The 144179-nt window shown below is 41.1% G+C and overlaps 6 protein-coding genes and 1 long non-coding RNA gene across 15 annotated transcripts in view; 5 read left to right on the top strand and 2 right to left on the bottom strand.

Annotated features, from left to right (window-relative positions):
• The first annotated feature begins 869 nt into the window (after positions 1 to 869).
• LOC119029619 (protein unc-13 homolog B-like) lies at positions 870 to 70258 on the top strand. 6 transcript variants are annotated; one of them, XM_037116572.1, is made up of 41 exons: positions 870 to 1150; positions 11695 to 11724; positions 20167 to 20266; positions 22914 to 23031; positions 23136 to 23259; positions 26053 to 26126; positions 26389 to 26446; positions 28497 to 28710; positions 41543 to 41836; positions 41958 to 42048; positions 49878 to 49927; positions 50127 to 50205; positions 50460 to 50465; positions 51063 to 51137; positions 51324 to 51543; positions 51663 to 51890; positions 52020 to 52161; positions 52355 to 52524; positions 54163 to 54278; positions 54999 to 55162; positions 55634 to 55784; positions 56046 to 56114; positions 56415 to 56504; positions 56728 to 56865; positions 56995 to 57125; positions 57277 to 57362; positions 58600 to 58726; positions 58822 to 58918; positions 59129 to 59272; positions 59864 to 59941; positions 60176 to 60253; positions 65100 to 65188; positions 65312 to 65458; positions 65698 to 65821; positions 66032 to 66085; positions 66201 to 66278; positions 66560 to 66707; positions 66935 to 66991; positions 67157 to 67249; positions 67346 to 67505; positions 67764 to 68049. In XM_037116572.1, exons 1-41 carry the CDS (start codon positions 1129 to 1131, stop codon positions 68047 to 68049), a joined length of 4800 nt encoding a protein of 1599 aa, XP_036972467.1. In that variant the 5' UTR covers positions 870 to 1128. The 6 variants fall into 6 exon arrangements, with proteins under 6 accessions (XP_036972467.1, XP_036972464.1, XP_036972463.1 ...); XM_037116568.1 differs by lacking the exons at positions 870 to 1150; positions 11695 to 11724; positions 20167 to 20266; ... (5 more) ...; positions 41543 to 41836; positions 41958 to 42048 and adding exons at positions 43826 to 44518; positions 46634 to 48853; positions 49033 to 49055 and having other exon boundaries at positions 67764 to 70258; XM_037116569.1 differs by lacking the exons at positions 870 to 1150; positions 11695 to 11724; positions 20167 to 20266; ... (6 more) ...; positions 41958 to 42048; positions 50460 to 50465 and adding exons at positions 43825 to 44518; positions 46634 to 48853; positions 49033 to 49055.
• Positions 70259 to 71332: 1074 nt separating this feature from the next.
• Positions 71333 to 85609, top strand: atp8b5b (ATPase phospholipid transporting 8B5b). The gene is made up of 28 exons (XM_037117808.1): positions 71333 to 71684; positions 72842 to 72925; positions 73364 to 73422; positions 73590 to 73703; positions 74935 to 75033; positions 75177 to 75238; positions 75372 to 75444; positions 75659 to 75729; positions 75814 to 75896; positions 76511 to 76669; positions 77357 to 77445; positions 77634 to 77827; positions 77932 to 78140; positions 78221 to 78264; positions 78372 to 78537; positions 78775 to 78963; positions 79080 to 79195; positions 79299 to 79463; positions 79655 to 79766; positions 79941 to 80046; positions 80886 to 81036; positions 81282 to 81465; positions 81553 to 81776; positions 81910 to 81993; positions 82155 to 82400; positions 82640 to 82778; positions 83108 to 83238; positions 84006 to 85609. Exons 2-28 carry the CDS (start codon positions 72871 to 72873, stop codon positions 84264 to 84266), a joined length of 3585 nt encoding a protein of 1194 aa, XP_036973703.1. The 5' UTR covers positions 71333 to 71684; positions 72842 to 72870; the 3' UTR covers positions 84267 to 85609.
• A 5238-nt stretch (positions 85610 to 90847) lies between these two features.
• Positions 90848 to 99109, bottom strand: stbd1 (starch binding domain 1). Its single transcript, XM_037118376.1, has 3 exons — positions 98663 to 99109; positions 96150 to 96565; positions 90848 to 94979 (listed from the first exon to the last, which is right to left on the bottom strand). The coding sequence occupies exons 1-3, from the start codon at positions 98898 to 98900 to the stop codon at positions 92154 to 92156; spliced, it is 3480 nt and encodes a 1159-aa protein (XP_036974271.1). The 5' UTR covers positions 98901 to 99109; the 3' UTR covers positions 90848 to 92153.
• A 1949-nt stretch (positions 99110 to 101058) lies between these two features.
• On the top strand, positions 101059 to 104407 carry LOC119030019 (heat shock protein 30-like). 2 transcript variants are annotated; one of them, XR_005078150.1, is made up of 2 exons: positions 101059 to 101912; positions 104383 to 104407. XR_005078150.1 is itself a non-coding variant. In XM_037117318.1 (2 exons), the coding sequence occupies exon 1, from the start codon at positions 101193 to 101195 to the stop codon at positions 101856 to 101858; it is 666 nt and encodes a 221-aa protein (XP_036973213.1). In that variant the 5' UTR covers positions 101059 to 101192; the 3' UTR covers positions 101859 to 101898; positions 104369 to 104385. The 2 variants fall into 2 exon arrangements, 1 of the variants encoding a protein (XP_036973213.1); XM_037117318.1 differs by having other exon boundaries at positions 101059 to 101898; positions 104369 to 104385.
• Positions 103525 to 104424, top strand: LOC119030018 (heat shock protein 30-like). The gene has a single exon (XM_037117317.1). It carries the CDS (start codon positions 103660 to 103662, stop codon positions 104326 to 104328), a length of 669 nt encoding a protein of 222 aa, XP_036973212.1. The 5' UTR covers positions 103525 to 103659; the 3' UTR covers positions 104329 to 104424.
• Positions 104425 to 135730: 31306 nt separating this feature from the next.
• Positions 135731 to 138897, bottom strand: LOC119030343. Its single transcript, XR_005078242.1, has 2 exons — positions 136528 to 138897; positions 135731 to 136338 (listed from the first exon to the last, which is right to left on the bottom strand). It is a non-coding gene; the product is annotated as an uncharacterized LOC119030343 (long non-coding RNA).
• The window catches only part of lpar1 (lysophosphatidic acid receptor 1), a 44079-nt gene continuing 36123 nt past the window's right edge, over positions 136224 to 144179 (top strand). The window contains exons 1-2 of one of the 3 annotated variants that reach the window (XM_037117834.1): positions 136247 to 136357; positions 138936 to 139035. The gene's annotated coding sequence lies outside the window, so the exon portion shown is untranslated. Of the gene's footprint in view, positions 136358 to 138912; positions 139036 to 144179 lie in introns of those variants that run through there. The other 2 variants (XM_037117833.1, XM_037117835.1) reach the window with 2 other exon arrangements.

Genomic DNA, 144179 nt, shown 5'->3' on the forward strand with positions numbered 1-144179 from the left:
ATGTAATGACTAATTACATCCAGATGGTGGTGCTGTTGGCGGTGTTTCAGCCTTGTAGGCCAGTGTACAGTGTAGTTCCTCAGAAGGAAAGATCATGCACAAATTTATTCAATTCTAACTTCTTGTAGTTTGGGGTCCATGTGTTTATGGTGTGGCTCTTCAAGAACCATCGTTGTGGGGGGCAAAAGCCAAGGTTTGCTTAGTTGGTGCACAGAAAAACCAACTGAGGCAAAAGTCATGTTACAATGAAGACCAAAATAGATAGTGAACATCTGGGGATTAGACTTTACACAGATCTAAAAGTGTCTCTTTTTTTCTTCGATTGTTGATCATAATAAAGTGGGCTGTTTTTTTCTGTAAAGCTCTTTGTGATGATGGCGATGATAAACCCTGACTTAACACCTCTCACAAAAACATAGTGGAAAAATAAATAAATGCGAACAATATTAAAGAACTATACACTTGTAGATGAAAAAGGATTGAGAAATCTGTCCCCTTGCATGTGGCTGATGGAAGTCATTCACATTGGCTTAAAAATACATTATGTATGATAAAGCATATGTAATGATAACATCTTATTATACAGCAAGAGGTGAAGGAAACAACAGAAATAACAGCTATTTTAAAAAAATAAGAATAAAAACTCCTAGCACCAAATATAAATTTTCACTCAATTTTCACTTTTCAGGAAAGTTTTCAGTTTGTAGAATCTGTGTCCGTCACCTGTTTGTTCCTCCAACCTGTCCCTCTCAGTGATTGGTTCACTTCATTTAAGGCGGCCCCGCCCACCTCCGCTCTCCCATATTTTCATTGGTCACGTCAGACGGCAGTGACAGGTGTCTCGACCCCGCCCCCTCATCCCCCCTCTCTCGGTGCCCTCAGGTTGTTCTTCAGTCTGAAAAGCTGTGATGAGAGTTTTAATAATGGCGTGGCAACGGCGGGGGGCTGCCGCTCTCTGCCCATGTCCGGCATCAGAGAACTACCTGTAGACGTCGACTGGGAGCTTTTCAGCGGGGTGAAAAGTATTTTAACGGATAATACAATGACACGAGACGGAGTAAATCTCCGCTGAGAACCTGCTTTACAAACTGTGTGAAACTGCTGGACCGTCGCTGGAAGCGCTTTGCCATGTCGTTACTGTGTGTCAGAGGTAGGTTTTTACATTTATTTTTATTACTTTACACGGTTAGAAAATGCTATGACGTGTTTAATTTCTGCTTTTGTTGAATTTTCATCTGATAAAAGTCACTGAAATCTGACAGAACCGGTTCTCTGGCAGGAGGCATCCCCCCTCAGGGACTAACATTATCTGGGAAAAGTAGCTAACAGATTTGTTCTGACGTGATTTTACGTTCGTAACACAACCCAGGACACAGTAATCGTTTAAAACAATATCTGTTTTGTTTCTGGTTGTTGTCCTAACAAGGATATGATATGTTTACTCTTTGTTATTAGAGCCCCCCCATACCAGCTGTTTGAGCCGGACAGAACCACTGAGTTGTGGCTGTGTGTTGACTCTTGCGATATCCCATAAAAACAGTAGCCATGTTTATACTGTGCTTCCTCTACCTTTTGTGGAAGTCTTAGGTGCATGTATTATATTTATGGTTGGGGTTTTTTTTTTTATGACAATATCCAATTTAACATAATGTGACAAGATTATTATTACCATATGTGTGCAACAATTTGGAAAAGCTAGATCAGATAATAAAACCTTAAAGCTTGATAATAGATATTGCTGGATAAGTCCACTGGGGACCACAACTACAACCATTAGATCTGTCATTTAGTCAGCTTTGATGCGCTCCACACTGATTTTTACATTCACTTGGCTTTGTCGTGCCCAAAATGGCTGGGCCAAAGCCATATAATAAAGGGAAAACCCTGGTGTTTCAGTAAGGTCAGGATCAATCTGACTTATAGATTGTGAAACTCACAATTGATTTGAATTTGTAACTAAATCACTTTCACCTCTTTTTAATGAAGTGAGCTAAGGGTATTTTAATTTGACTTTATAATTAAAATAGTTCAAAGTTTTTCATGAAAACTGATACCAGTGCCAGTGCAGGGGCACAACTGAGACCTTGTTGAGGTTCCTCTGGGTCTACATCATTGAATTCAGTGGATGCCTAAATGGCTGAGTTTTTACCATTTCCTCAATGTCAACCTTCCAACAGAAGTAGTGTAAAGGCTGACGTTTTTATCATTCACGTTTGAAAAAAATGATGATTGACACGGTAACAGTTACGTGCCCATTTACAAAACAAAAGTAACTAAAATAAAATAACACAAAAAAGCCTCTTATGGGTCCAAATGATAATAACAATGTAATAATTTGCAATTTTCAAAGCACAATTTGTCTTTTTTTTTTTTTTTTTTTTTAAGTCAAAACTAGACTAAAGCAAATCAGGCTGGAGTAGGTTGCCACGAAAAAAAAGTTGGAGGACAGTCCTCGCCTGCCACTCAAGTGTCCTTTACAGCTGCAAATCACATTATGCAATATGCTGTTCTGTGACAGCAACACTGATGCGCAGCAATTTGGTCCAGTAATGCCAGGAGGGAGAAAAAAAAGCTCAAAACAGCCTCATTCCTTTTAACCACACATGTAAACACGTCTTAAACGACTGAAGAGACACCCCTGCTCAACTTTTAATAAACTATGCCGTTAATAATTAGTATACAACAAGTATACATAATATCCCATGAACATTTCTAAAAATCCCTGCGTCTAGCGCCCCTATCTGATGTATCCTGTTCTGTTTGATTATTTCTTTCTGGTGGCTATAAGTAGTCACTTTTATGCTTCTTTGCATCATAGCTTTATCTCTCCATCTTAACTGCATTAAGCCCAAATGACTGCCTGACTGCATTTTTTGGAAAGAGAAAAAAATGCAGTCAGGACTTCAAGCGTCTCCACACAGATGGAGCTAATTCTGTTTAAATATCCTTCAGACATCTCGGCTTGTACACTTTTACACAGTCGAGCAAACATCTTCTGTCATAATCTGAAGTTTCTTTAATGCCTTGATGCCTTGAGTAATGACTCTCACAACAACCCTCATCTTAAGATATAGAGATACTGAGCGGGAGCATCAGCTTTTCCTAAAATCAGCCTGCTGTTTAGTCCTGTCATGTCTCTGCCAGTGTTTCTGTTTCACTTAAACTGCGTAGTTTGCTGGTTAATTTAATTAAATTAATTTAATTTTAGTTAGCTAGTAGCTATGTAGCTAATATATTTGTTGTGATGAGGTTTGCAAGTTGTGTTCACTGCTTCTCGGGAGTCATGCAGATCACAGTATTCAGTGTTTTCCTCAGGAAAAGTCAGTGGGTGTGGTACGCAGTGCAGGGATACATTTTCTCTCACACATGAGCAACTGATTGCCACTGATTGGCCAGTTTTTTCCCCTCTTTTTATAACTTACATTCAGAAGGTTTTCTTTATTCCCCAACATTCCCCAACCTTCTGCTGTGGTTAATTACTGTGAAAAAAGTGTAAAATGTGAACCATTAATTATAGACTGAGCTGAATCAGACACACCCAGCTGTTACTAGATGACTTGATCTGACTCCCCAGAGGTCCTCTGTCCAGGCCTCAAAGCCTCAGCGCCAATTCCAATCCATGGTGGGGCTTCAATGGGTGGACGTCAATGCACGTCCCTTGGAAGCTCATCTGGATTGTTCTGTGAGGGGGATCACTGCTGTTGACAAGAGGGGGTATGCTTGGTCTGTCATAGTGTTTGGGATGGTGATGCCTGTGAGGTGGGATTTACACGAGTGCCAAGACCCAAGGTTTCCCAGCAGAGATTGTGTGGCAATGAGATTATCAATGTTGCTGATCTTTTCACTTCCCCTTTAAATGGTATTGCTGATTGGTATATTACCTGTTTGAAAGTTATATGGAGATCTTTGCAATCTTGAAAATATGTATCACATTTTGGGCAAATTTAGACCGTAGTGTCATTGTGTCATAGCAACTTTTGGATGTTTTGGTAACAAAATCATTTTAAACATTTGAAACTAAAATTGAATTCATGGTATTTATCTGACAGCTGAAAACAATGAGCCTCAGAAGCAAGTATGCAATCGATACAGCAAGCTCAGAAAGAGAATGGCTCCTTGCAGGGAAAAGGTCACAAAGAGACAAGTCAGTTCGCTCCTGCTTACTTCAGAGAGTAAGTGCTCTGGCAATAAAGTGTTATTGTTCTAAATGAGATCTTTCACTTTAGAGCTTGGCCATAATTGATTATTGTTGTAATGAATGTAAACGGGTATGAGTTAAGCAGCCCATACATAACAGAGAAAGGGTGCTGGGCTGGGGGCAGCTTGATTAGCTGATTTTGTGAGCCATCCTTTGATAGCTCAGCTTGACAGTGTTGCTTATTTATTGCTAGTTGAGATGCTTCATCGCCATGGCAATGTCTTTACACAATGGATAAGTGGTTGCCCTGACAAGTGGACATGTGGGGGAGACTCCTGCTGCGCATCAGGACAGGGCTGAGTGGACACATGGCTCACATGGACCCCATGAAGCTGCAGTGTTGGAGTTGTGCAGATGCTGTGTCAGACACGTGATCACTTTAGTGACAGAATACATGGTATTTATGCAATGAGAGTTGGGGAGGTTAGAAACATTATTTGTCTTGGTTTGAAAGAGGTTGAGTGAGGCAGGAAGTTAAGAGCCCACAGCAGTAAGAAGGAAGCTTTTGTGGTAACGGTTGGTCTTCGGTTTAATAGACTCATGGTGTGCCACAAGTTTCTGAGGGAAAAGGTTGTGAACGGAGTTGATGGCAATAGTTCCTTTTGTAATCCATCACCAAGTGTGTAATTGTGTGCATTAATGGAAGGCAGCTTACCATCAATGTTCTGCTAAGAATGGACAATTTCTCATAGGTTTTTGTTGGAATATGACAAGATCGTGCTTGATGTGACTGAAGGAGAAGCCCCTGGACCAAACTCAGGGAATTTCAAGATAAAGGCCTTTCTTAAAGATGTGTACAAGCATTAACAACATTGTTTGAATACACAGAGTTTGATAAAAGGAGAGTCTTTGGACAACTCACGTTAGTAGATTTTTCCTCCGCCCGCTGTCGTCCTGCCAATGAGAAGTGTTGATTTCAAAATGCGACGTAACCTGGAGGACAGTTAAGGTGAACTGGTCCTAAAGCTTAGTTCCATATAAATGCATGGATAATTAATTGTTTTGTCATTAGCAAAAAACTATGTTGACCTTGAAGTTGAAAAAGTTGTTGCCGGAAGACAGTAGGGGTCCGCCTTAACTGTCCTCCATGTTACATCACATTCGGAGATCGATACTTCTCGGCTTCCATGACAGCGGCTGGTGGAACAAGCTACTGCTAGGGTGAGTTGTTCAAAAACGTTATTTTTAGCAAACTCTGTGTACACACACAATGTTCGTGTTCATATGTAGAGACCCTGGTGATACTACCAGCAAAGTTTCATGTTGTGTCGAGCCTTCCTAGCGTTCCTAGCACTCCCATTAAAAATAAGATGATAAAAAAAAATGAAAATAAATCCGGTAAAAATACGGTAAATCTTAAAAGTGCCTCTTTCCTTGTAATTATGCTTTTACATGAAGGTTTGACTCATATACATTCGCAAAAAAAGCCTAAGTTGCATTTTGGTGAGAGTTTCACTTTAAATGCCACACCACTTCATGACATGAGTCCAGGTCTTCTGTTCTCATTGCTTTGACTGAGGGACCCCATTGTTACAAAAATAACACACTATGTGGAAAGCAATGAGATTTTCAAGGGTTCTTAAGTTCTGAAGCTCTGCATGTTGCCTTGAGGCAGGGAATCATCATCTAATCATCAGATCTGCCAAATTTAATTGGAATTGGGTGTGGTGGGGCAGGGAACCATTGAAAACTTGCAGGGCAGGGGGCCCTGGGGACCAGCATCAAAGAGCCATGAAGGTTAATCTTTAGTTTACATTATGTAATGCATTAGACAGATTCAATATTAGGTAATGATAATGGATAAAAGCAGCCAATCCAAATATTTGTGAAGCTGTTCATCACAGATTAACCAAATCACATTGAGATAGTTTCACACTGGTGAAATGGCTCTATGCATCTTATGTTACTGCTGACTGACCAGGTGTTGATTTTGTTTCATGTACCCTAGTGTCTTTAGTTCGCTGAGTCATCCGTCAACATATTGAAAGTTCAAATTTATTTTACTCCTCCATTGAAAACAGTATTATAGTAGTTATTTGTCACGGCACACACTGGTCATTTGAGTGTTAAGACCGCAGTTATAAAAACATCAGAATTACCGTTTGCTTGAAGCCTGCCTGCTTGACCCTGTAGCTGCCTTAGTAGTTGAGGAGACTGTACAAGAAAATGATAAAGAAGGAGAAACAGAGGCCCTGCAGGACTGAAAACGACAGAACTGCAGGCTGAGCGGCTGAACGTAGCGAGCAGCAGAGTAGTGGAATTATGAGGGAAAGAGAGACGGAGAGAGAGCGCTTAGAGATTGAGGGAGTAATCCCCTGGCCATCTGTTGCTCTCCCTCTCTCTCTCCCTCTTACTCTGGCCCCACCTGACCAGATCCAACAGCCAGCACGAAGCGGAAGTGCACCACTGCCTTCAGCAGCAGTGGATTCTGGTGTCACTTCCTGTTGCCACTTTTCCTGCTTCTCTGTCTGACCCTCCTGATGATTTCCTTTTTATTTTGGAAAATCCACTGTCTGTTTTTGTTAGGGCTTTAAGAGCTCTGAATACCTCCTTTATTTTGTATAAAGGATTGGAAGAGAGGATTTTCTGCCACAGTTGAACATCTCAAATTTGATAATTTTTTTAACAAAATCAGAAGGCATTTGTGGGCTAGCTTATGTTGTCAATTCAAATTTGATCAAACCATACAAAATGCTGACAGAGAACCTCAGCAGTCTTTTTTGACCATTATACTCTTACTGAATAAGAAGAGAGGGTGAGGTTTTTTTCTGACAGATGCATATTTAATGCAAAACAACAACAAAAAAAATGTATGTTGACTCTTGCAAATGCCACACTTGTAATGAATGGTCCAGCCTTCCTAAAAGGTATATCTATATGCATATCGTAACAAATACATACCATGTGATTCTTAAGTTGCTCAAATGTGAGAAAATCCATGGAGCCTAATTAAGCATTAGCTAACGCGTACAAAAGCCAGCCAAGAGTCCAGTTGATCAAAGTAGTCAGAGTAGGGCAGCAGTTTACTGTGGCATGAAAATTGACAGTTATCATACTGTGTATGTTTGATTATTAACTATATTGAATTCTACCTGTCTTAGAAAAATAAGTCAGCAAGTTAATATTAAGTCAATACAAGTTTAATAATATTCTCTGAAAGTGCAAGAAGGCATTTGTTCAACCTCTCTCGAGTCTTCTGTTTTCATTATGTTAATGATCACTGTAACTGATAATAATTTTGAAAAAAATAAGATAAGATTGAACTGTAATAATCTCCAAGGAAAATGTTCTGCCTGAGATTGTTGCAAAGATTTACAGTACAGTAGAAAAATCCAGGTTGAAATATACAAAATAGAAAAAGTTCAATGCAAAAAAAGCGTAAACTAGGAAACTAAAGACTAATAGAGAGTAAACAAAAAATGAAAAAAAAAAATGAACTAAAATAGAAAACAGTAGTGGTAATTGAAAATACAATTGGCATGGATATTTGAGGTAATAAAAAAGAAGTAACAAATAATATTGCACCTGACATTCAACATATTAATGTAGATCATGTTAAATGTAAGTAAAGCTATGTACTGTGACACCCTAATATTTTCTGAGATGTTTATCTTACAATGAAATACATTTGCAAACCCCAGCCAGGTGGCTAACTAACAAATATGAAAATGGCTAAATCCTTCATTATACAAACTGAAAAGATGCACTGTCGGCTTCAAAGTAAAGAAATCAAAGTACAGCTTTATGTGATCTTATATGAATGTGTATTTGTCCCACTGGTGGAGTAAAGTCATTATCCGTGTGACTCCATAGTATGTTCGATCCAGTGGGAGATGTCCAGGTGTTACTAATGACATTCAAGTTTCCCAGTAAGTGAGCCACAATGCCGAACAGGCCCTTTTTACGGCAGACAGTTTGACTTGACAAAGCAGGAAAATCAAAGGGGAAATGTCTTAACATTAATGATGGCTGCATTGTAATTAGGTGAGCCAGTTCCAGGGCTCACTGACATAGCTTACTGGGACACTTAATAGAATGGAGCCAGCGTTAATGTTATTAGTCACACCTGTGCTTCTCCTGCTTTGACAAGTCAAATGTCTGTCTGCTGTTTTAATCTTAAAGCTTATTAATGAACTGATTTGTTTGATACGCATCTAAAGTTGAGCCATCAAAGGGTGCACCAGAATCAACTGCGACCAAAACGTGCTCCTTGAAGAAACTAAGCATACTGGTAAAAGAAAAAAGCAAGCAAACACAGGTAGATAAAGGGTATCTTTGCAACTCTCCCTTCCATATAGTTAGCTAAATGGCCTCTAAAGCCATGGCGTGCCCTGAAGAGAAAATGATAAGCATCAGTTTCCATCATCAAGGGCCATTGGTTTATGGCTGTCAGTTCTGTGTACCACAGCCCTAAATAACATCATGCAAATTAGTACAGAAGGCCACTGTGCCAGCACATTTGCCTGTGTGACAAAGCCTCAGTGGAAAGCCAAAAAAAGTCACACTGCTGGTTTCTCTGCACTTTTCCACTGCTCCCTTTCCGCTTCACAGAGAGGTATGTGCAAGACAGGAAACACTTTGGAAGTAGTGACTAGTTTTTTTTCTTTTTTTTTCTCCTTTTATGATAACAACGTTTTTTTTCCCCTCCATTGTTATCCTGAATGACAACATCAGTTTTTTTCTGAATTGTACTCCTTGATTTTTGTGGTTAAAATTACAACATCAGGGAATCACTGTTGTGGTTTAATTCACATGATCAAGAGTGAGGTTTCAGACAGAATGGAAAACAAATTAATTCTCCAGCGTAGAGGGAAGATAGGGATGTTCCATGAAAATATGAAAGCGTCATTTGTGCCACCATCATCCCGTCCTGCCCATCTGCCATCTCAGGCTCCAGAGGTTTAGTAGGTTACATGCCTGAACAAATAACCCTACCACAGCAATCACAAATAATCCCCTCCAAAGCGCTTCACAATCCTATAAACGTTATTGTATGGATGCATCAAGGGGCTAGAGATGATAGATCTAAAAATAAACCAAAACACTCCAGCATTCCCCCCCCCCCCAAATAAGTTTTGTTGAGGTTTAGGAAATGGCTGCTGGTGGCAGACTTGTTTATTTATTTATTTATTTATTTATTTATTTATTCATCTTAATACCCATCTGCCCCAGTCCACTTTTGCCATTGTTTTCTCTGTTTATTTACCAGCTGTTGTGTTTTGTGATACAGCTGTCTGGGCTTATGCTTCTTGATTATATTAAAGTTTGTATTCTGCTGTCAAATAAAAGTTATTTTTTATCGTCTTGTATCAGATCATGTCATGTATTTATATGATATATATATATATATATATATATATATATATATATATATATATATATATATATATATATATATATATATATATATATATATATATATATATTACTATATTACCAAAAGTATTCGCTCACCCATTCAAATGATCAGAATCAGGTGTTCTAATCACTTGGCCTGGCCCCAGGTGTATAAATTCAAGCACTCAGGCATGCAGACTGTGAAACAAGACATTTGTGAAAGAATGGGCCGCTCTCAGGAGCTCAGTGAATTCCAGCGTGGAACTGTCATAGGATGCCACTTGTGCAACAAATCCAGTCGTGAAATTTCCTCGCTCCTAAATATTCCACAGTCAACTGTCAGCTCTATTATAACAAAATGGAAGCGTTTGGGAACAACAGCAACTCAGCCACGAAGTGGTAGGCCACGTAAAGTGACGGAGAGGGGTCAGCGGATGCTGAAGCGCATAGTGCAAAGAGGTCGCCGACTTTCTGCACAGTCAATTGCTAGAGAGCTACAAACTTCATGTGACCTTCAGATTAGCCCAAGTACAGTACGCAGAGAGCTTCATGGAATGGGTTTCCATGGCCGAGCAGCTGCAGCCAAGCCACACATCACCAAGTGCAATGCAAGGCGTCGGATGCAATGGTGTAAAGCACGCCGTCACTGGCCTCTAGAGCAGTGGAGACGCGTTCTCTGGAGTGATGAATCACGCTTTTCCATCTGGCAATCTGATGGACGAGTCTGGGTTTGGAGGTTGCCAGGAGAACGGTACATTTCAGATTGCATTGTGCCAACTGTGAAATTTGGTGGAGGAGGAATTATGGTATGGGGTTGTTTTTCAGGAGCTGGGCTTGGCCCCTTAGTTCCAGTGAAAGGAACATTGAATGCTTCAGGATACCAAAACATTTTGGACAATTCCATGCTCCCAACCTTGTGGGAACAGTTTGGAGCGGGCCCCTTCCTCTTCCAACATGACTGTGCACCAGTGCACAAAGCAAGGTCCATAAAGACGTGGATGACAGAGTCTGGTGTGGATGAACTTGACTGGCCTGCACAGAGTCCTGACCTGAACCCGATAGAACACCTTTGGGATGAATTAGAGCGGAGACTGAGAGCCAGGCCTTCTCGACCAACATCAGTGTGTGACCTCACCAATGCGCTTTTGGAAGAATGGTCAAAAATTCCTATAAACACTCTCCTCAACCTTGTGGACAGTCTTCCCAGAAGAGTTGAAGCTGTAATAGCTGCAAAAGGTGGACCGACATCATATTGAATTCTATGAGTTAGGAATGGGATGGCACTTCAGTTCATAGAATGAGTAAAGGCAGGTGAGCGAATACTTTTGGTAATATAGTGTATATATATATAATCACAAATATGCCATCGCTCAGGCTATAATTTTAAGTATTACTTTGGTGTACCTGAGCTGTCACGTGTCTTGTTCTCTGAGTATGAACTTCCCAATGCCATTTTGAGGGAAGATATTAATAATATTTATACTTGAAAACAACAAAAGTAAACTTGATGTAGAATAAAGGTGGTGAGTAAAATTTGATTATTATATTTCTAAGATCTAAGGGAGGTCGGGATTATTGTTCCAGGGGTTTTCTCTTTGCATAAGAATGGATTGTGTATCAGGAGATTAAAAAAAGATTAGTTTTTCAGCGTCAACGTAAGAAAGAAAGTAATATGGAAATAGGATTAGGCAATTTGAGTTTTTGTACTCAACTTTTCGTACTCGGGCAAGGTGACACAGTTTTGTTTTTTTAATAACATTTTGACCCACCAAAATAAACAGCTCATCTATTTTGATTGCGCTGCACATGCTGTGTTCCTGCTCATGTGTTCAACAACATGAGGCCATCGATGTGTTTGTGTGATTCACCCATCACGAGTCTTCAACCCGTGGCTCTCTGTCTGCATATAAATGAATTTGTCAGGCTTCAATAACATGAGATCCTGTCCATTCTTTGTTACTCATGCCTTGATATGTTTCCATGTCAGACTTGTTTTTCCGTACTGGTCCAACTGTGTACTCAACATCTTACTTTATTATTTTATTTTTATTGTTTAGTCCAGCTGATAAAATATTTCATATTTTACTAGATTCCAAACACAGTGACTTCAATATAGGTTACAGTCAGCTAATTTGTTTTTTGTTTGTTTTGTGTTACAGTGAAAAAAGCCAAACTTCAAGGACCTCCAGGTGAGTACTGTTATATTCACAGATACATTAACAGCGACATCTTAAAACCAAATGTTAAATGTTAACATGTAAAGAGCGCACGTGACCTGAAAACAATTTTTTGGGACACATGTTTTACATGTTCGTAACTGCAATCATTTAAGAAAATGACAAATTTGACATTTTATTTTGACATGTAAACATTTTATTTCATATTTGAAAATAGGAAATTGCTTGGAAGTCTCTAGGAGTGTAATGGGTGGCGACATAAAAATAACAAAATAAAGTCATCAGCACTTGCTAAATTAGTATATAATATCTTTTTGATAGTACACAGCAGCAGAAAGAAAGACTTGTATCAGCCCAAAGCCTTCCTCAGTGTTGCTATGTAACTCCTAGGTCTTTGTCAGCGAAGGCCAGGGGCTGAAAAGCGTCACTTTCTTTCAGCAGCTGCACATCATTGAAAACATATTTAATACTTATTTGTAAAAGCTGACAATTTCATTTGTTATGTTGTCTCCACACGTGCAAATTCTAATCGGCATGTGTAGAATCTAATCATGTGAATCAGTTGTGAAAATGTCCAGTTCACATGAGACATCATTGTCTTTTCAGATGTTGAAATATCATGCCACATGTGAAATATTCAATTCACATGTGACACTTTGATTTTCACATGTGAAAAGTCGAATTTCATGTGTGACATTGTAAAAATAGTGTGTATTTATTCAGTCTGATCACTCTGCTATCGTCCAAATGTTTCACAGGTTTAACACAAGCACTGCCACAGTCCTCATCGAATTTTGAAGAACGGGAGGCCATTAAGCCACAGATCATGTTCTCATTTTCTTCATGATTTGGAGCATATTCTATGGCTCCTATGGAACTTTTCGTCAGTGTTTTAAGATATATGTTTAATGACATCATTTGCGATGACAATCTACTACTTCTCTCTTCCGGTGTTTTGAAAAGTCAGCGCATGTAGGCTAATCAGCCCAATTCTGGCAAGTCACTGAAAGCTAGGGTTGATTTTGCATTACGTAATCCCGTGTCCTTCCATGCCAGGCCATGCTCAGGTGAGCTTAGATCGGTGGCTACTAAGTCCAAATCCCCACCTCCTCCACCTAAACAAATCCCTCTAGCGTTCAGGCTCACACCTCCCTTTAAGCCTTGTGACGTTTCTGGTATGAGCAGGCAGCAGTCATGGGCAGAAAGTCACTGTGGCTTTGGATCTGCAGGTGACACTTTACTCTCAATCTCAGTACCTCAACTAACCCTGTGTTCGTTGAGGATAATTGAGAAAGTTAATTATCCAGCAGGTCTCTACATTTGTTCAGCATGTATTATTCTTAGTCCATCCCCTTACCTTTGGTATTTTTTTTAAGTGTCTGCATAGTGCAACAGAGCTGCTTGTGACACAAAGATATTGGTTTTAGATTGTCGGCCTGTGCTGTCTGTCTGTGTCCTACTCCCTCCCCTGGCCCACAACACATGTGACACCTGTCCCAGAGCAAACACCAGGGATAATACAGTTAAGCCAGTCATCTACCTCAGTTGAAATGTAAACATTAGTCATTCTTGGGCTACCTTGTGTCAGTGCTCTTATTTTAACATTTATCAGAGCATGTTTTAATGGCTGAAGAATAACCTGCTAACCTGCATCAGATCAAATCAATTTCATTTATGTTGCCCAAAATCACAAAAACATTGACTCAGGGGGCTTTACAAATCTGTACAGTGAACAACACTCTCCATCCTTAGACCCTCAATTTGAGTTAGGAAAAACTTGTCATATTGGCATCGTCAATACAGTCATCTGCTGTTTTGTTTAACACCTTTTACCATATCATCAAATTCATCCATATTCTGAATATTCTTATTAATATTGTGACATTGATATCTCAGACTCATTAGCAGTGACCTGCACAGTCAGGTCTTTCTCTGAAGCTACAATTTCCTCTTCCTAACATAACAGGTGTGTCAAACACCTGAGGTAACATCAGTTTAGCTTACAGACCTCTGCAGAATAAAGAAAAGGGAAGAAGATATTTGGCATGATGAAAACTTTCAATGACAATATTGAATTTGATCCTTAATTTGGTGGTATTGAATTAAAATAGTCAATACATTTTTTGTTTTAAAATTGCATTATTCTCACATTTTTATGTATACAGCATACAGGTAGCTCATACCAAGATGTAATACAATGTTGTATTTTGAGTTTGCAGAGATGTAAAACATATCTAAGATGAGATCAAGAGCTGACAAACAAAATATTGTTCAAGAACTGGTATTGAAGTCAAAGTATTGGTGCTAGTGGTGTTACCAAAACATTTTGAATGATACCCAGTCCTATCCTCAGGCCATGTTATGCCTGGAGATGACAGCTTTGCTACAACGGGCCTGCAGGTACTGAAATTGCTTACTGTCCTGTTGTGCTGCCAGTTCAATCAATCGGTCATCTGCCTGTTCTGCCATGCACATCTGCACTTAATCTCCATTTTAGGCATGTTAGGTCAGAGTCAAGCAATGTTTGGCCCTTATGTCACCATACTTGTGGGAATTCTGGGAAGGCACAGCCTCTGTTAGGAACTGTGTTAGGTGACAGAAGCCCTTTTTAGATAGACAAGGTGGCACATTTGCTCCTGTCTTTCTGAAACGGAGGCGTAATATTCCTCATTCTAAAAGCCGCCACTGAGGTAGGCGGAAACATGTGACGTGCGTGTAGCACGAAGTTGGGCAGTGTACCGTAGCCGTTTTTATACTGGGCAGCAAGCCGCCAATTTGGCCGTCCTTTTTGCGGCTAGGTCTGTGGATTTTGACAGAACCTCGGAGGGTACGCTTGTTTCCGCCTCGACTGCCATCTAAATCCAAGACGTCAATATGCCGGCCACTGCGTGAGATGGTTGGAGGTGTCGATGACGTGCATTGTTGTGCGACCCACAGCTGGGGAGTTATAAAATCTCGAAACAGCTGATCACAGCAGCCAGTCCATCACTTCAGCTGCGGACGTCAAGATGAGCAACTGGAAAGCCGCTGAGATCTGGGGGATGCTAGCGTAACGGCCAAATTGGTGGCTTGCTGCTTAGTATAAAAACAGCTGGAGTTTAAAGCCTTTTTTGAGGGGAGATGCAGGCTTTTAAATTCTGACACAGTCCAGTTGCCTGTGATACAGCACATAGAATTACCATGACCTGGATAACTGAAAACCTTCATCAACTTGTCATAAAGTTGTTACTCTGTTCATGATGACCCCAACTTGCTCTGCAGAGGGAGACATGTGATTTATTGGAAGAGCCATCAAAGTTTACAGAAGGCTGGTCTAGGATGTGTGTTTGCATTGTACTTTCACCACACCTTCAGCCAGATATCTCTTGGGCATTACTTTGGAACTCTTGTGGAGAACACTGTACACATAGAACTGAAGGTGACCTGGGATTGGCAAGTGGCTAGCTGTCAGACTTTCCACTTCTTGCCATGGGGAACTAGGGTTTGATAAGGGCTGTGTGTTGCTTGGTTTGTGTGTGTGTGTGTGTGTGTGTGTGTGTGTGTGTGTGTGTATTCAGTCTCTCACATTTTCTATCTAGATGTAAGAATTCCTTCCCAAAAAAGATATTTTTTCGAAAAAAATATTTTGCTGTGTGAGGAATATGCTACCAAGATACACTGTTGACATTATGTTCATTTCAGAACTCTTTGTAATGTACGTTGAAAAGCTTCTCATGAGGTGGTCGCAGCACCAATAGATTTATTTCTTCTGTTGCATGCAATATTGATGAGTGGTCTGAATTTGAAATGTCAGCCTTCCAACTGCCTGAGTTTCCCTGACTAATTTATTGAAAAAACTCATCATCGATCAATAATGGATGAAGACACTTGACTGAGGGGCTCGGGGATGAGTGGGTGGTTCACAACCAGGAGCAGTGAGGACTTTTTCAAAACATGGACAGGACACATAGCGGACATCCTCCTACAATTCTCCTCAACCAGTCCCTACTATAAACACCGCAAAGTGGTGTGTTTGGTGTGCATTCACTATGTCACTCTGTGTGCACTGGTGCATTTGTGCAGATTGTGTGTCTTATGTTCCCTGGCCAGGATATTGACAAGGCTGATAATATTAGTCAGTGTTGCATAATTATAACTGTATTAGTATGTATGTCACACGCACACACACAAAAAATAGGATTTTCCTGGACAGAATTAGCAGTTGTATAAGCTGCATTTGAGGCTGACAACTTTGAGAGATGAATATGGTCCTTTTTATACCTTTTTGTTAATAAAGAATTCTGACCAAGATATCAGCTGATAGAGTACATTAGCCTGACTGATTTTCAATCTTGTTGTGATGTACTGTATTTTTCCTTGAATGTTTTACGCTAGGCTTGCAGTATTTGGTGTCACCAGTGTTACACACACACACACAGAAATCTTCTCAGTGCAGCAGCCGCAGAGTTGCAGCACTGAGTAGCAGGAGTCAGAAACACTTACAATCTGTGGAGTGTACATAGAATTGACCAACAATATGATTGTGGAGGATTTGCTGTTAAAGCAAAAATAACCTATTGGGCAATATTTTGGATTTAAACCCAATGTGAATAAGGAACGTGCTAACGTTAATGAGGGGAACAGAGTTGGTGTCCTCACTGAGAAGCTGTAGGTGTGCAGCCTGTCGCCTCTAGTTCTTAATCCAACTGCAAACTATGGCTTCTCCTTTTTCCATTACTCCCACGGACTGTATACAACCACTCCTTGACATATTTCTAACTGATCCGCTGTCAATAAATTGCCATAGATGGTTGTTTTGCTGCATTTTGATGAATGATGAACTCACACTGAACACATTCCATTTCCTGTCTCTCGCCTTCTACGTAATAAAAGTCAACTTGTTTTTCACCAGTTAAATGCATTTTGCTTATGCTTAATGTAAAGCTGCAGCAGAAGGAAATGTTTGGTGTTCATTAGCAGTAAACTAATATAGTGTTCTACAGACAGCATAATCGTTAACATTGGTGTTGTCACAACTAATTAGCCCATGGAAAAAAGGTCATCGCAGCCACCCTCATTATACATAATTATAGCATTTCCAGGGAAGTTTGTTGTTTTAGAAAGTTCATAGTATTATTTGATTTAAATGCTTATGTTCACCATTGATAAAACAACCCCTATTGCAACTCTATATAAAATAAAATTTGCCATTGCATTGCCAAATTTGTAAGGTGAAAAAAGGACAATATTGGTATTGTCTAGATAAATCCAGCGTAGGTCAGACTTCAGCGTGCAGGTATATAGTTTCTGTTTTTCCTGGCAGTTATTGCTGCTTCATCCTCAACAGCCCAGATTCTATCAGCCATAGTGAACAGCACCTGCTGTAAAAGGCCCACAACGACTAAGTGGCTCTTATCTAATCCATACATCCTCTTCCCTTATCTCATCTTCTTCTATTCATGGGAGCTGGCCCAAATGTGGCACAAGGCAGCATGGACTATCTAATTAGGGAAAGGCTTGAGCACCCCCCAGGCTCCTTTTGTAATAAAGCCTGTGTTTTGTTGTTACTGTCCTCTCGAGACACTAATGAGGTCTGTGTCGTGTCACTCTTGCTACTTGTGGGATGGACGCTGCTTTCAAGCAGCATAAGGTCATGTGGGATCTTTTAGCCCAGCTTTATGTCGTGGGGGCTGATTTAATCTTTATTTACATTGTGTCAGTAGAATGTAAGATTCCAACTGTGTCAACTGTATATTGTCTCATTGTGTCAAGAGTTGCTTTTACTTATCTGGCTGCTGCATTAACGGCTATGTGCAGTGTAAATGTTTTGGTATGTAGTCGGGGTAACCAGGAAAATCTTTGTTTAGCGTGGTCAGGTGATCAGTCTATAAAGGAGCAGCTGATGCCTTGCTTGTATTTCCCATACACTAAACAGTGTATGTGTGTGTGCTTTATGTGGGTCATGGAGGCCAATATGGTTTCATTTTCACAGTGTTGGTTTCAAAAAGGGTTAAGTCATTTTTTGTCTGTCTTCTGTTATATATACTTTATTGCTGTGTTTTGTACTTGGAGCTGAAATTGATGTATCATTAGTTGATCATTTTAGTTCCAGCTTTTCATTTGTGTGGATTGGCTGCTTTTCTTGGTGTTAGGCCATGAAGCGGCCTACGTGGATTGGACTTGTTCCATGGATGCTCGATCTGATTGGGATCTGGTGAGCATGGGGCCAGGTTGATGCCTTGAGCTCTGTCTTATTTTCACACCATTCCTGAGTGATTTTTGTGGTGTGTCACACAGTGCTGCACAATTAATGTTAAAATGATTCAAATTGCAATACGACGAAGTGCAATATCCAAATTGCGAAAAAAAAAAAAAAAGCAGAGATGCTCTGGCCTACAAAGCTTGTTCTGTAGATGTAATAAGACATGTTTGTTTGGCAGAGAGCTTGGAAGAGACCTTGAAAAAGCCACATCATAATGATTTTTCTAGTTTTTAAAGGGCAATTAAAACTGTGATGTAAACTGTAGTCATCCATAATAATAAGAAATTGCAATATCTATCAAAATACTGACAGTATCACTTATACTAAGGTGGGTGGTGCATAGTATTAAGTGCCATCTACTTGACTATAAGGACCCAAGGTTTTCCAGCAGAACATTTGACTGTAATGAGATGATCAGTCTTATCCACTTGCAAGTGGCCTTAATGTTTTTGGCTTATCAGTGTAAAAGCCTTACAGTAAATCCTGCTTTCATGAAGGCTAATAACTTAAAATTCATCTTGGGGTTCTCTTTGCAGTTGTTGAATTCTATTGTGTGATACAAAGAGGGTTTTATAATATTTAGGCTAACCTCGTTAATGTAAATTGTACAGAAGCTTTACTAATACCACGGTTCCTTTTAATATCTCTGAATGAATTAGATCTGTGTTCTCCAATCCTTTTCCTGCTCCAACACACCTATTTCAAATGAAAGAACATTATCAGGATTCTGCAGAGCTCGATGATGAGCTGATCATTTGAATCAGCTGTGCTTGTGCAGAAAAACTTCCAGAAAGTGCAGGGCAGTCCCCAGGAACAGATTTTTTAAAAAAAACCCCACTGGATTAGACCATTGCAAAATTTTACGACATCAATGTAATACATTTTTTTGATAAGTCATGTAAACAGACAGCCCCATGTGCTTATTTCATCTATTCACAGATTCAGGTTGAATGTCTGAAAAATGTACAAATCAAATGATTGATATCACATTATAAAGGGATCCATATTGCCCAGTTCTTTCTATCATGCAGCCCCTACTCAAGATCAGCGTTTCAATTTGTTCTTCCAGCTGCTCAAGTGGGGGGCTGTATTTATGCCAAGTCACAGGGAAGACCACCATCGGTGTAGGCTTAGTAACTACCACAGTGACACTGAGCACATCAGCAGGCACATGTTGACGCTCCCTTGTCCCACTGAGGGAAATGAAAAGTGGTTGTTGTGTCACGGGCTGTCTAATCCCCCTCTGAGCCCCCACCTCACCCATCGCCCTGCCCTGTACTGACAGCTGGTGCAGACGGTCTCTGTGGTTCAACTGTCCAACACTACTGGCTGAAAGGAATCTGACTGAGATCACTGGGTGTATAAGTTGTCTGCATAGACAGATTGGTGGACTGACATACTTGAACCCATCTACTGCTAGATTCAAATGAGTTCTAGCAGTGATTATTTACTACGAAAATATTCCAGCTGTCATTGGCTTTGATGTAAATCACTGTTTGCAAAGGCTGCCCTCTCTTTTTACGTTACTGAATATCTAGATAAAAACTAGCTAGTCTTGATGGTATTGGTGCTGACAGAGACCTTTTCTGCAGTCGTAACAGGTCAGGAGTGACTTCCACATCATTTGATCATCAGTGGATGTTCTTCCTTTTTTACATTCTGTACGTTTAAATGGTAATTATTACTATTAGTTTTAAGCTGTGACTCAGTGCAGGAGAGCAATGACAGGCAGTTGGATCCGGTATATCCTGTGTTGGGTTGGCTGTCTTTGGAGATTATCAGGGTCAGTTTGCTGCTCTGCTTTGGCCTGACCTTGCTTGGCTTGGCTGGCATAGTGGTTGGGCGGAGTTTTGTCTACTTTCACTCTCACTTGAGCTCCTGATGACATTTTTACACCCATGCAAAGCCAGCTCTGTCTAACTGGCTTGGTTGGTATTACTTGTATCAGTTTGAACATCTGAGCTACTGTCTGTCTGTTTAATGAGCGTTTCTCTCCATAATGCTGGCTAATGTGTGTATTTGGACCCTGCAGGTTGTTGCAGATATGTCTGTGCAGCATTAATCTTCTTAACCATTCATTTACTATTTTGTATGTAGTCATACATAATTCTCTCTGTAATACAGGCTCCTCCAAATGCCCTGTGTTTTCCTACCATCTCGCTATAATTGAAACTATAAATGAAACTATCATTTTTCCTTTTTCTTTGTTTCAGACAAGTTCAACACCTACGTCACGCTGAAGGTGCAGAATGTCAAAAGCACAACTATTACTGTGCGGGGGGACCAGCCATGCTGGGAACAGGATTTCATGTTGTAAGTTATTAAACACAAACACTGCAGACATGCTTCACAATTTAATTAACTATTTATATTTGATTTTCTTTATCATATACCATCGTCTGTGATTAAAGTCTGTAGTGGACCTCATAGAGTACACCAAGTGTGAGCTCTGTACACTAGGTATGTTCCTTATGATTAATTTCCATTTCAGGGGCACTAACCAATCTAGGTGGCTAATTGTGCACTTCACTACTTCATACTATACAAGATGGTAAATGAAAACATTTGATATGCTTGATTTGTTTTCTTCATGCTTTGTGTCCTGTATTATCATGAAAACCATTCCTAAAGGATACCTTGCCGCACTGATAGCGCAAGGTTGTAGGTGTTTGGTGAAATTGAACAGCCTTAATATAATGCCCTTCACAAGCCATTCATGGATGTTTGTCTTGAAAAGCAAAGAAATCAATGAGAAACTGTCTTTGTGGTTTCAGAGCTCTTTCAGAAAGGTACACAACAGAACACATCAAAAAAGAAAAGGTCCAGGAGCTCTGAAACCCGAAACGAGCTGTATTTTGTGTCATTTTATACCCTTGCTCCTACCTAAGAGCCTAGAGCTTTAAAAACGGCGTCTGTTTTTTTAGGACTTGCATCTCTTTCTAGGAAAATATCCTGATAACCAGCTGCTGTTCATTTCCTCCTTGTAATTCATTCGTTTAATTTCCTCATTTTACTTTGCCTGTGAAAGGTATCTATGGTGACAAGAGAGGCTGCACGTTGTTGCATGTGTGTCATTGTTTGTCTTTTGTGAACTCCCTCATTGCAACTGTGTTTGTTTTTCCAGACCTTCATCCTTCTACTGTCCATTAATGATGTGTTGGCTAGGTCTTATTCAACATAAAACATCAGTGTTTCCAGCAAATGCTGAGCACCAGCTGTTAAAACAAGATATGTTCTGTTAATGCTTGGAGATGATGATGATTCAGCTGAAGTCAAATCTAATAAAAGGGATTCAGATTTTCCGAACAGCAGCTGACTTGCAGCTTATGTTGCTGGGTTTTTAGATCGCTTGAAAGATTTTCAAGTTAATTAGGTCCTGTTTGGCATTTTTGGAAATATGTATACACTTTCTTTCATAGAGATAAATGAGATTATTGAGCCACCCTCGTGTCTTTACAGCAAATAGGAAGCTGCCTCCAGCAGCTGTTTAGCTTATCTTAGCACAAAGACTGAAATCAACTGGAAACGGCTTGTTCAAATGTTCAATAATCTACCTACCAGCAACACTTAAAAGATATGCTGTTTTAAATCATATGCTTATTTGTAATCTGTATCTAAAAGTGTAAAAAGTGTAAATTGTGCTTTTTTTTGGTGGGCCAAATCGACAGGAGCAGAGACGTTTGTCAGTCATAAAAACAGTTTACAAACCAGTGTGTGATAATGTGTTAATGTTAAGTGTTGCACCCAGGCAAAAAATGTTACCTTTGGACAGAGCTAGACCATACAGATACAATAGCAGTATTAATCGATCCATTCATATAATTCTATGAAAGAAAGCAAAAGAAAAAAAAAAACCTTTCCCAAATATTTCCCAAAATATTTATTCCTCTGAAGTTAATAAATTTAAAAATCCAGCTCCACAATCATTAAGTGATTTAAAAGAACAACAAACGTTAAGCTGTTGTTAAAATATAATATTTCTGTATCCACTGTGTATCCACCTGGTTGCTTTAGCACTGAAATTAGTCATATTTGTTTGCAGTACCATAAGAGTCTCTGATGAAGCATAATGCCTTTTCTGAATAGCTATTGATGTTTGTTCTTGTTTTTTTTAATGTGACGTGGAAGTATAAATTGATCAGGGAGAGACTTGCCACTTCTTGCTGGGAGTGCATACGTGGCCCTTTGCAAGTCAATTCCAGTCAAAGAGCTAAAGTAGCCTTACAGTCTTAGTTTATTTGTGCTTTAATAAAAGACAAGGATTGAAACAATGATGAAATCAAACTCAAATCTACTTGATTTGATAACTCTGAACAACAGATGTGTCACGGTTAAAATTAGCACCAGTTTGATTTAAATGCCTTGCTAGATTTTATTCTGTGCCATTTTGAATGAGCACACAATTTAGAAAGCTCCTGTCTCTGCACCTGGACACCCTTGGCACTCGCCGCTCCCCTCTCGCACTTCTCTCAATTAGCAGCTCTCTTTGATGATCTTTTCTCTAATCTTCCTTTTGTTTGGCCTGTCGATAGTTGTAAACTGCCACAAATGAGAATATGCAAATGCTCTTGTCACGGCCTCCTTTCAAATTTGGTATGCTGTTTTATTGCTGTCATCAAGCTGTTTTTGAGCCCTTTGAATAGCACATTGAATGACAAAACAAGGGCTGAATGGATTATGACAGCTAATACACAACGAAAAAGAGGAAGTGGCCTTTGTTATCAGCCAGTTGTAGAGTCTGCCAGTAATTATGTAGAAATTTCTGGTTCATTGAGTGTGAATTGGATGACATACTGGAAAGTTTCCTTTTTTTCTATTCTGATAGCAAAGGTTCAAACTATACGGCCCCATGTTTTATCCACTGACATCTCCCATGAATTTTATCAGGAAATGTTTTTGTTTTTTTTTTTTAATTAAAGCATGACATTACTTTATAACTAAATATCATTTTTGTTCTCAGCGAGATCAACCGGCTGGACCTTGGCCTCATTGTCGAGGTGTGGAACAAAGGCCTCATCTGGGACACCATGGTGGGGACAACTTGGATTCCTTTAAAGAGTGTCCAACAATCGGAGGAGGTGAGAACATGCACCAACACACGTCATATAGCCTAGAAAAATAGATAGTCTAAAGGGTCCAATTGTTTACCAAGGTAAATATTAATATAAGTATCTTTCTGCAGGAGGGCTCCGGTGACTGGATCTTTCTGGATGCAGAAGTCCTAATGAAGGCAGATGAGATATATGGCACTAAGAATCCAACACCACATCGAGTCCTTCTAGATACCCGCTTCGAGCTGCCTTTTGGTGAGATATCAGAGTTGCCCACCCCACTTTTTCCCTTGTTAAACTTCCATAATAAAGCGATGAAACAAAAGTTCAGGTGCTTATGTAAGACATTTCTCAGCGCTGTTCTCTCAAATACCTGCTCTGACTACAGTGTGTGCATTAGTGATATAGAGAGAACTTTAGTAAATCTGGTTTCCTGGGGGCAAATGAAACCTTGATCCACTGAGTTACACAAAGGCCACACATGTTTCCTCCTGAAATGTCAGCAGTCTGTTTCTGAGGCTACACCATCCAGCCCGGGGCACCGTGTAACAGACTGATGACGTCTTCATGTCCTGTGGTCTTATATAAGCATAACTTCCATTGATCTGTGTTGTCAACTTGAATAGAACAACATACTCTACCTGGGTAGAATATAAGGACACCTTTCTTTGAATACGTAACATTATCTCAATGTATGAAGGACACTTAATATTAACAACTAAGGGCTAGAAACGGGACACTCTTAGATTATCATCTCAGATATTTGTCTTACTCTTGAATGTCCTTTATCTGGTTCCGCTGGGGATGAGGCATTTCTGTCCTGCATTAATTGGGGGCACTGACTCATCAATAGCATGCTCTCCATTATTAACTTAGGTTCAAAAATATAATTTTATTTTAAAAGATTGTTCCATTGTGGCCAACAGGATTAAGCGATCATTAAGATAACTTTTATAAACTGCATATTCCTAACATGAGGTATAAGAATTTTGTTCCGTTAACTGTTTATTCACTGTTTTCTGGAATCATCTACAGCAGCCTTTGCATATATTTAAATTAAGTTGCATAGATTATTTTTTCTCCTCACCACTTCGGGAAAGAGGAAGTCCACAACACGCTGACAGATACCTATCCCAAACATGCTATATATGTTATCTTCTAAAGTCTGAACATATTTAAGAAAACTCTTCCAAGATTTACCGTATTTTCATTTTCGGGTCAAACTCATTTTCAATGGGAGTGCTACAGGCACTACTATGATCAAAATCGCTATTTTTAAAACACTAAGAAGGCTTGACACAACATTAAACAATATTCTCAATGCTCTTGTTCATGTGTAGAGACCCTGGTGATCCTACAAGCAAAGTTTCATGTTGTGTCGAGCCTTCTTAGTGTTTTAAAGATAGCGATGTTGATCTTAGTAACCCCCGTAGCACTCACATTGAAAATGAGTGTGACCCGAAAATGAAAATATGGTAAATCTTAAAAGTGCCTCTTTTGTCGTAATCATGCATTTACATGAAGGTTTGACTTGGGTGCATTCACAAAAAAAGCCTAGGTTGCATTTTGGCGAGAGTCTTCCTCCTCGCAATGTATTTAATGTAATTAATTTATCCCAAGGGACAATACAATGATCTTCAATTTTGGTGGGTGTAAAGTCCTCTTGTAGTTCTAGCTCCATTGCAAGTGCTGCATATACAGGCTCAAGCTATGCGATCAAAAGGCATCAAAGTTAAAGCAGGGTGTCTGTCCACTGAGTGGGAGACAGCATCTGTTTTAAGAGGAGACCTTTCAAGGTTGCAGGGGGCCATCGAGATTCTCTGTGCCACCAGAGCCATTCATTAAAGCTGTGGTTCGGTGTGTCTTTGAAGCCCTGGTCTTTGTGTGTGTGGCCTTTTAATGTGCATCTGTCAACAGTGCAGCACACACCCCCCTGGAAATTGGGGATGGTGAGAGCACCTGATCTGATACTTACTTTACTTAATACATGAATTCAAAGAAATCATTTATTTCTTTTTATGGCACATAGCACAACTAAATAGTGACAAATATTTTATCTACATGAGAAGAAACGTGAAGAAATATAACATAACATGTCAGTAACATGTTAAAGGTGCAATATCTAAGAATTGGCAATGTGTTGAATTCATACTCGAAACCAACATGTGGTGGCATATCACAGAGTAACCTATGTCTTGCTGAATGTAAATTATGAAGTTAATTTGGTTAACATTAATTGGCTAGGGCTAGCTGATTACCAGACTGTCTTAAGTAGATATTTCACAACAACACATAAACATCATGACATCTAAACAGTTTCCTCACATGCTGTTGATAATTTTTGCTTACTTGTTGTCAATTTTGCTGTCATAAAAAATGACTGATTTAACAGTTGTCAGTTTAAAGCCCTCCATGATGTATCATGATATTGCGAATGATAAGGCAATGTTGATAATTTTTGTGATAATGCTATAGAATGCTCTAGTATTTGTTTGTAGAGTGGCTTTAGTATGGAGAGTCCAGGGCTGGGACAAAGAATACAGTCTCAGGTAATAGATATGGTTTAATGGTTTAGTTGAGTGCCAGATTTAGAACTGATTTCATACCATCTGTACCGTTCTCTCACATACTGTATACTGCATGTAGCTCTATTGTATGTGGCTTTGGCCTATTTTTCTTTTAGCATAGGTTTTCTGTCTGCTAACATGTATAACTTAATATTTTAAATTTTGTGTTAGACTGTAAACTGTAACCATTACCACCTCTTAAAATTAATTTGGTTTATCACTGTCATGACTCATCTGTAGCATATTTGAATGCTGGATCTCTTACGCTGTGACATAGAATGTTCCTGACAGTTTGGATCCCTTCACAGTTTGTGGCCATTGCTAACTAAATATTTTCATTTCCTCATTCCTAAGGGGCTCATGAGAAATTAAACAGTCATAAATGTGTTATGATGGCATCCTGGAATGTTGCTTGAAATGAGAGGAAGCATGATGTTGGAATATAAAAAAAGGTTCACGTGAATGTTTGTTTTGGCACCAGACATCCCAGATGATGAGGCACAGTACTGGACAGGCAAGCTGGAACGCATCAATACCATGAGAATCGATGATGAGGTAAAGTGGAATTTTACTAATTAGTTTGTGTTAAGGAATATGAGTGTATATTTGTTAATAACATACATTTGGTATATAGTTTTTTCTAGTCCTAGTATGTTCCTGTTTACTACCTCTTGTGCTCATGACGCAGATCATCTATAGGTTGTTTGTTTCTATGAATGCTGATGGTGTCGTGCTAAGTTACTGTGGTATTAATAACAACATGACGACATGAAAACACACTTGACCGCTGTTGTGTTTGGCTCTCTCTCCTCTGTAGTACCCTCTTCAGGATGATGTTCAGAGTCGCCCACTGCCATTTGCAGCTTCACAGTGCTGTGAGTGTGCCTGCCCATACTGCTCTCAGCCTCTAGATGGAGCCAGTTCTCCACCCTTCTAACTCTTAAGCTTTGCTATAATTTCCTCTCTCTCTCTCTCCCTTGAGCTTGTTTACTGCCTAATATAGTAACAGTTGAATCCTGTTAATCAGAGTTGAAAATGAAGACCATACAACATCAGTCTGTCTTTATTTCCACAAATTTTACTGAGCTGAGTTGACTATTCTTACTGTTTTGGCAGTCTTTCAGTTTGTTTTCCACTCTGAGAACCACTGATCCTCACATTTTCCAGCACAGGGGACACTTTTTTTGGTTCTCATGACCCCTACCTCCTCTAACTCTACCTCTCACTTGTAACGTCTGCACTTTCACCAGGCAACTATTTCGGATGGGCCGAGCCACTGAGTATGTAAAACACAACTTTGATCAAAATTCTACCCCTGGCCAACCCTCAGCGCTCTCTGCATGTCCTAATGTCCCATATTCCCTAATAACATGTAATCTAGAAGGTTCCCTTGCATTTTACCTTTCATTTTCATTTTAACACTTGATTTTCCTAAGTATTTTTCCTCAATCCCCTTTGGCTTTTTGATTTCCTTTTGTGCTCTCGCTGTTCTCCTATTTTTTATGCTATGCCATATAACATCCATAAGCCACGTTTACTTTATCTGTGAATTATTGATACGGCACACAAGTAAAGGTCCAGGAAAACTCATCAACAACACGGATATGTGTTTTTCTTTCTCACTGAAATTTTAAGGACTTTTATAAATCAATGAATAGTTTCAGTCATTTTTAAGGAAAAAAAATAAAACATCTGCTGGTGTCAACGTCTTAAATACAAGGATTTGCTGCTTTTTTTCAGTAAATGAAGAGTATGTTGGTTTTGGGGTGTTGTTTGGACAGAAAAAGGAATCTGAAGGTTCACTTTGGTCTGTGTGAAATTGTGAAAAGAGTGTTGAAATGCATTAATAAAGTCATCCTTAGTTGCAGCTCAAACATGTTTGAATATGATAAGAAGTAACATTTGTACAAATACTTACAGGCCACTTCATTAGGTGCCCTTATTATAATGTTTTTGACTGACAATGTCAGAGAGGTATTAATTTAAGTAATAGTAGTTTGCAGTTGTAGCATTATTTTGAGTTGTGTGAAGTAGAAGTATTACATTTCTGACAGTCTCAATATGAACTGAAACATTATAAGCTTTGTTTAAAAAAAAAAAAAAGAATTCACGGCTGTTGTGTTTGGCTGAATTACATTGTGCATGTGTTCCTGATGAAGTGGTTAGATGGTGTATTATGTTATATATTTATAGTCTACTATACAGTAGGAGCCTTTATTAATATTTTAAAGGGTGTAAATTGCAGTTGCATCACTAAACTGATAGGGGGCAGTCTTTGCTAACCTATAATTCTCTGTCACCTTGACATCTCATTGTCCTCCCATTTTACTCCAAGAGATATCAGCAGAATCAGTTTATCTTTCACCCTCTCACTTTATCGCTTTGGAAAGATAAACCTCTGATGTCAGCTGTCCCCCCCAGCAGACACCAAACTCATGGTTAGCTCTTTGGCACTGACACTTTGAAAAAGTGTTTCATTTAGGTGCTCTTCTTTTGAGCGGCATTGATCTGATATTATAACTGTAGTAACAACCGCATTTAATTATTCTGTAACATTCTTTGAATTAAGCTGTCTGCAGCTTCTTACTTCTATGTTTGCATATATAATAAAACAACATCATCTATAGTATAATATAGATGAAGAGCAGCTCAATTTCTTCCATTTAAGGAGAGCTTGCATGTATGACATGCATGACATTTGCCCTCTAAACCTCCCTATTAACTTGGCATCCATTCCCTTATTTCTTCAGCCTTTAACCGTCTTGTCCAGATAGGTAAAATCTTAGCCAGGATGCATCCTCATCTTTGACATTGTTTTAAAAATAAGCAAGGATTATGGTAATATAAAATGCTTGCAGTCACATGAAACACACTAATGATTCAGGAAAAATTCAAGTAGTCATAAATTTATTCACCCTGTTGCAGCTCTGGATGACCAGGACAGTGCTGTCGATGACCGGGATAGTGACTATCGGAGTGAGACGAGTAACAGCCTGCCTCCGCGTTACCACACAACGGCTCAGCCCAACTCCTCCATGCACCAGTATCCGATGGGGCCTCGGCAGCAGCACCACCCCGACTCTTGCACAGACTCTGTCCACAGTTTTGACCTGGACTACAGGGATCAGAGAGGAAACAGGTAGACAGAGTATCCACAAAGTCGCCTATATACACCCTCACTATATATATATATATATATATATATATATATATATATATATATATATATATATATATATATATATATATATATATATATATATATATATATATATATATATATATATATATATATATAATATGCATACGTGTACCCTGAAATCAGTCAGTCAGTTTCAGAATCAGTGCATCTGATTATTTAAGTATCAGAATTATTTAAATGGCCCAGCTTGTGTGGGGACATTACAAAAACTTGTGTTATTGTTATTATTATTATTATTATTATTATTATTATTACATAGCTGTTGTGAGGCCAGTTTTGGTCCATAAGACAAACTGTTTCAGTGCATGGGATATACTTTCACTCTTGGATTGTCATGGAACACATGCGTACCATTGAGACTGCAGCAAATCTGTCTGTGTTGACTGATAGGGAGTTGATCCGGATAATTCTATATCCGGGAAAAAAAAATGGGACTATAGCCAGTGAAGGCTCATTGTTCATGTTTGTTTTTGTCTTGAGGGTGTGTTTTGTTGGTTGAAGTTCCTAGTAGTTTGAATGCCTCTGAATTTGGTTTAGCCATATCACCGAGGAAATCCCTCTGTCACACAAGGAGGAAGTGGGTCAGTGACACACACGCATTTCTTTTGTGATTAAAAACTTGGTCAGTGTACACTATATGGTGGTGATTTAACATGCATTACTCATGAACACTTCTGCAGGCTGAGTGTTGAAGAACTGATAAGCATGACTGTTGCTGTCGGGATTTACAAAGATCGAAATTCAGAAATGTGTGCAGACATAGGTGCAGATATTCAGTCTTAAGTCTTGCAAACACATACAGTTTAATTGCCAGTGCACACTGAAATGTCTAAAGGTATTTTTGAGGCAATTTCTGGAATTTGCCATTTGTTTTTAGTATATCAAAGCCTTCAGGTTTAGCTGTGCTCAACCCTTACAACATCATCAAAGACTGCTACATATTTATTGAACTTGTAATCTGTTAAGAATGTTGCATGATTATATCTTTACAATTGCATGAAAATGTTCTCTCTTAATTTCTTCATTTATCGCACTGCTTAACTTGTTTGCATTTTTTCTTCTGGTTTGTTTGCTTCTTCTTTTCTGTCCCTGTGTCCTTTCCCATCCCTTTATCAAATATATTCTTAAACTTAAAATAGATCATTAAACCAGAAGGGCAGGGTCAGAATTATACCTGTAGATTCTGGCATGGGGGTTGAAGATTGGGAAAACAAATACAAAGGGCAGGGCAAGCCTCAGCTGAGTGACTTCTTAGATGATGAGGAAGACAATGTTATCCTTCGAATGGGAAAATCCTACCCTGAGCCATCACACACGTCTATCCGTCAAAGTAGTCATTGTAGTGGTTTTCTGCCTGCCACCTACCCTGAGGGCTATGACACTATTGATCGGCGGCGGAAAAAAAAGATAAGAGACCCAGGAGGGTTGTTGAGTACAGAGACAGACAGAATGAGAGAAGAGGCTTTTCCCTCTGACCTTGCGCTGCTCCGTGAGAAAAGGGGGGAGCTGTTTATGCGGCAGGTAGCCGAGATGCAGGAAGAGGAGGAACGTATGACATCATGCCTGAGGCCATATAAGAATGGTCTTCTCTACAAGACTAGGATGTGGGCTAAAACTGAGCTGGACAACACTTTGGAGAATTATGTGGCATACAAAAAAGAGCAAGATGCAAGAATGAGGGCACGGTTTGATTTTGATTTAGAGACTTCTGAGGATCTGCAATACTCCTATGTAGGAGTAGATGAGAATATTGATGACATTGGCTTTATAACTGAGGACTTTCACCCAGAGAGCACAAGACATTACAAAGACAGGTATTCTTACTCCTATGAGGGTCACATGGAAAATGCTCAGGGTCTTCGAGAAAAGAAGTGTGGGAAAGGTAAAATTGGAGGATGGGCTACAGAGGCAATGCTGTCTCCTGTAGAGGAACCAAGTGATGAATATGTTGACCCTATGGATGAGCTCCAGTGTCTCGTTGAAACAGTTTCCGAATATCTTGCTGAAAAAGAAGAAGAAATTAGCAAGTATGGTTCCCTTCCAAAATCAAGTAAATCTAGGCTATCATCTCAAGGTAGCTATATAGCTGATTCTTTTGGAGAGGAACAGAATTGTTCATCACAGGATCAGAAAGGACAATCCACACACACTCCTACTGACCAGAGCATTTCAGGAGTGAAAAATGCCATGAGCTCATTATTTAATTCTTTCACTGACAGAGTTGGAGGAGGCCCAAAACAGCCTGTCACATCTCCACAACCACCATCTTCTCAACCCTCACAATCTGGACTAACAAAACTGTTGTCCTTTATTCCTAAATCAAATAGCTCTGCACCTGTAGCAGTTGTATCTCCAGTAGAAACTTCTCATGAAAAATCATTCAGCTCTTTGCCTTCTCAGCCACAACATGATGCCAAGACACAAGGTTATAGTCAAGAAACAAGAGGTCTCACAAGGACCAAGACTCCAGAAAGTGCAAATGAATACATCCCTGAGTTTACAACCAAACCTCCAAGCGCTCCAGGTAATTCGGTATTGGGGAAATTGAATCCTTTAAAGCTTTTTTCAGCAGGAGATATTGGGAACTCTGCTGAAAACAAACAGACACCACAGTCTGCATATTCTCAGGACCATACACAATGGGATGAGAAACACAGTCACCAAGGTAAGCGGTCAGTGACAGCAGATGGAGGTTGGAAATCAGAAGAATTAAGGAGTTCATCACAACAGAAACATTTTGGTCAACAACAAGATGGAAATCTATATAGCAGACAAAATCCCATGATTAACAAACAAGAAAATGTGCCTGTTCCAGGACCTGCAAGCCAGACTGGCCAAACACAGCCAGCAAATACTGGATTCTTCAGCCCTTTTAAGAAGTCATTAAGTTCACTGATCACTCCCGTCGTCCCCGTTCCACCTCAGGGAGCTCCACCTATAGCAGTCTATCCAGTGTTTGGATCAACACAGGATCCCAGATTAGAAAAACCTCTGGAAGACCCATCATTGAATAGTAATATTAAACGTCCTTCCATGTCCTCTGAACATGTCTCCACTCAACATTCCAAAGCAGAGGGAGGCATGCTCTCCGGTTTTCTAAAGTTTGCATCCAGTGAAGATGTCAGTGCCTCAATGAATACACAGAATTCTGTGCAACCACGTCATAATATAACTTCAGCATCTTCCACCTTGAATACTGCTGCGCCCAAGGAAAACACTGAGAAGGGATGGTTTTCCAGCATGTTTAATCCTACCTCTGCTCCCTCAGGTTCAAATCAGAATTTTACAAGTCATCTGCAATCTCAGAACAGCAGAGTGCCATCTGGTTCACATGCACAACATATTTCAAATCAGAAACTAACAACAGCCCATCATGAAATGCAGCATCAAGCTCCCAATCAGCCTGAATCACAAAGTTTTTTGACAGGTCTTTTTAAAGGGAGCTCAACTGAGGACGTCTCTCATATGGGCTCCAATCAAACGAAACAAGGAGGACTGCTATCTGGACTTCTTAAATTTGGTCCTACGAATGACCAATCTGGCAATTTGCCACAACAAACGTCCCATGACAGTCAGCCACCAAGGGGCAGTAATCCCCCACAGTTTCCTCATAACCATCCTCCACAACAACGTTCCTCAGCTCCACAAACAGGGGGCCTTATCTCAGGGCTATTGAAGTTTTCATCAACAGAAAATATACCCCAAAACATGCAGCCCTCTGTTGCTGAAATGCAGAGGAACATCCCTGGCAATTACTCAGGTCAGCAGCAGACTTCAGATGAAACGCAAAGCCAGCCTCAACAAAAGGGGCTGTTGTCTGGTTTGCTTAAATTTGCATCCTCAGAGAAATTTTCAAGCAGCCAAACAGTTCAGCACCAACAAGGCAGTCTTCAGCATAAACAAGAGGATTTGAATCCCCAGACTAATCAAAGTCCAAACCAAGTGCCTCATTTTAGGAACAGAACATCAAGTCAGCATGTTATCCAGCAGGAGACAAGTAAACCAGGCTTTACTCGACAACAAACAGTTCCACTCCAGCAACAACCATCCAAACAAAGTGGTCTTTTATCTGGTCTTTTTAAATTTGCATCAGCAGACAACATAAACACACAACAACACCCATCTGCTCAACCACCCATAATTCCCCCAAGTAAATCCAGCCATGAGCAAACAAGACCTAGGAATAACCCAACTTCCAATGAAAATCAACCACAAAATGACTCAACACAAAAAACAACCACAAATACCACAACTGGTCTACTTTCTGGACTTTTCAAATCCCCCTCAGAAAATATGTCTCAACAGCAGACCAGAACCATCCATGAGACACAACAAGTTAAAGTACCAAGCAGCCAGACAGCTGAAACACAGCCAGAGACAGCAAGTCAATCTGGAGTGCTTTCAGGATTGTTCAGCAAGTTAACAAAGTCATCTGAAAATATTGACACAACATGCCAGACATCAACATCACCACATCAGAAAACCAATGATTATACAGTAATAACAAAGACCCCACAGCAAACACAGTTACACACTAATGTAACACAACAATCTTCACAAGAACATGAAGCACAAGAGAAGAGGATACCAAGAACTGCCCAGCAAGGGTTTTTATCTGGACTGTTTAGCAAAAATGTAACCGAGGACCCCTCACCTCCTAAACAAGCAGAAACGTCAGGACAGAATGCAGAACAGCAGACACCCTTGACTAGATTCACAGAGTCGCCAGTGGGCAAATTAAAAAGCACTTCCTCAGACTTTGGAAGGGACTACTTTCAAAGAGTTGTTCCAGGTTCTTTCAATCCAGGAAAGAGCCGACATGCAGTAATCTGTCCACCTGCTTCAGTTGATACTGAGAGTTTAGATTTACGAACATCTGCTACTTTTGCAAGATCTCTTCAAAGCCAGGCAGCATACTCCTCATTTAGCACAGGTAATTTATCTCAGTTATATTATTCAAGCCCGCTTCAATCAGTTCACCCAATGGCTTATAGTACAGGAAATATTAATTCCCTTTTACAAAGCCATACAAATTCTTCAGTAATGACTACACAGCTATGTAGTGGCGGAAGCAATTCTTCTTTGTATGAAGCTACAAGACAAAATTTGTACCAAGGTCAGTTGTCTCCTTATGGGTTGAGTCCCTCCTATGATGAAAACCAGTGGATCCGTGAAAGTGCTCTATGGCAGCAATTTCAGAATGAGTCACTAAATTATCAGTTCCAGGGGGAGGATCAAGTTTATAGACAGAGCTGTGATGGTGCATCATCTGCTCTTTGCTCTACCCCCTCAAATATATATCAGCCATATAACTCCTCTACACCATGGCATGGTGTTAGTAACCAAGAGCAAATTAGACCATATCAGTTAGAGGAACAAAGGAATGATGATCTATACACCAAGAGGAAATTATGGAACAGTTACGAAGACTTGGGAGACAGAGAATATGCATCTAATGAAGAGGGTGTTTTGAACTTAACTACAAAACAGAGCAACACAAAGTTTGGGAAATGGCATTCTTTCAATGATGGTAGCACTTACAGCTTGAATGGGGTTTCATATCATGAAGGCTATTATGAGGAGACTGCACCCAGCTTATCTTATGCAGCTAACTGGCAATATGGAATTGATAACGCAGCCTTACAAAATGTTAATAAGGATGGCATAAGCCATCGGAGTCAATTTAATTTGAATAGACCAATAGATTCAAACTATCTTCCAAGTGCCCAAACTGAGATGGAAGATTCCCTATACCTTGAAGACACTGAATGGTATCAGCAGTGGCTGGCACTTTTGGAACAAGGAATGTGGTGGCCAGCAGAGGACGGTGACTGTGGCTACTTTGTTTACACAGATCACGAGTACATTTATGCCTTGCTGACAGATGCAGCAGGTGAATACGTGTATGCATGTGGCCCCGAAGGTGAGTCTTTGGGAAATGCACAGAAACTAGATGGTTTTCCCAGTGCTTGGCTACACAATGAAATGGTTTGTGTTTGTGGCTTCAAAATTCCACTTTACAATGAGGACGAGCTTCTTTGGCTGCCTGGTCAAGATCATTGTGATTCTCAACTTCTTAATGCCCCCCTCGATTTGACTGCTGCCTATAGAAAAGGAAATCAGATCATGAATTTAAATCTTGAGAAGTTTTCTCAAATGTTTGAAAATTCATTTGTGTCACAAGGGCAACAAGGTGTAGATTTCACATCGTACAGGTTAAACAAAGTCAGGATGGATCCAAGACAGGCCAGTTACATGTATGAGGATCAATGCAACGGTGTCATTGACCTGTCCTGTCATAATAAAGACCATATGGGCCCTTACTGGAACAATCAGGAAATGAAGACATTTCTTGCTCAAAAGGTTGCTGTGTCCCTGAACTCTACTCCTGCCGCAAATTTAAATCATCAGCTACTTCACAACTGTTACCAGCCTTGCCAACGGAGGCGTTCATCCACTGGGGTAACAGTAAAGCATGTAGATGATGTGCTAGAAGAAGAATGGAGAAAAAGAGTGTGCCCAGGAGAACAACAGCCTAATCGTCAAGTCAAAAAAGTGTCTTCCCTCATTTCTTCTTTTGTTGGAAAAACATCACAGACGGAGTTAAACAATAGTACCACATCCACCAGTGATCAAGCTCCTGACAAAAATACAAAGAACATTCTCTCATCAGGTTTCCAAAGTCTGAAGTCAAAGATCATCAAAGAAGAACCTATTGCTGTGAAGCCAGACAGTATTAAACAACAAATACAGAAACCAGCTTCCACGCAGGGAAGAATTTTGCCAACAATACCAACAACCGCTCAAGTGACTCATCCCTCGGTACAATCACATACAACTTCACAGAAACCGAGACTTTCACGTCAGGCTACCATGGGACAACAAACAACCGCACCACCATTGCCCAATGTTGCAGTGCCTTTAGGATCAAAAGAATCTCTTAATAAACCTGTACCACCAGGACAACGTACATCTGATAAGCCAATGGATACACCAGGGGAAAAACCCTCTGAACAGCCACAGGCAGGCTTCATGAACTTTCTGAAAACTGCAGTAGGAATAGAAGAACCAAAGCCAGATCCTCAGAAATTTTCTCAGACTGTACCCAATCAGCAGAGCAAATCTGGCAGCCCTGTTTCCTTACCAGACAGTACTACATCCAGTAAAGAGGCCACAGGAGTTCCAAACCTCTTTGGATCAATCAGCAGCCTATTTAGTACTGAACCCTCACCACCTCAGAAACAGCAAATGAAACCTAGTGCTACTGAGGCTTCACTGACATCCAGACCGAAGGTTATACAGAGACAGCAAACAATGGACCAAAGTGGCACCTCTCGACCTTTACAGGGCCAACCTCCAAACAAAAGTATATCCCAGGCATTTTCTCCTAATTCTTCCACGGGTCCTGAAATAAGACGATCAGAAACTGTGCCACCAAAACAGGATTCAGGGAATAAACCTTCTGGTGGACTGTTTGGGTTTTCAATTGGAGAAATGCTGTCAGGATCAACCGCAGCTGCCCAATCTGGACCCACACCTCAAACACCTGCATCAGCTACAGCTCCACAAGAAGAATCACTTGGAAAAAGTATATTATCAATCTTTAGTGTGCCAAATCCTCCACAGGCTTCACCTAATACAGGGCCCATGCCTCAAGTAAGGCCACCAAGTGCCACACCACAACTTCCTCAACAGGAATCACTTGGTAAAAGTATATTATCAATCTTCAGTGGGCCAACTCCTCCTCAGGCTTCACCTAATACATCAAGCATGCCTCAAGCATGTCAACCAAGTGCAGCTCCACAACCTCCTCAACAGGAATCACTTGGTAAAAGTATATTATCCATGTTTGGAGGATCAAGTCCTCCTCAGCCTCCTACTCAAACGAAGTCTGCGGCTGAGGTACCACAACAAGGAGCTGTTCCTCCAAAAGACCCTCCAAATTCAGGAATTTTTTCACTCTTTGGTGGTCCTAGCACCCAACAGTCTCAAGCCCAAACTGGATCTCTTCTTGGGGGAATTCTGCCTGGGTCATCAACTTCATCTGAAAGTCCAGTTAAAGGACTGTTGTCAATGTTTAGTGATCCCAGTCCACCACCATCTCAGCCACCAACATTGTTATCTCAGCAAAGAGTAGCTCAATCACAAACCCAACAAGGGGAACCTCAGACACAAACGAAGCCACAAGCACAAGGGCAGCCGGCCACCTCTGTTCTTGGGGGATTATTGGGTGGCTTGTCTACCTCTAGTGAAAGTCCAGGAAAATCTTTGTTCTCCATGTTTAGTGGCCCCAGTGCTCCTCAAACACCTGGAGATGGTGGAAATTCAAATTTGTCTACTTCTCCAGGGACTGCAGCACCCAAAGAACCTGTCAAGAGTGTACTCTCTGTTTTTAATGATGTTGTGTCCCCTCCACAGCAAACTCCAAATTCATCTGCTGCTGTTAGTGCTCCTAAAGAGATTTCTTCTTTGCAACAAGGCTCCCAAATGTATTCTGTTTCCAGTAGCCCCGTCCCAGAGGTAGTAGCTACCAGTGAAACATCAAGTGAAGTACATGTTAGTCCATCCACTGAGTCTACTGTAGATGCAACACGGGATGCCACAATTAAAGGCACTGATGTTGCATCAATGGCACCAAATACAGAATGTTTCACTGCTCCAAAGGAAATGAGCACAGATGGTGCATCCCAGGATTCCGCTCCCTCTAAAGAACCACCAGCTTCTGGTTTTCTGTCTATGATCAGTGGATCAGGCCAACAGACTCCATCCACACAAGCTGGTTTCATTTCAGACAGTCCAGGAAAAGGTTTGCTTTCATTATTTTCTGGGCCCAGCACTGTAACTCCTTCACCTACAGGGTCTGCACCTGGATCATCAGGCCCCAAGGATGCACCAGCCAAAGGTTTGTTCTCTGTGTTTGGAGGTTCTGCCCCTCAGCCCTCTTCCCAGCCTGGAGGTTCTCTATTAGGGTCGATGTTTGGAGGTTCTTCGCCCCAGACAACAGCTTCTCAAACAGGGGGATCATTACTGGGTGGTTTGTTCGGAGGGTCTGTTTCTCAGGCTGCCCCTCAAGTTGGTCCCACTAAGATTGGAGGGGCTGCTCCTCAGACAGCAGGACCTCAAGCAGGGGCATCCTTACTTGGGGGCTTATTTGGTGGAGCTGCTCCTCAGGCTGCTGGATCTCAGACTGGTGGGTCTGTTTTGGGTGGAATTTTTGGAGGATCAGCAGCTTCAGCCACAGCACCTCCGACTGTTGGGTCCTTTGGTGGAATATTTGGTGGGGCAGCAAACCAGTCTTCAGCATCTTCAAATAATAGCTCTATACTGGGAGGTATTTTTGGAGGATCATCTTCTCAAACATCTGCTGCACAGACTGGTGCATCTCGTTTGGGTGGCATTTTACCTGGAGCATCTGCTCCGAATGACATACCTGATAAAAGTTTAATTTCAAGGCTTGAAGGATCTGTTCCACCTGCAGCACCCACTCCAACTCCAACACCGAAACCCTCTGATGACAGTAAAACTGCGCCAGACTCTTTAATTGATACTGCAATCAATAACAAAGAGCAGGGAGAGGCACTACAGCAACCTGACAATAAAACTACCCTAGCCCTAGCTGGTTCTGAAAAATCTGTAATTGATACTGCTACCAAAAGCACAGAGCAGGAAGTGGCAATAGAGCAACCTAACAGTGATTTTCAGTGTCTTGGGACAAGCATGCCCAAATCTGATGTCAGTGTCATAGAAGAGGTCCATAGCAAAAATAATGACATGCCAAGTGCATTGGCTAATGATATTCCGTCTAAGGAATCTGAAGTCTGTGCACCAGCACAACAACCTGCAAGACCAGAGCTTGTGGGTGATCAGTCGAGTCAAGATACAGTACCACCTAAAATAGAAGGGGAAACATCAGCCACTCAGTCTGCAAATGTTGTGGTCCAGGGACAACAAAAGCCATCAGAGCCTGACACAGTTACAGGCTTAATGTCTTCCCTTTTCAAACCAACAGTTACATCCACTGAAGGCTCTCAACAACAGCAGAAGAACTCACTTTTTGGTCTGGGTGGAACAGCACCTCAAGCTGCTACTGGTCAGTCTGGAGGATCACTACTAGGAAGTATATTTGGTGGGTCTAACACTGAGACAGCAGCTCCAGAGGCAGGAGTATCATTACTGGGAGGTTTATTCAAGGGTCCTGCTTCACAGCCCAGTCCTCAACCCACTGCCCCCACAACTGGGGGGTCATTATTAGGTGGGATGTTTGGAGGAGGATCTACTGCAAAGTCTGCAGGCCCCCAGAGTGGTGGATCATTATTAGGTGGCATGTTTGGAGGATCTGCGGCAACAGCACAGCCTGGTAGTTCTTTACTTGGAGGAATATTTGGAGGAGTCACTGCTCAGACTGCGGGACCACAGACTGGAGCATCAATACTTGGTGGAATAGGTGGATCTTTATTTGGGGGTATGGGACAACCATCTAAGTCACCTGAAACAATGCCAGCTGAGCCCAAGCCAACACCTGGCACTACTCCACACCTGCAGTCTAAGATTGAAAGTGTACCACCTAAAGTATCTCCATCTGGCACTCCGACAAGCACAAAGAACATAGTGGACTCAACCGTGCCAGAAAACAATCAAGAACAACAGAACAGCAGAACAAGTGGTAGTGCTGTGACATCTGAGCCAGCTTGTCCAGAAACTTCTGCTGTCACTGGTGCTTCAATAAATACTACAGTTGACGTCACCCATCAGGTAGATAACACTGAAAAGTCAGCTGTTGAGGGAGAGATAATTCATGAGAAGCCCATGATCATTAAAGGAGACCCTGAGAGTAAAGAAAGTGACAAATCTGTCCCACCTAATAGTCAAGAAGCACATGCTAATATTGGTCCACCAGTTAATCAGTTGCCCAACAATGCAGAGAATCCTCAAGCAAAGTCTCTTTTTGGCTTCATATCGACACAGAGTGATGCAGGAAAATCTCTCGGCTCCCTATTTTCACCAGCAATCCCATCAGGCACAATGCCCCAAAATGAAGGGGGCAGTGGACTGTTTTCAGGATTAAAAACTCTTTCTGGAGGGCTGTTTCAAGAGGAAAAACCTGTTGCTGGAAAACAGGAGCCAACAACCACTTCATTGTTTGGGTCAAAAATAAGTTTTCCGTGGCAGGCAGAGCCACCCAAGCCACAATCTGTCCCAGTTGTAACATCACAACCAAAAACCAATAACCCAACAAGTGATCAAACACACACTGTACAAAAGGTCACATCTGATGCCCAAAAAAGTGAATCGGTAGGTTTCACAGATGCTATTACAAACCCCCAGATTTGCATCTCCACTCCTGAAGTAGATCCTTCAGCATCCCTGACCCCAAAGGAGAAGGAAAGACTTGTAGAAACAGACCCCTCTTCAGGTCCTACCTCTGGAGTGGAGCTGGACAACCAGTCCAAGAAGGATCTTTTGAATGCAAAAAGGCTAGTAGAAGCATAATAAATGGCATTCCCCCCTCACCATTTATGATGCATTGACACTGACAAAAATGTGTTCCCTGTCCAGCTCTGCAGTCCATCCATCCTCACTAGAATTTAGTAAATTAGTTTGAGCATATGTACCGTGTGCTTGTTTGTGTGTGTTTGTATATGTGTATTCTTTGGTATGTAGGTATTTTTTGTTGTTGCTTCTAAGTAATTTCAATGTCATTTAAAAACAGAATTCCAAAACAAGATTTACATATCTCTAAAATCATGGGCATCATATACTTAATTCATTAGAATATCAAAGAGAAATTAATACACCTATAAATAGGATAAACTATATCAAATATAAGCCTGGGTTTCTGTGATATTCTAGATGATGTAAATTTTGTTGGCGCATAGGAATTCTGTAATCGTATCATTTGCGTTGTGTATTATTTTATACAGTGGAAATTATTTTAGATTCTTCATGTTTATCATTTATTCAAATCAAGTATTGTAAATGCTTACCTTTTTAGAAATTCAGATGTTATAAATCTAACTGATCTGTATTCGACCCCTAAAACTGCCACTTCATAATAGGTAAAATTTCAAACACGCATATCAACCCTGCATATTCATTGTCATCCATCTGTATTTTAATCCTGCGTCTCCATTGACAATAGAATATGCAGATGTAATTGTGTACAGGAATATATCCTTTCTGGTAAGGAATAGGAGATTTAGACATTAGACAGGTACCGGAGATTTTATACCATGCTACACTAAATAGATCATACTCTTACGTGTGCCATTTCTATTTAAAAATGTAACTGTTATGTAGGAATAGCATGTGTACTGAACAGTGCACATGCACAACACGTTGACACAATTTTCAATATTTGTTCATTATTTTCCAACATGCAGCAGCCTCCCTGCAAGGTTGGGTATTTTTAGACAATGATGTGGTATCTGTAGCTATACCAATTGATCATTTAGAGAGGTTACCCATAAACATAGTCCTCTGCTAAATAGTAGATGGCTTTTGAATACAATTCTGAGTAGATGGGTGGGGTTTATTACAGACCAGAAATATTGATTTGGTTGATTTGTTTTCTCTGCATAAGCATTGAAGTGATTTCTAAAATGAAATTATTCAGATTAGTTCTACGTAATGATCCCCACTTATCTAGCCTTGGAAAGAAGAGACATATAAACCACAGAAGTATTGAGAAATAGTGTTACACGCAGTTCTGATCTCAAAAAGAAGTAGTCTGACATTGAATATTTTCCTCCCCCTTCTCTGACCATTGTAGTCCAGTGGAAAGTAGTCGCTTTGGGTCATCAGGAAACCTGAGTCAGGCCAGCTCCCAGCTGAGTGAGACTGGCCAAGAAAGCACTGGAGGGTCAGAACTGGAGGAGTCCTTCCACTCCTACCACAGCACTGGCTTTCACCCCTCTTCCAATGGGCAGCATCGCACCAATGGTCATCTTTCCATCAATGGACACTCAACTGTTGGTGAACAGGAGATAAATAGGCTGTCCCCTGAAGTAGGACGAGGCCTAAAAATTGACACTCCAGCAGAGAGGGGATCCTCTAAACTGCAGAGGTTTGATTTTTTGATAAGAAGTCAACTTGTTTTTTTCATTTCTTTTATAATGTATGCATGGGAACTGAAAGATCTGCTCCATCTCTTTCTGCTGTTCTTCTCTTAAATCCACATGGCCCAGGTTCCATGATGATGGGCCGCCATTACCCTTTTCTCCATCCAGAGTTCGTTGGTTGAAGGCCATCAATAAAGTTAGGGTTCAGCTCCGGGAGGTAGGCAGTGTTTCACTTCACATCACTTCTTCATCACCTCTGAAGTCTGACTTTCTTATCCTCTGCTTTCATATTCTACCACACATTAACAATCATTGCACTTAAAAATACACAAAATACACAACGCTCTTTGAAAATGGTTGAGTTTAACCTCTTTGCTTGTTGATGATGCACTCAAATATGTATAATTGCAATGCTTTTATTTTATTAATGTTTTTTTGTTTTTTTTTTTGCAACAAACCCTGTTTGCTCCTCTCCACTCTTGTGGTTATAGACATTAATCTTGGAAACTGTGGGGTACACTGACAGTTTTGGTAGCATTTGAGCAGAGATTCCCAAGTTCCCAAGTCAAGCATGAGATTTTGATTTGATTTAGTTAAACCCACCTGTATATTTCCTGCCAACATGCTATTGTAAATGCAGTCAAATTGTCATAAGCTTCCTCCTTTGTGCTACAGTGGTCCAGCAAACATGCAGCTTTGGAGAAAGGAGCAGAGGAGAGATGTTCCTGCCCAATTAAGGAATATTGCATTAGTAATTCATTTCAGATTCTCTGTTTCCCCTGCCTCTCTTAGCCTCAGTGTCCATAGGTTGATTGTATCTCTGCTTATGACACTGTGATTGTGAGGCTAAAATATAATGTGTGACATTTGATCCCATCACTTTGTTTATCAAATGATTCATTGTTTCAGGGACTTACAATTTGCATTGATAGATGGTTCACAAAGGGGAGTATTAGTTTCCCTTTGTCATTTGTATTACCCACCACCTTACCTTCTTCCCCTTTTGAAATGGAAAAAATAATATCATAATCAGAGCTGTTTACTGCTCAATAGTTACTGGCAAATGGACTTGCATTTAAGTAACATTTCTCCAGTCTATGAAGACTGAAAGCACTTTGAAACACTTGTCACATTCACCTGTTCACACACATACCCTGATGGCAGAGGCTACTATGCAAGGTGGCGACCCTCTCATTATAGTAATTGCGGGTTCAGTTTCTTGCCCAAGGGCAGTTTGATGTGCAGCTGGGGGATCTGGGGATCAAATAAGCAACCTTCCCATTAGTGGACAGCCTCCTCTAACTCCAGAGCCATAGCTGGTCATTTAATATTTGAGTACACTGTAAATCCTCAGTTGAAGGTTTTGACCATAAAAATGACACCGTTTTGAGCTATGCCATATTCAGTTTTTGTTGTCAGAATTAGATGCTATGTAGCCTCAAGTTGAGCCAGTCTCCCATATTAATGGTGGAGTTCTTTGTATCTAACACATATCAACAGATGTTGAATATAATCCCTTATCAAAGGCTGATTGGAAAACTTTAAAAGTTTGTTATGATAAAAACATTGGAATCTCTCCGCACTAACAGGAGTTTATCCCCTTGATAGAGCTTTTATGGCTCAGCAGTTAAGGAGTAGCTTATATAGAACCTGGCTTGGCTCCATTATAGTGATTGGTTTGCACTGGGTGGCTGAGACGAACATGCGCTATAAATGACAGGTGATTGACGACATGAATGTAAATGGAAAGCAAGGTGTAAACTGTCTACTATCGGTGACATTTATTGCAGGATGAAAGGAAACACTTAGGAGACATGTCTAAGCACTCAGAAGACTAATAATTACAATTGGTTGTTAATCTGTCTACCTTTTTAGAAGTGACTGGCATAATATGATGGCATGACATGAGTGCAAGACTTGACACTAAAAAGTCCTCACATTCTTGCTTGTTTTCAAAGAATGGAATGAGGCAAGATATGTGTTACAGAACCTCAGCGCACATGGGAAAATCTAGAGCAGGGAAGTGAAACTGGCAGCCAGCTCCAATTCCAGTATCAGTTTAAATACCCATATTTGACATGACTGAACTGCATTCTTTGAAATACAAATGGAAATCCCTTTCTCTATTTAAGTTTTAATTTACAAGGCAAGGAAATTGCATCGTGCAGGGAAACCAGTGGTACTGATATATTTATCAGGATGTTTTTTCCCCTTTTTAAATGACTAAAAGGAGAAAAAGTACAGATATCACCAACTGGCAGATGTGGAAACAGAAAAAATGTGAATGAGACTGCGTGCTGGCAGTCTCACAGCCTCAGATCAGCTTTGTGTGCTTGGAATACATTGCCAGAGGACAGCAGGAGAGAGAGCAGAGAAAGCTTGCAAGAGGGTGGGAGGGAAGTAGGGATGGCTACTTAACTGAGGGTGAACCGCTGTGTGAGCGTGATCTACCACTGTCGCACTCGCCGTTCCTGTGGTAGAAATGAGGGATTTAGCACATCTGCATCTCTGTCACATCAAGATCTGGTTTAATTGAGGCATTCATTAATACACATGGGATGCATTTTTGAGAAAAGGACTGGGAAGTTACCGTTACTTAACTGCTGAACCACTCTCGATGCAGATTTTGATGGATCTTGTAGGATGATATCTACAGGTTGTTTTTGATTTAATTCTTCCCTTACAAGGTAAGGCTCACTTTTTGATATACCTCTATCCTTTTATACACTTAGTCTTAAGTTTGTATAGACTTTGATTACATTATACTTGGTAATATGTGTTATACCCAACTTGTGCTCGGGTAATGTACATAGAAAAGGTATTAGATCTTGTTTCTTAGAACTGAAGCATGCGGAAGTTATGTACTTTCTATTGAGGTACTAAATTGGTCTAAATTTCCATAGCAAATATTTTTTATAAGAAGTCAACTTAAAAACTTTAAAAAAGAAGCATGTCTTTTTTTTCATGTTGCCAGAGATCATGGAATAAGGAGAGACAAAGAGATTGCTATAGGCTATTACTATGACTGGCCTGACCCCAATCCCCAGTCAGCTCCTTAGCCTTACTTTATCCTGGACAGTTAAATAATAAATCATAGACTATTAGAGCGCATAGATAGTGGTTCATGGTAGCCTGTGAACTTACACCCTAACAGGTGTGGCTACATGTTGTTAAAAAAAATGTATTTCGTAATACCAAAGGTGTTGTACAACATAAGTATAAATTTTATTTTAGCTTATTTAATTAACTCATCCAAAATGATAAAACATTTACAGTTGAAATGGTAATGTGGAGCATAATGCTCCCAGTTAATTTCGATTAGCCTGACTCAATTTAGCTAAAATGCTAATCGTCAGAATATTGGCTCCATTAGTGATTGGAAATATTCAATTGTGATAGCCTTGATTAGACTCTGCCTACCAAACCCCTTATCAGGCTAACACACACCTTCAGTGTTCAAGTGCTTATTGGGAACCTCCATTGCAGGGGTGTAATAATGTGGTTAGCAAAATAATTACTGTGAGCTTGTTCATTAAAACAGATAAAAATAACTTGAAATTAGCATGATAATAATCTGTTCATGAGTCAGTTAAAAACTGTTTAAGGTTGCAATTAAAACCCAAGGATATTATGAGGACTCTTTTCTAATGCTATAGCCCCATTGTTGTCACAGAAATAAAGCCCCAAAAAAAGAATTAAAAAAAAAATGTATTTAATGTTCTTAAAAGGTGGCAGTGAACAGTCAATTCAGCCAGCTAGAAAGCAGTGGTATCCTTGCCAGTCTCTGTCTGATCTTTATGCACAATTGTTCTTGTTAGCATCATAACTATATGACTTTCTAAATTTCTGACATGATTAACTCCATGATGATGCTCAGTGGACAAAGACAAAATCGCTGAGCTGTGTTAAATATACCAAATACGATTGGATTGCTTTCCTAGATTATGTATTGCCATCAGATAGATTTATGTTGCATTTTGAGGTATTTAATAATCCCTTTAGTGTGTACAATGTAGGCAGTTGGTCAAGCCACCAAACCGTGCAGCTGGTATGGGTGTAATTGAATGACATTGCCTTATAGGAAAGAATTGACCTGTCAACTAATTACTGAGCTGCCTTTCTAAACAATCATAATTACAGAGATCTAAGCAGCTGCATGGTGATCGCTCTGCAAGTTGACGCTCTGACTAAGAGGGGGTCAGTTAAAGCAACTATTTCTGGATAGGACTGAATTCTCGTTCAGAGTAATGTCAGACATCAGTGTAGGAATGAATGTGCACTTAAATGTATTAATCTGACTCTGACTCGTCTACAAAATTACAAAAGCAAAAATGCATAGTACTTAGACATAACTTGTTGGCTATTTAAACATACCTTACTTTTAATCACAGTGGCAAAAGTTAGAGTCACATCTTATTTTTTTCTCCTGACCAACAGGTCTGTAGATCATAAAAATATAATTCCAGTAATTTCAAAAGAAATATGATTAGTGATACAACAATTTGATTTTCTGAGTTTTAATTCCACTTCCATTTGTTAATTTGAATTAGAAATGTAATAACTGAAATTTTGTTGCTATTTTATGGCACAAATGAACTAGGCAGAACTAAGTAGTAGCAGAACTGCCAACTAAAGTAGATTAATATACTGAATTTAATTAACAAACAACAAATGCAGATTAGAGCTAAGAGTTTGCAATGCTTTATCAGCCAAAGAACTTGATATTTTCTTTTGTCAGTCAAGGTGTAGGAACTCAGTCACTTAAAGCTTAAAATGTTGGCTTATGCTTACCCCACCTTAAGGAGGAGTCACTGAAGCAGTGGTTTGCCAATGTGTGGGAACAGCTGATCAAAACTGCCACTTCTCAGGGATGTTCCCCAGAGGACAACTCAGTGGACAGGATGAATCGTACAAACCAGAGCCACTTCCAGTCTCACCGAAGAGAGCAGACCTGCAGAGGAGGAAATCACAGAGCCCCAAAGCGGGGCAAAGCCTGCGCAGAAAGCTGCAAAAGTGCCTGCAGGGGCAAGATGATGACTCCTGTCACATCCTCTCATCAGTGGACACCAAAGCTGATCTCACCCAGTCTGGGGAAAACAGTTCTGATGTGAAGGACACTATACCCAGGCACACTGAAAGGATTGGGAATGAAGAAGAGAAGGAGGAGATGGAGGATGACGAGGCAGAAAAGGGTTCTAGTAACATAGTGGAACATATCCTAAAAGAGCTGAAAGGCATCAACAAAATTCAAGAGGAAATATCTGACCTAAGGCAGTATCTAACATCTGTGCGAGGCTCGGTGGATGAAGTATCTTGTTGTGTTGATGCAGTGCTCAGTGAAATAGGTGAGCTGTACTCTGGGGCTTCAGCTTCTCCTCATCCTAGTCCTGTTTCTCAAACACCCCGCATCAGAAGGGGAAGCCTAGGTAGGCAGAACGCCATAACATCTATTCATTCAGCATGTATACCATCTCAAAGATCACTGATACAATGGAATGTTGATAGAGTCACACTCCAGTCAGACCAGCAACCAGACCAAGAGACCTTGGAGCAGAGTTCAAACAGGAGCCCTACAAAGCCTGATCCCGGCTATCTGGAGCTTCATTGTGGCAATGGCTATCAAAGCAACAGTTCTTTGTCATCATGTCATAGTTCCAACTATCCGGAAGCAGGCTTTCTCTCCGGTGACACAGAATATGATGGGTGGACTCCTGTTGATATACAGCACAGTATTAGTGGAGAAGGAGGTTGGAGTGAAGAGGATATCTACTCCTGTGCAAACAGTGCAGAAGGGCTTGAGAATAGTTTAGGTGTTTGGGATAGGTCTGCTACAGATGAAACACTAAGTACCACACCTGGTCATTCTTCACATAACAGCTCGGAGCATCTTTCTTTGCTGTTTGGACAACATTACAACTCTCCCTCAAGTTCATCAAGTATGGTGGACTGGAGGCCTCCCAGACTACAAACAGAAGAAGAAAACTTGGAATGTGACTGTTCTGCACACTGCCCATACTCCCGTAGTTCTGGTTACCACACCATGGATGCTTGTGCAAACGCACTAGGTAGTGGGCCCTCCAGGAGTTTGAGTTGCTCCACTGTGCTGTTGACGGATTGTGATGATGGTTACCGGGAGACACATTCACTTTGTGATGACTGTCCATCGTCAGGTGATACTCTTGATCTGGGATCTGCTGACAGTTTGGACAGGGAGTGGACAGATCCCAGTGTCTCAAGGGATGAAGCAGATGATTCTTTGTCACTACAGTCTTCTGAAAAAGATCCAGATAGTACCCAGGGCCCCAATGTAGGTTTTGATGTCACAACTTTCAGCAAGGCTGTACTCACTTTCAGATCAGCTTTAAAAGGAGCTCTGAAAAAGTTGGAAGGATCCAGCCCTGAAAGTGTGAAAGATGATAGTGGCTCTGAGGCATCCCCACCCCCTGCCAGATGGGTCGCTGTACAGGAGCCAAGCAGTACAGATTGTACAGAGGGAGAAGTTAGTTCGGCAGAAAATCACACTCATTTTGGCACTCCAAAAGAGGACAGTGAGGCCTCAGTCTATGTTGATTGTAGAGAGCCACATGAGACCCTACCATGTTCCCTACAAGCATCTCCCCGTGAAGCAAGCCACTCTCCCCGCACCCCAACTGAGTATCACTCTGTGGAGATTTCACATGGCAAGGGAGAATGTCCTACTGATGGGGAATTGTCCAACCTTGACTTAACACCAGACCACTGTCCAGAAAGGCAGAGCATAAGTCCTTTGACACCAGTGCTCAGTGCAGACGAGGTGCGGTTGAGTCCAATTAGGGAAAACCACATTCTTGATGAGGCAAATCAAGGAAAGTCTACCGATGCCAGTCACAGAGAGCGTATGGCTAATTTCCAGCGCATTCTGAGGGAGAAGAGGCAAACCCGTCACAGACTGTCTAAATCTGCTCAAGGGTCTCAGGGATCCCGTGGCTCCTATGGCTCTCAAGGGTCTCAGGGATCCCAATCTCAAGACGAGTTTTTTCCAGGTATATTTAAGGATTTTATTAAACTTTCATCACTGGCAAGCCCAAGAATTTCAGCAAAAAAATACACCTTAAAATGTGTAGTGATCTGATTACATTTATGTATATAGCATTGAGATTGAATTTATATAGCATTATTCAGGTACAATTTCTAATTCTTCTGATGTTTTTTTTCTTTGCAGAGTGTTGGAGAGAAGAGAATCAGGTTACTCATATAAAATCAGATCAGTATTTAAGATGCAGTTACTTTTTTATTATTGTTTATTTTTATTCTCCATTACCTGTCCTGGTCAAAGAGAGTGCTTGTGCATGATACACTGTACACAAAAAGCACAGGTTATCTTTGGGTAGAATATAATATTGTAATATAACATAATTTTGAATTTGTGTAGAAGGCAATTGTCCCATCACTGAAGTTATTATGTGTAAAGAATGGTTTATCATTGGTTTCAGTGATGTAGTAGCATTTGAAAAAAAATCCTGGGTTCTGTTCTGCAGCTTCATGTTTTCCACAGCTTGTTTTCAGATGCTGTCAGAAACTCCTGTTTTGAGAGTGAACCCTAGAGGCATCTCCACTTTAAACCTCTGTCATCTCAAAGATAGATACGTAGACACTGATGAAAGACTCTACCTTTTTGAAGAAGTGAACATGAAGCCCCAGTCACAATCTTGGTGGTTTTATGACATCCTCTTTCTTTTATCTACCTTCTCTGAGTTATCTGAGGTGCTTGTTTAAAATATCTTTTTTGCCGAGGGCTGTTTTAAAAAGATTTTACTGACATCTTGACCAGTGAAAAATGATTTGATCTGTGGTTGTCTATCTGCATGATGTCGGTACGTCATTGCATTTCACACTTCGCATAAAGGCATCTTCACTGTTTATTTAACTTTGCATGTTCTTTAACATCAGAGAGGTTAAACTCAACCAAAACCAAACATTCCATTACCTCCCTCTTCTCATAATGTACTGTTGTGTGTCACCTTCTATTAGTCATCAGCTTAAATTGTCACATTTGAAATTTTGCAGGTTCGAGATGAAGAAGAACCCAATGCTAGACAGGCCTGGGTCAAACCAGGGTAAGTCACCTACATTTGGTTTGCGTGGAACAATTTTATGTATCATTTTTGGAAAATGATAATTAAAAAACTAACAATAAATGAACATATTTTAATAAGCTCTAAATTGGTTATAGTGAAAATGTTCTACTGTGCACTGCTGTGTTATTGTACTTGATGACTTCTGATTTATTTTTATACTATTTCTGTTGGTGCATAGTGGTGGATCTGGTCTATATGGAATTGACAGCATGCCAGACCTGCGTAAAAAGAAGCCTATCCCCTTGGTCAGCGACGTGGTCAGTACTAACCTGTCATTGCTTTGCCACAAAGTTACTGTGTTTCATATGTCATCCTGTTTGTTTTGTTCTTTCTCTGTGAGTATATGTCTTTCTATTTGTGAGAACAACACAGAAGTCGCACGAAAGATGAAATTGTTATCAACAAATGGAGACAAATATGAAATCAGCCTGCTAATTTCTCTCTCCCTCCTCTCTTAAACCCAAAACTATTCCCCACAACTCTCTTGAATGCATTCACTCTCCTTGGTCAGGCTATGGTAAGTTAATAGAACCCAGTTGCCACTCCCCTTTCTACTTAAGTGAAAAAATATCAAGTAGGACAGATAAAAACACTAGTTACCACAAAACCTTTAGGTCCAAGGCATGTTGATCTCTTTGATCACTTTTTTTTTAATGCAAACTAAAATATTTGCATGAATTTTCTTGGTTGTGGTTAGCTTTTCATCCTACTTGATATTATTACTAAAATATATTATGAACTCATCATTGCCCCACCTTTTAGTTTGTATTTTTATTCACCCATATATTGGCACAAGGGTTGAATACACTACTAACACTGGCACAAACAATTTTGGCTGATGGTTCTGCTATTATTTTATAGTGGTGATGCTGGTTTATCTTCATTCTTTTTAGTAATCTCCTCTTCACTAGTTGCTTATAACTAATAACACTCATATGGGTTTTCTGGTCTGGTAAGAATTAACCTTACTCGCCATCCTTACAGCCACCCCGGGCCACCTTTTTAACCATACTGACCCTCAACTTTTATAATTTCAAGCGTGCTTGGTTGTGGGTTGTTGCTTATTTGATAAATGCTAACTTAGCCAAAATGTCCTTTGTCATCGGTTGTTCAGTCTCTCGTCCAAGCCAGGAAGGCAGGGATCGCATCTGCCATGGCTGCACGGTCCTCAATCAAGGATGAGGAGCTGGTGAGCATAACATCTTAAACTTTATTTGCCTTCAAAATGCAGTAATAAAAGATAATCATAAAATCAGCTTCTCTTATTGTGTCCTACTGTCTCAACATGCAAGGGCACATTTAACACTTTCTTTCTCCCTATACTGTAACTGAATTAGGAATTATACATTTTAAACAAAAAACATCCTCTTTTCAGAAAAATCACGTGTATAAGAAGACCCTACAGGCTCTGATTTACCCCATATCCTGCACTACACCACATAACTTCGAGGTGTGGACCGCCACGACGCCCACGTATTGTTATGAGTGTGAGGGACTGCTGTGGGGAATAGCTCGCCAAGGCATGCGTTGCTCCGAATGTGGGGTAAAGTGCCATGAGAAATGCCAAGAGTTGCTGAATGCTGACTGTCTACAGCGTGAGTACTGCTGGATTTTGAGCAGTTTTCCAAATGTTTGTCCAAACAATTGGTTTATTCTTCCCATGCACTGCGACCATACAACACAGTTGTTTTTTGTTTTTTTGCTGTATATTTAGGTGCTGCGGAGAAGAGTTCTAAGCATGGAGCTGAAGACCGTACTCAGAATATCATCATGGCCATGAAGGACAGGATGAAGATCAGGGAAAGGAACAAACCAGAAATCTTTGAACTTATCAGGGAAGTGTATGTCATCAGCAAAGCCATCCATGCCCAGCAGATGAAAACCATCAAGCAGAGCGTACTGGACGGCACCTCAAAGTGGTCAGCCAAGATAACCATCACAGGTGATCAGAACTCACAGAAAATTGATTAATTCAACCGAAGCTTTAACATTTACTCCTTAGAACTACAATTTGATTCTTGTTAATGCTAATAGTCGATCTTTACATCTTTGTTTTCCATCATTACTATAGTTGTCTGTGCCCAAGGACTTCAGGCAAAGGACAAGACCGGATCCAGTGATCCATATGTCACTGTTCAGGTGGGCAAGACCAAGAAGAGAACCAAGACCATTTATGGCAACCTTAATCCTGTCTGGGACGAGAAGTACCATTTGTAAGTCACCAGAAGTACTATAAATTTTTCATGTGCATGATTCTTCCTTATATTGTAAGTGTCTATAGCATAAAATAGCAAGCCTCTATTGCAACGAGGTAGGATTTATTAGTCAAAGAAGTTTTAGTTTCATGCTTCTTCTCCATAAACACTGAACCAACTCTATTACCTTTTATCTGTCTTTTCTTGCTAGTGAGTGCCACAATTCCTCAGACCGGATCAAAGTGCGTGTGTGGGATGAGGATGATGACATCAAGTCGAGGGTGAAGCAGCGTCTCAAGAGGGAATCTGATGATTTCCTAGGCCAGAGTATTATTGAAGTTCGAACACTGAGTGGAGAAATGGATGTCTGGTACAACCTTGGTCAGTATACTGTTGGGTTTATGGAGATCAGAAGCATATTATTGGTATACCAGGAAGAGGAGTGAAATATGCTTATTGTGCATCTTGCTTATTGGTTATTTTCAGATGATAGGGACCATAGAATAAACTCTCGTAGCTGCCACAACTTGGAGCAATGAGAGTAACAGTTACATTAATAACCTCTTAGATCCATAAGAGAAGATTACAATATAAAGATATTTTTACAGCAGGGCCCTTGGGTCATGAGATACTCCAGGTTGGTCACCCACGCGAGGGAATCAGCTTCACAAAACTGGATTTCATTTTACATTACTTTCTCTAAATGAATGATTGATCTCATGTACAGACTTCCCACATGCATGTGTTTGTGTTTGGTGCAAAGTGTTTTACATTCAGTAAGTCCAGTCAGTGGTTTGTTTGAACCTCATTAACCAAATCTTCTTCACCTGAAGCAGTAAGTGGCCCCAAGGCTCATATTGGTCTGCATGATAATGCTGGCTATCCCTGGCAAGCTTATTTGATGAAGTCCCTTTGTGCCTGCTGACAGTTGTTCTCATTTCAGGAAAAATAACTTGTTTCATGATAATGCCCACTGGGGGTGAAGATATTTTCATTAGGATGAGACCTGAATACAGTTGTACTAGTACATATGGGCTGCTTTGTTATTCCCTTGTTCTATTTTGCATGAGCACTGGTTATACAGCACAAATAAAGGTAGCTCGGACACCTCTGGATAAAATCTCATCCTGATTGTTATTTTTTTCACGCAGACTGTTTTGTGTTTGGAATGATATTTCTCAATTATTATTTGGCATCTCCTGTGTTGTCAAACAGCTTTTATCCATACTCAACTCACTGTTGATCCATAAACACTCTCCAGAGGTTAATTGACTGATTTACCCACCTCAGGGACTGTGTCATACTGCCCTGATCACTATCTAAAGCATGTCTTGTTCCTACTTGATTAAAGTGCTTAAATAGACTTCACCATGGAGACTATTAATCTTTGACTGGACAGCATGACACTGCATATGAATGTGTCTATAAATCTGCTGTTGTTTCATCATTGAGAAATGAAGCACTCAATTTAATATCCTTGGCTCTGAGTCATTAGAAATTAGAATTCCAAGCAAAATTAATGATCGGTCATGTAATCTTCCCAATCAATTTCAAACATTTTCTCTTCTCCATCTCTATCTTCCGGTGCTTGCATCCCTTTCATACTCTCCCCCCGTTTCTCCTCCTGATGTGTGATTATCAAGTAGCAGCACTCGAGTCGGAAATCGACCGCTCCGCCGACATGTACAAATTACCCCTAATGATGTGCCTGTCAGGGCAAATAGCAGGGGTGAGCCGCCGAGCACTCCACCTCCAGAGAAGCTCCGGCTCAAGTGTCTTCAGTGATCAGGCGCAGATCCACACAGCCCACTGCCATTGTCTCCCTCACTATCAGCTGGAGGACTTCTATTAGCGTTGCCGGCTCCGCACTGCCATCAAACTGTGGAAACAGAACCCCCTACAATAGAACTGCCATGTTAATAGTCTGTTATTACTGTTGTGTTAACAGACCTGGTTTTCTGTGTCCAAGTGGAGTGGAGTTATGAATCAAGATTGTATGTATTTGGGTTTGATTTACAGAGAAGAGGACAGACAAGTCAGCTGTGTCAGGTGCCATTCGCCTCCAGATCAACGTGGAAATCAAAGGAGAGGAGAAAGTGGCTCCGTATCATGTGCAATACACCTGTTTGCATGAGGTATTTGATTAATGAAGAACATAAACTTAAGGAATATTGCTTAAGCCTAAAGATTTCAGGCCTGTGTCAGGTAATTAAAGGGCAAACATAACTTTATCACCCTTGGAGAACAAATCTGAATTAAACAGCTAAACAGCTTTGTATTGCAGTCACGCCCCTTTCACACTAAGAGGCCGTCTTTGGGGTGGGTACTCACAGAAGGATTCCATCATCACTGACTATCAGCTTCTCACCTATTTACTGACGTGTGTTCTGTGTTATCATACTGATAAAGGCTTAGTATTTAAAACGTGCTTGTTTGTTTTTGCCCACACTAAAACTCAAGATTTGTTCTCCTTGAATTATATTTTATATTCTTGTCATACATACTGGACACTTGCTTTTTGAATAAGCCATCAGTTCATTCTTTTTCACTTTAAATCTTACAGGGTTTGTGTCTAAAAGGACATTAAAGAACAAAATGCCTGAATGTTTTGCTGCAGGTTGCCTGTGGATATAACTGACTGAATAGGATTAAAATCACGAAAATACTCTTGTATAAATTACATAATCCCACCTCTTCCTTGAAAAACCAATCTAAATCAATTTTGAATATTTTCTTTAATAAATAGCTTGTGCTTAGAAAATACAGTGTGTTCCATCCCACATATTCCTCAGAATTGGTTTAGGTCTAATAATGCCAAGGAAATGACAATAACACAGTGTCTCTGTCCACTACAGAACCTGTTCCACCACTCGACTGATGTGCTGGGCCAAGGTGTGGTGAAAATCCCAGAAGCTCGTGGGGACGATGCATGGAAAGTCTACTTTGACGATGTGGCGCAGGAAATAGTAGACGAGTTTGCCATGCGCTACGGGATTGAGTCAATCTACCAGGCCATGACGTGAGTCTGAGATATCGCAGTGGACAGAGGAAGTCTCTCACTACCTGTCCGTGTGCATGTTCATCCCCCTCACTAGTTCCTCGTCTCCCATTCTGCGTTTCGCTCTCATAGTGAAGTGCTTCTCAATGCTGTTGTCATTCCCTGTTGACCTCCAAATGAAAGAAAAATCAATTATAAATGGCCTGAGGATGGATTTGTCTCAATGAAATGTCATGCTCCATACAGCTGCCTGTTAGCTGGGCCCATCACTCACAGAAAGCACACTCCAGTGGGCCATCCTTCAGCCTAAACATGCCAGCTAGCTGATGGGCAGGTGAAATGACTGTTTCTAATAGGGATCATTAGGTGAAAACAAGACCCCTGAGAGGACACAGGCTGAGCAAATAAAGGCACCGCTACAGTATGAATGAAAGGTCTATGTAATTTTGAGTAATTTTATTTATCAAGCTCCGCTTGTGCTTCTCTTTCCAGCCACTTTGCCTGTCTGTCGTCTAAGTACATGTGTCCTGGGGTCCCTGCAGTGATGAGCACCCTGCTGGCCAATATTAATGCCTTCTACGCCCACACAACAGCTTCCACCAATGTGTCCGCCTCCGACCGCTTTGCTGCCTCCAATTTTGGGGTTTGTTTTACTGTAGACCAGATACACACACATGCATGCACGCACGTGCACACACACACACACACACACACACACACACACACACACACACACACACACACACACACACAAAATGTGTCTTATCTGTATTTTTGTCTCTTTTTCCTTTACTCTGTTAGCCTCTGTCTTTCTCCTTGTGTACATATTTTTTTTTCCTTTTCCCTTAATACTCAAATGTTAAGAATCTGTCATAACTTATTTTTTCTTTTATTCATTATACAGAAAGAACGCTTTGTTAAGCTTTTAGACCAGCTGCACAACTCCTTGCGCATTGACCTCTCAACCTACAGGGTAAGATTTTGATCGAACTGAACAAGAATCACTGCAATTAAAAAGGGATATTGTAATGAAAAGTTATATAATTGCCTTGGATAATGAAATAAGCTTGAGTTTGTATTATTACCTCATTAAAATTGTTTCAGTTTCTTCTCCAGAACTGCATAGTACCCCTTTAATGTCCATCTGCAAGTATATTACAGTGTAGTTCAAGTCTCATACAGAGGAAGAGAGCATAGTGTGCATAGGCATAATGGTCATTCATTTTATGGAATTTTCATAAATGAAGCTTATATAAATGTTTTTTGTTTGCAGAATCACTTTCCTGCCAGCAGCAAGGATCGCCTGCAGGATTTGAAATCCACTGTTGATCTTCTAACCAGCATCACTTTCTTCAGGATGAAGGTCTCTAACAGTGTTTTATGTATTGAATCGTTCTTTCAACTGCACATGCTCTATATGGGATCTTTGTGAATGGTTATCAGTTGATTTTTAAATGGGCTATTTTACTGTAGCTTGGCCATGAAACCACCATCTGATAAACTAGATGTACAGTATTGTATGTTGTTGTTGTGACTTCTAGTTTACAGTCACTCAGTCTGTGTCATTATATCCATCTGGTGTTCAGGTCCAGGAGCTACAGTCACCGCCTAGAGCCAGCCAGGTGGTGAGGGACTGTGTCAAAGCCTGCCTCAACTCTACATATGACTACATCTTCAATAACTGCCATGAGTTGTACAGCAGACAGTACCAACCCGTGGACACGGTAAGTCACATACTAATCCTCCTAATGGGCCATTTTAACCAGCCAGTCTTGACTGTCAGCCATCACAGTGTCACACTATTATACTGATTGTGTGAATCAAGTCTCTGATGTTTTTGTGTTCTATTCCAGAACAAAGAGGAGCTCCCGCTGGAGGAGCAAGGTCCGAGCATCAAGAACTTGGATTTCTGGCCCAAACTCATCATGCTCATTGTCTCCATCATTGAGGAAGACAGGAACTCATACACACCTGTTCTCAACCAGTGAGTAACAGTTTTCCTGTTGGCAGTTTAGGAAGAGATGTTGACTTTGATACCTGGTTCCAAATGTTCAGAACACTTAATCTTGATGTTTAAATCATGATACTGAGACATAAGATGTTTGGTCTTTTACAAATTGTGAATTTTCTTTCAGATTTCCTCAAGAACTGAGTGTGGGGAAGGTGTCAGCAGAAGTCATGTGGACAATGTTTGCTCAAGATATGAAGTATGGTATGGAGGGTAAGCCACACTTATTGTCAGATATCTATCACCATGGTTGCTTGCTGTGTTGTATCAATGACAGACAGCACGTTGTCATTTCTTCACAATCTAGAAAGGGTCTGTTGCATTTTTTGCTAGCTTTGCTGCATCATGCATTCTCCTACTCATTTGAAAGGGGAGGGTGGAGGGGGGTATTCAGGTGGTGGCAGTCTACAACCTCACGGCAGGATGCCACCAGATCCCACACACTGGACCTCAAATGTAGTGCAAATACTACAGGTATTCTAATAAATATTTTGCTCCCCAAACCCAGGTCATTGAACTGTTTCTGCAGTATCCTGTAGAGCCAAACCATACACTCTGTATTGTATTATTCTAAAACTGGAAATGGCAAGAAAGGAAGAGAAGTTCTGGGATGGAACTGATGCAGAGGCAGGGAAAAGCGATATAACAACTGTGCAGGGTTTGAAAGGAGCTTATGTCTCCCAGGAGCCTCTCAGTGATTTTTCTGCTCTGTACTTTACTGAACAGCAGCACCAGTCCCTAGAGGCAGTCAGCTTTATATCCCAACCCCTGTCCTCAAGATGAAACCCCTACAGAGACCATCACTGTTTCACACACTACAGTACAGAGGAGGTCACTCTTTCATTTTTCGTCATGCAGTGATATAAAAAGTGATGGAAAATCTTCATATGGAATGAGTCCTGAGAGATTTTGCTCCAGAGGCTTTACTAAAGTGTTCTCCCAATTTCAGAGTAGTGGTACTTTTAAGTAAAGCACCAAAAAGATACTCATGTGCCTGGTCGGAGCTTTTCATTATTAATGCTTGTGCAAAATTCTTCCGATTACTTGCTCCAGCTCATATGGCTTAAATAGAAGATGTATTGCTGTCATTGCAATGAAAACCTGAGAGTATGAGTAAAGACTTGTAATAAGTGAGCTGGTATGGTAGGATCGTGTCAAGTCACGTACATTTCTGGGCGAATACATAAAATGGGATGGAATGCTTTTTTATCTTTGTTGCCTCCACCAAGAAGGTTATGTTTCCACCCTTGTTTGTGTAGTTGTTGGTGGGTTTGTGAGCAGGATTACACAAAAGCTATTGAATAGATTTACAGATGGAGAATTGGTTTCAGCTCAGAATATACCGTCTTTAACATTGCCAGAGAAGGCATTTTTCCATATTTCCATTGATTTCTCAGAGACTAATACATGGGTCTTGATGAAAAAAAAATCATGTCTTTTGTATCTGCAGAGCACGAGAAGCACAGACTGTGTAAGAGCACCGACTACATGAACCTGCACTTTAAGGTCAAGTGGCTCTACAATGAATATGTGAAGGAGCTGCCAAACTTTACAGGCGTTGTTCCCGACTACCCATCGTAAGTGCTTTGGACCCTCCCATAGGCCAAACCATGTTTTCTATATGCAAAGAAATAATAAAAATAACTCTGGTTGTCTTATTTTTCCTTTGTAGATGGTTTGTACAATTTGTGCTGCAGTGGTTGGATGAAAATGAAGACGTATCAATGGAGTTTATGCATGGAGCCCTTGAGAGGGACAAAAAAGATGGAGTAAGAAAATTAAAGTTAAACTTGAAATTTTGAACCAGCTAAAGTCCATGTTTCTGTATGCACACAAAGTATCAGCACATGGGCATCAGAAGATTGTCCTACAGCATTTAGATCTGTTTCAGCGCTATACATTTTGAAAATTGATATGAACTAATCACTGTTTTTGTATTTTTTCATTTGTTTCCCCGTTCCCACCCTACACCGTCTTAGTTCCAGCAGACATCTGAGCATGCGCTGTTCTCCTGCTCTGTGGTGGACATCTTTACACAGCTCAACCAGAGCTTCGAGATCATCAGGAAACTGGATTGTCCCGACCCTAACGTCTTGGCTCAGTACAGCCGCCGCTTCTCCAAGGTGAGCACGATTTACTGGGTAATGAAAATAAAACCTAAACCTAGAGCCATCTCTCAAGTTCATCAAATTGATCTGTTATTTGTTTGTGATTGAAAGTCAAATGAGGATTTAGGTCTAAAACGTCCACAATTTATAATGGGTTAACTGTATAATCATGGTGGCCTTTTATGTACAAAAGCAACATCAAACTGTGAATATTTTCTTTCCTTAGAGACACTATCACATATGAGGAAAATTACAAAACAGCTACAGCATTGTCTGGAGGCCCATTCATGTTTTATAAAGTGAATTTGATATTCCCTCATTAAAAAGAAGTATTGAATTGGACATAATACTCCCCTGCTGTGGGATGGAGGGACAGCAAAGTTTTGTTTTGTGGGATTTGCTTCCTGCTGGTCAGAGAACACATTAAGGTACCTTTGGTTATGTTTCTAATACTTGAGTCGAGAGAGATGATATTTCAGACATATTCCCCAAAAGGGTAATAACCCCTCTGTCACATTGTGAAAATGAATATTAAACTGTTTAATTGTTTTGAATACAATTGTGTTCCTTACACAATTGTAATGTCTTTCTTCTTCATCTTTACAGACTATTGCCAAAGTTCTCCTTCAGTACAGTGCCATTCTGACCAAGAGTTTTCCTTCTTATATCGACAAGGAGAAGATTGTAAGTTGTAAACACCTTATCATTCTGTGACCCAAATTCTATGCTTATACACAACAGGCCATTTTAAAGGTCCCATAAACAGCCAAGTGCTATGTCAATACTGTGAAAGTCTCCACTCCATCCACAGAGAAATGTGCATGGCCTGGAATCAGAATCTGGGTGTGCCTGCACAGCAATCACTTTAAGATACTGAAGAGTTTCTCTCATGTGTGTAATCTCTCTGTCATCTTTCAGCCATGTGTCCTGTTGAATAATGTGCAGCAGTTGAGAATCCAGCTTGAGAGGATGTTTGAGTCGATGGGTGCCAAACAGGTAAGTCTGAAGTCAAAGGTGTGGATGAAAAGACAAAATGAATATGCTATGGCGTCCTACTCAATGGATGACAGTATCCAGTATTTTGCTGTTAGTGTCCTACCAATTATATAAAACAACAACAATTAAACATGGAAAGTCAATATTTCAGGGGTGGGTGCTTGTATAACAGTTGTGTTTGTGCCTCTCATGTATCAGATTGCCAGAGAGGAGGCACGGGTATGTATGGTACAGTAGTGGTAGCTGAGACTATGTTAATCAGATTGGCCATAGTGGAAGTCGTTTAGGCTGTGACTGTTATTTTATGTTACATTCGGGTTGTTAGAAAGGTCTATATTCTGTCCTGGTATCTGATGCTGTGCTATAGATCAACACTGACAGAGATTAGTCCGTGTGCTGCCTAATACCCTCGATTATATTGAGGCAGACACTTAATTAAATCATGTCCTCTGTATTAGTGTTCCTAGTGTAGCTGGAGTAAGGACAATCAATAGTTTCCTTGTCAGCTGTGACCCCCGTCTGCCTTGACTCCTACCATGCTTTCAATGTAGCTGTACTGTAGCGTATGTTTGGGTAGTGCTAGCTCAGTTGTAGGATTATAGCTGAAGTTTCAACCAGTGTGTTCACTTTACAATTAAAGCAAAATGAAGAAGTGGTGGAAGAGGAAGAGGAGGAGGAGGAGGCAGGAGAGGAGGAGGTAGGTTCCATCTTAATCTAAGCAGGGCTAGAACAGCTGTGTGTCCATACGAAAGTGCAGTTGTTTCATCAGTTTAATGGTGTGTAGTACACCACTGTATTGATTATTTCCCCTCTTCCTCTCACTTGGACAGAAGGCCGTAACTGACGATGAGGAGGCTAAGGCTATGGTGGGTACTGTAGATGGTAGCAGGTTAGAGTCGATAGAAGTAGGTGAACTGAAGATTAGAGGCTAGTAGATTCACAGTCCTACATAGCCAACCCCTCTCAAGCATTTACAATAGCTCAGCTGTTCTTTCCTAGTAACTTTTTTTTATTAGCTCTTAGCAGAAGTAGGTTGACGGGGGAATGTGTTCAGCCAGTATCTGATCATGAACTGAAGAAGTGGACCAAATGTCATGGCAGGACAAGCCAGGGGATCATAAAAGTTATTAGGAAGCATCATCTGAGAACCAAAATGTGCAAATTTTTTTTATCAATTCATCAATCAGGTGTTGAGATATTTCACTCTATTTTTAGTCGCACTTCTTGCTTGAAAAAGAAAAATACTTGAAAAATGGTAGGAACAGAGACTGTGCAGCTGATGTGCTCTGTGTACCTTGACCTACCCTTTGTGTATGCCAGCAGGGCTGTTGGGTAATTTATCTATAACAGCAAGGTTATGGAGAGACTCAAGGTGGAATTTTCCTTTGGTAGCTTGTTGTTAGTTTAACAATGATTGGTTAGAGTTGTATTAAACAGCAAGTCTTTTGCTGTTTAATTAATTAAGCATCATGTCATGATGTGGCGAAGGTGTTATAGAAGAGGGAATTCATGAGAACAAGATAATGATCCCGACAAGGTTACAGTATAGATTACAGTATTGTCAAACCGTGGTATATTGGTGCAACAAGTCAGGTTTTAGTTTTCTCTTTCAGTTTCTCTCTGACTGGGGTCAATTTAGAAAGTACTTCTTTAAATTGTCTGTATGATTGTGTTTGTTTGATACTGCACTATGTTGTAAGACATTCTTCATCGGATGCAATTAGTAAAACTCTACCATTAAAATGCAGTCTGTCATCTTTCTTTTCCATTTTAACTAATTTGTTTAAGAAAACAATGTAAAACAATTTATCTTGATTATTAACTATCTTTTACTTATCAGAATTAAATAAATCTATGTATGCTAGGTGTTTTTTTTATTATAAGTTGGAGTTATATATGTATAATTAAATAAATATAATTTATAAACCCATCATTCTATACATTTTTAATCAGGGTTAAAGGTAGCTTAATGACAGCAAAGCACATGAAATGTGAAAGAGTCAAAGATGACAGCTACTGAATTATGTTGAGCTAATTACCCTTAGCAAGGGTTGTTTTTTCTTTCCCGTCATTGTACTACCTCATGTATCAATAGGGAATAACAAACTCAATGACCTTGGTGTCAGTAATCCATAGAGTTGGATATTTTCTGAACATCTGTCAGTCCATCCCCTTAGTTGAAGCTAGCTGTGGCGATCTCAACAGCTGGCTTCCACTTGATGAAGCTCTCTTAATGTTGCTGTCTGGCTGGGTTTCTCTGTAGCGGAAAGTGCAACAGCCTCTTCTATGAGCCCAGAATAACTTATTATTTTCCATTGCGTAACTATTTAACAGAATAAAATGGATAAATAACAAGACTTTATTGTTTTGGTATAGTGAAGTCACAATCATATTCTTTCTCTCCTTTCTAGAGCAACAATAGAAAGCTAGCATGGCAGGCAAGTTCAATGTATATGCAGGCATGTATGATACATGCCTGCATATATGCGTGTTCACGTCACTACATCTGAAAATGACTTGTTACAAATCTTTCTGGAAATACTAGTGCTGCAACTAGCTTGAAATTGCAAGCGTTGTTGAGAATGGTTGTCACATTTGGCAGCAACACCTTTAATAGTTTGTGTTGTCTTTTCACTGCCCCTCCTAGTTTGATGAGAGTGAGGAGGAAGAGGAGGAGGAAGTAGGGGAAGAAGGGGAGAAAATTGAGGTTGAGGTTTGTTGCAGTTTGAAGTGGTTTTAACCTATCATTCTTGTCCATCAATCTTCCTGCTCCCAGCAACATCACAGTGACAGTCAGTCCTACTAATACACGACGTACCCTGTGGTTATCATGGTGGAATTTGTGTGCCGTTTCTATCGTCATCTGTGGTGATTTCCACCTCAAGTTTTCACCTTCTTTCAGTGGCCTTGCCCCTGGCCTTTCCTCAAAACTGGTTACTCATTTCCCCCAAAACAAAGGTTTTCCAGAACATTTTATCTGATTTCTTTTATATTTTTTTTCTAACTCTTTTTTTGTCTGCAATAGGCCGACAAGGAGAAGGTGGGTGCCAGTGTTACAAATACAGCATATCTTCTTTCCTATGTGCAAAAAAAACTTGATGTTGTCGATTTTGGAGACGCTCTTTTTTTGACAGTTATTTCAATTTCTCTTTTTAAAAAATCTTGAAAACATTTTCCCACCATGTAAAGAAGGATGAACCAGTAGAAAAGGTAAGTTACATCATACCAGGGTTTATCTGCTGGACAATCAATCCTCCATAGTTTCCCACTAAATATAAATGAACATCAAATTCCAAATGAGGAACGACTCGAGTTAATTGAGGTTGTTCTCTGTTGCCCTACCTTTCTGTGCTGTCCTAGACTGAAAGTGCATTTGAAGAGAAGAAGGTGAGTTTGGGTGTAGAGACTCATGAATATTAAAGCAAAAAAACACTCTCAGGCAAAACATACCACATATAGCTCATTACAAACACGACACCATCCATTTCTAGCTGCCTTTTCCCCCCTGAAGCCTTCCCTTTGTGCTGCATAGCAGAAACACCTCAGTCACTCCTCAGTAATGGTGCTGTGCCACCCTGACAAGCCATGTATCAAAAGGCTGTTGGATCATTGACTTAATGAGCCACGCCACCGCCTCATCCATACGACTTAGCTCCCCTGCAGGCTGTGCTTATTTAGATGATGCCACGGTATACCTGGGTTAGGTATACTGGAGGTAATTCATGGATCTTTCCCCTGCCTATTTGTTCCCTCACCCTGTGCTTGTGAGACTTGCCCCCTTTAAGACATTCTCCTGCGGTATTAAACTTGCTTTTCTTTAACGTGCTCCCTTTGAAAGTTGGAGACTGCTGGTAAAAAGGTGGGTTTGCTCTGCATTTTTTACCTCTTCTTTCTTTGTTTACAAACTACAATGATGGGCTATGTAGAAAACACACATTAAAGTACATGACAGAACTGGAATCTGCCTCTGTCATCCCTTTGGTATCCTTTGTTTTTTGTAAGCATGACAGACTGGCTGTACCTCTGTGCTTGTTACTTGATGTAACATACGGCCTGAAGTTTTTTTTATAGATCTTAAATTCTTGGTTTTATTTGAAGCTTCTAGCTTTAGCATTGAAGTGCAGCTTTCAGAAGTTCAAAGGTAGTTTTTGGTGTTTTGGCCAAAAGCTACAAATATGAAACCAAAGACGCTGTCAAGTTCTCTGTGTCCTGAGGTTTCCCAGCACGTATTTACTCTTTCGTTATATTCTCTGCATTTTGCACTTCCATGTTTTGACCATTTTTTAATGCAATAAGCAATTAACCGATTTCACTGTTTACAGTTCTGTTACCATTCATGCACAGCTAACATGTTTCACTTGTCTTACTCTCACAAAGAGACAATATGGTATGTTATTTTTCTATGATCAAAAATTAAACAAATATAGACCATTGACTGCAGGCAAAATGAAAAACCAGGTCCACCAGCTGAAAATCAAGACATAACACTACATACCTGTAATTTTTGTAATTTTCTGCCTGCGAAAACCACACTGTAACCTTTTCTTGGTTTACTAGCATAATTATTTTGGACTGCATTATTCAGTTAATATTTCTGTTTTGAAAGAGAGCATCTGTTATAGAAATGTTTAAGAGACTAAAACATTTAATAATCTATAATTGAAAATGCAGATATAATTTTTGAAATCAGATTTTGAATTAAATGGATTCATTTCAATCATGAAAGCAGGATTTTTCCGTAGGATCATCAAAATCTAGAAATCTGCTAATCTGCTAGCAGTAAATGGCCCTCAGTCATATTTTAACCAACACCCTCTTTGGCTTCTGTGTGCCTGCCTCTCTGCAGATGGACTCCGAGGCCAGTGACATACTGAACGACCTGCAGGTGAAGCTGAACAACGTGCTGGATGAGCTCAGTAGCACATTTGGGAACAGGTAGCGAAATTTTGAGCCATAAATAAGACACACTGCTACACTCAAACACATACGCGTACATTCCCAATTAAATCAGTAACCACACATGCATCTGTGCTGATTGATCATTTTCTTTTTCTCCAGTTTCCAGAGTCGTATCAACGAATGCATGCGGCAGATGGCGTCCCTGCTGTACCAGATCAAAGGGCCGCTCAACGCCAACAACAAAAACCAGGTAGAGGCCGACTCTGACAACATGCTGCGGCCACTCATGGATTTCCTGGATGGGAGGTGAGTGGATTAACTAGATCGGTGTTCTCTTCCCCACATTGTGAACTTTTAGATCCATTTATAATGTTTTCAGCCACTTTGACAGGTGTAACCCAACTGTCTGTCAATTTATTCATATATGTCCTGTTTGTTGTAGGTTGTGTTGTTTAACATTACTAGCTCCAATTTAGGATTAACGCATCGCAGCACTCTCATGTGTCTCATCCACTTGTGTGTGAATGTGTTTGTGTGTTTTGCAGGCTGACACTGTTCGCCACCGTTTGTGAGAAGACTGTTTTGAAGCGTGTGCTCAAGGAGCTGTGGAGGATTGTAATGAGCAGCCTGGAGAAGACTATCGTCCTGCCGCAGGGCAGCGATACCTTTGTAAGCTCTACAACATTCAGTATCATCAGTCTTATGTTTGTCTGCTGGCCTCAGCAGTCGGATACATTTTCGTAGTCCACACAACATTTTTGGAGCTTCACAGCAAAACAGTACTGCTGTATTCTCGTATATTAATTGTTGGGTGAACTTATACTTTTAAGTGTAGTAATGATATGACAAAAGAGGCGCAACCAAATCTCTTTTTTTCAGGGTGCACAGATTCTCTCAGCTGCAAAAGAACTGGGTCAGCTGTCTAAACTGAAGGTATGGCTTCTTATGTCTTACTTAACTCTTTAAAAAGTTTAATATGGCTCATTGAGAGAGCAAATCTGTTACTGTTGAATTAACTCGCCTCTTTGCTCATCATTTGGATGTGCAGGATCACATGGCAGGAGAGGCTAAAAGCCTGTCTCCCAGGCAGTGTGCTGTCATGGACGTGGCACTGGACACTATCAAGGTCAGTTTATACTGCAGGTTTCTGTTTCATTAGGATGCCGGGTAGACGGCTCAAATTAGCCCCATCTAGCTTCATCCATTAATCAAGAGGTCTAAAAGGTCACACAAGCAGCATGTGGCCATAAGTTTAATGGGCTGGGAGAAAGTGTGTGGATGAGATGAGCAATTTGCAAAGCAGGATCAGGAAGTGGAAAAATGTTAAATTGATTCTGTTGTGGTGAAACCTAACATTGAGTTCTTCTTTGTGTCTAAGTGCTAACTATCCATCCGTTCCCTTTGCAGCAATACTTCCATGCAGGAGGCAACGGGCTGAAGAAGGCCTTCCTGGAGAAGAGTCCCGAGCTGTCCTCTCTCCGCCATGCTCTGTCCCTCTACACTCAGACAACAGACACACTCATTAAGACGTTTGTGACCACCCAACACGCTCAAGGTAGTTCACACAAATGGCTTAATAATACATCAAGGGATGATATTAAGAAAGCAATTCCCATGTAAGACCAGGAGAGGGCACTATGTGTGTGTCTGATAAATGAGGCTTTTCACAAAATAGTCCCTCTTTTTGACTTGCACCTGTGTTTTGTGTGTTAAAAGTGTTTTTTTTAATGCTGACATGTTATTGCTGTCTTCTCTTTATCTCCTGTGCTGCCTCTGTGCCAGTGCACAATGGAAAGGGTATTAGGTTAACTCCCAATGACAAAATACAGCCCAGCAGGGGTAGGTTTCATTGATCTGAAAGCCCTCATCTCCTTCCCTGTTTATGTTTTGGTGTTGTCACTGTGTGCCACTGACGTGGACAGGTCTGACCCAAAACCAACCTCTAATTTGTACATTCGCACATTTGTAAATGTAATCTCACTGATGTATCTGGGTGTACACTAGGTTCAGGTGTGGACAAGCCAATAGGCGAGGTGTCCGTCCAGATCGAGCTGCACACTCATCCTAAGAGTGGGGAGCGGAAAGTCACGGCCAGAGGTCTGTTTGAGTTTTTCGTAACACAACCCATGATGTCTGACATTTTTAGCCAAGTGTTCTCTGTTGACACTGTCTTCTAATTGTGGTGATATTTAGTTATCGGAGCCAGTGACTTGAAATGGCAGACATCCGGTATGTTCCGACCTTTCGTGGAGATCACCATGATCGGGCCTCACCTCAGCGACAAGAAACGCAAATTCCAGACTAAATCCAAGAACAACGCCTGGTCTCCTAAGTTCAATGAGACTTTCCATTTGTAAGTAGTGCTACAGCTGTGCCTGCTTTTGTAATAGTTTATGAAAAAAGAAAAAAACTGACATCTGCAAAACTAACATCCTACACTCTGAATCTTTAAATATGAAGCATCTATTTCAAGCTATGGTTGGCTTTTGTTGGCTTTTTGTTGTTTTGTATTTTGAAAGATTTTTCTTGCCGAGTGCAGCTTCAACTTGACCAACCTGCTTCTCTGTTGTTGACTGACTCGATACTCAATTACTGTACTTTCCTCCCGCAGTGTTCTGGGTAACCAGGATGGCTTCGAGTGCTACGAGCTGCAGGTCTGTGTCAAAGACTACTGTTTTGGCCGTGCCGACAGAGTCGTCGGCTTGGCTGTGATACAACTGAGAGAAATCACAGCGAAGGGCAACTGTGCGTGCTGGTGTCCGCTGGGCCAACGTATTTATATGGACGACACCGGCCTCACTGCCATGAGGATCCTCTCCCAGCGCTCCAACGACGACGTGGCCAAGGAGTTTGTGAAGCTGAAATCGGAGACTCGTTCTGCAGAGGAGGGAAGATGAGTAGAGCTGGAGAGTGAAGTGAAAGAGACAGAAATGATGGAAGGTCTCCTAATATGACAATGAGAGAAGGATCTTATGTCTTGTCAAAAAGCAGGGGGTTATTTTCTGTAGATGGCCATGTAGACTCTTATTCAGACCTTTGATGTGTCTTAGCTGCTGTTGACTGTTTGGTGGCGCCTTGCCAAGCTCACCGACACACTGTCACATTAACACTCACTTTTCTGTGTTCTTCAAACACGAGCTACTGTACAGCACACAACCACACAGATGCCGGCTCACTCAACCCTCACGCTCACCAGCTGTTTCACCTCATTTAACCTTTGAGTTTAACCCCCATCCTCATCAGTGCGCTCGCCACAACCTCAAGGGAACAAAGAATGCCAGAAACCAGTTCCCACCCCCTCCCCAGTGCTGTTGTGCAATAACCCCACCTGAACGAAGGCCATGTGTTTGATGCCTTACACTCTGAAAACTGTGAATGTGTGACACCTTTTGAATGCCCTCCTCTGTAGCTCCACTGTGACGGTTCGAGTAAATGTGAAAATACTGTGTGGTTTGTCTCAGAGAGGGGTCTTTTGTTTGATGAATGAATGTGTGCTAGCTGGTAGACAGTCCTAGTTTTTATGGTCTGTTATTAAATGGAGTGGTAGTGAAGCCGATGAAGTTAATCTTGTACAGTTAATGCGTCAAGAGAAGGTACTTAAACTAATAACCCTTAATTGACCCCTTAATTTAACAGATCGTTCAGTTAAGTGTGTGCCTTGCCATGTTACGTTTCCAGTCCTGTTTCCCCAGGAAAACCAGAATAATGATCAGTGAATAATAACATGTCAAATCAAAAACCGAGAGCAGTCACGTGAACACTGTCTCTGGCCATATTTATTTACAATTACCTGATCTGTTAACAGCTCGTGGCTCATGTTGTGTACCCATGATGGTGCAGCCATTGTATTTATTTTTTATACATATTTATTTTTGTCTGTGCTTTTCCAAAGCCTGTGATTTAAAATGTTGTTTACTGCTGGGAACAGACATGTTTGCCACAAGAGTGTGTTTTGAGGGATTTGCACAGCAGCTGCTGCTGCTGCTGCTGCTGCAGTCCAACCGAAGCTTCTTTACAAAATGAAACACACATCCTCAGAATTGACACCCTAGTGTTTGTGAGGAAATGACTGACAAAGTCGGCAACTTCCGTCCTTGATAGTGATAACTGTCTTTTTAGAATTGTTCATTTTTGGTAGAGAAATGCTACATGTTGAACTTTCAGGTAACAAGTTTTTCTTCCAAAAAGGATATCTGAACATTTGAGCACGAGCTCCTCAGCTGCAGAGGAGTGTAGAATAACTTATGGTTTACATTTATCTTCCTGCTCTGTTTTTCTTCTTCTCTTCCTATGAGCGGCCTTACTTTGGTGGAAAAACAAACAAAATCTGTGTAACTTTTTAATCTTTTTTTTTTTATTTTTTATCCTTGTATTTCCTTTGGCTCTAAGCGGTGAGGATTAGCCACTTCTTCTGCCCGTGATGATGTCAAATAAGTTTTCCAAGTGATGTTCCTTATTATTTTGTACTTTTTATCTTTGATATTTGCAGATGTAACATTATCTAGGCTGGGTTTTCTTTTGTCTTCTGTTCCTTCTGGTGTTTTTTTTGTAAGTGTTGATCCTTTTTAATGGTGTGGACTGATGTCAATCACTGTATTATAAGATATGTTTCAGTTTTATGGACAGGAGTCATATACAGTGAGCTGTGTGCCAGTGAATTTGTTCATAACTGATGGAAGAATATTCAAATGTTACTTTTAATGAAGGAGGCTTATTGCTATAATATGAGAACCTCAATGTGTGCACATTTTGAAACCGATCACGCCCTGTAGAAACCACTAATCCTCTTTGTTACAGTTCTTTCTCCTTTGTGAATAATTTATGTTGTCGGTTTATGAGGGCAAATGTTTCATAGCCATTCTGTAATATACTGTTCATGTTCCTTGTGCCAAGTTGCAAGTGTTCACTTCTTAATTTGTATTTGTTTTCTAACTTTGTTAACCCTTGCACTATCACTAAGTCACTGCAATAGTTAACAAGTACAGTACATCAGTCGAAGTATCTGCATTTGTGTGCTGTGTTCTTTGTATCGTCACTACTCTGAAATGTTGTCACCATGTAAACATTCCATTTAATTAATTTTGTATAAAGTATTTGAGAAGTATCTATAAATGTGTCTACTTGTTTTTTTTTAACACTACAGTATCAGCGATTGCAGATCATTCTGCCCATGGGTCAGTTAATTAAAGCTAGTAGTGCACTGTTAAACAGTCTGCCGGGAGTCAATTAATGTTTCGATTGTGATTAAAGAGACTTTGAGATTACACTGGAGGAGAATCCTTGTATTAATTAAACCAAGTTGAGAGTTATTGTCTCACCTTCACCATCTGGGACAGCTGTACATGTCATTTCTTATTAAATGAGTGACGAATAGCTCTGTATTCCAACAGTAATCACTGTTACAGTGTGTGGTCAGTAACTGTCACTCCTCCTCATGCAGTCAGGAAAAAAATCATCTTCTGGTATCTCTTTTCACTTCATACAATCAGGACAGAGAACTTTGGGAAAACTACCAAGTTCATTGCTACTTGTGACAACTTAGTATACTACTAAACAGACCAAGTGATGAGAAGCATTTGAAGAAAAGAATGAGACAAAGAGAGCTGCCTCGGGAAAAAAAAAGTGTTTCCTGTTGAGGTCAGAGCTGCTTCCTCCAAAGACAACCATCAGGTCTGATCTACCACTGTTTTACTCTGTGCATACATGCAGGTCGATGTCAGTGTCTGTGTGCTTGCACACACACACCTAGCACACTCACACGATAACTCATTTAGCAAGCGGTTCATGTTGAGGTCCCCTGGACGATACAGTGTTCCTTTGTGTTGGAGCCCAGGTATTAAATTCCATTTGTGAAAGCACCTGGATGTGCACATCGGTCATGAAGTAACCATATTCCAAACTGTCATAATATAAATAAACATAAATGCCGAGGCTTTTCCCGCACCTACAAACAAAGCTAAATTTGACTTAGATTAAGGAAGTTGATGTTCAAAATAGAGATAAGTCCCAATTCTCTGAGCATGCGCACCCATCACAAGGTGTGTTACAAACCTGGCTACCCAGATCGCAACCATAATGTCGGCCCTCATTGGCTGGAGCCATACACCTGTACTGTTGTTTTACTGCCCTTCCACTCCTGCACCGTCTCACCGTCCAGGTCCAAAGATCGCTGCACTGTTTGCTCAAGCTCTGAGCTGTTAGGCACAGGGGGGATCCTAGCTCTTCCTGTATGAACCTGAAACCTCTACTGTGGGCGCCTCTCTCGCCATAACACCACGCCTGCTGTCGTCGATCCAGCGCGTCTTTCATCCGGCTGGAGGCCCCAGTTGAACCCCCTTCTCTGTCTGGGACGAGGCTGGTGCCTGGGCATCCACCTGGGGCACGGACAGGGGCCTGGATTTAATCTATCTGAGGCGGAAGCGAAGGGAGGATTGAAACTTTTTCCCTCTCTTTCGTTCATTTGACCTCACGTTCCTGCATTTGTGTGTGAGCAGGACGTAAAGGACACAAGAGATCTCATTTTTGTTTTGAGGTATGTGGCTTGCTTATAGACATTGGGAAAAGATGGATTTATACTTTTATAAAAAAAAAAAAAAAGATCACAAAGGGCCTCAAAGTCCAAGCCTGATCACTTCAGATTCACAGTAACTTGTTTCGATTTCACAGTTTTGTCATTGTAAGGAGAAAGATAAGAGAGGTCCTCTTTTGTTTGGAGCTGGCCTTGGTTTTTCTAAAGTGCACATCAATACAAATCAGGATATTTGCTAAGAGGCACAGTGCAGTGGTGAGAAAAGATGTCTCATTGGGCTCAAAGTTGATTTAATGTTTTCCTTTTCCTGGATGGAATACCCTTTTTGGCTCATTTTGAAAATGGATACTGTGAATTGGGAACGGACTTCTGGCCATGTGGACATTTCATTTTCCTTTTTGTTCCAAATTGGAAATGATCTGCTGTCCCAAGATACAGAAAAAAGCTGAAGATGTCAAAAATATGTAGCAATAACTTACATTGTATCTGTTGTCTATTTAAAATGTAATGTTGAATGGAACTCCAATGACCTTGGTCATATCATTATCTTAATCACTGTGGTTATGGGTTATCTGCTGCAGATCTCTCTCTGGTACAAAGGGTTGAGAAAGGAGTGGCTCCATGTCTTTACAGCTCTGCAGCACAGATAAAGTGTGGAGAATATTGCCTGATATTCCCTCAAAGAGAGACTTGTGCATGTCTGACATGTTTTCCTTCTCCTGTTGATTAGACGAATACACTGAAATGTACCCTCATTTGGTCAATTCCTGGTTTTAAGAGCAAACCAGGGTCTGAATTACGGAGACAATCACAATCACATTATATCAGTATTGTTTTGGTGGGGATTTTTTTTAGCTTGCAGTTGATCATGAAAGTACTGAAGTGGTATGGTGTGCAGCATCAGTTAGCGAATTACACTGAAAAAATGTGAATAACAAAAAAAGGCAGAGTTGACTAATGTTCCCTGTTTGTATTCAGTATACAGATTTTTACTCTGAGCTACAACTGTTTCTTACAGTACCGTCCATAAATAAACTGGTTCCCCCTTGCGTTTGCCACAGTTTCCCCTTGCATTTGCGATCTGGGTATAGTTTAACTACAGAAAGGTCTCACTAACAACCTGTCACTCTGTGATAAGTACACACATGCTCTTTCTCCAGGTGTTGAATATGGAGAAACTGAGCTGAAGATGGGGTCGGTGTCATCATACTTTGGCCAGTTGTGCGGAAACGAGAAAAAGGGAGGTTAGTACTGACGCTGACCTTTGCATTCAACTACTAAGTTATTACATTTTATATGTGTTTTTTAGTTAGAGATTTATAATTCATACATCTGTCTATTATCTTCATGATTAATATTCTAATCTTTACAAAGAATCAACAAATTGTTCTGTTTATAAAAAGTCAAAGAGAGCCCAAAGTGACGTCCTTCAATTGTTGCTTTTGTCCAACTAAAATCCAAAATACTCATTTACTTTCATTATGACAAAGAAAAGCAGAATTTTACATTTTGAGCTGAACAAGCTAGAGCAGGGAAATGTCTGACCTTGGCTAACTGCATCATTGTTGCAGCTCTACAAATAGCACTAATGCGTCTACTTTACTTGACAAGTGACGAGACAATTTCCTCCCTGTGCTACTCCGACATCTTCACCCGTCTTGCTCTCCATCTTTTTTTTACAGAGGACGAGAGACACTTGCGAGCTAATGACAGACCTTTTAACCTGTCTTACCACTATGCTGTAAGTATAGAGAGACAAACTCTCTGTGGGGATTCAATGTGTCTGCCTGCTGTCTTTTCACAAACTGTATTCTCATGTGTTCTAAGTCAGATGTATATTGTATGAGATTACTTCTCTCTGAAGCTGCCACGTACATTTGTTACATTCCTCTCTCCCCTCCGCGTCAGAACAATGCCATCAAGACCTCCAAATACAACATTATCACCTTCCTGCCGCTCAACCTCTTCGAGCAGTTCCGGAGGCTCGCCAACGCCTACTTCCTCTTCCTCATGATCCTTCAGGTAGACACCTTTCTTTACCTGCTGTAGCGCTGTGACGCATGTCAACATGGACTGTATGTGTGGGCTCATTTCCACACAGCTCCGTGTACACGTATGAGCGAGTCAGCTGAAGGCTGAATTGTTTCTACTGGCGTTTACATCATCTCTGATGTGTTTGTGAAACTCTTTCTGTTTTAGTTTCGGGTTGTTTTGTCTGTGGTTTTCTGTTTGGAGTGCTTTGAGAAATTTAGACTTTTGCGTCAGATGTCAGACAAACTGAACGTATAGTCTGTATTCTTGATAAACCTCCATGCCTGCATAAAAACAGAGAAATATAGCTCCTCGCTCATATTAGTATGGGCTTTTTTTGTGGTCATCCATAAAGAAATGTACTGCCTTGCATTGAAAACAAAGTGTGTATATGTTTCTGTTGGACACACGTGTGATGTGTGATAGTGATATGATTCTGGGGATGACCATATATGATGCTTCAAGAGTTGTCCGTGAAATTCAGATTTGCTGGGGGTAAACGATGATGAAAAATAATAATAATAATAATAATAATAATAATAATAATAATAATAATAATAATAATAATAATAATAGTTGTTGTTGTTTTTTGTTATTATATTACTATTTATTACAACCAGAACGTCCATTAAACTGGAAGAGACTTCACTGAATATCCGTCCATCTAAGGTGATAATCTGTGATTGACTGACAGAAAACCATCAGATGGCACACCCAGAATATAAGACTGAACCATGTGGAATGTGTGATAAGGCATTTCTACCAAACTGTTTGTTGTGCACTGACTTAATATGATTTGACAAGAACCCAGCATTGATTTGGAAGGGGATATAAAGTCTTTAAAAATGTTTTAAAGAAATGTATGGGAATCTTATGGGGTTTTATTTGAACTAGTAGAATAAAAATAGATTTCCAGTGAGGAAATCTTAAAAGAACCAAGCGTCTTTCTCATACGTAGCAGTCCTAAAGGATTTTTAAGAAACGCATGCAGAAGTTGAAAATCCTATTGGCCTTTCTGACTAAGGTTCTTATGTAATTCATGACATAAAACAAAACAAGGCGTAAATAATTTAAAAAGTGAGGCCATGCATATTGATGCTGATCAGCCGGTACCGGCATAAACTGATGTTTTTGCATATGTTGTCCACAAAGGGATTTGATGCAGATGCAGGGTACTGAATCATTTGAAATGTGTGCGTTTGCGTGTGTGTTCTGTTAACAGGTAATCCCACAAGTCTCCTCTCTCTCCTGGTTCACCACGGCTGTGCCACTGATTCTGGTGCTGTCCATAACCGCAGTGAAGGACGCCAGCGACGACATAGTAAGCTGCGATCGTGACAATCACATGGGATGAAATTGAAATGCAGAGCTCCCAGTCGATGTTAGGACAACTACGTAATCTTAATCAAAATGATGTATCGACAACAAACTGTGTTTTCTCTTTATCCTGTATATTCTGAGTAGAACAGACACAAAAGCGACAAGCAAGTGAATAACCGCATGGTGGACGTCCTCATCGATGGACAGTGAGTCATTTGAGATATAAATTTCACATCTGTTAATGGGAACAAGCAGTTTTGAACTTTAAAATGTCGTGTCTTGTATGGATTTGCGCGCAGTGTTGTGATTTTCTCGGTACGTTTCATGTTTCTGTGGCAGACTGAAGAAGGAAAAATGGATGAATGTTCAGGTTGGAGATATAATCAAACTGGAGAATAACGAGTTTGTCACGGTAAGTATCAAAACACCACAATAAAGATTAGAAAGGGATTTGTTTCTGTAATGTCACCTGTGGGAGGTTTTATGGCATTTTATAGCTTATTGCTGATCTTTATACGTCGATGCGTTCAGCGATAACAAGTCCGGCACAAAGTCCAAGTTTATCCAATCTTACCTTCTTCTGTCCTTTCACTCGGCTGTGCTGCAATGCTTTCATTTTTTTTTAGGCGGACCTCCTGCTGCTGTCGAGCAGTGAGCCTCTCAATCTGGTTTACGTGGAAACGGCTGAATTAGATGGGTGAGTGTGCAAATACCTGACAGCTGGTGTCTCACACCTCTGCAGCATCCTTCTCATGTCGATCTCTCTCGGTCCCCCCCCCAGTGAGACCAATCTGAAGGTCAAACAGGCCCTGACCGTAACTGGAGAGCTGGGAGACAACATTGGTGCACTGGCTTCCTTCAATGGTGAGAAGCTGAAAAGAAGCTAAATTAAACAGACACCTATATTTAGAGAACTGCAATCTGCATACTAAGTTCCATTATACAGAAATAATAAAACATTTTAGTGGGTAATATGCTTTTTTTTTTTTTATTGATTGATTGTTGTTTGGTCTCTAAATTGATAAGTGTTTTCGTGTTGTTTTGTCTAACAACCAAATACAGTCAGTGTCCTGTCATATACTAGAAAATAGGTGGTAAAATAGTCACATTTAAGAAGGTGGAGTCTGAGATTTTTTTTTAATAACATGTAATCAAAAGAAGTGTGTCTCATTTGTCCCATTTATTATTACAATTAAGCATTGGTTTGGAATCACATGAAGTGGAAGCTATAGCATTAAAAAGCCAAGAATGTCTTATGACAATATTTTTGCAAAACAATAATACTACCACACACATATATCACATTAGCAATCACAATAAGGGTTCTTCATCAAATATGGTTGTTTTTTTAATCATAAAAAAAGCAAGAAGTATGAAGAAACATTGTTTTTGTGTAAATCAAACAAACAATAGGTCAACTTATGGAGGCTAAATCAGCCTCTTAGCCTGCAACCTACACTAACCTCAGTCTCCCTCAGGTGAAGTGCGATGTGAGCCTCCCAACAACCGCCTGGACAAGTTCAAGGGGATCCTGTCTCTGGACGGACAAACCTACGCTTTGGACAACGACAAGGTGCTGCTGAGAGGATGTACTCTGAGGAACACCGAGTGGTGCTTCGGCCTGGTCATCTTCGGAGGTAACTCATCTCTCACCAGCTGCTAGCTAGTCAGTGGCAGGTACCGGCACGTAAGGACAGATAGCAGCAGTTAGCCGTTACCTGCTCAAAGTGATAATGGCGGCCTAAAAAGTAGGAAAGGAAGTAGGAAACATGCACGGGGTGCACCGCTCAGGTGTGCAGGAGCCCAGCAAGTGCTGCAGTAGGAAAATTACTGCTTTTTATTCTAAACAAGACAGAGGACAACAAAGTAATACATAACATTATAGTAAAATACAGCCTTGAATGAAAACAAATTAAATTCAGAAGGGTAATGGTGATGGTAATACTAATAATACTAACTTTATCCAATGTTACTTGCTATTGTTTGGCAGTTAAATTTTGTAGTTGGCTAGTAGCTTAGTTAGCATTACTTTCAAGCTAATGCTACCAGTCCAACCTTACCTTTAATTGTTGAGCTAATGTTACCAGTCTAACTTTAGCCTTAAGCTAATATAACTAACTTAGTCTAATATTAAACTTAATTGTTAAGCTAATGTTGCTAGTCTAACTTTAGCCTTACTCTTAAGCTAATGTCACCAGTCTTACATTACCGTTAATTCTAATGTAATTCTAATGCATATTAATGACAGTATAAGAGTGTGTGCATATGAATGCTGAAGACGTGCCTCCATCAGCCTCATTGTCAGTGTGTATGAACCTGTCCAGGTCCCGACACCAAGCTGATGCAGAACAGCGGGAAGACTACATTCAAACGGACGAGCATCGATCACCTGATGAATGTCCTGGTGTTGTGTGTGAGTTTAACATCCATGCACACGAAAAACACACATAAGCTCACGCGTACACTGAAGTTGACAATGTTAAACATTTACCTCACATCATATATAAAAATTGTAATATATAATAATAACACAGACAGATTTTTTAGCTGATGTAATAGTTCTTGAAATGTCTATATGTGTTATATCTTTTAATCCATCAGATCTTTGGTTTCCTGGCATCAATGTGCACTGTTCTGGCCATCGGCAATGCAATCTGGGAGTTTAACGAGGGCTCAGTGTTCACAGCCTTCCTGCCTCGTGAGCAGGGGGTTGATAGTGGTCTCTCGTCCTTCCTCACCTTCTGGTCTTACGTCATCGTCCTCAACACTGTGGTGCCCATTTCTCTCTATGTCAGGTACGTCCTGGCAAAGGAAGAGAATACAGTCAGAAAGCAAAAAAAAAAAAGTTCAAGTCATTCCCTGTTTGCCTCACATTTGTCCCTGTGTGTGTCAATGCCAGCGTGGAGATCATCCGTCTCGGCAACAGCTTCTTCATAGACTGGGACAGGAAGATGTATTATCCCAAGAGTGACACTCCGGCACAGGCGAGGACCACCACGCTCAACGAGGAGCTGGGTCAAATCAAATACATCTTCAGTGACAAGACCGGCACCCTGACGCAGAACATCATGACTTTCAACAAGTGCTCCATCAATGGGAAAGCTTACGGTGAGGTAAACTAAAGTGTTAAATTACACAGCAGTGTGGGCTGAATTATTGACTCTGGAGTGTGTTTCTCTGTTATCCAGGTGAGCTGTTTGACTTTGCGAGAAAAAGGGTGGAAATAACAGAGGTGAGAGTGAGAATACGTGTACATAATTGTGTGTTCTTCTGAACTATTTGTCTAGTAATCCTCTAAAACTTGTTTTGCTTCTCTCCACTGCTTCTTTTTCTCTGCAGAAGACAGAGAAGGTGGACTTCTCCTGGAACCGTCTGGCTGATCCAAAGTTTGACTTTCATGACCACAGTCTGATGGAGACGGTGAAAGATGGAAACCTGGAGGCTCAGGCCTTCTTTCGCTTGCTGGCTCTGTGCCACACTGTCATGCCTGAGGAAAAGAATGAGGGTGAGTGCCCTCTACTGGACATTTTTATTACAGCTTGGTACATTGCTTGTGTTCTCTTTCTGGTGATTAAATATTTTTTTTGTGTAAAATCCCACTAGAATGCACTAATATCGTCCTCCTTCGCTAATTGTGTTTTCAGTGTTTACGCCACTGTGCGTAAGATAAGAAAACATCTGATAGTGAAAGCACTGAATCTTTTTCTTCCTGTCCTCTCTAACTATCTTTATTTCTTGGCAGGGGAGCTCTACTATCAGGCTCAGTCCCCTGATGAGGGCGCTCTGGTGACCGCAGCCAGAAACTTTGGGTTTGTTTTCCGCCAGCGCACACCAGAGACCATCACAGTCATGGAGATGGGCCGGCAAGTTGTCTACGAGCTGCTGGCTGTTCTTGACTTCAATAATGTGCGCAAGAGAATGTCAGTCATAGGTGAGAGAAAATAGTTGCACAATATGTGTACAGATGATGTTATAGCAGTCCCTGTTGGGGCATTCAGGGACCTCTTTTCCAAGTTTGTGTTAAGCAACTTCCACCATGATTTCCAGTGCGCAGCCCCGAAGGCAAGCTGACTTTGTTCTGCAAAGGGGCAGACACCATCATCTATGAAAGACTCCACCCGTCCTGCAACCAACTAAAGGGGGTTACCACCAGACACCTCAACGTGAGTGACGTGGTTGGATTTTTGTGATGTGTACTCAATATATAAAACTAACTCACATTCAGAATTCCTCAAGGCTTTTCTTTGAACTGTTTAACTAAAATAGGAGTACGCAGGCGAAGGCCTCCGCACGCTGGTTCTGGCTTACAAGGACTTGGATGAGAGTTATATGGACGGGTTTAAAAGGCGCCACCACGAGGCCAGCACTGCCATGGACGGACGAGAGGAGAGACTTGACGAACTTTATGAAGAGATAGAGAAAGACCTGATGGTTCGTCAGCCTGCTAAACAAAACTCTGACACAATTTGATTTGCTTTATCATCCTATGTTGTGCTTCAGATGATTTTAATTCTGCCAGACAAAGATTGGAAGCATTTGAAAAGTATTGTTTAAAAAATAAGTTTTATTTGTCACAGAATGATACCTTTTCAACTCACCACTCTGTACTCTGGTGTTTTTAGCTTTTGGGAGCAACAGCTGTGGAGGACAAGCTGCAGGATGGCGTGCCACAGACCATAGAGCAGCTGGCTAAAGCTGACATCAAGATCTGGGTGTTGACTGGAGATAAACAGGGTTAATGAAGTTATACAGTGATATAATGTGAAATACTTTCCATCACCGTTAATTTAACTGTCAGGAAGCTGCCAAATCTCTCAGGGCTCACTCTGAACTGAGAGTCAGAGAGTGAATGATTGTCATGTTTGACAGATGAATTCCATCACATTCATTATTGATGTTTTTAAACAGAGACGGCGGAAAATATTGGCTACTCATGCAACATGCTGAGAGAGGACATGAAAGACATTTTCATCGTGGCAGCAAATACGGCTGAGGGTGTCAAAGAGGAGCTAGAGTGAGTTTGTTAGAAGCAACACATGTAGTGTCTGATGATCAGAGTTTGGTTTAATCTACTGAATACTGTTTATTTTTAACATAATTTGACATAGTTTTGATGCTTTACCATGTTTTGTTGTAAAGAATCAAGGCTGTACAAAGATAGCAGAAACAAGAGATTGTTCACTTTGCCTAGCACTCCTTAGCTACCAACTACCACCCCAAAAAATGTATTTCTTTTTTTTTTTAATGATAGACCTTCATGTTTATTGTAAATTTCCAGTGATAAGGAATTTGATGCCTGCAGCACACAAAGAGAGAAGACCCACAGTGTCCCAACTTATTTGGAATTGGGGTTGTAGCAAGGCACAGATACACAATTTACTTCATGTAATGGTTGAATAACGTAGATGACAGGGGGAAACAGAGCTTTGTTTGTTTATTGCAGGGGAGAGGTAGTTATCCATAGTTTTATAGTCATAGTCAAATAACATCTGATCCAAAATAACCCTTGGATAGTTTGATGGCTTGCTCCAGCAATACAGTAGTTGAATTTGCTTGAAGTGTATGTGTATGCTTCACTTCAAATAAGGTTGGATTGAGGATTTGAAATACCTTAATATTTAAGGTAATGCTATTGTACTATTTATAACACAAGTTTGGGTGGACTAGCTAAAAAGCAATTTCACCAAGTGCAGGACAGAGCTGCTATCTTATATATGTTTACTGTCAAATGGCCATGACAAAGAGGAGGTGAGAAAGTTGATCATTAAGCTCAATTAACTGCCACTGGCGTGATAAGACTCAAGCCCTACGGTCATCATGCTTTTATTGTCAACAATCTTCCTGTTTTTTTAGGAATGCAAGAAGGCAAATGTGTCCAGATTCTGTGGACAAGCCATCCGTGATTAAGGAACGTGCAGGCCTGTTCTGGCTTCAGAAGACTGAGACTGTACAAGATGAGAAAGTGGATGGAGACTATGGCCTCGTTATCAATGGACACAGTCTGGTGAGCGGGCCTATTCAGACACACTTCAACTTCTTGTAGCTGCTATAGCAACAAGAAATAGACTCAAGATAAGCAGCTAAGTTTAACTAAATGAGGGTTAAGATAAAAGAAATAAAGGATTCACAGTCTCCAACTAGAATTGACAGCATAGACTGGAGAGGGCTTTCATCTTGGTGTCTGGTTGAAATCTTTCAAGGGCTGCATGACCTCAGTATGATCTAGCCTTTCTTCCTTTGTGTCCTCAGGCCTTTGGGTTGGAGAAGAACCTGCAGCTGGAGCTGCTGAGGACAGCGTGTATGTGTCAGACAGTGATTTGCTGCAGGGTTACCCCTCTGCAGAAGGCTCAGGTGGTTCAGCTGGTCAAGAAATACAAGCAGGCTGTCACTCTGGCAATCGGGGATGGTGCCAACGATGTCAGCATGATCAAGGGTAATCTCACTTAGCTCAGACGCTAACACAAACCTTGAGGACGAGAGAGTTGTATTAGAACCAGTTTCTCTCCTGTCTGACCTACAGCTGCTCATATTGGTGTCGGCATCAGCGGTCAGGAGGGCATGCAGGCCGTTCTCTCCAGCGACTACTCCTTTGCCCAGTTCCGTTACCTTCAGCGCCTCCTGCTGGTGCACGGGCGCTGGTCCTACCTACGCATGTGCAAGTTCCTGCGATACTTCTTCTACAAGAATTTCACCTTCACCTTTGTGCATTTCTGGTACGCCTTCTTCTGCGGCTTCTCTGCTCAGGTGAGGGACATGTGTTGGTATTACATCACTTCACTTAATGGGTAAGATAAAATCTGCATTACAGTTAATACATACAGTGTTATTACTGCTTCATTACATGTTTTAATGTTGTATTTTTTGTTCTTGTTTACAGACTGTGTATGACGAGTGGTTCATCACTGTGTATAACCTGGTTTATACAGCTCTCCCTGTCCTTGGCATGAGTCTCTTTGACCAGGTATGTACTAAGGGGAAAATCACTCATTCGTTTTAATAATTCAGAAGCTCAAATTCAGCTTCTTCTTTGTTTAATACCTTATTAATGATCAGAAGTTTACACCCTGGTGTCTGTATCCCCTAGAAATTCCCTTGTCCTGTTGTAATCATTTGTTTATGTAGGATGTGAACGACCGCTGGAGTTTCCAGTATCCTCAGCTCTACACTCCGGGCCAGCTGAACATGTACTTCAGCAAGAAAGCTTTCGTGCGCTGCATGATGCACAGCTGCTACAGCTCCCTCATCCTTTTCTTCATCCCATGGGCCGCCATATACGACACAGTCCGAGACGACGGCAAAGACATTGCTGACTATCAGTCCTTTGCTTTACTGGCGCAGACCTGCCTGCTGTTTGTAGTGAGCATACAGGTGAGGAATACAGTCCTGTAACTAAACGTGACAGACGGTGCATTCAAATTACAGGATTAAACAGTGATTTGATGAAGTGCCATGTTTTTTTTTTATGGTATTTAACACACTGGATTAGCTCAAACACATCCTCAGTCAGGTATTTTATCTATAAATGCTATCACAGTAAAGTTACATTGTGAATTAATATGTGCGCCACAATAAAACAATTCATTTTCACTCAAAATTCTATTTTTCAGCTGTGTCTGGACACCCATTACTGGACAGCAGTGAATCAGTTTTTCATATGGGGCAGCCTGGCCGCTTACTTTGCCATCACATTCACCATGTACAGCAACGGCATGTTTTTCATCTTCACTGGCGCTTTCCCTTTCATTGGTGAGTTGATTCAGGTCTTTTATGGAGGCGGAGTGGTCGTTGGTGTCCATGTCTTCAGATTTTACACTTTGAAAAGTGTAGCCCAACATGTACATGTTCATATGGTTTACAGTAAAACAGTCCAACAACAGTGAAAAGTAGGTGAGAATAGGTTTTCCAGTAATCCTTCTATGAATCAAATCTCTGAATCTACATATTTCAGTACATTTTTGGTGTTTTTTGTGTGCAGTCACATATAACCCATACACAATACTGTAAGATTGTAGAATAATAACAAATCAATTAACTATGTGATTCTGACTACTGGTCTGCTGCTTTTGGAACTGCAGGTACAGCAAGAAACTCTCTGAACCAGCCGAACGTATGGCTGACCATCTTCCTGACTTCCCTCCTGTGTATTCTGCCTGTGGTGGCTTTACGCTTCATTGTCATTCTGCTTCGGCCTACCATTAATGACAAGGTGAGAACACCTGAAACATAGTTGTGCACCCCATTTTAAAAGTTTTTCTTTTGGTGTAACTTAATTCAAACTATGCCTCATTTTCTTTGAGGTTACAATTTGGCCTTCTGTCAGTAAAGTAACATTAGAGAGATATATGTATATATATATATGTATAGACATCTTACTTGTTTTTGATACACAAATCAACCATCACTAATGAGCAGATTTGGGTACAGGCGACGATTTAGCTACATTTTCATTTAAACACTGAAACATTAGTCATCAAGAGAAACAAAAACAAAAAGTTAAAAAAATAAAATGTGTCTTCAAGAATTTGCTGATATTTGTTTCCTTGCCTCCCTCTTCTCTGATACAAACTACAAACATTTAAATTCGGAGGTAATAATCTCAGTGATGACAACATTAATTATTTTTAGCAAACAGTCAGCTGGAGTTTGAAATCACCAATCACCTTTTTGTTTAAAAGATTGGCATTTGTAACAGTGTTATTCATAAAGAATTTGAACATCAATTTTGATCTTGATCTTGATCAAACTTGCTAATTCTAAGGTCACCATATAGTATGAGTCGTAATTCACATTTATACATGTTATATGAAAATAGTATATAAGCCAGGAGATTGTGTGCTGTGGGAATGTTAGAATCTACCATTGTGAAAATATTTGCACCCTGAGGAGCGCGTGTATTCATAGCACTTAACTGTCCAGCATGAAAATATGCAGCCATGTTGATACTGATGACCTGTCCCTCCCTCCCTTCTGTAGGTGAGATATAAAATGCGGAAGGAGGCACTGCCAGCTTCTGCACCTCCCAAGCGTCGCATGCGTATCAGCACCCGTCGGTCTGGCTACGCCTTCTCACACGCCCAGGGCTACGGTGATCTGGTGACATCGCGGAAGTTCCTGCTGAGACCCCTGAAGAGTCGACCGGCCCTGGTCATCCAAACAGACTCTCCTCTGGCTCAGAATCAGCCACAGCACTACCGCACCATCAAGGAGGAGCCAGAGGGCTCTCAGAGCCCGTAGACAGGAGATGTGCAGGGACATTCAAGTGTGTGAGAGCGCAATATTTTTTATTTTGGAGCCTAGCTCACGCTCATGAGAGGATGCACAGGGTAAAATTCCCCACCTGAGTTCTTTCCAGGTAAAATTCAAGCACTTAAAACTAAGTCTGACTTTAACTCAAGGTTTTCCCTCGTGCAGAAATGTCACTGTGAAAATACTGAGCAACCTTAAAGAGCTGCACTGGTGCTTTTGCATGTTTTAGCTTCATGAAGTACAACTGCCTGCTATCTGCATCACTGGTGACCATTGCAATTTATGATATTTTAACTACAGTTAACACCTGGAACGCTCATTTAGCTAGGTAATCAATCATAGTAGACATTTGATTGCCTTAAGTTTTGTTACTGTCAGGTTTTTAAACAGTTTTCATCAGGGACTGCATTCACTCAGTCATTCAGTCTCTGCAATTTGAGCATCAGGTGCAAAAATGCCATTTCTGTTTGCAGAAAAGAGATTAAATTCACAACATGTACAGACGTTTTATTGTATGACTTCTGAGTTTGATTTTCTAACAACAAAGCTCATATATGTAATATATGTAATACCTTTCAATCATATCAATTCAACTTTATTGTCATAGCACTTGCATGCATTGAACAATCACAATGTCTTCTTCTTCTAAACAGCATGCAGTTTGTGCTTAATTGCCTAAAACATGCAAAACCAGAAACTGCAATGAGATTAACTTCGTGTTATTTTTCTTGTTGTGATCGGCAGATTGTTTTTAGAATGTAAGTTAAAAAAATGTAAAGGTTGCCATAGCTGATCTAGAGACACTGTTATAAACACTGTCTGCAACAGGAAGTTGCATTTTGTACCTTTATTTTTTTCCCCCCCTCAAGTGAACAGTCAGTACTCAGGGTGTCATCATAAGAAGAGATAAAGGGCAAGTTCAGCTTCACTTGGACTAATAATCCTATATTCACTCTGTTGTTTACATGATTATTTACTTGAAGATTGTTGTTATTATTGTCCTGTTGTGTGTCAACAACATAACTTGTTCGATCAGCACCACTTAGTCACAGTGTTTTCAAAGTGCAACCAGGGGTCAGTGTTGTGCATTCAGCTGAGTAAAAGGCACAGTAATGGTGTTAGTGTCATAGGAGGGCCAGTGCAAAGACCAGCCGACAGCACATATTACTCCTAAAAATCCCTTTTCCTCAGTCCTTCCATATATATTGCCATTGTGTCTTCTACTTTATGTTGAGACGCTGAGAATTTTGTCTACTGATAGCAGCTTTGATCCTCACGATTGTTCAAGTTTCTACGAGAGCGATTATCTGTGAAATAAAAAATGATCTTGACTGACCTGTGTGGCCATTTTTTTAAAAATAAATTGTTGGTGTAACATGTAAAACAAACTAAATGGGACGTGTGTCGAGGTAATACTCAAAAGAAAAAGGGGGCAGCACATCAGTAAACTAACTGCTGTTAACTGTAGCTGCTATTGGCTAGTTAGCACTGCAACACTTTATAGTACATGGGTTTCTTTGACATATAGTCACAATCTTTAATTTTTTTAACACTGTTCGTTTTTTATTACACTTTTGAATGTTTTAAGGTAATATTCGTACATGTTGCCCCTTTAAAACTATGCAGATATTGAAGATGGACACACATCCCAACACAGAGAGGATGGAAGCTGTTCGAAAGACAAAAATGTATGATTACTGTAAATATTTCATAACCTGACCTCTTTTAGGAAGCCTTGAACCAAACCTGCTCCAGATTTATTTGCATTATGTATGCACTCTCTTCCTCTAGCTCCCTTTTCACTCACACTCTCCATACATAGACACTGTTACGTTTGCACACACTCACACACACACACACACACACACGCTGCATTCAGCGCACATCTGCAGTGTCCTCTGTGGGCTAGCCAGCAATGACATCATTACGGGTGGAGGGCTGTCCCAGCGTGGCACGGATCCAGAAAATTCTCTCTGGTCCTCAAGGGGAAAGAAACAGATTGGTGTGTATTGCCATTTATTACACTGACAAAACGAGCAGTGTTTTATATTCAAAAACATACTACACAGAAATGATATTAAACTGTGTTTTTAAGGAGGTATATTTGGCATTATGCAGCTGAATACCAAACATGATCAGCGTAGCAATATAAAAATCCTTCCCTTCCAGTTTAACCCTCGCTGTGCTCCTCCCCTTCGAGCAATGCAGCACAGTCAGCAGACCCCACAGTCCACAGTGAAGGTCACTGAAAGATCCCACAGTGCTGAGCAGGAACGACGACTGGTGCGCTTTATAAATAGCCTGCCACACCACAAAGACGCACTTTGAACACAGCCTGAGATGGTATTTTCTGATCAACCTGAAACCTCCATCTCACATAAATAAAAAAACTAGGCCGGTGATGTAGCGGTGACAAAACAAGAAGTCAGTTAAATCCTTTATGTTATTGATAAAAAGCTAATTTTACTGTGACACCAATAACAACACAGAGACACGGAGTGAAGGGAGAATAAATTGAATGGGAGTGTAACTGTAGTGAGCAGTTCTAGTTAGAGATGCAGGGAAAATGTTGCGGCAAAGACACTATATGGTACAAACGAACCCTGATAGATACAGAGACACATTCACACTCTGTTATATTATCACACAGTCTCCCTGGGTCAAAGTTCAAGTGGAAAGCCGCAGCCTGGTCTGAATGGTCGGCTCCTGTAAGAGGAGACGGCAGGGTCGCCTTGGGGAGAATTTCACACTCGCCGCTCCAACTTGGATGGAGGGTCGCTGTGTGTTTCAGTCTACCAGGCGCTGGTCCACAGTCTGCTACTCTGTGGAGAGCAGCCTCAAGAAGTGTCCGAACACACACAGGAAACAGTACACATCGCTGTCAGACACACGCTGAATTAATTTGGGTTGTGTGTTTGTCAAACTCATGTTTTCATTTGCTACAGGCATGCAACACTGTGGACCTGTGAACAATCATGGTAACCTCCTGACAATCTGCCATATAACATATAACAATAATATTTATATATATATATATATATATATATATATATATATATATATATATATATATATATATATATATATATATATATATATATATATATATATATATATATATATATATATATTTATATATATAATATAGTTTAGTGTGGATGTTCATGGTTTTCAGAGGATGGCTTGTAATGTTTTAGTCTCTTTTCATCAGGTCAAAGTCCAAAGTCTTCCCTTGACCAGCACTTTGGTATAGAAAAAGAATCTTATTTCCAGATTTTCAATTAAATTTGCCTCGAATATTAGCTTTTTCACTGAAGATGATCTTTGTGTGTTTTTCTTTTTAATTAGTTGTCCGGTGCTTCACAGCAGCGTCCTCCTAAACACCTGAAGTAGACTGGGACTTTAAAGAAAACGTGCACTGGCTCCATCCAGCTCCTGAGGCGTAACCTAAGTCTCTGGAAACATCCAAGGTCCCCAGCCTATTTTGAAAAGACGTTATTTACACCATTTATGAATCTTTGCTGTAGCCGCTGAGCTAAACTCTTTAGCATGCACCCTGTCTGCGATGTATGGAGACATTTTATGGATTTTGTTTGGATTTCTCTGGTTGATTATGCGGTTTTTCTGTTGTGTTTTTTGCTTTCAATTGTTTCTGGAGAATGCTGCAGCGCTGTTTTGCGTGCGAAGCCCCAGAATCATTCACTGGACTTCGGCCTTCCATCAGCATGAGGGCGAGCAGATCACACTGAACCAACATTTTTGCCTGCGTGACAGATAAACGGTGTCTTGCAACTCACTTTTGGAGAGAAGCCACGCAGGTGATAATACTCATCGCTAGGACTGACCTTTTTCATAGATATATCAATAATAGCTGCTTCAGCTGAAACACCATCGCGTGTGGTAAACATTATAACCATTTAGGTTTATCTTGGACACTGATTAGGGTGTTGATTTGAAGGTTTTGTTCGCAGCCTCACTCCGTCTGTGAACAGCCTGACAGAGGGGCTGTTGCAGGATTAGACCGATGACTCAGTGTTAAGACTTTTGCCTTAACAGAGCTCAAACGCTGGTCCAGCAGCGGCTTAACTGCTCGGATGTTTGAAGAATAGTCTGCGCGGGCGCCTATGGGGTAGACAGAGAGAGAGTCATACAAAGACAGAGAGAGAGAGAGTTATCTAAGTAGACTGTAAGTGGTGTCAGTTGTAAGCCTTGTGTCTAAATTAAGGATTACCTTCAACCTTAGAAAGTGCACACGCCCCCGGCTGCCACGTTAGCACTGGTGAGGCAGTGTGCCGCATTCACACTCAGCAAAACCAACGCGCAATGACCCGGGAGAGCGCGTTGACATCATCCATGACCGCAGCTGGCTTTCATACTGAGGAGTTTTAATTGGAAACGTCTCCAAAACTGCCGTTTCCGGTTCAGTTTTTCAGGGCAACAGACGATTCAAAATGAGCAAGTTATTCATCAGTTTGTTAGACACAGGAACGGACAATGTTCCCGAAGTCATTTCATGCTCTCAGTGCAAACAGAGCCTCTGTATAACATTGTGCCTTGTTATATTTGGCAACACTGGGGCAAACAGGCAAAAGTTCTCTGAACTCCCGTCTTGCACCAGAGATCACGCGAGCTATCGCTGGGCAGCATTCTGTCGACCCTCATTCAAAGTGTGTCAAATGTGTCCCAGGGGCCTTGTTTGCTAAAATGCTGTGCAGTTTATACCGTAAAGGTTCAGGGTCCGATCGCCGAGGGGAGGCTCCTGTTAGTATTGGTCACATTCAGACAGAGTTCCAAATGTGGAACCACAGCAGGGATCACATTTCACATGTCACATTTACATGTAGAGTACAGGTCAGCATGGGAGGCATGTTATATGAGGCTGGGAGAATGGGTCTTACAGTCTTTGTTCACAATTTAATACAATTTTAGAAATGTATTGGATGTTGTATGCCCTTCTATTATTCTGAAAGAATGTTTTTGATTGCTTTTGCAAAGGATTTTGAATGAATTACCCTGCATGTGCCGGCCCCCGCCAATGGACCCTAAACATCACTCTTCCTTTCTTCCCATAATGCCTCTCCCCTTTCCTCTTTAAGCACTACCAACGCATCGGTTTCATCTCCTGAAATAACCTCGGAAAACCTTCCTGCTTCCCCGCAGTGCAGATTAATCATTTAGAGGACTGGCAAAAACATTGCATTTGTGCTCTTCGCCATCCCTGTTCCGGATGATGAAGAGCCGAGTGCAACTGACAGGCTGGCATGAAAAGTACACCCGCTAATGACGCTCGCCCTGCGTGAGCCACATCTGAGCCAGCTGGACTCAGAGCAAGGTCACGGTCTTGGCTTTAGGTTTGAAACACAGACATTAAATAAAGAAAATCCAGGCATCGGTTCAGAGAGACCTCACAGGACCCCTCACCACTGAATCTGTCTGTGTTGGGCCATTTGTTTGTTGCAACAGCGGTTATTCACAGACATTAAGCACCGCATCAGTGTTGAGACTGATAGAGTGGATCTTGCATATTGTATTTTGAATGTGCATTTTTAAAAGTAATCATTCAGATTGGAGATCTGAAAATACCTTTGCTCACATTTTTGGACATAATGGTTTTCTTGTTCAAACATAACGGTAAAGATAAGTAGTGCATATGTGGTCATGCGCAGACGTAAGCTTAATGGAAGAATATGAATATCAGAAGTCAAATGAAATTTTGCCAGAAGCTGAGTGCAACTTTATATAAAAAGACAGTATTAGGGTCAGTGGCAGGTTTGAAGATGTGACATTAGAACCGTGGACTTTCATGCAGGAGAGCTGGACTCCTCGATAACATAATTTTGCTAAAAGCTAAACAAATCCAAATTAAATGATTTTCAGGCTTTAGAACTGATTCCAAATGTTGTATTATTTACAATAATAAAATAATTTATATTTCAGCATGTTGGTGGTGGGTGGATGAGGTTGCTCAGCATGCTTTGAGACAATGTGTTCGAGACGATAAGCCATAAGTAAACTGTGTTTAAATGTCTTCCACATCACCACAAATGTTTCCTTTTATGCAGTAATTAGTGTTGATATTCTTCACAAATGTTCCTATTAGATTACGGCTGCTGTTGTGGTAAAAGACAATTTTGCACCATGAGTTAAGAAACTGAAACCTGCTATGTTTGTCATGTACATGATATAATATTTGATGCAAATACGTACAGTTTATATACAAATGTTGTAACTGTATAAATTAAAGAAACTGAAACTGAAAAGTCCAGTTGCATCCAGTTCCTGGATGACTGAGAGCCTTCACTGACATATCTGTATACGTAATTATGTTGATGACATATATGTATATTACATTTGTATATGGTGCACCATTACTCCAGTTTATACTTACATAATAAATATGTTTGTGGCTATATTAATGTTCAGAACATGTAAATATTTACCCATTATAAAACACTTACTATCCTCTCAAAATGGGAATAATTCAATTTAGCACAAAACTATTCAATTACCTGCACATAACATTATCATAACCTTAACATATAATCAACAAATATTCACAGATATGACAGAAAATGTGTTTATTTGGTAACCAACTCCACCTTACTGACGTTCAACCATAGCATAATCATCACAGTATTGCATAATAACAAAAGGTTTGAGATTGGGATAATATAGTGTATACTGATTTAACGATTAAACTTGACAACATCAGTTTTAAGGAATTAATTAACAGGCCTGTACTGTGAGAGCTTCAGTAAAAGTTGTAGTGAAACAAAGAAAGTGACGGCCGGCGAAGCTGTTTTACAGGGAAAAGCCACAATCTCTTGATGCATTTTAACACATTAATAGAAAAATCATGTTTAAAAGGCACATTCATTGAACAACAATGGGACAATCATGCATGCACACAGTCCCACTAGAAAGAAGCAGCATCAGAGTCAACACTATATCACAGTTTAGTGGTAAACACGTCAGAATACCTGATATCACATACAGTATACAGAACAATTATTGCTTCGATTATTGCTGTAGTAAAAGTGAACTATGTGCATTAATTCTCGTAGATTGTTGGGGAGTATTCAAGCAGCATATGGACAGTGTACATAATAAAATCTCCATGTATAGAAATTTAACAACTGCATTTAATGAGCAGTTTGCATAATTGTAGATACTCATGTTAAATCTTTGCTTGAATGATCCACTTAATCACTGGCTATTAGAGGTCTATCCCCAAAGAAAAAAGTCCCATGAGATGAACTGTTTTCATCCCAGTAATCATGGTGTTAAAAACTGGTAGGTGACAATATGTATAGGCATCAGCACTAAATATGGTTAAAGTAGTAAGTCTGTTGTTTCAGGAGACTTCTTTCAGTGTCTGCAAGGGGCAGACAGTAGTAAAAAGGCGATGTGTTTAAATTGTTAATTAGTCTGACAAATCCTCATGACTCAAAAGGCAGCCTACTTAATTTACAATTATGCAAAACAGAAGAAAGCTAATTAAAAGACTTGCGTGTTTAAGAGTTTTTAGCCTTTTTGCTTTAAAAATGACCGGAACTCTTGATGACAGATTAAAATCGCAGCTAATCGTTGTTTAGCAAATTGATTCAGAAGTAAAAGTTATTTAGTTATGAAGATATTAAACCCTTGACATCAACCCAGCTTTATCCTAGACCTTTAGATGTGTTACAACCACCATGTGTACCCAATCTTACTAGGATGTATTTATAATATTGTAATACAGTACAAATGGTCATACGTGTCATAATGTACTGTCTCATCATGTGGGTCTTGTGACGGGCTGAATGGACTTCATCTGGTCCAGTATCCAGTACTGAACTGTACATGTCACTCTCAATCTAGCCCTCTCCTCACCTCTTACAAGAGTCCCCACCATTTGTGCACCAGCAGGTCATCGCCGAAGCCCGTGTCAAGGAGGCGGTTGCCACATTCCTCCCAGCGACACACCTCGCCCTTGTCCAGCAGCACAAACTTCCACTCCACATGGCTCTCCGTAGGCAGGCTGACCACCGTGGCCCAGTTCCCATCCTTGGCCCTCTCGAGCGGGATGAATCCCTTCCAGTTTCCCAGCTCCTGCTGGTTCCCTGTGACAGCCACCGTCTGGTACGGTGACTGGGTGGAATAATGGACACGGAAGGTGACGTTGACATTCTGGGGCATGGGCTGGACAGCCACAACCTTTTTGTTAGTTTCCGGGTTTTCTTCAGTGAGGGAGAGAGTACTGGTTTGTTTGACTTCTGTGGACGATGGGGTTTCTATTGTATCTGTAGAAGCGGTGTCTGTTACAGGAGAGCTATACTGGCACTCTTCAGTGGGAAGCTGGCTGGTTTTTGTTTGGTCTTGGGCAGACGATGAGGCAGAGAGATTCATCCAAGGAGGAACCTGGTAATTACTCTCCGTGATCCATTCGTTATGGTCCATAGTGGCCTCCATGATACTGATTTCAGTCTTTTCATAGTCTTCTTCTTTCTCCTTCTCTGCTTTTGAGTCCTCTTTCTTTTCAACGGTCACTCTTGCCTTCTTCTCTTTAATTTCAACAACTTCAATTACAGGCTTCAACTCTGTCTGTATTTTCAGTTCATCGGTGTAGCTAGTAACACTAGCTGCAATCTCTGCTGCAAACTGATCCATCTCTCTGTGGTAAATCTCCTCAATCTCATGGCCAAACACGTCCTCATTGGCTGCAAATGATTCATATTTAGTCCAATTTGTAAGGGGTTCCTGCGACTGACGTGATGGGTAAGGCCTGAACACCATCCCCGCAGTATTTCCATGTGTGAAAGATACAGCTGCATCATCAGCAAAGAGGCTGTTTTGAGCCCCCGTCCATCCTTCAGACTGTAGACCAAAATCCATGTCAAACTCATTACCAGCATATTGCAAATCAGGGCTGACAGCCATGCTTGATATACCACTCTCCTCACCAAAACCAGGAGATGATATTGCACTATCCTTCTGCTCACTTTGCTCAAAAGATGGCGAGTAAATTTGACACAAGGGCAGGCTACTGTCCTTCACTGTAACAGGAGCAGCATCGGTGGGAACTGCAGAATAGTATTCATTGTTTTTCATGTGGTCACGCTGTTGGGCTTGGGACGAAGACATTTCAAGCTGGGATATCTCTTCAGACATTAAAGGTGCGGTAAGATTGGTATTATTGCAAGGGGCTGCATCAGCAGCAGAATTAACACTTGTCCCGTCAAATGTTTCATCATGTTCCTTGCAGTCGCTTTGTTGATCTTGGCAACTTGACGGCAGGTGAGCGCAAGGTGTTACAGAAGCATTTACGGTTCCCACTGCGTCAGAATCAGCAGCAACGCTCGCCTTGTCAAAAACTCCATTATCTATCATTTGGACACTTGGAGCGACATGCACTTGGTCACTGAATTCTTCAGACGACACCTCAGTTTGGCCATTTTTGCTGATTTCAGGGAGATTTTCCGTTTCATGGGATGGAATTTGCCAGCAAGGAATAGTAGCGTCAGTATCTTCATCAGGACATGGAGCTATTATATCTTCTTTCTGTGGCTGAGGACCCAATGACAAGCCAGGGAAATCTGCATCACTGGTGATACCTGTAAGACCATCATTACGATTGTCCACCATTGTGGACGCGCTTGAACAGGGCGGGGCCACACTCGAAACATCGACTTCTTTGGTACAGGCGACAATGTTGACAGTAATCATCATTTTCTCTTCCGCTTTAGCAGCACCTTCATAAAAAGCACCATCCTGTCGATCGACATTGTTTTCCCGCCTTCGTTCATTCTCCACTTCTTTCTTGCCAAACTGTGGAGAGTGGTTGTCAATGTGGAGTTTGTTCAAGCGGTCTTCATCTACAACTTCTTCAATCGCTTCACCAGTTAGACCATCTCCAACCGCATCACTACCCCCAGTGAGCAGCGCCTCCTGAGTTGATGGCAGCTTTGTTTCCTGTTCAAGTGTTGAAGATGAGATTTCAGCTTGTTGGGAGTCTGCACATTCCTCTTCTGCCATGTCACCTTCATTTTTCTTCTCCTCCTCTTGAGAGACAGAATCACTGCCGGAATAGCCACCGTCAGGCCCTTGATCGAGACCATTTGATTCCATCTCCACTTCTTGCTTGTTGAACTGCGACAAACGGGTGTCCATTTTGACACTTGAAAGTTCTACGGCTGCAATGTCATCAATCACTTCACCAGCTTGAGCATTACCTGTATCCAAATCACTATCCTGAATAGACGACACCAACTCATCAATCGCCTGATCACGCTTCTCCTGCTCTATAGATGGCAGGTGTGTTTCTTGTTCAAATGTTGAAGACCAAAGCTCAGGCTGTTGAGCAACTACCTCGAGGTCTACACACTTTTCTTCTGCCCTTTCATCACCATTTTCCTTTGCCTGCTCTGGAGAGGGACAATAATTACCGGAATCCTGGCCATAACAGATGCAAGGGGCAGGCACGTCTTCGATATGAGTTACAGGCTCTTCTGAGTTGGACTCCAAGCTCTCTGTCTCCAGCGTGGATTTATTATCTCGTTTTGTGTCATCTTCAGCCGTTTCACCCACATGAAGTGTTTGATTGAAGCAAACTGGATCGTTCAAAGCACTCTCAAAGTTTTCCTCCTCTTGGCTGGTTTTCAAGTCAGAAACATCCAGGTCTGTGGTCATTTCCTCATCTTCCTGGCATTCCTCTTTTAACACCTGGACACACGAATACAAAGTTAATATCTTCAGGTCTAACTGTGCCAGACTGTAGATAAAAATACATATACGACGTGATAGAAAGTACAAAAGCATACAAAATCTGCCCTGAACTGTCGTTTTGTGCTAGTTTCAAACAACAGAGAGAATGAGGTCTAAGGAAAAGCGGCTATGTAGGTGAGGAGAGGAGAGAGAGACATATTCCCACATGGTTGGTGCTCCAAATCCTTAAAGAAATAGTTCAGTCAAATTGGGAAATATACATAGCTTGCACAGAATCAGATTGGAAGATGGCAGCACTCTCATAGCGTTTAATAAATATGGAGCTACAGGTATGCCACTGGATAGCTTAGCTTAGCATAACATAAAGACTGGGAAATGGGGGAAACCAGTAACCCTGGCTCTATCCAAAAGAAGCAAAATCCAGATACACATATCTTCAAAGGTTTCTCAATAATTCACGTTTTTCATTTGAAAAAAACAACAACATGTGGTTCTACATAACGTTATGTGCAGGACTGTTTCTAAAAGCTGTGACTTCCCCGAGTCTTTTCATCCTGAGGTCGCAAAACACACTTCAGTTTTTGAATGAGTTAAACCAACAGGATCAATCGTGAATACTAGTGAGCTTCAGAGGTGCTGGTATTCGGTTACCTTTGGAGGGAGCCATTTCACCCATTTTTCAGTATTCCTGCTAAGCTAAGCTAACTGACTCCTGACCCTAGCTTAATGTTTAGCAGCAGCAGACAGACACGTTAACTACGATTTTCTGATCTAACTATACATGAAAGAGAATAAGCGTATTCCAAAACCGTCAAACCCCAAATTTTTGCCTTTGTTTCTGGTGACCTCATAAATGAAAGTACAATATTAACAACCCAAACTATATTTAAACTTCTGAGAGTTTGGTGAGACTGAACTGCGTAGCAAATAAGCTATAAAACCAACAGAACGAGCTGAAGAGGCTAAAAAAGACGCAAAGAGCTGCAGAGCTCAAATTACCCAAAGTTATAGCTGTAAGTCAATATATTGTGTTGTGGTTTAACTTCATACCCAGTCACACTCGAGCATGTTTGTCCATACCTCAAAAATGTCAACTATGACAGACTGAGTTTTAGTTTCTCTATAGCGTGCATATATAGGGTCACCCACATACTGTTGGCTGCTCACCTTCTCTTCCTCCTCTCGGTTCTCATCACCAGTCAGCACAGGCTCCTTCAAGCAGCTATCATTATCAATGACCTCTTCTATCACTTCCTCAGCAACGTCATCTGTTGCACCCTGCTGGCAATCAACGGCGTCCTCCACCACCATTTCCACCAAATGTGGACTCTGACTGGCCACTTCTGCGCACGTCTCTGCAGCTCTGTAACAGTCCCACGCAACCTCTCTTTCCTCTGTGTCATCTGAAGTGGCGTGCCTGGTTTCTGGTGCGTGGATGTCAGTCTTAGGAGGAGAATGAAGTGGAGGTTGCTTCTCAGCAGCGGCGGCAGCAGCAGCAGCAGCCCGACGGCATCTGATTTTGAGATCACCCTGAATCAGCTCAACGTCCTCCTTCACATCTGATGAGTCTTCATCTCTCACGTCTGTAACACAAAATGAGGGGGGAAAGCCAATGTGTTATACTGTAATAACACACACACACACACACCAAATTATATCTTTTTTCTCTTATTTTATATGATCTTTTTTTAAATAATAATTTATCTTATTTTTAGTTTTTTAGTTTCTTAATGTCTAATTTCTAATTCATTAATTTCTTTAGTTTCTCCTACTCCTTTAGTATTTATGCCTGACTTTATCATGTCAAAAATGGAATAAAACAAGAGCTCCGCCTTAAAATATATATATATATATATATATAAAATATATATATATATATATATCTTTTTTCTCTTATTTTATATGATCTTTTTTTAAATAATAATTTATCTTATTTTTAGTTTTTTAGTTTCTTAATGTCTAATTTCTAATTAATTAATTTCTTTAGTTTCTCCTACTCCTTTAGTATTTATGCCTGACTTTATCATGTGAAAAATGAAATAAAACAAGAGCTCCGCCTTCAAATATTAATATACATTAATTACTGCCTAGAATCCTTTTTATTTACCCTCATGAGTTAATTCTGTCTGTGTGCATATGTGGCTGAATCCACTATTGACTAGTATCAAGTATTAAAGATGAAGGACTCATTTTTTTATGGATTACATTAGTGGCGTTTTATTCATGAGCAGCTATTTCCTATTCAAGTCAGGTTGACTTTATTCAGGGAGCCCGAAATCACAAATCTCAAATGCCTGAGGGGGCTCACAAGCTGGTAAAGAAAAACTCCAAACAATTATCCTCAATGATTTTTTTTTTATTATCCTAATCAAACCAAATAAACAAACTCTTTTTGTTTTCATAACTAAATAAACAAACTGAGCTCAAAGTACAGCACAACTTCATACTGTTGTGTTTTACTTTCTTTACATGTGGCGGACCCTGCCACCTCTCTAGCTTCAAACAGTGTTCTGGGGACCGTTCCACTGAGAGCAGTTCATTTATTTAGCTATGGAGAAAATAAATATTTATGAGTTTGTATCATTACCTCATTAATATTCAAATAGTACAATTCTGAGTTTGAATGTATTCTCCAACTACACAGTGCCCCATTTTTATATAATATTAACAAAACTATAAAAGGTGGTTTGCCGGGATGCAAAATTGTAAGGAATTTCCAGTAATTAATAATCAGTAATGCTTTAATAACAATAATAAGATTAAATATGTTTGACATTTCTCCTTTAGAAAACGGATCTATGTTTGGTGCAATCAGAATAGGCCCAATAAGACTTAAAAGAACAGATAAAGTTAACACCAAGTTATTTGAATGATTAAGTACATTACAAAAAATAAAGACTTAATTGTAACAGTGTGGCTCCTGTCTGTCTCTGTTCAACAACTGGCCCAGTAAAGCCCGACCCATACTACCACACACTGCATACTAAATGTCTAGAATGCAATATTGTGAGATTTGTAAACAGTGTGTTTTTACATTTTTATTCCAAATTAGGTGCAACACTTAATCAATTAATCCTCAATTACTGACTCCCCCAGTTGGGACAATTCTAACTATTTCGCTTGTGGCTGACCTTCTGACAGTGTATCATATTTCATCAGTTCATCACATGTTCTGTTGCTGAAATCTGAAATGTAAGACTGCATCATTTCCCTCTGAACTGTAGTGAAGTACACACGATACTCCACTCTTGTACTTCTACTACTATGATAACTTGATCTCTCCTATATTTATTCTGGACCAGTCAGTATATGAGCTCATCTTTCACTGTCCCTGGGTTAATTGCTTTATATATGTTTAGTATGTTATGGCAGCTTATTAATACCGCCTACAGTAGACCACCACTGTAACATAATCTCAGCATTAATATTCATCTTTACCCACCCTGTTACAGACAAGTTAAATATTGATGGTGTCCTTGTAGGCCTTGTGTATTTTCCTACATTATATTTCCTACATTATATTTCAGTGGAGTCCCTCATCATCACTACACCCTCAGTGATACCCCCATACCACCCTGTGGCTCCCGCACCTGTACCCCTCAGTGACCCCCCCCCCCGCCTGGTCGCGCTCTCTGCGGGTCTACATTTTTTAAGGTTTTTTATTTTTTATTTTTTTTTACCTGTTGCCTCCTCGGGGCTGTGACATTCCTCCGCGGCGGGGCTCACGTCGCCGTCGGCCGTGGCCTTCCTCCGCTTCCCCCTCCTCACGGTCCGGTAGATGATGAAGCCCGCCAGCACGGACACCATCGCGATGACGGCCAGAGCCACGGCGGGTCCGTGGCGCCCGATCATGCAGAAGAGCGAGGCCAGGTCCACGCGTCGCTCCACGGCCACGGTGTTGCTGTTCTTCAGCGGCATCGCGGCGCTCAGTGGTGGGAAAACAGCAACGAGCCCCCTCTTATAATGTCCCCCCCCCCTTTTTTTTTTCCTCTTACGCGGAGGCCTGAGAGATCCGACCGGTGCTGCTGCTGCTGCAGGCTGTCTGCACGTCTGTGGATCTGTCTGTGTGTGTGTGAGAGTGTGTGTGTCCGTCGCTGCTGGGCTCTCTCCTCTTCCCTCCACGCTTTCAAGTGTAGTGACCTCTTGTTGCTGCAGAGCTGCGAGGAGAAGTGCAGGTGCGGGCTGCTCATTGGCTGGCAGGATCACGCGGGGCTCGGCGTTCATTCATAAAAAAAGGGGACGGGCAGCTTGTTTTCTGCACACAGACGTCAAATTCGTCTTTATGAATCAGGTGTTACATCACTGATAGGATTAAGCAGCAGTTACTGTCCCCGAAGACACCCTTTGACAGGATTAGTCCCATCAAAGGAAGGGACGGTCGCCTCCACGCTGTAGTGTGAGCCAAGTGCTGTTGGTGTCCCTGTTAAAGGGCAACTTCACCACTTTTATGGGATTTTATGGTACGTGTATAGGTGTTGAGGTGTATGACTGACTGACTATCTCAAAAAGAAAAACAGTAGTATAGCAGTTTAAAACGCTGTGTGGCTCCAGAGGAAGCTGAATGTAATCTGACAAATTGCCCCCAGTGATGTCACTGAGCGGCTCACTTGCAAAGTGGGTAATTTAGGCTCTGAGAGGGAAAAAGATTTGACAAAAATGTGAGATCTCAGGTTCTGCCACTTCAATTTTGATCATTTGTTTTTTCACTTTTTTCACTCTTAATGAGTCCAACAGTGTGTGTTATTGGAGTGCAGTCTTAGACCAAAGACTCAAAACTGCAAATGCAAATGCAAACAATACTACTTTGTAGTACAGTCAAAGTATGTTTTTTTTTCTTTTCCAACAAAACAAAAATCCAGCAAAAATGTCCATATCATACTATATTGTTTAGATTGGTTTCCATCTCCTTGGTCTTTCTGTTGTTTGAGTTATACAATTGATTAGAAATTTTAATGTGATCAAATAATTAAGGCTGCATAAGTCATTTGTATATTCAATCTGGTACAGTGCACAAAACATAAGAAACATCATTATAAACTTTCAGTAAATCAAAATTGTGACACAAGACCTTTTAGAACTTAAATCAATCTACTATGTGTCATTTTCTGCCTTCTGGTTAAATTTAGCACACAGTGTGATCAGGAAACTTCCTGATCAAACAGGGACACTCTGGTGACGTCATCGAAATGTGGTGATGAAATGTGTTACATGATGATCAGATCTGTGCCTTTGTATTTGTGCAACTGAAGATAATAAATAAAAATATTTATACCTTTTGAAAAATGTATATTCTCTTATTTTGCACACATATTTTGGTTTGTAAAATAATTAAAGAATGCCTCAGATTTTATATATATTATTGTACTTGTAAAGAAGAAGTACATCTCTATTAAAAAGACAATTCACTGATATCTTTTCCTTTCTCTAAATTGCATAAATCCCCCTTTACTTATTTCCTCCTGTCAAAGGAACACAGTGACTGACCTCTTATTACTTCCATACTTGTCATTTCATACTAATTTTAAAAGTGTGTAGATTTTTCAATCTCTGGAATGCAACAGTGTGATGTCATAGTGAAGTTGACCTTTGACCTGCTGGATCTAAAATATCATCACTTCATTCTTATTAATCTTAAAAACATTTAAAAGACAATGAATCAATCATAATTAATGAATGAGTTCCTGAGTTGTGGCTTAAAATGTGTTTAATGTGGTCACAGTGACTTTTGACCTTTCACCATCAAAATGTGTTCAGTTTGTCCTTTAAATCCAAACGGATATTTGTGGCAAATCTGAAAAAAAAAAATCCTTCAAAAACGAACCAGTCAACATGAAAACACAACGCCTGGAGTCACAGCTGTTGCTGGCATGCAGACATAAAAGATCTGTTTTCTTAACTGGCTGATTTGAACTCAACATATAAAAAGTTAATTTCTTATGATGACTGTTTGCATGAGATGATTTCATACAGGAAACTTCCTGATCAAACAGGAACACTCTGTTGACGTCATCCTCCAGAGTAACAGCTCCACCCAGTGGAGAGCTGTGGTAACGACAGGAAAGTTCCTGAACACTCTGGAGCTCCTCCAGTTAGAATATAAAAGCTGGGACAGTCCCACTGCTGAGACACAAAGCAACACAGAGGAGAAGAGACACTTTAACAGAGATTCATCTCTCAACAAGACCAGTCGACACTCAACACTCAGTGAAGATGCTGTGCTCTGGTGGACTCCAGTCTGCACTCAGTCCATTGATGGACTTGTACTGGCCTGTACGCAGTCTGTGGCCAGAGGTCAGACCTCTGCTCTACCAGCAGGATCTACTGCAGAGAAACCTACAGGAGCTCCGCAGCAGCCTGGAGCTGATGGACAAACTTCAACAGGACATCCTGGAGGAGACGGAGCCTTTCCAAAGCGCTGTGGCCGTACAACCGCTCTCCTACCAGCTGGAGAAAGAGGGAGAGCGCTTTGGCCTGACCCTGGACACTCAAGGCTTTTCCCCAGAGGAGCTGTCTGTCAGGCAGGTGGGCAGGAAGCTGAGAGTCAGCGGGAAGACAGAGAAGAAGCAGGAGGACGAGGAAGGCTCCTACTCTTACAGATGCCACCAGTTCAGGCGGGAGTTTGACCTGCCCCAAGGGCTGAACCCTGAAGACGTCACCTGCTACCTGGCTCCAGACGGGAAGCTCCACATCCAGGCGGCCCAAGATCCACGTGTGGAGGAGGCTGAGAGAGAGCTGACTGTCAAGAGGAGCTCGGAGGAGAACACACAGCAGAGTGTGTGTTCACACAGAGAAGACAGCAGCAGCAGCAGCAGCACAGAGACAGACAACAGCACACAGGACAAACCTCAACACATGGACTCATCTGCATGTTGTTAACAAGGAGTTTAAATAGAAATGTGTTACATGATGATCAGATCTGTGCCTTTGTATTTGTACAACTGAAGATGATAAATAAAAATATTTATACCTTTTGAAAAATGTATCTTCTCTTATTTTGCACACATATTTTGATTTGTAAAATAATTAAAGAATACCTGAGTTTTATATATATTATTGTAAATGTAAAGAAGAATTACATCTCTATTAAAAAGACAGTTCACTGATATCTTTTCCTTTCTCTATATTCCATAAATCCCTTATTACTTCTTTCCTCCTGTCAAAGGAACACAGTGACTGACCTCTTATTATCTTCCATACTTGTCATTTCATACTAATTTTAAAAGTGTGTAGATTTTTCAATCTCTGGAATGCAATATTGAAAATAAAATGACACTACATAGAGCTGATTCTAACAACAACATGATTATATTATGAAAATTATCATCCACCAGTAAAATGACTGAAGACACTCTGTAAAGTACAAAGTGTAAGTCTTCATCAGTCTGTATTAAAACTATAATAACCCTCGTGGTTGTTTTCCTCTGTGCATCAGTCATGTTGTAGTTCACATGCATTAAATATATTTAGTGAAGACCTTGAGGGAATTTAATAAAATATGTTAGATTTATTTTTTGGGCGAAATGGAAGTTATCACCTGACTGACATGTGTGAGTCCGGTGAGAAACATTCTGTCTTCAGTCAGAGATTATTTTACCTGCTGCAGTGACAGTCACCTGAAGATCAACATCAGCAGAAACAATGAGCTCATGGTGGACAACTGCTGTGTGTCTGTTAGTTTGAAAGTTCATTGAGAGAAACAAAAAAGAGTCAGATTCCTTCCATGTGTTCAGGTGTTTGAGTAATAAAGCTGATTCTGACAGAACATGAAGCTACAGCCCTGACAGCAGACGTGGATGTTGCTGCAGAGAAGATACACATTCTAAAATGTTAATGTTTCACACACATGCAGACAAGATGTCAACCATCAGCTCAGTTTCAATATGGACACCTGAGATTTGTCATCAACTCAGTATGTGAACAAATGTGAAATATGGTCACAGTCTCTCTCCTTCTGTTCCTGAGATATGGTGTTGTATAACAGCCAGAACAGTGTGATGTCATAGTGAAGTTGACCTTTGACCTTTCGGATATAAAACGTCACCACTTCATCATTTCATCCTGTTTGGCATTTTTGCAGAATTCAAAATAATTATTATGAATCAGAAAGACATTTAAAAGACAATGAATGAATCATAATTAATGAATAAGTTCCTGAGTTGTGGCTTACAGTGTGTTTAATGAGGTCACAGTGACCTTTGACCTTTCATCATCAAAATCTGTTCAGTTCATCCTTTAAATCCAAACAGATATTTGTGGCAAATCTGAAAGAATTCCCTCAAAAACAAACCAGTCAACATGAAAACACAACGCCTGGAGTCACAGCTGTTGCTGGCATGCAGACAGAAAAAAATCTGTTTTCTTAACTGGCTGATTTGAACTCAACATATAAAAAGTAAATTTCTTATGATGACTGTTTGCGTGAGATGATTTCATACAGGAAACTTCCTGATCAAACAGGAACACTCTGTTGACGTCATCCTCCAGAGTAACAGCTCCACCCAGTGGAGAGCTGTGGTAACGACAGGAAAGTTCCTGAACACTCTGGAGCTCCTCCAGTTAGAATATAAAAGCTGGGACAGTCCCACTGCTGAGACACAAAGCAACACAGAGGAGAAGAGACACTTTAACAGAGATTCATCTCTCAACAAGACCAGTCGACACTCAACACTCAGTGAAGATGCTGTGCTCTGGTGGACTCCAGTCTGCACTCAGTCCATTGATGGACTTGTACTGGCCTGTACGCAGTCTGTGGCCAGAGGTCAGACCTCTGCTCTACCAGCAGGATCTACTGCAGAGAAACCTACAGGAGCTCCGCAGCAGCCTGGAGCTGATGGACAAACTTCAACAGGACATCCTGGAGGAGACGGAGCCTTTCCAAAGCGCTGTGGCCGTACAACCGCTCTCCTACCAGCTGGAGAAAGAGGGAGAGCGCTTTGGCCTGACCCTGGACACTCAAGGCTTTTCCCCAGAGGAGCTGTCTGTCAGGCAGGTGGGCAGGAAGCTGAGAGTCAGCGGGAAGACAGAGAAGAAGCAGGAGGACGAGGAAGGCTCCTACTCTTACAGATGCCACCAGTTCAGGCGGGAGTTTGACCTGCCCCAAGGGCTGAACCCTGAAGACGTCACCTGCTACCTGGCTCCAGACGGGAAGCTCCACATCCAGGCGGCCCAAGATCCACGTGTGGAGGAGGCTGAGAGAGAGCTGACTGTCAAGAGGAGCTCGGAGGAGAACACACAGCAGAGTGTGTGTTCACACAGAGAAGACAGCAGCAGCAGCAGCAGCAGCACAGAGACAGACAACAGCACACAGGACAAACCTCAACACATGGACTCATCTGCATGTTGTTAACATGGAGTTTAAATAGAAATGTGTTACATGATGATCAGATCTGTGCCTTTGTATTTGTAGACCTGATGAGACCTGATGATAAATAAAAATATTTATACCTCTTGAAAATGTATATTCTTTTATTTTTCACACATAGCTTATATTTGGTTTGGAAAATAATTACAATCTACTCCATTTGTCCATGTACCAATGTAAAGAAGAAAAAAACATTTAATTCACTGATATCTTGTTCCTTTTCTACTTTCCTTACATTTCCGTTCTATCCAACAATGTATTTAGATGTGTTTCATACAAGGGTTAAATTGTAATCATAGGTGCTTTTGTATGTTAAGAATTGATTATAAACAATATAAATATTAAAAGTCAGCCTTTCAGTTGGTGTTTTAATCAACTATTGAATTCACTCTAAAATGAAAAAAGTGAAGCCCTGATCTCACAGTTATGCCTCAGTACACTACAAGTAAAGTAAATATATTTTTACCAAAAGGGAACTTTCCCTCTATATATATATTTCTTGCTTATTTCATCACCTCAGCACACAGAAGATTTTCTCTCCACTTCCTGATGTAAGTCTGGACATAATACAATGAGTGAACAGGGTGTCATAGCCAATCAGCATCCACTAGATGTCACAGTTTGGCCAGTAAACAGCTCTGAGGTCACTGTCAAGGGAACTGGACACCATCACACACACAAACATACACTATGAAGAGTCCCCAGTACACATGATCAAGTTGCTTATCATTGATCCTCTCTTCTAGCAGGTACTTCATGATTTTCAAAGGCTTCACAATAGTATTCTACTCTTGTTTGATGACAAGAAACATCACAAATTCTATGTAGACTGCGTGAGCTGTCAGCAGGGCCGTATTTAATGGACAGATTATTCTGGGCAGACTATTTTTCGGGTCTTGCTCTATGCACATCTTGACATTTGATAAACAAATACAATTACTTAAATGCCATATGATTATTTACATACTAATTTAGTAAGGTATATAGTTTAGCATTTTTAATAATATGTTTGTATACACATATAGCTGGTTGGTCATGTACTTAGTCAGAAAAGTAGCTAACGTGTTTAAAAATGACTAGTCAAATATAAACTCTGAAATTAAATTTTTGACGAGTTATTCTTTTGGATTGGATTGAAAATATTTTAAGATGTATGTTTATGTGTATTATTTAAAGTAGGCAGTTCTTTGCTCCTGTCTAGGCCCCCTAGTGGCCAAAAGTGGCATTTGAATAGAACGTCTATGCCTAGTGTAGTCCCTTTCTAGACTGTTTTCACTGTAAAATCACACAAGTGGTTACGAAAGTGTGGTGATGATGACGATGAGGGAAAAAGTAAACAATTTAAATTTTTCATAGTATGATGCATTAAAAACACGCTTTCAATCCCTTATTAATCATACGATGCAGTCGACTCATGACGGGACGTAACGCCACTAAAGCAAATGGTGGACAAAACCTAACCTTAGAGGATGTTCTTGTGGGCTTTAGGAAACACTGATCGACTTTTATTTCGATTTTTTATAGATTAAAAACAACAAATAATTCATCCTACTTGCCTCACCAGGTGCTACAGATGTTTGAAGTTGTCAAACTGACAAAGTTCTACCTCTTTGGGCCACCAGTGAATATTTAGTTGAATCGAATATTAAAGTACAATTCAACTCTCCTGGGATCAACCAATCCCTCCTTCCATTACAAAACAATATTAGCCACAGTTCTAACATTGTCCACTGAAACAGTATTAACGACCTCTCCCACCCATTTTTCATTCTTTCCCTGAGTTGTTATGCTACATGTTAATGTCAGCTATTACCACGGGTGCTTGGTCTCTCCCTGGCTCCCGTCTGGCTGTCAGGGCTTTTCTTTCCCCAAGAATAGACGAATTGTCCCGTAAAACGTGGCAGCACAGGGGCGGAGGAGGAGGGAGAGTACTTTGGGGACTCGCTGGGCTTTTGTTGTATTTTCTATTTGTGGAGACGCTCATTGTTTTCCAGGAAAAAAAGCGTGCTGACAGATCTGACTGGGTCTTTAAATATCAGAGGGTGCCCTTCTCCTCCCCTCCTCATTCCTCCATGTCTCCTGGTTCACTTTGTTTTGTTTTTTTTTCTTCCTCGTTCATTCCTCCTCTCCAGTCTTCACCTCCATCGTGCCACCTCTATCTCCTCCTCTCCCCTCGGTCCTCTCCCCTGCGACAGTTGGTTTGGGCGTCACCGTGACATCACCTTTACTCACCGTCCTTTGCTTTCATCTCCTCCTCTTCCTGCGAGATGCTGAGCGACGGCGACACATGGGAACATTTACTGACTCTTTCATGTCTCGCTTTCCTCCAGGCCCATTTCCCTCCCATCCCGTCCCTTCTTCGCTTGAGATCTTGCTCTTCGCCCGCTCCCTCTCTTCCTCACGTTCACTCCTTCCATTTTTCCCCCTCCTAACCCTTCCACTCATTTCCCCATCGCCCCCAGACACTTTAACGGACTCTTAATCAACAGGGTGTGTTTGAAGCAGACGCCTTTTATTGCGATTACGAGAGCCCATGACTCAAGTCTTGTGAGTGTGTGTGTGTGTGTGTGTGTGTGTGTGTGTGTGTGGCTGTCTGCATCTGTTTATGTTGAGAGGGATGTAGTCGCTTTGCGCACTTTAAAGCGTCAGCTCGTCGAACGCTCGATGTTTTGCCGAGGGATTATGTGATTTTTTTGCTAAATCCCGGTAAAGTTGTGTTTTCCTGACGCACGCACAAAGACCGGGCTGTAGCGAAAACCTCCTGGAAGCAAACAGGAAAAGCACAAACACACAACCCCTGACGCCAGGCCGTTCCAATTTGACGACCTGCATCACACCCAATAAACCGGTCACCCTGGCTGATCGTGGACAGTGTCATGCAAACAATAAAAATGTTGTCGAAATGCAAGTTCTCTGGGATTAGCGGTGTTTATTGTGCTGTATTTCGTTTTTTTTATTTCCTCCCCTGATCATTTTACACACTGATTTTCACACGTGTAACTCGGTTTATGTGTGCTGCGGAGAGCGCTCGGCTTGTGAAAGCAGCTGTGAGATGTGACGCCTTCTGCGGCCTTTCAAGGAGAAAAAAAAACCACCACCCTGATGGCTTCACGATGATGTCATCTGAGTTACCTTGATTTAGAGAAGACGAATTTAGACGGCCTGTTTTTTATGCTCTGGAGGTGTAGAGTTCGAAAGATGTCTGGTGAACCCATGTCACCGATTGTGGACTACCATGTTGATGCCTTGAGTTTGGCATTACAGCCTCCCACATTGTTTTTTTGTTTCGAGTCAGATGTGACCATGTTTGGACAAGAGGGTGGAGCTCAATCAGAAGGTAGCCACGCCCTGAAGCACCCTGAAGCATGGCTGCCTGCTTTGTCATCTATTTCAGCATAAATGTGACCATAATTTACTAAATGAACATCACAGTGTACTGAAGAAGACTTCAGACTGCTTTAGCCCATAACTTCATTAGGAAACAATTTACTGAGCTAATAAATCAAGGGAGAAGTAAGGTCATTCTCTCATAAGCTTACATATCACCAGACTTATTTTTGAAACCAGTGGCGTCTCCCCCAAATAATAGCTGAATCTAAATTAGATCAGGTGGTAATTGTATGACTGTATGAGGCCTCTTCTCTTCGTAACGTCATCATGTATTAGGAATATAAAGCCTCGCTGTATCATTTTGAGCTCTACTGCAGATTTGACAAGAAAAAAAAACGTCATAGTTGCTCACTGGTGTGTTGATTCAGAGTCTGTGCCCATTCGGAGTAACATTACGGCAGGTACGCGACAAACTTTCCTCTGTGACTTATTGTGGGAACGTGTTATATGCAGCGAAAAGGTCAAATATTTTCATAAGTTGCGCGCACAAAGAGCGGCTTCTGTCGCACATGCATGCACACACACACACACTCACGCGCAAGTACACATATTTCCTGTGTGACTTTGAGGGTCCCTGGTATTTGAACAGATGTGGGCAGACTGAGCGTGCCTAGATCCCCCCCCACCCTGACCCGAACGTGCACTTCCTGCTCCGAAAGCTAACACCCAGAGAGAACAATCGCAGTCTGTACCCTCTGAACACATGCCCGCACACACAAGGGTCGGCCTGCGAGCCATAAACACACATAAAAACACACGCGCGCACGGCTACTTTTGAGGAATCGGACTCGCACACATACGCACGCGCTCCCACAAAGCAGTCAGTGTGTCGCTGCTGTTGCTGTTGTTGAAAGTGAGAGTGAACCAGTGTCACACTCATTTCTGGGATTTGTGTTGGAGCCGCTTGTGACGCGCACTCTGACACTTCCAGTGCGATTTTGCGTGCATCTTGAAGGCTTGAACCTGCATGCGTCTGGAATGTGGCAACACGATCCAGCTCTCAGCCGGGAGACGCTGGGGTACTTTCTCTGTACGAGCGTGAGACGTCAAGAAAAGTACAAGCTGAGAAGCGCAGCCGAGGCCAAGGTGTGAGGAGAGAGATGGACCAGAGAGTAAAAATGAAAACAGCGGAGGAGGAACTTGAGAACTGCGTGGAAAAACAGAGAAACAGAGTGTATAGAGAAATATGTGTCTTAAATTAAGAGACAGGGCGAGACCAATAATGTTTAAAGAAAGACAGATAAATCAAAATCAAAGGAGAGACATTATTTGAGGGAAGAAATAGGCGAGGAAAAAAAAGTGAGCAGGAGCAAAACAGAAACAGCCGAAGAGGTCGTGAACTGCAGGCTGAATTTGTGCCAGTAAGACAAAGTGGAAAACTAAAGCCGATTTGGGTAAGTACTACTGGGGGAGGGACGGAGACACTATCATCAAAATGAAACTAGTCTTTTTTTTCATCCGTCTGTTTATAACGTTCGACCTGAATAACGAGGCATAAATAAGGGACTAGGGATTCAGAAATAGTAAGAAACAGTGGTTTCCAATGGGGCTTCAGTGGTGAAAAGTTGGCAAGTGGGCAAAGGACAACTCCACAACACAAGATATAAAGTGCCAAGTTATGACACCGAGGTTCAAGTGAAATCCAAACACATAAATCAGTTTGGATCCGACAATTGATCAGATCACGGCCTGCCACGGGATATCAATAACTCGCGGCCGCAAAACAGCCACCCAGGGGCCGCTCCCTGGCCAAACCTTTCCGTCAGCCTTGTAGCACAGGGATCAACTTTGTGTCTGAAAGCTCTAACAAGGTCATAAAAAGACCTGCATTAGCTGTTCTCACGAGCGAACGTCTCTCCAAGAAAAATCTTTTCGCACGCAGAAAAAATGAAAATATTCCCAGCAGTAGCAACTGTGGTTTCTTTGGCGTAAGAGAAATGAAGAGCTGGGCGGCGAAAAGCGTTCATAAGTGGATGCACAAGAGTGAGGTTTTAGAAGGTTTTTAAGCCACGATTGTGCCTTGGCTCAAGCAATGGCAATGTGGGTCAGTCGGTCAGCCAACCACTTTGGTCCACACTGAAATATCTCCACTGACTTGCCTTAAAATTGGGTACGAGGCATCAGGTCAAAACTCTGTTTTCCCCAGAGTAACAATATCTACAACACAGGACATGACATGAGTTTATTTGATCCATTTAGTCCACAATGGAGAGTGGAAGTAGACTGAAATGGTGCCAGGCTGCCAACTAAATGTAGATTACATCATATTTTATTGCCATTACAATCAACATTTTCTTAGTGATTCCTTACGGCAAAAAAAGCAAACATATCAATCTAATATTTAAACTATTGCCAGGTTTTGTTTAAGTTACTTGTGTTACAAAAGTAATGAAATTACAACTGTAGGGTTAGCCACACTAACACACCTTGCTAATATGGTGAGCACTGTCGATGTGGGCTTGTTAGCATGCAGATGTTAGCATTTAGCCCAAATCACTGCTGTGTGGCAGAGCCGGTACATGGCCGTGGATTCTTAGAGCACCGCCGCCAGCTCCTGATGAGACATAGATGCCAAACAACACAATAGATGTTTATTAAGAAATTAATTTATTGCTATGGTTCAAGTTAAGTAACTTCAGTCTGACTACCCCATGGCATTCATTTTGGGCTTATTAATGTTAACTGATGAATTGAAATATTTCTAAATACAACTTAAAGGGTAAGGAAGGTCGACTTCTTTATTTTCTCTAATGATAAAACCCATATAAAACATTATTATTGTTATAATAATAGTAACAAAACTATTAATAATAAGTGTATTATTATAATTATTTCTATTATTATTAACAACAACAACAATAATAATAATAGTAAATGCATTTAATAATAATAGTAATAGGAAGGAAGCAGGATAATAATTAAAATCTAATAATTATAATACATAATATAATAAAAACATAACAATAATTAATTGTTATGGTTATAATAAAAACAACAACACCAATAATAACAACAACAACAACAACAACAACAACAACAATAATAATAATAATAATAATAATAATAATGTTTTAATTATCCAAATGATTCCAGTACAGGAGTCACTCTTGTTGCACTGGGTGAGCACTGTGCTTTCATTGAACACAGACTAAATACTAAGTGCCTAATGCCAAACTGATTTACAATGCTGAAAAAACAAATGCATTCTAACGGCCTGCCTATCATTTTCCTACAACCTTCAGTGCCCACATTTTTTGAAATTCAACCCAAAACTTCGTCTGCCTCTTCAGAGGTGACAAATGGGGGCTGAGTGCCACAGGCAGGGAAGGAAAACAGAACCAACATGAATGTGTGTATCTGCTCTCCACTCGTTGCTCTTTGCTAAATAGAGCAGCTGTGAGGCTTTCATGGAAAAATGTCACCACTTTTCCAGCCCTCCCCAGGAGGCAGGATACCTGGTTGAGTGAGACTGCCTTCCTGGCTGAGAACATGCACCAAGCATCCGGACTGTGGCTCCGGTCCAGTTTACTCCTTTTAATAGCATTCACAATATTTACATTGTCTGTGTGGATACGTGGCCTCTATAGCCTGCGATCTGGAGGTTGCATTCATTGCTGCGCTGGCACTCGTGTGGCTCCCGTACAAAAGGGGGCAGGAGCTCATCCGATGCCAAAATGTGAGCGTGGGCAGTCAGACAGGTAGCCCTCAGCTGCACTGGAGGTCTGACTGCTTGTTGTGAGTGTGTGTTATATTCACTGTAGACATAACGACCGTGATAATTCATTTGAGCCGGTAAATCTGTTTGTCAGCTACACTGAATTAGTGTTAGCCCCCTGTCTCGAGTCAACGCTTGTCTCATACTTATTATCATTACAATGAAGTTAAAAGGATTTTATGAAACTGTACTGACTGTCTAGCCCACAGTAACGGTTACTTGTTATCAGCCGTTCCTAAAAAAATATCTGTATTGTTAACCTTTAAAACTGGAAGTACTTGATCAGAAAGTACTTGGGTCGTAATGTGGTAACCTAAGAATAATGTTTGTTTTTTTTCTTTAGGTTCTTTGATAAAAATGGAAGTGAGATCTTTCTGCTACGCTTGTGCTGACAAACTGTGTTCCTCAGCCACTGTAGTGAAGTCCAGAAAAACACGATGCAGTTTGCAGCACGGCGGACACCGACAGCTATGCTAATGACATTAACAGAGTGCAAGAGAAAAGCTGATTTACACACACAATGCTTGCGTGTGTGTGTATGTGCGTGCGTGTGCGTGAGTGCATGAGAAAGACAGACTATCATGACATCACTGTTTCCACAGGAAATCATGTTTCCAAAACCCTGGTTTTCCACTCTGTAGCCTACCTCATACACAACTCACTCCTCTCCCCGCGTCTCTGTCCCACACATGATACTGCAGAGTGGCAGCAGCAAACTAAATCAGTTTAATTAGCTTCTCCAGTGCTGCTATTCCCACCAGCAGAAAGGGTGAAGTCATTTTTTTTAAACTTTTCTTTTTTTTTTTACAAGTATGGCTGGTGATTTAAAGGAAAATTGTGGTTTATCACAAGCTGGATCTCATTTTTGTTGTTTTGGCCGCCACTACAGTCACTTACGGTAACAGCGGACTCACCAAAGTAAACACTGAGATATGGGAAACCTGAGAGCACGGTGAGTATAACTGTGAACACAATGATATCATCGCCGATGGAAACGATGGCCAGAGCTCCGAATACAGAGCCGCGTTAAATGAAACTTTAATTCGCCTTGTTATTCATCAAGCAGCTCGTTCCCCTCCCACAGAAATCCAATTAGATTAAAAAGCAACCAGACACGGGATCCTATTATTTCATCCTCTTATCGTTCCGTCTGTGACAGGATTTAAAGGTTAGATCACTGGAAGGAGAGCGAGGGGTCAGAGGACAGAGGCAGAAAGTAACTGATATGACGATAATGATGAATGCAGATTGCGGCCTGGAACACATGCAGCGCACAAATCACAAAAACACACACCTGCGCACACCCGCAATCCATTCTCCCAGTCCGCTTGATTGCACCCTTGCACACATGAAAACACACAAACCCGTGCAGTTACTTCCTGACACACGAGCAACGCTCCGCAGGCACAAGCTGATGTGCAACGGGAGATGCTGTCCAAACATTCAGCTCCGATTCCCCCATTGCAGATGAAAAAAGAAAAAAAATCCCAGTTCTCTGTGATGTGCGTGTAAAGTTGATACGTAAAATCAAAGCAGAGCTTAGCCAGTCGTGCAATCACTGCAGCGCATGATGGGTGGTTAGTGTATCACGGCGGCGCTCGGGTCGTATCTGGTTACGGTGCCGTGCCAGTGATTCAAACAGAGGGAGAACGTTCTCTGTGAGAGGGCAGGTGGCAGCAGGAAATGGGAGAGGGAAAGTGGAAAGGAAGGAAGACAGTGGTTGGGTCTGGGTTGTTCAGCTAATTATGTTTCCTCCGTCTTCAAGCCCCTGACCTTGAAATCAGAATCGAGGTTAGCCATTATAGAGGAGCTGGGACTAAGGAAACACAGGTGTATCCTTGCAAAAGTTGTTTAAACATCACCCCAGTCCATTTTCTGATTGGTAAGCTGATATGATGGGACAGTAAATGATATTCAGCTTGTGCTTCCTGTAAAACAAACGTTTCTGGGTTTATGTGTAATACAAATTTTGGCTATATCATAAAAATACAGCTTTTGATTCCTCTCGATTTACTCTACATTACATGAGTTTTTACATTTTCTGCTCCTTTATACTTCTACTCCACTACACATTGAGGCCAAATTAATTCAATAACTATAGTTACAAGTTACTTTACAGACTGCAAATCAGCCCATTTTTAAATGAATTATTTAATCAGCAATTGGATAAAAAAAATGATCACATTTACATGTATATAAACCTTGTCTGCGGTCACATAATTGGTAAGTTGTTTTAATTGAATATCTGAATATCTGATCTGATAGCTGGTCAGGCTGATAATCAGTGGACCCATAATATACAATGCAATACACAGATACATGTGGGTTTATGTTTAATTAACTTTTACATATCTTTGACACTTAGGTACATTTATTGCAGGAAAACATTTTCAGTAGATTTAATATCAGACACTTTAAGACTTTCAATCAAGTACCACAACCATTTGAGGTTCACTTTCTTCATGATATCTTTACTTTTACCCAAGTATAACTTTCAAGTAAATGCAAAATACAAATGTTGATTATCCATATTCCAGTCCTGAGGGTGGAGGTGCACCTAAATCTGTTATACAGCTACCAAAATTTCCAGAATAAGTATAACTCCTGCTCTTTAGCGGTCTACTTACAACCATAACTGTTTAGCTTGGGAGCTAACTATAAACCAACATGTTGATGGCTCGCTTTGAGACTGGACTTCAGGCTGGACAAAAATTGTTCTCATCGTTCAGTACTCTCACTCACTGCTGTTTTGTTCTTATGACGTCATTGAGACGGGAAGAGAGGTGCCTGCCATTACAACTCACACGACTGAACCATTAGCATTAGTCTGCTAACATGAAATGGTGACCATGTGTGTTTCTTTAGCGTACATCGCAAACAGATAGAAAAAGGGAATCATTTTAACAGGGCAGAAACCATTAGCCATAATATCCAGCCCTCTGAACTCTGTGGAGAATGATTGCGAGGAGGACGGAGATCTCCTGAAGGATAACACTCGGACACGGAGGCTCAGAGACCGGGAGAGGAAAACAGTCGGAGACGACTTTGACAGAAGAGAACACAGTGTGTTTTCCTCCTGACCTCAGATTGAACCAGTGATGAAAGTGATGAAGGCCCGAGCTCCAAAACATTGCACATGACTGATGACTAAGACTTTTTTTTACTTCTGTATCAAAACAGTGATTTAAAAAAATATTATCCTTGTGAAGTGGACAGCTATTTTGTGGTTTTTCAAAGTTGCCATTAAAAATCAGTTTAACGAGCAGTGTTCTCGTCTTAAAAGTGATGACCTGGAGGTTTTCAGGGCCAGTCTTTTTGGACTTTTGCTGTCATTTCAATTCAGTAATGGAAAAATGTCAAGAGTGTCAGATGGATTTTTTTCTGCTAGTTTCCGTTCCTTGAAGCTTCATCTGGAACGGTAAGACTGTGGTGTGCATCTGACAGCTGTTCCTCGTTTCACAGTTTTACCCACTTGTGTGAAGATACTGCCAGGAGCACGATACTGCTTGTCAATGCACTGTCACAACATGCAGGAACAAAATAGGCTTATGTACATGTTGAATATATCTCCGTATCCTAATGATAATTGTTAATTAAGCCCTCCCAGCTGCCAGCGTTTTTTTTTTTTTTCATGTGGCTCGATCCATACTCTCTTAGCCATAATGGCTTATTTGCTAGCTACCCCCCTCTTGCAGTCACTGGAAATTATTGTCGCATAAGCCAGTAGCTACATGTCACCCTGCAGCCTCTCCGGGGTCTGTCATGTTGTCCCTGGAGGCTGCAGAGCCCGATTTCCCCATTCCAGTGACGCTCCTTGGCATTTCCCGGTAGGGGCCTCAAAACCTCCACCTCCTTGTGATCCAAAGCTCCAGTCAGCGAGCTGCATGAGGAGCTAGCAGCAGTTAGCGGTTCAATTAGCAACAAATGAAGCTATTTGTCCATCGGGATACTCTGTGAATCTCACGGAGAATAAGGAGAGTGGACATCAGCGGGAACACTCGAAAACATTTTCTCCATTACGTATGATTCATTTTTACTGAGATACTTGTGAGTGTGACCCAATTAACACACTGCAGCAACAGACATCCGGGCTGCAAAGTGGGAATGACAGATGCGCCGCGTTCCCTTCTTAAGTAAATGTTGCTTTAATATAATTCTGGGTGGTGATAGATAGCGGGTGCCGTCGCCTCATGTGTACTGGTGACGGAACGGGGTGGACAGGATCTCTCTCCGGGTCACGCAGCGAGGATCGCTGTCAGTTCGGTGGTTTGTAGTGAGTCAATGTTTAGAAAAAGAGGGAAAATCACCACATCTTACTCTCTCTTCCTCCCTCGTCGGCTCCTCTGTTTATCCTGGCCCAAGCACGTGTTTTTCTAGGATCTCTTCGCTTGACTCAGCTTTCTTCCTCTGTGTATAAATCTGTGGACGCATCACGTAGCCTACAACTCGACCCCGTTTCTCTCTCCGTTAATCTTTGTCACAATGCTGTCGTTTTTATTCACTTTGTCTTCATTTTGACTAACTTTCAACCTTTTGACTCCCTCTGTTTCCGTCCTCTTTCAGGCCTCTGAGACAAGTGTTATGGATTCACTTTATATGTCCTGTAACGTATATTCACATACAGAAACTGTGATTTAAGTGGTAATATACACAATGTCAATAGTGCTGAATCTTGCAGCATGTTTTCACAAGGCATACTGTACATTCTGGAATTTAGACCGCTGAATATAACGAAATGTTAAATCTAGTTATTGTTCATAGTTCACCCACGGGTCAGTGAGGGGTTTTTATTTTTTGATTCGCTCAAAGAACAGACAAAAAAATACAGTTCTGAAGGAAAACAAGCCTGACTCAATTCAGCCCTCTCAATAAACACACACACATCAACAGTCGTGTATGCACAGCGCACAGACAGCTAGACACAAACAGTCACGGCCCAAACAAACACAGGCACATGAAGAACCTAAAACAGGACGGTTAAACAATTACTTCCTCTGTAAATAATTACATTAGTGGCGCATAAATCTATTACTGTAGCAACAAAGAAATTGTTTGGGTCAAGCAGAAAAAGCACTTCCCAAACCCTAACAAGAGAGCTCTGCTGACCCGCAAACACTACACTTCTGATTAAACACTCTTTTGTGATAGCTGGGATCGTGTAGGTCAGGAGAAAAATAGTGATACTTTCAGATTGAGGCCTGTTGTGTAGTAGAGATGTATAACAAGTGAAATCAGTAAGCGGCTCTGGTGTTTTAAAGGTGCAATATGAAAGAACTGTATTTGCAAACATTCAAAAATGAACAGAAGTTATCAAAAGAATGTGCAGAAAGAACAGGTTTGATGTCACGTCTAGGATGTCTCTATGTTATCTTACAGAGATATCTATTTAAGTTGGCATGCTAACCAGCTAACTCCGCTTTCACTTGAGCCACTTTGTACCGTAGGAGGTGATGGTACAGTAGTAAACAACACGGGAACTTCCCCCATAATTCAAGCTCAGCTAATGCAATCAATATCTGCACCGCTAACTGAATTTACCAGCAGCTACAATTACAGCAGCAGTTAGCTGTCACTCTGGTGATATGCTGCCCCCTATTTGTTTGTTTGTTTTTTACATAATGCACCTTTAAGTAGAAGTGTCCGTTCAAGAAAATAATCATACCTTTATCATAAAGATGTGGTAGAATCCATTTGTGTATATCTGTCTTCGAAAAAGATGTCTAGATCACCAATGCACTCTTCTCTAAACGTCTTTAGAAGACTTTGAGTTGGAGCACATGGAGTTGGGGTTTAGGTAGACAGTCAAGTGGTTTTGCAGCTTGACCAAGTCAGGATATCTGCTGTACTGGTTATGACTTCTCTGTTTTTTTAATCCGTCTCTGGCAAATCCACCAATTTCATTGGAAATTGCAAGAGAAGAAGAGATTCAGAGCAAAATTATGTAAGTTTTTACTCTACAATAACAGCTTCAAAGACGCTCCAGGAGACAGCTTAGTTGGAGCATGCGCCCCAGAGGTGATGCCTTGTCTGCGGGTTCGACCAGTGCCCCCCAATCCCTGTTTCCCGTCATCTCTGTAAGCTGTCCACTAAATAAAGCCTATTTCTGTGCCACTGTCCCGTTCTGAGAATTGAAGCTAATGTGGAAGCACCAAAAACTGTTGTTCTTCGAATGGCCACATGAGGCTGGCTCCAATAGTTAGTTTTTAAACTTTTGAGATTAAAAAAAAAAAAAAAGTATTTATATTCACTCCACCTGACAAATAGAGCCACTGTAACGTACCGCAATGCTCTTATTTGACTGCTGAATGGAGGAGAAATGTAACATTCATGAGTGTTCAGACAGGAGATTGAAAAAGGATAAAACTGCGGGATATGGGAGAGAAACGACAAACTGTGCAAAACGCCAGTATCTGCTCAGTGTTGCCTCATGATAATATTGCTGAGGAGAACTTCATGACATCACAGCAGAGGAGCAGGAATGATACAAGATAATCAGTTTCCCATGGAAGAATCTGTTTTTATTGCATAATGTCTTGTCTGATGCATTCCATTGCATCATCCGCTGTGTTGTACTTTCACATTGAGAATACACTGTGTTGCCTCACAACGATGCAACGTAACAAGGTTCATGTTTCTACTGCAGCAAATTTGCAATGTGACAACAACGGATCGATCAATATGCAGCACAAGGCGTCCATAAGAATGTCGGTTTCATCTCAGAGTTGAGTTTAAAGAAATACTTTGAACTTCCTGGATAACATCAAGTGTGTCTGTATTTTAAAGCCTCCCCACCCATCTCAAAAGAATCTGAGAGCGTTCTGTATCTGGTCCAAAAGCTGTAAATATATCTACTGAGTCTTGTCACTAACAGGGGCTGCTTTTGTAATAGCATGGCCGTCTGACCTTCTGGAAACGCACTCTGTAGGAGCCCTGAGGCCCGTCCGGTCCTCTAAATTTTGCTCTAACCAGAAGGTCCCCGAGGTGGGGACAACTCCTTTGTAGTATATTTACTCTATTATACAGTCTTGAAACACTGTAATACAACAACAACACTCCATGGTCCATGTGTGTGAACGGGGGTTTGTCAGCAGGTAAGGTCGTTGACTCGCCTCAAAGAGTGTCAGAGAGCTCACCAGCAGATAGAGCCATCAGGCTCATTTGACCTCCTGACACACAAACACTGAGACATGTGCTCTCTCTCAAATTCATTCCCATCGCTGTCGCTCAGACTCTCCCTTTCTCTCCAAGTTTCTCTCTCTCTCTCTCTCTCTCTCTCTCTCTCTCTCTGTCTCACACACATACACACACACACACACACACACACACACACACACACACACACACACACACACACACTCACACACGCACCAGAATGAGTGACATTCTCATCAACGCTTTGACGGTGGGTGATCCGCCGTGGCTGACCTCTTATTGAAGTCGGGGTGCTAAATGTCACCACTTTGATGTAAAAACTCAGCAGCTCCAGTGTGTGTGTGTGTGTGTGTGTGTGTGTGTGTGTGTGTGGAGATCTTGGGGGGTAGCCTTAACATATGGTTGACGAGAAAGGGGGCATGTATGTAACTCTGTGTGACATCCTTTGTGGCATGTTAAGAATGTGTGATAGCAAACTTTCACACACACACACACACGCACACACACACACACACACACACACACACACACACACACACACACACACACACACAGTTCAAGACCAGGCTTTCACAGTGTCAGCACTGAAGCACATTGCGGTGTTGAAACTAACTCTTTTTCTTCGTCATAACCTTTTATCCTCAAAAGCTCCACAATCACAGAAAAACATAGTCACAGAGTCCTACAGTGCTCCCCGAATGGAGCGGTACACTTTTGGGATGATTAAAGGTTCAAGCTAAATATATTTATATAATCAGATAAATTACAGGTACAGCATACTGACATGTTAAACTGAAAATGTATACTTACCAGTGAATAGCCACCACTGTTCAGTTTTTAACATATTATAGCAGGTTTCGACCGTTTTGAATGTCCACATGTGGAACAGTTTTCATCTTAGCTCATCTAATGCCTGTTCGATATAATCTCTTGTCATTTAGTCTTCCACCCAATCTATGTTAAATACGACCTCATCTCACATTTACTTGAAATCGTCTTGCCTCCAGTGCCATGGGTCTTGTATATTGCTTAACTGCCACCTCATTCAATCTCAAATTTCTCGTCTCGACTTTTATCTCATCGCCGTCTCATCTCATCTCTCGTTTCTCAACCATCATCTCATCACAGTCATCTCTTCTTGCATGTTTCACACTCACTTCTCATCAGTTTGATGTAATCTCACATCATATCAGTCATCTCACTCCCACCATGTAGTCTCATGTTTCGTGTGTATTCGCATCAGATCATCTAATCTCTTGTATCTCATCCCATATCATTTCATGTTCTTTACATATCGTGTCATAACTCTCATATTTCTCATACTTAATTCTCACTCTCATTTCATTTTATATTTTATATTCCTTATAGAACATTCATTACGCCCATAGTCCATGTATATCGTCTCATATCTCATGTCTCATACAATCAACCATGTCATAATTATATGTTTAGAATAACACATCTTGAATTAGCCTGTTAACTGTTAGCTCTGTGCACCTAAGTATATTCTAAAAAAATCTGGAATAAGAGACACGGCGGACTGGACCAAAGAGACTGAACTAAAGAGAGCTGAAATGTGACTTTGTTGAATCAGACAAGGGGTTCTTTTACCTCCATGGGCAGGGACCATTTCCTCTCTCCCCCCCTCTCCCACTCTCTCCATTTCTCCTTTTTTAGGGTCTGCCTTTATATCTGTCTTTTCCTCCTTCCTTTACTCCTCCATGCCATCCTTCTCTCGCTCGCTCTCCCTCTCTGTCTGCTCCATCTCCCTCTTGCTGACTCCCTCTTTCTGGCAAAAGAACTGACGGTGTGTGTTTAATCCACGGGTCCTCTCTCTCTCTCTCTCTCTCTCTCTGTGTGTGTGTGTGTGTGTGTGTTTTAGCCAGAGGTCCTGTGGTCGCAGCGACTTCAAAGCTGAAACCAGAGTCTCTCCACAGTCTGCAGCTTCCCTATAAATCACACTAACCATACTGCGAGGGAAACACACGGGCCACAACAGAGAGAAATATTAAAATAAGAGTGAAAGTTTAATCAAATAACTGTGAGGAATAATAGAAAAGACAAAACACCCCCAAAATGCAGACAGGTTCAGAGGGACGACATGGAAATTAAGGAAGATAAACTAAGTGTGACCACAGGATGAGAAGGTCAAAGGGCACTGAGATGACACGACGAAGAGATTCTAGCAGGGGTGGATTTCGAGAGAGTTCCAGCAGAAGAGCGCCAGTCTTTCATTGAATCTGCCTTTGAATAAACAGGGTGTTGCCAGCCAAGCCCTAAGTGAATTTATTTTTGCAACTAGATTCTTTTCTCCTGTTATATATGCAACTATGCAGTTGAATCAAGTGATTTCCCCCATGCACAGTAACCAAACACTGAACCACCATATCTGCAGTCGCAGACACAGAAAACAAAAGCACAGGCTTTTGTTTTGTTTTTGCTTTATTTTTAATTTGTTTGATTTTTTTTCACCCCACGATGATTGTAGATGATTCATTTACATGTCCTCAGCAGCGACTTCCTTTGTCATACTCCATGTATGGCTTGAAGACCTGCAGCTGCAATGATATGCTGTCTGTGAACCAGCCGTCACAGTTGAGATGATCTGGTAAAGGTCTGCATATTGAAACCCATTTACTTTAATGGTCACATTCTGTCTTCTCCTTGTATCTCAGCTTTCACTGGCTTTGGCCATACAACCCCAAACATGTCGCCTTGAAGAAAACAGCAGGTCTCAGATTATCAGGAGGTCAAAAGTCTTCGGTTGTAAAGCCTTCGACACTTACAAGATAACCTCAGTGACCTTTGTCCTGAGAGCCTTGACTGACAGCTGTCCTGGCAGTAGTCCAGTCATGTAGAAGTGGAATGACAGCTGTTGAGCTGCTCTGACATACTGTTGTTGTCATTAGCAACCACTGAAAAGGTTTTACCAAACAAATTAGCGCTACTGAAGTAATCACTCTGCTCTCCTTCCCTGCCTGAGGTGACATGACAGTGTAGCATCTGGTTTTTGAGTCCTATGCGAAAATAGTTTTAAAAGAAATAAATTAATGCTTGTTGTTATAGAGTTGTACTCTTTCACACTGGACAAAAAAAAACCCCACTAACACCCACTCAGTCCAGTCGCCAGGATATAATGTTAGCGGTCTGGGTTTCTGCAAACCACAGATACGTCCTAGTTTGACATTTGCACCAAACTTGGCATATCACATTCACATTATATGCTTATTAATCAACAGGGGTGGAGGGGATGGTGGTGTCGGTGCCAGCCGCGGTTCAAGTCACACAGCTGGATAATACGAAGCACACCTGGGGACATTTCCAGATGTTTTTGTGGCAACCAAAAACTGAATACTTTTGCATGGGAGGTTCGACAATCTGCATCTGTGATCGTGGTGATCAGTAATGTTGGTGTTTAATTGGTGAAGACTTACAAAAAACACTGGGGCCAAAACAATATCACCACTTTAACAGCAATTGGTTCTCTTTGGTGGAAAGGTAATACACAGCATTAACAGGTCATCATTATCCATTTTTCAGAGCTGAAAACAAAAGTGGAATGCACAGCACGTGCTTGAGGCCTCTGTTCACAGAATACTGTTGTTCATCATTCATCATTATGCTGTTTTGTTCTTAAAAATATAACTAGTATATAACTTGCTTCCTCATTTTACAGATTTTTCCTTTGGGGTCTGGATCATTACTCTTTCCATCATAACAAATGTGGTAGGCTGAACATACTGACAAATGGGTTTGTTAAAGCTCTTTGAGTTGGACTACAATCGAATGGAGTTAGAATGATATATTTGAGTGTATAATTGAGTTTGTGTTTCCAGCATCTATGCAGCTCGCCTACCTTGCCGACAACAGCTCGATATTCAGTCTGTTATTTAAATTCATGACCTTGGATTCTGTTTGGATAAACTTGTCTTGGACCCGTGCAGGCTGAACAGATCTCAAGCTGTTGCTGTGTTGCTGTAGAGTGGATTGTCTCGAAAGCAGAGTTTTTAAGGGCTGATTTTCTTCGCACAATGCCTGAGAACCGCAGCAGTCAGCACAGTGTCACAATGGGTGGTAGATCCACATCCTCCCTTCAGCCATTAAAACAAATAGCTCTTTATCCAAGAATGTCTGTGTGAGTGTGTTGGCCACCGGGGAGACTGTGTGTCTGAGTAAGAGCAGACATGCATGTGTTTACCTGTTTCTCATATGGTGATGTGAGTGCACACATGTACATGATTTCAAAGTGTCATGTCAGCAATAGGGGGTCTTCGGTCCAATTGCAGTCTTTGATATTTACTAAATGAATCAATAAAATTGCTATAAGCAATATTTTTGCATTACCGATGGATCAAATGACCACATTTGTATGGCCTGTGGTGAGGAACTCACATATTCGACCAACTCACTGTTGCTTCCAGCACCAGGCAGCTGTTTTCAACAAGAAAGTACTTAAAACTGACTGTATGTTACCTGCGTGAACACACTGAAACATTATATTTAATTTCACATTTGTGACATAAGTTGGTGAAAAGCAAATCAGAGGAAGCAGGAGAGTAAATATTGGACCTACATTTATCTGGTGGACACAAATGTAGCTCCATGCTCAAAGACGCTGCCTTCAAATCAGTTCATCGTGTTTAAAACTTACTAAACCACCCATTTGCCATAATGGAGGAACACGTACCATTTTCTCTTAAAACACCTTTGGTCACCACGAACATGGCTGGAAATTGTCCTGACATCTCCTTTGAAATATCCAACGGTGTCGTGCTTACAAGTGTTGAAACGCAGTCTCGAACTGTGGTCACTGGCTTGGCGGCCCTTTTAACCTGCAACTACACCAACATCGCCTCCACCTCCTGACAACTCAGGTCATAAACCTGTAATGATATGAAACGTACTGTATAAATATCAATATGGTGCATAGCCTATGACATGTACAAATAGGTACACACCAGTCAGTTGGCCATCATTGGCTGACAACATTTCTAATATGCTAAAAAGCCTATTTAAAAAGCTTAGTTAACCACACTAGCATCTTGGCTCCAGAGATCTAAAGGTTGACAGACATTCATGACCACTTGTAGATGAATCTCAAAGACTTTGACAATGTCAGCTATAAAGCTGTCAGGAGTTATTCAGGAACAATTATCTCAACAGATTTTCCAATTTAAAAAACACAATACATATAAAGTAACAACATAATGTGGACAGAAATAAGACACATAACGAATAGCTGCAGGTAATACATCGCATACTGTCAAAAATATTACTTTTGTATAGACTATATTAAATGTTCACACAGATGCAGGCATGCAAAAACTAACTGCAGATGATGACAGTGAATACAATGTCGACAAACCTCTGCAAAATCAGATTCACGTGTGTACAGTAGATGAAATAAGGAAGAAGCGAACAGAGACGTACAGCAAAACAGACGATGACATGGTGGTAAATTGACAGTACAGACAGACAGGCAGCCGAGAGGAAGAGAAGCACAGAAGGAGTGTACAGTGTGTGAGGGCAACCACAACCATGCCACTGAGTGGTGTATTTACATGGTACCACACCACGTGGCTTTTAACCACAGACGTGGCACGGCTCAGTGTGTGTGCGTGCAGCCGAGTGCATGTGTATACTCAGTTACTGAAACACACTGACCACACACGCATGCCTGTGGGAAGAGACTCAATATGTTTCAATAGGAAACCTGTGATTTTAAGATGCAATCGCCGTTTAAATGGAATCGCGGACTAATTTCGCTTTACTGACAGGTGAAATCTGAACTGAAATCCCCTTTTTATGTCCGTGCCAAAGCCCGCTGGATTACACAATTATGAATCCCCTTTTACTGGTTCAACTGCAACCCTGGTTTTTTCAGAGTTTAAATATAGGTTGTGATTTCCACTGCCTCAGCAGGCACACAAGCTAACATTTGTACTGCACAGCAGGACATGTGTGATTATGCTGAAAACTGTGCATGACATAACATCTTGTTTAAAACAGAGGAGCAGATCACAGTCATAGTCCAACAGAAGGGATCACATCGCAAGTAACTCTGCTAGTCTAAGAGGCCTGTTAACAGCAAAAAACTATTCTTTTTTTATTCCAGCTGTTTCTGGGTGAAATCCTGGACTCTTTGAGAATACGGTGGGTATAGTGGGTCTCATTTTTGAGCATTAAGCTAATTTGACTTATTTGCTGTTTTCTATTCTATCGTGTACATGTCTCTGAAGCACGCTTTGTGAAACAGGGCTATAATAAACTATGACTTGACTTGAATTCACTCATGCGTGAGGTTTGCTTGTGTTCCAAGTTGGACTCACAGAGCTCTGTTCCCTTTTCAACTTCGTGAACGTCTTCTGTTCCGTGAGGAGTTGTGAAATAGCATCAGCAGCGTCCCTGCGGCTGTATGGAACTACATGCTCTGCTTTGTTTGTGGGCAAGTTACATTCACAAAAAATGTCACCATTCTAGAGTTTAAAGAAGGCCATTACACCACAAAGCTTCGAGGTCTGCTGTCGTGAATCCAAAACCATTTAGTATCAGTAGTCGTGTCAAGGGACCCAAAACAATCAATGTGTCAGTACAGCTGTCAAAGACAAGTCATCGCAGTTGAACTGTGCAGAAACAGAAGTAAAGTGGGTGGAGTTGCAGGGTTTTACCAACTTCTCGGTATATATTAGCTTATCTACAGTATTGGATCCGGATAAGTCAGTGTCTCCACACACATAGCGACCCATTTTAATATTTTATATATTATATATTATTTCAACAGTCAGTTATCTACAGGACAGTCTGCTGTACCATCAGCTTGTGAGTGGGCCTGGTTGTCGTGCTGTCATTCCGTACCACACCGGTTTCGATATGAAGAATCCACATCTTTTTCTGCGACTTTATAAAACCACTGACGAAGAAGGCTAAAAGGGCAGACACATACAGGGACAGGGAAGCAAAATAAAGGTGAGGCGATCCAGCCACAGTATGTAGCAAAAGCCTGAAGCGACACTTAAAAAGTCGATTTTGGATTCTACAAGTGTGGACAACTCGTGAATTTCACAAGTAAAACTATACAGACGAGATTACTGGAGATTGCCAAAGATTTGCCTAAATCACTTGTAAGTGCCACCTGAGAAAAAAAAAAAAAAAAAGAAGTTCAATCAAGTTGTTCTTGTACGAAGCCGTGTGTTCAAGATGGGTCAAATGAACACTGTATGGTACCAATTTTGAGACAACTCATTTGCAGTGAACCCGCGGTGAATCACAGCACAGCAATGTGGCAAAACAAAAGCAACAACACATGATAAACTTTTGTCGCTCATCTGCGCTGCTCTCAACTTTTGGCAAAAGAACATGTTTTGTTGTTGTCAGTGGGAATTTGGTCCTAAATAGAGTCAGCGATCACCAAAGCTCTGAATCAGTCGTCGATGGATGCGTGTTGCTGTGCCACCCAGCACAACTGTTTTAAATTGAGGATCAGCTATTTAAGAGGATTCTTCTCACATGAAGCACAAGTTAAATCCACGTTTGCTTTGAGTGTTAGAAGAGAGACGAACAAAAGAGTGACAGGAGAAACATGTTGTGAGGCAGAGGGAGCGAGAGCTGAAGGGATGATAACAAGGGGAGGGATTAGAAAGAGAAACACTAGCGGGGGTGCAGAGAGAGCCGGGCACAGGGGCAAGGAGAGGTTATGAGAGGAATGAGGCACTGGGAAATTTTGAAACTTAAGGGGAAAAATATATAAAAGTTAGGTTGGCTGTCAGGAAAGGGTGGAGGAGAGAAGAGTGAAAGCAGATAGAGCGGGAGACAGGAAGGAAAAGGAGGGTTCGTTAGAGAGGTGCCAGCAAGGGAAGAAGGAGAGAAGAGAGCGAGGGAGGAATAAAGGAAGGAAAGGGAGGGATGGAGCTATGGAGAGAGGTAGGTATAATGGCCAGGGAAGGGATGGCGGGAGAAAGGAGGAGAGAAGTGGGGGATGGACGGAGGAGAAGGTAAGAGGTGGTGGGGGGGTTCTTCAGCTGCAGTCTGAGGAAAGCAGTTGAAGTTAATTGGTTCCTGATGTGAACCTGAGCTTAGCTCTGCAAATAAAAGGCCTTTCTGTCAGCTGTAATGGCTTTTCCATGCTGCACCGCTCTGGTGGGGGCTACATTAGCATCCTAGCATAGCTCATGACCCGCTACGAATTTGAAATAATACAAACGATTCAACTGTGATGGCCTGATTAGCATCAGAGGTCATGGACAATTTTGAAAAGAGAGTTTCCGCTACAATACAATCTAATCTAAAGAGCAGATAACTGCGGGCTGCAACTGCATCTGAGCGACGACATACAATAGCCGACAGAGTTGTGTCTGCTGCTTCGGCATTTTGGAAGTTTGCCCTCTTTCCAATCTTTATGATAAACTAACCCACACCCACTAATTCACATTCACATGGCAGCCATTTTGCTCTAAAAACACGCACAGGGTGGGGAGCTCAAATGTCATCCTGCTGCGTGCTAGGTTGCAAAGTTGTATCACTTTGCAGCTTCTTAAATAATTGGCAACTGAAAAGACCATGGATAGTGAATATCTGGACAAATATCAGGCAAATAATGGGCCACTGTAGCTATTTTGGGGTCTGTTTCCATTCTTTATGCTCGGCTACACTAGTCAGCTGCTAGCTGTAGCTCTGTTAGGGCCTTTTTGACCAACAAATATGAGAGTGGTGTCAGTCTTCTCTAACTCTCTGCCAGAAAGTGCAGTGTAAATTTCCCAATTATTTCAAGTTAAAACAACATATCTGATTAACCAAAATTCCACACAATTCTTTTTTTCTTAAAAAATGAGATAAATCAATTTTCAAGAATGGAAACTGCTGGCCTTGTGCTGATGCAGGTCCGAGGAAGAGGAAAAGAGTTTCAGATTCATCTACATTACTGGCAACACACACACACACACACACACACACACACAGTGCAGTGACCCTGATGCAACAGTGAAAGCCCGAACCACTACAAACTCCAGACCCCGCTGACCTCACAGTCTCAATAACAAACAGCTGTCACATAACAGCTCTCTTTGTGCGTGTGTGTCTGTATTTATGTGTGTGCATTTGTGCATGCTTACTTGCCTGATTGCCTCTTTCTCTGTGTGAGTGACTGTGTGACCGTATGTTTGCCTACCTGGTTCCCTGAGAGCATTCATGTGATTGTGTGTCTGTGTGCATGCATACACACATTATACTCATGATGGATGAGGGTTTTGGATGTGGCTCACTGCTGGGAGAAAAAGACATTTGTTCATCTGCTCATGTTGTCTCTTCCGCTGATAAAAACAAATAAAAAAAATCATTAGGGCCATTATGAGCATGCTGCAAAGACAGTGACAGAGTCATGGTTATTGTGTGTATTTGTGTGTGTGTGAGTGTTTGTTCAAATGTGCTAGCTTAGAACAAAGGCTAACTTGCCTTTGTCAAAAGGTAACAAAATCTAGCGACCAGGATACCAAGCTATATCATGTTTGTTTTGGCTGTACAAAAACTGAAATGTAAAAGCCAAAGAAGAGTCTGGTACATTAACCCTCTGCTAACTGGCCAGTTGCTGTTTTAACCCCAAGGTTTTTGTACGGACCGAACATAATAAGATGTAATGTCTGCCTATAAATTAGTTAGCTTTAGCCGCTGCGATTTGATGCCAGATTTTATGACAGTTTTTATGCTAGGCGATGCTAATCAGCTCCTTACAGTAGCTATATTGGGGCCTGTTTCCAGTCTTTGTGCTTGGGTAAGCTAATCAGTTGACTGCTATAAACCTTTTGGGGCCTGTTTCAGGTCTTTATGCTAGGCTAAGCTAATCAACTGGTGATTGTAGCTTCATTTTTGGGCATGTTTCTAGTCTCTATGCTAGGCTAAGCTAATCAGCTGCTGGCTGTAACCATTTTGGGGCCTATTTAACAGACAGATATGAGACTGGTGGCAATCTTCTCCTCTAACCCTCTGCCGGACAGTGTACATTTCCCAAAATGTCAGCCTTTTCCTTTAAACCTTGTTAATGTACAGTGTATTTTTTAAAAATTGATCAGTGAACTTGACCTGGGTGTTGCTAATGGCCATGTTTTTATTATGTAATATCATAAATTCATCCTCAGTTTAATTAAACTTAGCTACTCATCATGACTGACCTTATTTTTCTACTTCCTTTTACAACGACAGCTGGGCAATGACGACAACACTGCGGTTTGAGACCCAGTATTTGCACTGGAGGCTGTAAACCGGTATACAAGAGTCCATTACAAAAGGAACACTTCATTACTGATGCAGTCATCAACATAGAGAATCCATTACCATGTGTCACCACCTGAGACAGAGGAAGTCACCATGGATAATCTGTCATCTCCAGCTCATTATCATCCATCCTTTATTCTGCACCAAGTGGCATTTAGTTTTTTAGATTAGGGTTTGGTCCTTTTCAATGTTTCATTCTTGTTTTGTCCTATTGCTTATTTTCATACTCCTACCTATTACTTTTGTGTACTTTGCGATGTACATCATCTCCCCGCCTACGGGCCGTTGATGGAGCCTTGTCTCCATCCCCCCACCACACACGTTTCTCTTCCAGTTCCTCAGTTTCACCCTACCTAACCCTTTGCTCCCTTTCACTCTCTGGCTCCACCACTGAAATTGATCTCTCCTCTGAAACCCCTCGTCTTCGAATTCCCTCGTCTTCTCTTCTCCTCTCCTCTCCTCTGTCCAAGTGTCTAGTTCAGTTCTCTGTTTGTCTAATTCTTATCGACCTGCTTATAAATGCTTAAGAATATTTGTATTGAACACGAGGATAGAGCTGGGCTTGATCAGCAGCCGAGTTTATGTATAAGGAGGGGACCTTTGCTTAAATGAACAAATTCAAGTCTAAGGCCTTCCTTATCTGAATAAGTAAATGTCACAAAGCCTTTAAAAGTCAAGTGGGACTATACCTAGCTGTTACCACAGAGTTTGCACAAGCCAAATACAACACTACTCTTCAAGTGGCTTACAACATTGAACAACTTCATCAAATTTACGGTGCATGCCCACAACTGCTGTGTTTTTGAGTGGGTTATTACTTCAGATATTTTCGTGTTCATCTTTGTTTTTGGAACATTTAAAAAAACGCTAGCAGCTTTGTGAGGCTATACGAGTTGAATGCTATGTTAAGTGTTAATGTTGGTGTAATTCTTTTACCATGGTCCCTGTCTTAATATAGCATGTTATCATATCGCAGTTTAACTAGCACTAAACTCAAAGTACAGTGGAGGCTTGTGGGAGTGTCATTCATATAGAAGTATTTAGACAAAAAACAAAAGTATGACGTTATATTTTAAGCCATACAGTGGCAGTGGATAACATGTATTACAGTTCATCCTTCCAGGACCCTGAATCGTTTTTGAGACATTTTACTCAAAACCACAAATCTTATCTTAATGGTGGTGCAAGAAGGAAAGTTAACAGTCCACCTAACTGTGTTCATCATCTGGGAACCATGAAAAATGTTTTGTGCCAGTTAACTAAGTTGATGTCCAGATTTTTTTTTTTAATTTGACCTCCTGGTGGCACTAAAGGAAAAGTCAGAGGGTCACCAGAGTCACCAAGATTCATCCTCTGGGGACCACGAATGTTTGTACAAAATTTGAGGAAAATGCATCAATAGTTCTAGAAGAGTTAGGGCAGTCAGGACCAAAGTGATGAATGACATTGCGTGGATGTGAATAAATGAACCCTTATGTTTGTGTTTTTTCTTTCCACATACAGGATCTCAGAAATCTACTATATACAGGCCTGTATGAAATAGTTGGGATGTAGTTTTGACAATCTGTATAAACTTTCATTCTGAATTTGTATTATACATTTTTTTCTGATTTGAAAAGGCAGAACTTATTTCATACAGCCAGTTTCTCTCTATAAGCATCAAACAATCTAATCTAAAATAAACTATTACACACACTCGAAAGCCACAAGGTCAGATGTGAAATTAGCATACAAACTGTTCACTATGCACTTGCTTTCTATGGCACCATTTATAGTCTCCAAATTATTTGACACCAAGTTGCAGGAACAATGTCTGTCAAGTGACTTAGCGATATTACCAGTGATACAAAGTGACTGCAGGGATTTCAAGATGTTCAGTCCTCCAGGGACTTGCGAGGAAGACGTTTTTGAGACGTACAGTTTTGTAAACTCTGCTCTTCCCTTTCATTCCTGCAATTACGTAGGTTTGTTTACTACAAACACTTCAGTAATTGCTGCTAGACGGTGGTCAAGCCTGTGGGTGTGACACATTAAAAGCGCCTCTGTTGGATTATGATTAAAGAACCCGGTGACTAGGATACATGTGTTTTAAAGGAAAGGTTCACCCAAAATTGAAAACTCATCCATAATCTTAAATAAATTAATTGATTTAGAGCCTAACTGTGTAGTCACATCTCAAGTTACCCAGCAGAGTTACTCATTGGGTAATGTGGCCATGATAACGTGTAGTCTTTACTACTTTGGTGCTTCATTTTATGACATACTAGCTGGCCAACACTGGGTGTCATAATTCATGATAAACACATTGAGGCTTGCATGAAGCACTGAATTACTGTGAAGCGCCCACTGTGTGGACAAACCGGGACGCATGAAGAAGAAGATTAAAGAGATGAAGAAGATGGGGAAGAACACGACTGAGAAGAGGAAGCATCAAAATTAGCCTCCGTAGCGCAAATTGGTGCAGTTTTGATTGAAACGTGTAGAAGAAAATTGTTTTTGATTTAATAACAATATTCTTTAAGCTTAGATGTATTTATGAATCATGCAGGAAGCATGTGTATTATATGGTTAGGTCAAGGACTATCAGAAATGTGAAACTCTGGTGATAATTTCTGTTCGTACAGTTTCTGAGTTGTGTCATTTTGGCAATTTTTTTATGAAAACATGCATTTCAGACCCGCCCGCTGGTTTTGAGGTTCTGTTAACGTAGTCATAGGAGATACATTTCAGGACACTGCCCAGTCTAAACCTCAGCCATACTAAAATAGTGATGGGAACCATGCACAAGGGCACTGCTGTCGACCATCTGAGCCTTTTGATGACAAAGTCTCCTATGAACCCTCACCTTTGTGCAGCCACCTATTTTTCTTCCTATCTGACATCAAGAAAAACATGCATTCGCCTCTCAAAATCGACTTGCAGTGAGTGCGACAGTGACAGAAATTTAACCTTGTGATATGGAGAGGAGCGACCTCGTCTCAAACCTGATAATCCTCAGACGTCAGACAGATGCTATTGTCCTTGGACTGACTGGTACATGACACTTGTAGATGTAAAAAAAAACAAAAAAACCTGAATTGCTTTCACTCAGTAAAAGATTATGTAGAAAGATTTCTTCAAGGAACATGTTTGTTTATCGAACTGATCATAAAATTATAAAAGGTTGAGCTGTATAAATGGGAATGAAATGCAAGATAATACTAAATTTGACAGAATAACTTTAAATATGGTTGCTGTGCCTGACACTGTGCTTTATGATCCTCACCTAAATACAGTATAAGTGCAAACTGGCCAGCATCAGCCTGCAGCCACGTGAGCCTCGGTCGTGTACAGTAGGTGGGATTCTCCTTTGGCCGACCGGCCGCTGTTTGCTTTCCATTGTGGGACACCACGGTATAAATTTGGTCTGTTGGGCTTGTGTGAAATAGAGGCACTTCTATCACAACAAGAGCACAAATGTAGCGTAGTGGTCAAGCAAGTATTTTCACAGATCACTCACAGGCAAACAGATTTCCCCCCGTTTCTGGGTTCTGTGTGCTTCCACTCATTCCTTCCCCGTCCTCAAGTATGCCAGACGCTACAAGTGACTACATGCAACGTTTCTTTTTTAAGTGAGTAACTTTTTCTGTTTTTCCCTCTTTTTGTCCACATCACTATGCTGCGCTCTCCACTTTAAGGGGGAAAAAAAGGAACCACAAGGATCTACTGGAACCAATAGCTCTGAAAAGCAATGTGGGTGGCAGAGAAACAGGAGACGGAGGTCATGCTGCAGTTGGTGGCTGTTAAAGAGTTGTGAGAGATTCTAGGACCAGACACAACATTTGCATCTTTTGTCATTTTCACTTTATAATCGCCGCCAAGCGGTCATGTTTTCAACCATGTTTGTGGGTTGGTTTGTGAGCAGGATCACACTAAAAACAAACGAACAGATTTTCTGCAAATCCTGGATGGAGGATTGGACTCGAATGAGAATAGACCCACTTAAATTTTGGTGAGAATCAAGATAACTGGACGGATCCTGTAGTTTATTGTCACTTTCTTTAATATTGTGAGAGAGGGTGAGCTTACATTTGTTCTCACTGGTGCCCTCATATTCCAAAAAAACGCTGCGGAAGTGCCCTCTTGGTTGAACCTACAGTAGATAAAACATGATAAAGTGCCCCTTAGGGTGCTGTTCCAGTTCACTATGAATGTATCACGGCTTGTATGTGTGCTGGTGCCCCAATGCATACAGGTGGTGACCTTTTCAATTGTTTTACCCCTGCCCTTTAAGTATCCTAAGTCCACCACTGAGTGTAAACAAGTAGTTTTGTTAGCTTAACCTGACAATGTGGTCTTGCCTAGCACTGATACAGTCATATGTTGGAGTTTTTTCATGTCATAGTGTTATCAGCCATATATGTCATTTTAGCAGTCATTGGCATCTGAGCTAATATTTTTTTCTCAGTCAGCATTGGTTTTCTTTCAATCGCCACCAACAACAGCGCTGAACTTAACCGACAGGTTTTGTTCATAAACCTATCCAAAGTTTGATGTTACAGTGTCAGATCAAAAATGGTCCCTTTCAATCATTTTCAAGAGTTTGGAAAGGCACTGACACACAGTGTAATCCTGCCAGTAGGGACGTCAGATTGATAAAATGATGTCGCTCATTTTGGTTGTTTTGGAAGGCAATGACAAGTTGCTTTTTGGTCATTAGGATACTTTGTTGGGTTTCCAATGACCTGTCTGACGTTCCAAGGTGACCAGGCATGACGGGGCTGAGACATGACCTCCAGACTCGGGAATGTCAACAACCGTGACAAAACAGATGTTGGCAATAAGCAAAAGCATACACACAAAAAAAGACCCCAAAATATCTGACGTGCTTGGCATTCTTGCAGTTCCTTATATCATCTGCTTTAACAGTCAGTGCCTACTGTCCTGGGTTATATAAGTGTAGTTCTGTGGGAAATTGGCACTAGATAACATTCAATGGCATATTCCGCTTAAAGAGACAGTTCACCACAAATTGAAAAAAAGGCATATGTTTCCTCTGTAGTGGCTTTTAACCATGTAGATTGTTTTGTTGTGAGTTGCTGAGGTTTGGAGGCATCTGCCTTCTCTTCAAAGATCATGTAGTTGGCAGTTTTATGTAGAAACTACTTTTTTTTTTTTTTTAACAAACTACCCTCTCAGACGTTTCAACAGTTTAGAGCTTAGCTGAGGAGGTCGTTAATGTTTACACCCCACCCGGTCATGATTTTACCCAGGAATTGACGTTCGTCATAGGTGAACCCAATGACAAGAGGACGGCTCGTCAGTTCACACCTGGCATTAGCATCTGGAGTGACCACTTGTGATCACATCTCACTTCCCCCCTTGCACACCCCTGGGAGAAACGAACACGAGGCTTTTTCCACAAAGGAAGACAGAATTTAATTTACAACATGTGCCGAATTTACAAGAAGGCCCAAATAATTCATAACTTATCACAGAAAGTGCTGTACAACATTTATAAAGTTTCTCCTAACTCAACAACTCGTAAAATCGAGCAAATTTATGAGGGAGTCTGGGGAATTTATCTACTTCATCTCCGTGCGGTTGTTCATTGTAACTGATGTGGCTGCTTTGACCCGTGATACGCGGAGTTCACAATCTGCTGCAGTGCAAAACGTTATCAAAATGTTAAAGTACTGTTAATAACTGTTTAACGAGTTATTGAGCAAAACAATTTTAAATATTTTTTTTTTACTTTACTTTGGACCCTGTCACCTTCTGTAGCTTCAAACAGTGTTCTGGGTCCTTATTTTCCTCTGAGAACAGCTTGTTTATCAGTTCTGGAAAATATATATCTCTGACTTTGTATTATTACTTCATTAACATTTATGAGTATTGATTTCTTCTCCTAAACTACGTTGTGCCCATTTAAGAACATGTTTAGGTTCCACTTTTACTTAACTTTCCTTTCCATTTTTTTCTGCTATATACTTTATACTTTATACTCCACCATATTTTGTCGTCAGATGTTGTTCTTTTACTCGAGTGCTCATTGTGTGACTTTGAGCTTTACCAAAGCAACATTTTGACCAATATCTTTTACTTTCACCCAAGTGTGACTTTTGGGTACTTTCTACAACACTGGCAGAGGGCACAACAGGTATGAGGAAATGGGTATTTTTGATTTTGTGAACTCCCCCTTCTACTGAGACAAATGAGAAACGTTATATTCCTGAATGTATGGTGGCTTTGACACTCCATTTCATTCCACGGCAGCGGCGGTTGGTTTACTACAAACACCTCTCTAAGTGTTCACAGATGGTGTCAAGTTGGCAGACACAACTACCGAATACTTTCTCATAGGCAGAGAACCCTCATTTGAGACGGTTTTAACTCCACTTGGACACCAGCACCGGCAGACGGGAGGAAATATTTCCAATATATTCTGTGCAAGGTTAATTGGTAAGGAATACAATATGCCTTTGAGTCCCTGGGTGTCAGTCTCACGCTCTCTCTTTTACACTCCACCCCTCTCTGCCTTCCTGTCTGTCTGTCTCTCTCCTTCTTAACAAGTTACTGAGAAAGAGGAAAAAAAAAATGTGTTTCCAATTAGGCACTGAGGGAAAAAAGAACAAGTCTCAGCTGCGAAACACTACAAGGAGTGCCTTTGGTAACGGGACATTGACATCATAAAATATCATTTTTCTTACACGATAAGCAGGATAGATGGAAACTGGGCTGAGCGAATGCACTTGTTGCCGATCAAGAGTCACCTGTCCTCAGCTTTTTTTTTTTTCTTTTCAAAAATCCAGATGTTTCAAACATAGTGCAAGAACAGTCTCCGTTTCAGAAAACACGCCTTTCAATAAAGTTCATACAAGCAAAATATGGTCTCCAGCAACGTTTTAATGGCACACATTAAGCATTTCTATTAGTTGTTTTTTTTTTCAGTGTGTATGCGTGAGTGTGTCTGCGTGTGCATGTGTGTGAGTGACGTCATGTGCAGACAAAGATCCCTCTCCTGCAGAGAGTGTGTGGCAGTCGGTCGGTCAGGGAGAGAGAGAGAGAGAGAGAGAGAGAGAGAGAGAGAGAGAGAGAGAGTGAGAGAGAGAGAGAGCTTGGTGGAGCAGCCGCGCCAGCGCAGAGAGGCACGGAGACGCAGCAGAGAGCATCAAGGCGACTTCATCTGGATACAAAACTGATAGAACAACTTGAGACACAGGGGCACGCTGGTGAAGGAGGGGGATATTGCTCTTTTGTTTTCCGCACGGACACACAAACATGAAAGGGTTACCTGGCTGTCTACTGGATTTGGAGTCTTGCATTATTACACTTCTGCGACTTTGACACCAGAGTTGCGCAGGCAGCCGGGCAGGCACAGTCTCTAGGAGTTGTCCGTTGGAAGGAATTTCAGGCACCCCCGAATCAAGACTTTGAGCTGGACATCCAGGGAACCAGTCAGGGAGTAAGCTACACCTACCTATCTACTGCTCTCACTGGAAAAAAGAAGACACTGTAAGTATTGAGTTTTGAATGAATCCTCATATAAATAAGAGAGAGAGAGAGAGAGAGAGAGAGAGAGAGAGAGAGAGAGAGAGAGAAATAGATGTTTTTCATTGGCTCTCTGCGGCGCGTCTCCTTGTGCATGCACAACGTGGGCATCTGTACATAATCAAAAAGTATACCTGCCACGTAGACGTGGTCTGGAGAAAGCAGCCGGGTTCAGATAAAAGCCTCTGATGGCGTTAGCAGATGACTGGACCCGCCGTGCGCACCGTTATGTCGACAGGAGACGCTCGGCTGAGAACAGGGACGCGGCTGGACTGAGGGGACTTGTTGCGCCAGAGTCGGGCTCTTTATCAAAAGCTGGGATTGGAACAATATTTGTGCAAGGGAGTGATGGGGGGGGGGAAGCAAAAAACAAAAACAAACCAAGCGGACATTGGGTCTGGGAGTTAAAAAAAAAAAAAGAAAAAAAAAAAGGTTGACATCTGTGTTGATTTTCCACGCTGATGTGCGCTCAGAGAATGTTTTTGGAGATTTCTGTTAGTCCTCTTCCTCGCTCTCCCCCCTCCTTAGTCCGATCCAGCTGTCATCCAGCAGGAAATGCTGGTGTTTTGTCGTGGCCAGTACTTGTAGGTGTAACTGCTAAAATATGAAGACCGGGCCAGCAGAGCGTTGATGGTCCTCAAACATTTCTTGTGGCGTTGGCATCTTCCCAAAGTACGCGCCTCGGTGCTGGAGTCAGTACACCGCGCTGCGCCCTGGACTCAGGCCTCCAAACACACATTTAATGAACAAACTTCACTTCTGACTGAACTCTCTGTTAAAGACGTGACACACCGGATCCTTCCACTAAAATAGGATCAGATATTCTAGACTATATGTTAACCTGCCCCCGCTGATAAATGGATGGAGGTGAATGACTCCGGGTCAGATCGGAGCACCAGTCTCCTTGACAATCTCTTATTTTTCTTTCTGTGACAGAAAGACATCATTTGTTTTGTCTCCAGTTTTACAGTAAAAAGTCTAAAGCAGATCTTCCATTATCACTCCTGCATCTGGGAGACTTTATTCCTGCATCTAGTTCAGGTTTCATCCAGCTGCTCTCGTTGTTCCTGAATGAGCAGGAGCCAGGAGGAGTCATGGAAGTAGCTCAGTTTTTCACTCACCTGACATGTGCATACAGCACGACGAGACTTAACACCGAGGTTCAGAATGTACAGAGACCATATTGCTGCAAAGATGATGTTTTAAGTGAAACTGAAGCTGTGCATCCTGGGTAGTAAAACAGAGTTATTCAATAACATCTCAACACGTGTTTTCTTTCCTGCCAAAGAACTGAGGCTTGATGATGCGTCCAACATTTAGTCCCAAAGCGGTCAGACTTTGTGTTTGTGTTTCCTGAGGGGGATTTGTAATCTCTTTGGAGGCCCATAACATTTCCCTCAGAGCAGGTTAGGACAAAGTTTTCACTAGAACAGATATTTTTCCACTCCGCCACACGACTTTTGTTTTTGAAATTATCTCCAAACACACCCGGACACAAACTATTACAAATGCCGGAACAGGCTTGCCGGGCCAGTATGTGGCGATAAAGTCTACACTGATTCAACGATTCAAAGAAAGATTCAACAATATTCTGAGCAGGTGCAGTGAACTTTTTCCAGTAACTGAGATGCGACATCATCATCATCATCATTGACACAGCGATGCCGCATTATCTCTGCAACGTTGGTTTGCCAATTCACCGCCAATAGTGATTCACACAGAGTGAAGCATCTCCGCATTAAAGACGAACTGCTGTGTAATTCACACAGAAAGCCGGCGCTGTGGCTGCTAAAGAGGCGTAACGGTACACGTCATGATGATGATGTCAGTTTGTTTTCAAGGTGTTTACCCAGTGTCCCCCGGAGTTGGTAGGACAGACAGGAGGACGGACACTTCTCCACAAACAGCTGTGGTATTTTTTTCCCTCATATAAGTTGCCGAAGACAGTTACAATTACTACATCAGACTGGACGAGACACGCCCCCCCGCTCCGCGCCGCTTATCCGTTCACACTGGTTCAGTTCGCCAGTAATATGGCCCTGACACCTCCAGAGGCGGATCAGCACCCCAAGTGAAATTTCACCACATCTGAAACTTTCACACAGAGGAGGAGGCGGAGAATTGGCGCAGGATCCCCACATGCAAACTGCCGTGTGAATGGGGCTACAGATACTGCAATTTGACTGTAAAATATCAAGAATAAAAAAATGTCTCCATTTTGGTCCCAACCTCCGCCTTTAAGACAAATTATCCTCGTAACAAACAAATGGCTTTTTTGTCGTTATCTCCACACTCTGTAGCGATCACAAGCCGTTTTTCTTTTTCATTTCCACATGCACTCGAGATATGAAACAGCATGACAAAGTTTGTATTTCATATTTCTTTGAAAGTGATTTCAAAGCTCTGCTATAAAAAAAAAGAGCCATATGCTCTCTACATGGTGTCTTCACCCCTTTTTGATGTCATCTAATTATACTGATCTGGGGCTCAAATGGTGTGTGTTTGTGTGTGTGTGAGAGTGTGTTTATTTGTGTATTCGCAGGAGATAGTGTTTACCTACCACCCACTGCAGCAAACCTCAGGGGGTCTTTGAAGCTCGGGGCTGAGTGCGAGAGGCATTTACACTTCTGTTGGCAGACCAGGTCTGTGGCCTTCAGGCTGTTTTCAATATAGAATCCACATTCTTAAAATAATGTCGCCTAACGAGTAACATTCATTGACTGTTGCCTTGAAGCTTCGCAAAAAAAAAAAAAAAAAAACAAGTTCATGAATGAAATACTGGAACTCTTGATCATTTTCTACTTTAGGGTCCATTTTCATCTTGTACTGTATGATCTCAGGTATACTAACTTTAAACCAGACTGAGACACATCCACAAGCGACAGCCGGAGGTGAGATAGGCTGACTGGCCTTGGGCTGTTGAAGGCATTCTGACCTTTACACTTTGGACATGGAGAAATATTATTTCCTGCCGTTGTGAAACCCGTCAGAAACAGAGCTGCTGCTCCCTCAGTGTCCTGACCTGTGGCTTATTCAACCATTAATGTTTCTTATAGATATTTCTTAATTCAGCCATTTTTACCAATTAATCAAAAAACATGATCAAAACTTCAAAATTCTGACAGACAGTCAAATCTGCTGCACAGAACTTTTAACTGGCTGCAAAAGCAGTCTCTATAGGAGACCTATTATCCTTTTTTAATTTCTCAGGTGTTTTGTATAACTTGTACATGTTAAAGGTTCTGGACGTCACCAACGGAAGCTCCTTCAACTGCTCCCCCAGAACAGGTGAAGGATGACAGAAAAGGCGGTGATACTCACGCCACTTTTGTCCAGAGGGGTCTCCACAATTAACATAATTGAGAGTTCCTTGAAGCTGCTTTATGTACTGAGGACAGTTTGGACTCCTTATACTTTGTTTTGTGTCATATGACAAATAAGCTTACCGAACTTACATGGTTACGGTTTTTAGTTTTGAGCCACCTTAGTGATGATATACAACATTTAACCACCAGCACGGGCCGTTATCAAGTGAAATGTCTAGATAAGTGAGATACAGAAGTGAAAAGCAATAACCTTATCTTCTTAGACATGTGATGCAATCTGCAAGAGATAACAGTTCAAAGTGGTTGAAGTTTCCAAAACATTTTACTGCAGTTTTTCAGTCTGCTCTGAACTTCTCTTTCAGATCTTTCGGTTGATTATCACACTGTGTCACCCTGGTTTTTGACACCTCAGCGCTCCAAATATGGCCTCAGGGTAGTTCTCAGTAGCTGAGTGGTCTCCTCAGTAACCAGGGGAGCAGCGCGGGCCATCAGTCCTTCAAGCTCTGATAGATTGAGGGCTACGAAAACTCATCCCAAAGTTATTCCAAAACTCGCTGAAAAGCAAAACAAATGCTGAAGGGATGAGCTGATGCTTCTGACTTGTGACCCTTTTGGTCAAACTAAACACAACTCCCCACTGCAAAGACGTATCGTCCCCTGTGAAGATGACTGTTTTATGTTACCCCACATGAGCCCTGACATCAGTCAAAAGAAAAGGGTCCTTGAACCATCTGTGTTGTGATTAGCGAAGGCAAGATTTCTCCTCCCCCTCGTCTGAGGACCCGCATTCCACCCATTCTTCCTCCCGACGTCCAGATTGTTTCCACATTCGTGCAGGTACCACAGTCACATTTTGTGAGCTTGAGGGCAGTGATGAGGATATGAAAGATACAACACATAGTTACAAAGCTTTTGTTTCTGTCTCTTTGCGTGCATCACTTCTGTGGAAGACAGTGATGCAAAGGTTTCTGCTTTAGTTTCAGTCCAGCTCAGTGTGAATCTGTGGTCAGGCCAAAACTTGTTTTTCAACTGCTGATCAGGATTCAGATGCAGACCACAGTGGACTTATTTAGAAGAGTGACGCACCACACTGCAGTTTCACATGCTATGGTCTCGGTCATGCTTATGGTTTGCAGTGACATGAGACTTTTTTAGGTAACACATAATAGCAAAACACTCGATCAGCTGCAGTCAAAAAACAGTAATAACAGACCAAAAGCCTCCCTCGGTCTTCAAGCGTTCCACTTATTACTGATGTTTTGTTTGTTTATATCGTGATAAAAGTATAACGTTCCATGATGTGATATAGCTCTGGGGGTGACAGTGAGTTTCAGTACAAAGCTGTCCTCATTTTTATTTTCATTCATTTGGTTTCGAAGGTGCACTCTAGATCTCCCATCGTGTTTGACACAGTAGATGCATACAATGTGAGTTACCCACTGCCAAAATTGTATCGTAATAAGTAGACCGGATGAGAGCACACATTGTTGTAGATGGAGAGAAAGGGTAAATACTTGCATCATTAGGTATTGTGCATAGTGCTGAGACATTCAGCTGTATGTTAGTAATAAATTATGGCCCTGTGGGTGGGAACCGGGTTGTGAATTTTTTTTTTCTTTCACACTAGACAAAAAACCCAGCAACATGTACTAACATCTGGCTTTTGTCTTCAACATGAATGTGTATAATCGGAATGTGCTCCCGGGTCGGTTGAATAGTTGTAGGTATTTTATCTGCACAGGGTTTGATTGGCTGTAATGAAAATACAACACCTGGGTGAACGCGTTCATTTTTAGCCCCTCTCAGGCGCGATAATATGATGTGTGTTGAAGTTAAGGACAGCGGCTTGTAAAAATGTTTTAGTCAAAACGTCAGTCAGCGCTGAGGGACCACCGTTAGTGTCTTCTGTTCCTGTCAGCTGCCTGATCCTGTGCTGAGAATGTCCAACTCTCAACTGAGATCAGAGAGAAGCCAGATGTCTCACTGTAGTCTGAAGCTTCAAGGCGTTTCAGGTCAGCTCTGGTATTATTCACCATTTGTACAAGTTTGCAGACAATATAACCCATGTCGGTCAGTTTAGCTGTTTAAGATGTGTGGATTTAGTGGTTCCCATGGTAAAATTAAGGATTAAGTAGTGTCACAGCAGACATGTGCCTATCTCATCCGTCCCAGTTTTATGTTTCACACTACAGTACATCAGCTTTATGTTCTGCTTCCTGTTGTGTAAGCAAAGGTCCTCTTCAAACTCTGCTGTCTTTCATTTTTATCTCAGCAAATGCAAAAAATAAGCTGGTTTTGACGGGAAAGCTGCTCTTATCAGTTTGAAGATGCTGCTGCCAGTATGTGTGTGATGCAGAAGGCAGTTCGGAATAGTCAACTTTTTTTGACATTATCTTAAAATGTGGTTACTGTACGTTGGGGGAGTGACATTCAGTTTCAGAGGGTGACATGTAACGAGCAGAGGGTAGCTTGTTAGCCAGCAAGCTAGCACAGACAAAGTGGCCCAAAAGTTATCTTTGAGTGCCCTGCAGGAATCACATGTCACGGCCCTGACAATGTGTTTAACATATCCAGACGACTCCGTGAAATGGAGACTGAGACACTGAGAGAATAATAAAAAAAAAGATGATGATAAAGACATAACAGAGACAGAAAGAGAGAAAAGCAGGCAGGCACATTTTCCCACAGGTTTGGAGCCAACCACTAGTCTGTTTTTAAGGTCTCAGCATACCTGTAGAGCACCACTTACTCTGCAGACTCGTGCCCACTGTCTGCAACTACTAATGTGCACAGACACTCCCAGAAATGGAACAAGATATGTCCTTCAGTGAACCTGCATAAAAGATTTTCCGTGAGTTTGACAAAAGGATATTGGTCAGTTCTGTTGGGTCACACCATGCGCTAGGCATCAGCGAGACACGTGGAGTCAGAGTGACCGAGATGTTTGAAATGACGCAATGTCAGAGGCTCGCGCTTGGACCACATCAGCTTTTGAAAAAAAAACAAACAAAAAAAAACATGCCTGACCCTCACTCCATAACTCCCTGCCCTCCCATCAACTTCTCTAACTGCAACTTTTCATTCCTCCTGTCTTAACTCTGTTTTGTGTAGGTGTGTGGTGGGTATGTGGGTTCAAATCATGTCCCACGTCATTCGTGGGAAAGACAAAGAGGAACCGAGATCTGCAAGAATGAGGAAATTACTTTTTAACATAGCTGTATTTTAGGAGTAAACACAAACAGTGGTTCAGTACACTGTTGCAACACTCAAAAGGTCTTCCCATGGTAGGATGCCTTTATATAACATGCATTATATTTTTACACAAAGATTTATATGTAGTTATTATTAGCTACACTTCAATAACAACTGATCTAGTGGACACGATATGTATGTACTCTGCCTCACACAACAATTGATCCCTTTTAAAGGAGTAATTGTTGAGACATGGCCAGAATTTTGTTTAAAACATTAAAAAAATTAAGTAACATTATCAACAGAGAGTGAAGAAACAACAGTGTTGATGTTCTGCCAAAGATGTTAATGTATTATGTTACAGAGATGTCCACTGATGCAAGCATGCTGACCAGGTAGCCCTGGCCAGTGCTGTCTGTAATACCACGTTGTACCAACAAGGCGTAAATCGCCTCCATCCACGTCCTGTTCCAGGCAAACTGCAGGGCTTACTGTGCCATCAGCCAATTAGCTAACAGTATCTAGATACAGCCAAGGATAGCCTGAAAAGCAGCAGTTGTTGGTTACTCCGGTCAAATGCTGCCCTCTATGTTTTTGGAGCAACCATGGAATTCTGGCCATATTCTCCAAAAACCACCTTTAAATATTGCAGGGAGGAAGGGTACAAACAGGAGCAGTCACCGTGAGCTAAATAGGGTGGCAAGAAACAGACTCTTACTGTGGTTTGAACACATCATCAAGGTAAACCGCTTTACCTTGCCACAGTCAAGGTGATCAGTAAAATTGTGTTGCATCTGCCAGGAAAGCTGTATAAAATGCAGAATTATACGTTTGAGTATTTCAGTCTTAATGCATTATTCTTTATCACTGCTGACATTTCTGACATTTTTAATGTCTGAATTATATCTGTTGCGATTTCCTTCTGTGCAGTTTTCAGTCAACAGTTTTTCAATTTTCCTTTTCAACTTTTAGAAATGTCTGCAGTAAAACAAATCTCTAAGATACACAAGTAAATAAGAATTCAGTAAAATACAGTAATTTCCCCTCTGATGAGAAAAGATGCAGCCAAGTAATCAGAGGTCCCTGAGGTAAACTGGAGCAAATGCATGACATTAACCTGAAGTATATACCACCAAGAAAACCCTGGATTCATTTCAGGACAAGTCTCTGAATGCCACTGAGTGGCTGAGCCAAAAACACCGTAGAACTTTTGTGGAGAGACCTGGCAGCTCACAATCACTCCTCGTTCTGCTGACTGAGCTTGAAAG

This window comes from Acanthopagrus latus, chromosome 12 (assembly GCF_904848185.1).
Source record: "Acanthopagrus latus isolate v.2019 chromosome 12, fAcaLat1.1, whole genome shotgun sequence".
Classification (NCBI taxonomy): Eukaryota; Metazoa; Chordata; class Actinopteri; order Spariformes; family Sparidae; genus Acanthopagrus; species Acanthopagrus latus.

What these genes read in the sequence shown, in the direction of transcription:
- LOC119029619 (XM_037116568.1), top strand. Translation starts at nt 46,702, where the DNA reads ATGTTCCCCAGAGGACAACTCAGTGGACAGGATGAATCGTACAAACCA. An exon ending in GTTGGAGAGAAGAGAATCAG is followed by an intron (nt 49,056 to 49,877) that starts GTTACTCATATA and finishes GAAATTTTGCAG; the next exon opens with GTTCGAGATGAAGAAGAACC. An exon ending in TTGACCTCTCAACCTACAGG is followed by an intron (nt 56,115 to 56,414) that starts GTAAGATTTTGA and finishes TTTTGTTTGCAG; the next exon opens with AATCACTTTCCTGCCAGCAG.
- stbd1 (XM_037118376.1), bottom strand. Translation starts at nt 98,900, where the DNA reads ATGCCGCTGAAGAACAGCAACACCGTGGCCGTGGAGCGACGCGTGGAC. An exon ending in CAGCCCCGAGGAGGCAACAG is followed by an intron (nt 96,566 to 98,662) that starts GTAAAAAAAAAT and finishes TTTGTGTTACAG; the next exon opens with ACGTGAGAGATGAAGACTCA. An exon ending in ACCGAGAGGAGGAAGAGAAG is followed by an intron (nt 94,980 to 96,149) that starts GTGAGCAGCCAA and finishes TCGTGTGTCCAG; the next exon opens with GTGTTAAAAGAGGAATGCCA.
- LOC119030018 (XM_037117317.1), top strand. Translation starts at nt 103,660, where the DNA reads ATGCTGTGCTCTGGTGGACTCCAGTCTGCACTCAGTCCATTGATGGAC.
- atp8b5b (XM_037117808.1), top strand. Translation starts at nt 72,871, where the DNA reads ATGGGGTCGGTGTCATCATACTTTGGCCAGTTGTGCGGAAACGAGAAA. An exon ending in CGATGTCAGCATGATCAAGG is followed by an intron (nt 81,466 to 81,552) that starts GTAATCTCACTT and finishes TCTGACCTACAG; the next exon opens with CTGCTCATATTGGTGTCGGC. An exon ending in TGTTTGTAGTGAGCATACAG is followed by an intron (nt 82,401 to 82,639) that starts GTGAGGAATACA and finishes TCTATTTTTCAG; the next exon opens with CTGTGTCTGGACACCCATTA.
- LOC119030019 (XM_037117318.1), top strand. Translation starts at nt 101,193, where the DNA reads ATGCTGTGCTCTGGTGGACTCCAGTCTGCACTCAGTCCATTGATGGAC.